The sequence below is a fragment of the Hoplias malabaricus genome, chromosome 2 (genome assembly GCF_029633855.1).
Source record: "Hoplias malabaricus isolate fHopMal1 chromosome 2, fHopMal1.hap1, whole genome shotgun sequence".
In the NCBI taxonomy this organism is placed as follows: domain Eukaryota; kingdom Metazoa; phylum Chordata; class Actinopteri; order Characiformes; family Erythrinidae; genus Hoplias; species Hoplias malabaricus.
Window position 1 is genome coordinate 64979691 of NC_089801.1, and position 112888 is coordinate 65092578.

Here is a 112888-nt window from a genome sequence, read left to right on the forward strand (position 1 = left end):
AAGCTGGTCTTGACATTTTCCAAGTTCACCTTACCCTGAGATCAAGGCATGACCAAGGTCAAATGAGGCTGCGGCAGAGACCGGACTTGAGTACTACACTAGTAAGTAGAACGTGCTTTAAAAAGGGGACATTCTACACTTTCTCCTCCAAGCGTTCTGAAGTCTTAAGGAAGCTTCTGTGACCTGCAAAAGGATCAAACCCCACAGCAGCGTTCTCCAACTTTTTAAACAACCCTGTCCAGTAGAGCCAGCTTCAACATTTGTTTGTAAATGATAATGAGCCGTTCACTGTTCACCCCACGACCCGATGCTCACAGCAGCAGCTCTGGGTTTTAGCCGTTTTTACTCAGTGCTCTTCTTTATTCCACACAAAGGTGAGTCCAGTGCTTTGATTGGAGGAACTCACACAAGGGGGTGGGACAGTTTTAAAGTATCTGTACTCAACTTAAACAGCAGCTCAAAATTTACATGTCTCGTTATATCCTGTTTGCCCACAAAAAATAAATAAATAAATAAAAATGATTGGGAGATCCTGTTTTACAGTTTGTGGGTTGGTGGGCTCCAGATCCCCAAATTAATGCTCATCCAAATTGTGCTCACACAAAGCTCACATCTATAAAAAGGTTATGACAGCTGCATTACGTTGGATTAACTGGGAAATGTGAAGCCTTTGGACTCGCATTTGATTGTAAGTGGAAAAGCAGAGTTAAGAACTAAGAAGACAAAACCAAAAGTCAACGTGAGACTCAATCTGTGACCAGGACACCAGTGGAACATAAGAAATGTTTTTGTCTGTTTAATAATCAGCAAGGGTCATTTTACAATGTTAGGCAGTGACTGGACCTGGAACCCCTGTCTAAGGCATGAAATATTAATAGCGCATCAGGTACAGTCTGGATTTTCATTTTCTTAGGGCAGCAGAACTGACCGAGTACTGAGTCAACTTTCAAAAACTTGTCAAAAAAATAGGAAGGATTTAAATATTGTCACAATATTAAAGTGTTTCCAATTGGATTATGCCATAAACAATATATATTAACAACAATATTATAAATCTATTATTGTCTGTTCAGTTGTCTGCAGGAAGTCCTACACTGAGAACAACCAAAAAAGACACAGAGGATTTGCTTTTTTTGTAAAAATATCCAACTTTATGTTCCCATAGTACTAAGACAGCGTTATAAACAGGACAATATGAACAAACCCTTCATTACTGTTGGCAAGACCTGTCTAGAACCCACTCCTTCCAACCAAACAGGAACATGAAATCAGTACAGTCTCCTCTCAAACACAATGCTTAAAAAAAAAGAAAGCCAAAACAAGTCCTGAATAAACCGTGGACAAAAAGGAAAAACCAAAACAAAGAGCAGCATCTTTCATTACTGATCCTTAACCGACACATTCATTTGCTGTGGTTAAAACAAGAGAGGGGGGGGGAAGAAAACATGCCAAGAGGCCACACAGCAAAAACGACACATTACTAGTCAAGAGAAAAAAAGTTCTCCTTCTCCTTGTGGGGCACGTGCTTTCTTCCTTTTCGTTCCTGGATTGCTATAAAGTATATTACAAATTAACAAACAGATGAGAAGAGCTGAAGGTGAAGTTAAAATGCTCCAATCCGAAAACGCTCCAAACTTCATGCTTTTTCTGTTGAGAAGAAACCCAACCTAACAGTAATTCTGAATTGATTAACATGGGATTTTTAGCAGTGCAATAGTTTTGTCCATATAAAACGAATGTATGCTCACATAAAAATGAGTGGGCAGGGATTGGGTGTGAAGTGGGTGGGGTCAAAGAAGGATACAGATGGTTTTCATTTACACATTGGCATCGATTTGGTCAAAATTTACACTCCTCTTGCGTCCTCCACCTACTGCTACCTTTCTGTACACACATACACACGCGCAGAGCTTCTCCGGCTCCTGTCTCTGTTCTTTTCTGTATGAAAAAAACTGTACAAGTTCACGAAATCTCAGTCGCACATTTCCTCTGGGAGTTCGTGCGGGTTGAGTATTCCTGGCACAGACATTTGGAGTTTGTGTTTCTCCTCCTGGGCCTGACGCAGCGATGCCTCACGCTCCTCCAGAAACAGGTCACTAGTGTCCTCACCAGCAAATTCCTGCACACACACAAATAGAATTAAAATTAAATAATAAATCAATGGAGGAGGAAAAGCATTACACATTAAAATCCTATTAAGAAAAGAATAAAAAAGCAGAAGTGTAAGGAGTACCTTTATCTGTACGAGGAAGTCTCTAAGATGCTCTTTGAAGGCAGGTATATCCTGATTCAAGCTGAACAGACCTGTTACAAACACTTTCACCTGGGCACTAGAAAATGCGGGAAAAAAATAAACAAATAAAATCAGATTACATATTCACCTGGTTACACCAATCTGACCAACAATTTTTGCTAGAAGCAAACCCCTGAGGTGGACTTACTCCTGTAGGTGTGGGAAGGCTGTCTTCAGCAGGTTTGCCACATATTCCTGCACATGAACCTGGTTGTTGACTGGGCTGCCAGCGTTCAGGGCTATGCTGATTTTTCCCTCCTCCACCAGATTAAACATGTAGGCCAGGATGGAGGCATGCATGGTTAAACCTGCCCATTAAAAAAACAAAAACAAAAAAAAAAAACACAAACAAACAGGTTTAATAAGTACCTCAAACTGGTGAAGTTAATGATTTATGCATTAATGCATTGATTTGTTTAGCTTAAAATTTATTCCTCTAAACAGCTAAGAGCAGTTGCCCTCAACACAGTCGGACATTAAGAAATGAACACTTCAAATGTTATGTAATTAAAACATGAATAAATCAATTAAGTTAAATAAATGTGTAGGGTGTGTTACTCCCACAAAGTACGACAGCAACTAACCTGCTGTGTGTGATGTATCTGTGACTACAGAGAAAATATGCTGAAGTATATCACAGAAGTACGTCTGATAGAAGCTTTGGGCTGCAGCTTCCTCCTGGGCCACGTTCTGCAGCAGAGTGTACAGTATCTGAAGACCTGTTAATGAAGAGAATGTATAGTGTCTTATTATTAGTTGTCATAGTAACATTAGTTGGGATTTGAATCCGTAAAACGGCAAGAGATTGAGTATCGACAGGGGAAATTTATCCAAAAATTACTTCTATGAATAATTTCCTACAAAAACAGATAAACACGTCTGACCTGCTCTCCACACAATGATTAAATAAATTCAAATTTATCAAGATACAGTTTTCCTTGTCTCATCTAGAACCACCAAATGTGTAAAACTGGACTCTTGGACATTGTGACTGAACGCTAACCTGTGTCAGCCACGTTCCTCATTGTGTGCTTGAAGGCCCAGATGATGGAGTCCAGCACAAGCTTGAACTGGGCTGGTGGAATGGACAGAAAAGCAGGGAAACACTGGGAGTTCACAGCCTGCAGAAGGTAGAAAAAGTGTGTCCTGTGCTCTGGAAACTCCTCAAAGTCCTGGACAAATTGAGACAAAAAGTTAAAAACCATTTTTGTGCTGGTTTAATAAATGCATGCAAATAATACAACTAAGGTCTGAAGAGAAAGGGGTAATATTTTACTGGGAAAGTTCCGATGCATGTGATGTACACAGAAACCCAACAAAGGCTTATAATGTCACACATTTTCTTTAAACAACTATTTTATAAATGACAAACCACTTACGTACAGGGTGTGACAACATAATTCACATTTTAAAAATGAATGGTTCAAAATTGGAGCCAAAATCCAGTGGAAATGCAAATGAACCAACCTTATTTATCATGTTGAGAGTGCACTCAAAAACGGCATCGAAAATCTGGGGAATTTCCGATGTGATGTGTGCTCCAAGCTTATTCACGATGGTTGCCATGGTGCTGAGCACTTCTGGCTCTCGTGCAGCAGGAACATTTCGTTGGTAGTCTATCAGGACAGCCTCCAGCAGAGGGGGAACAAAGTTCTCTCCAACCTGAAAGCACAAGAGGAAGAGGGTCAACCACACCAGTGGACAAATGACAATACTTTGGTTAAAAGTGACCGAAGAGATCCAAAACTGAGAAATTAATCTCAGTGACAAGGTTTAATCAGAGCAAGGTTACTCAGACTTTGTTCACACAGCAGGTAAAAACGGCCCTGCTCCGATTTGGTGAGCATATTATTTTTTGGGCTTTTCACACACTTAATTAATTAATAAACTAAACAAACAAACGAATAAATGACCTATATCTGAGATTGATCTAAATATTTAGCACAAAACAAAAATGCTTCATCGGGTCCATTTCCTTTCCCTAAATACTACAAATTTAAATACAAATGCTTTATTGAAGTGTGCACAGACGATTCTTCAACACCCACATATTTACACAAGTCACCTGAATACTGATCTGCCCGTTGCACTGCTTTGAATAAGATATTGATCAGATTTCAATAACACAAAGTGGCCAAACCTGAAAACATCAGTTTCAGTGCACTATGCTGTTTACACGGCCAAACAATCGTAAACTAAAAGATTGGATTTGAGCCAGTTTTTGTTTGCTGTGTGAAGTAGCCTCAGTGACTATCTTTTTCTTTTTTGCAACTATCTTTACTCAAAGGATCAATAAAAACTCAAAAAGCAATTCAGTATCTCTTTTAACCTGTGTGTCTGCTGACCTTAATTCCATTTTGAACCTGTGATTATGTTCCTTACCATCTGAGGATCATTGGAGCGGCTGACCCAGCCAGAAATGAGCTTCAGCGTTTCTCTCTTCACTGTGCGCATACTCCTGATCAGAGGCTGCTTAGTCACCATCTCACCTGGAGAAAGAGGGGATCAAGTGAAAACAAATTACAAGTAAGTATTTAAGTATTTACAGAGTGGAAGAGAACATTTAAAATATTCTGAACAAGAATAAAGACATCCACCAGTTCTGAGTGCAGTAGCCTCTACAGAAAAATAACAACATAATAAACACTAAAGCTGATAAATAAAGTAGAATATGAAATGCATTCCAGTTCTGTTACTTACCATTGGTCTGGATGGCAGAAGAGATGTTCTCACTCAGGCACTTGTAGACGTTGAGCATATCCAGGTAGATTCGTCCTAACTGCACTACGAACGGGTGACCTACTGCCTTACACGCCCTCACGTTGGTCTTCAGGATGCTCCCGAGTTGACGCACTGTCTCTGGGTCCTTCAGGATGTCAACATTCTGACAGAGGACAAAGACACAAGATTTATAAACACATCTAGAATTACAGCATATTGCAGTGACCTTCGGGGGGCCAATTTGGTCAGCAATTTTAACACAGGGTTTCAGAGTACAATAAAAATAAACAGAAAGGCTCCATTCAGAGTACTCACCTTGGTGGCCTGCTGGATGATGCTGTCCCACACCTGGTTGGGTAGCAGCATGTACTTCTCTATCAGATGCTCCTGCACTGCCTGGTCTGTCTGAGCACCGATCATATAACCCACTGCCTCATAGAATGTATGCACCTACAGAAAATCCAATAAGACCATTCATTATGTGCTTAGCTTCATGTCAATGCCTAAACAGATGAGTGCTGACAAGAATCCAACAAATCTTTTGACTCAAAATACAGGAAGGACCACCACAACTCAAGCATATAGGATTAGACGATGAAATGAGAAGACACAAACTAAAGATTAATTTATGACAAAGAATAAGAGCAAAGGAGGCATCTAGGAAATCAGTCAAGACACTGACCTGTTGTGGCTGCAGATCACAGATTATAGTGTTGATGTTGTTGAGGATTTCATCAATGAATGGCATCACTTCCCCAACCTGCACCTGGACAAAATGTCTCCTGCATTTCTGAGCAATCTTAATGAATGTGTCACACGCCATGTCTTGGACACCATCATGTGTTTCTGAGGAAGTGAGAGAAAATTCAGAGCATTATTATGTGAATGATGCAAAAATACAGTATATTAATGCTATCATCCCAAAGGAGTAAACTAGCTTGTGAAGAAATCACTTCAAACGGAGTAATACAAATTATATAGATTTTTATTAAAAATGGTGTTTAATTAAGAAGGGGACATATATTGTGTGTGTGTCTCTGAAAACATGGAATAAAACAAACGGTTCAGATTTTCGACCTTGCAGTTGGGTAGGGGTGAATAGTGACTCATGATCATTTAAAGGAACAGACGCTGAAAGAGGCCATTTTGAAAAGGGAGAAAGCACGTCGGTGGCGTTTGATCCTAGTGGTTTAACCAAAGCATACCACAGATGTTTCATTAAAACCCCAGAACTGTGGTGACTTGTGGACAAGTGGTAGTACATGCCCCCTTTAAGATTGAGTTAAGTAATTGATTTAGTTGGTTAAAAAGAGAAGTGCATGTGTTGTGAAGGTACACCATTGCTTACCATGCATAAACTCAAACAACTTGTTGACGACTGTCTTCAAGAACTTCCAGTGGGCGCGGAGGAATCGTGGGTACTGGCCTACGATATACATGATGTTGGATGCGATGATGGCCTTATTATCTTTCCCCCTCTTCTGCTCACACAATCCTAAGAGATCCTGGAGTTCAAAAAGAGAAGTCATTCATTAAAATGTCTGTAAATTTATATATATCCCATCTCCCTACCTATTGGGGAATTACAATTCTCAATGAAAGGCAAGACTACAAGTGTCTAATCTTAATAAGTTTGTGTTTGCAAATACCTTGATAACAGTGACGAGGAATCTCTTCTCGTCCTCCTCATGCATGGCTCCACTGATAGAGCCAATGGCCCAACAGAGTGTGTTCAGGTTCCTCCAGGACCACTCTGTACCATTCACCTGGTTATGAAGCTTTTCAGTCATTATCCGCTCAGTATCTACGTAGTCTAAATGGGTCAAATACACTATAGAAAACAATGAGAGGGAAAAAAAAACACAAAGATTAATACATTAAGACCATTCCTAACGTCTCCAAACACTTCAATATGTGAAACAATAAGCAAAAATGTGCAATTATTTGTCACAGAACAACATAATGTGTCTTTCGCATTTAACCCATATGTGGCAGTGAAAACACACACACTAGGCGCTGTGATCACACACCCAACATGGTGGGCAGCCATTCCCGACACCCAGTAATCAAGCTGTGGATGTTCCTGCTGGTCTTGGGCTTGGAACTGGCAACCTTTTGGGACCAAGCCTGGATCTCTAAACATTAGGCCAAGGCTGCCTCTTGCACTAAAGAACCCATCGTAAATATTAGGCTTCTACTGAATGATATTTGACAATGTGAGCTGAGAAATACACACCAAGAGTCTCTCTCATGTTCTTGTAAAGGTTGATGGAGTCTGTGTCCTTCATGAACTCTCGCACCACTTCTCCCTGGTCGTTCTCAACTACCAGAACTTCCTCGGGCTTAGCCATGCGGCTCACCATTAGCAATCGCACCTAAGTCACAGGAAAAGCAGATACTACAACACTTAGTTTAATACTAAATATTAGAAACATACAGTAGACCTTCTGATACAACAAACTAACAGATGGCTTCAATATGTCTTCCAGGAGAATTCCCAGCAAAGGGCAAATCTGCAAATTCACTTCACCTCTGAATGTATAATCAGAATCATGTGTACCTATTTATGCATTAAAAATAACTAACCTTGGAGAGAACTGGCAGGTAGAGATGCCTGCGTGGGGGCACGTCAAAGTGCTGGCTGCCAGAGAGCAGGGGGGAGGTGGAGGTACTAAAGGGGCTCTCTCTATACAGCTCTGCAGCCAGGTGGTTCCAGTACTCCAGACAGATCTTAAATATCTCTGTCTCCTCCACCTCAGACACCAGCAGCATGTAGTGGAGAGCCTAAAGGGAGAGATTAGTTCAGAAAAACCTTCTACTCTCAGCAGAGAGAGAGAGAGAGAGAGAGAGAGAGAGAGAGAGAGAGAGAGAAAGAAATCTACCTCCATAAGTGTCTCACGAAGATTGAGTCTCTTCTCAATGAGCTGGCCGTGCTCTTTGAGGAAGGTGCAGAGGAACAGGCTGAGGTTCTGAATGAAGTTTTGCTCGTCATCTTTCCCATTGGAATAAGCCAGACGAATATTTGTATTCAGTGGCAGCATCTGTTAATCAAATAACAGGGAATTCAGCTTGAATGCCCAGATAAAATATGATTTCTAGGAACAATACCTAATGCGTGATCATCATCAGTTCCAGTTCTTATGAACTGACCACTATAGCAGCTTATTGGAAATGAGAGTTTGCTTGTGTGAGTGTTACCTGTTTAAGCTGCATCATGGTCAGGGTGAAGAGGTTCACAAACTGTTCCTCATACTGATTGACGCTGACACCAGCGATCTCCGTCAGGCACTTCAGGGTCACGTTTCGGAACATGGGAACATTTAGAAACTGAGGAATAAAAACACAGCAAAAATCAATAGAGCAGCACAAGCACCGTTCTGACTGCAGTCTTCTTACACCTTGCCTTCAAAGCAGGAAAATGCCAAATCTCTTCACAAAACCTTCCACAGCCCAACACTGGAAATAAACTACAAACTTAGTCTTAAACGAAAACTTATAAACAGCAATTGCTCTCCGATGCCTGTTTGTGTAGATAGCTTTACTGTTGCTAGGACAAAAGTGTCAGCTTTCTAGAGCAGGTCACGTACAGGAGGGAAAGCTGGTGCTGGAGTGACAGCTTAGCAATAATGCAAGTGGCATAAGGCTATAAGAAAAAAGCCAGCACTATATATATATATATATATATATATATATATATATATACACACACACACACACACATACATACATACACATACATACTTCTAAATATTCCATGTTCAAATACATTACCTTGTAAACCAATGTGCTGATGAGTTTGGTCTCAAATATGTAACCTAACGGAATCCAGTTAAGGAAGCGCAGAAGGGTCTCCAGGGTGGCGTGTACCAGAGGAGCATTCTGGGAATTCTCCTGTACAAGACAGATTAAGTTTAACAGATTTGTTTAAAATTAATTGCTTATTTTTAACATTTATATGTTAAAAATAATAGAAAACTGCTTCTCACTGACCATGACAAACTGGCAAAGCTGGAAAATCTGGGAAAATTCATTGCACATGCTAGAAGAAAAATAAGGAGGGGGGGGTTAAGTACTACTTAATTTGAATTATTGACAGTAATAATAATAATTCATATAACTCAAAACACAATGAAACACAATCACTGACACGTAGAAGAGCATTCAGCGTATTGTACCTGTCTTTCAGGTGCTTAGCTTTGACCTGTGTCATCTGTCCACTGGAGAAATCAAACACCTCCTCACTGAGCAGCTTCAGGATGATCATGTTGTTCTGACAGAGGCTCTCGCTGGTACGACTCGCACCCACGATGTCACTGATGAATGTGGGCCAATGCTTCGGCCACTCCTGCTTCAGAATCTGAGAGGAACAGTACACGAAGAAAGGTATATTTGAATGTCACTAAAGCATATACAGTACATAGTTCAAGGCTTATATCAGAGGCACACAGAAGGTCTCAGTCTTATATGCGTGTTGCTGTAAAGTGTCCTTGTGCTAATACGGATTCACTTTCATGCCTGGCCACTGGGCTTAGTGCTGCTATTAAAACACAACAAGCAACATTATTGACTGAGAACGGACTGATCTTTTGATTTATATTTCACTTCACATAACCCTTAAGCATACCACATAAATGAATGTGCCCCCATATATATATATCACTGAGGAAAACAGAACACCTTCAGTTTTATAATTGTTTATTTGTATAACTCTGTAACCACAAATGATGGCTCACCTGGACCAAGATCATGTTCAGTTTCGCCAGATAAACTCCCTCTTTCTGAAACAAACAAATAATACCAGTAAGCATTACAAAAATATTAGCACCCAAGTCTGTGTGAAGAGGTGTAAGTACTAAACAAACAGCAGAGGGCGCCTTACCTCCACAACAGCAGCATCTGAGGACGTTTTGATAATCAGCCCCACAACATACTTTTTAATTCCTGAAACACATGTAAACAAGTTATTTAACAGAGTTTTGTTTTAGATGTAAAGACAAAGACCAACCACAGCCTTAAAAGGAATTGTTGAAATGCCAGCACTACCAAAATGTCTCAATATTACAAAGTTGTATTGTGACTGCCGGCATTTACAATAATTTTCCTCCTTTTCTTACGCACTCGCAAACCAAAGAATTGCAAGCACGCCTTTGTAGGAGGATGGACTTTTATTCCCAAAAAAGAGAGACTGTGAGAATTTTTCAGAAAAATGAATGAAATAATTACATCGTTAATAATTAGAGACAGGCCGCTACAGCAACAATAAATGTTGATCATAATTAAGATGTCTTCTAAAAATATACATCTAATTTGAGGGGGAAGAGAGAAACAAGTGAGTGAGTCAGGAACACTCAGTATCTGTGTGTACATGTGTGAGTTTTACCTTCACACTGGTTCCTCGGGAGAATTTTCCAGCGAGTTTTAATGACAGTCTCGAGTATCTGAAGAGCGTAGTACTGTGAACAGATCAGGCAGCATCATATTATTAGGAGAATCACAGCATGTGACAACAGCAGCAGCACAAACCCCCAACAAAAGCTTGATTATTCTACACTACATTACAAGTTTCATTTCCACACACACATTTTGCTATACAACATCATTTAAAAACACCCACAACAGGTTAAACGAACCAGATCAGACATACTTTAGTTTTCATATTCTGGGAGAACTCCAAAATCGTGTCCACTCTGGTCCATGCATCTGGGTGATCCTTCAAGTTGGTGAGGACTTCTTGTGCCAGTCGTTGCTGGAAAACAGAGATGCCAAACCTAAGGATGCTTGTTCTTTTTTTAAAAAATTATAATTAAATAAATAGCACAAAATGCATGGCTGTCTAAAAAAGTATAAAATATTAGACCTGTCTGAAATGTTACATTTTACCCCAAGGCCTCTGACTGGGCACCTCCATTAGAACTTCACATAGAGCCCACCCCACTCTTCCTACCTGCAGCCACAAAAAAATCCTGTTATCACCCATTATTCCTAGACCTAACCACCAAGCAACCTTAGTGCTTAGGCGTAGAACAATGGATGATAACATGATTTTTTTCATGGCTGCAGGTGGTAAGAGAGTGGGTTGGACCCTATGTGAAGCTCTACTGGACTGATATTGGACATTTTACATCGTATCTTGTGAATGATTATAATAACTGAAGAGGTTTTACAAATTCAAAATAAGTGAAGATATTTCTGTCTAAATTTACAGTTAATAGAGGTATAACATTAAATTGAATATACTAGATACATAAACTAATTGTCCATACATAATGTCATAATGTTAGACTTATTTCTGTGGGAATTCATTACTTCATCACAATACTAAATTTAAAGATAAAACCTGGTTAATTAAACGTAGTTATCCAGCTACACCTAGCCCACTTTACCACGGTGACTGATTCTCACCTGGGACCCGACATCGTAGTACATAGAGTTGACCACGTTGTCAAGTAGGTTGATATCCAGCTTCTGACTAAAGTCCAGCAGCTGCCGGGCTGTATGGTCCGCTAACATTGTCATATCTGCTGGCATAGAGCTAGGGAGAGTAACAAGACAAGGAATTAGCTTTTTAAAAACACAAACTGAGAACTACACCACAGCACCACAACACAATGGGCTGTATGTCAACAGTTTTCTAAACAGAATGCGAGTCTGTTTAACACTCACAATTGTACACTATTTTTTCCCCAAACAGCTTCCAAACCATACCACGTGAGCTGGGGGTATTATTTGCTGCTGAAAAGCCAATAGCTTTTGTAAATGGTGCATGTAGGGGCAGTGAACAGAATGAGGTAAACATGCACATCTGAATTACAAGAGTAAAACAAAACAACAACACTATGCAAACAGTGCTTCAGTGCAGGTATTTCGCTGGCTAGGAAGGCCGGATTTGCCTACAGACTCAAGCAGGTTGAAAGCTGTTGGCTAGTCAGCAGAGGTGGATAAAGTATTGTAACTTCTGCGTAGGACTGTCTTACATGAACCAAAGAACAAAAACTACTTTGAAGTGCTACAAAAAACAACTACTTGGTTATTTTATTAGCAAGCAAAATTTAATAAATAAAATGAGAACATTTTTTCTGTCCCAAGAAGTCCTGATATTTTCAGTTTTAACAAGGAAAGAAAATCAATGATGAGTATTCTCTGTGAGGCATTTCTTAAACATGAGGGAGTATGTGAGTGAAAGAGCTACAATAGTGTTTCTCAATCCTGGTCTAGGACAGCAACTACCCTGAAAATTTTAGTGCTTTTCCGTGTTTAAAACTCACACTTTAATTCATTAAACCAGGTAAAACAGCTGTCCTCGTAGACCAGGGTGGAGATTTACTGTGCTACAATCAAGTTTCCTAAAACATTCACATCTATTAAGGCTAATTTACACATCTGTGCAGATTCACATAAACATCTGACCCACAGATAGTCACAAAAGCAAAAAAAACTTGACACAAACTAGTGTGGAAACAAAAAGGAGCAGTTCGAGAATGGGTTGACAGCAAAGGCAGGATGTGCCCCCCGGTGGACTACTTTGTTGTTCACATGTTAATATAAAAAGCAGCCTTTAAAAATATATACAAGACACACACAAATTGTCCCGTTTTATTTATAATCTGAAAGAACATCTTAATAACCTTATGAGTCTAAGATGAGGAGCACTTTATTAAATTAAGAAATAATTTAAAGCTAACAATTTAACCTGCCCTGCAACCTAGTGCTACATTTACAAACTGCCAGTTTCAGAAAAAACCTAAAGATATTCACTAAAATATATTTATATAAAAAGTATCACGATACATTTGTGCCACATCGCCCACCCCTTCACACACACACACCCCTCCACATTGCTTCCATGCTTTCTATCCAGCAGAAAAAAAAGTGTGAGAACTCGCTAAGAATCGCAGACATCCGGAAAACAAAGACCTCGGAGAGACTAGCATTTTAAAACACCTTTAACTACACTTTTCATTGATTTTAAAAAGAGCCTCTCGTCCACGGCTACGGCGTGCGTTCGAGGACAAGAAGCGAAAGGAAAAAATAACAGCCTATGGGAAGTGACTAACGTTAGTGTTAGTTCAGCTTTACGATCCACGCGCTTTCATTTTCACGATGCTAACAGTTTCAGTGCTCCAGCAGTCTGACAGATCTCGTTATTTTAGACCAGGACCGTGAGCAGCTGACCACAGTACATTAACGTTACTCTAATTCAGGAAAATACACGACCGAATCGTAAAGAAAGGGGTCGGGAGTCACCTGAAGTGAAACGTTACTCACCTGCTTGATAAAGAAACGATATGTTAGTTGAAATGCCACTTTAAGCGCTCAGGGCCTCTAATCTCTAAGGTTTCCCGAAGCGACCTCCGTTTATTTGCGAGGGGAAAGAAAACACAAGAAAGCTCCCGAAAAACAGGACCCCGTTTATCTCATGGTTGAGAAGCTAACGACAGCTAACTGAAGCACACAGCGCAATGCTAATCCTAAGCAGAGACCTTAATAGCTATCGTACTTTAACAATATATGCAAAGGTTAAACTTGAAGTCCAAAAGAGAGTAAGAAAAGTAACAGCGTGTAGAGTCCGAATCCAGAGGAGAGCAGCAGCAAACTTAACGTTAGCTTAGCAATGTCACTGATTATCGTTATATGCCATGAACTTCAGTATTTCAGCTCAAACAAGGCTAAGACGGGTTCAAAAGCACACAAAAGAAGTCGGCGTTTAGTTTATTATTTTTATCTACGCCCCAAAACCCGTAGTTTTAAAGCGGGAGGCTGCAGAAGGACTGTGTGAGTCGGCTCTTCTCTCGGAGCGCAGGACCGGTTGAAACCGGTTCAGACTGGCATATTCCATCTCGGTTTAGTTCTCAGTCCTCGGCGCCGCGTAAAATTTGGACTGAGGACACGCCTCCCACGCCACGCCATTGGTCGCACGCCATACCATCCTGTACTCCCATTGGTCCGCGGCGTTGTCCATCACAATCCGGCCCTCTCGCAGGGCGCAGGCACGGGCTGCATTCAAGACCCATGCATTTCAGCGCCATGCGGGCCGGATTGAGATAGAGATGGAAAATTACTGGGGTCGCGTTCCAAACCGCTCCACACTACCTAGTGCCCTTCGAAGGTTTTAAATTAATGGACCCTTGTATGTTATATATTTGATTATTTTTACTTATTAAGCCACTTCCTTGTCATTGATTAAACCTTTAAAACCTCATGTGTTCATAAGAATTACATATGAATAAATTACTACCAGGAAATAGCCCTATAATATCTTAAAGTGGCTTATATGGGACTGTACACCTTCACTGTCATTCAGTTTCATTCAGATGTGCAGATCTATGTATTTGCAGATAGTACTTGCTTCTGTTACCGCTTATATTTCTGCCTCTTACCAGTAGCTTGAAATCCCAAGCCCTCAAATTGACAGGATTGGTTCCTTTGATTTATGACATAATAAACCCTTGCTCTTTGAATTTTCACAATTGAGTCTGTCTTTGAAACACTGCAGTTCCAAAGTGGAAATGCTTAGCCGCAGTGTTGACTGCTTAGTTTGTTTTTTGGTTTCAAGTGTAAAAACACCAAAACACTGACATGTTAACAAGGTTAAACACCTGATTTTCACAGGAGGGGGTCATTCTATACAGTGTGATATAGAGTGAGTCATTTGAGATCCATCCTGAGACAGTGCCCATAATTTCATAGAGCAGGTTGGTGTTGTTTTCATTCACAAAGTGATTAAATTCTGCAATTTCCTTTGGGATCTTGAATATTCTTCAGGATCACAAATGTGTTATCTATCATATCTTACAGAAATGTGTTTAATCATATTAAAATTCAAACCAAATATAAAAAAAAATACAAAAATGAAAAGCCTAATCAGTCCAATAGCTGGAAAGTATATCCGTTCTTTATTAAACAAGATGAAAATATATGACAATGAAAAACATACTTTTCTATACATACAGTGAGGTTTATAATTTTATAAAGTCTTATATTGTACATCAACAGCTGTGTGTCACCGAGCTCTCCATCCCAAAGAGATGCATTTTTTGTCACCAAATGAAGCAGAGTGTAAAATCACCACTTGTGGCACTATAGAGGCTTAGAATAAGAATCAGTCCTCATTATTGTCCTCTCCACTGGAGGAAGCTTGACTGTTCCGTCCACTTTCCCCATCTTCTCTCCTCCTGCCGTTCCTCGAAGAATGTAGATGGCTTCCTCCCTCTCTGCTCTCACTGCTTCTGCTGCTGTGATGGCTGATGTCACTTGCCTCGTCCCTGTTTTCCTGACCGTCATCAGCATAATCAAAACCCAGGTCTTCCTCATAAAAATGATGGCTGCCTCCCTCGTCCTCTAGGTCACTCTTGTCTTCTTCATCTCTCTCATTCTCTCCATCCAACAGCTCACCTTCAATGACATAATCTTCATAATCAGCGGGATAATCACCTGGCAAAGAGCCTTCGTCACTAGGAATACTTGACAGATCCTCAGCCTCCTGGTGCACTCTAGAAAGTAAATGGGTGGAGTAATTACAATTTTATAAATGATGTGTTAAATATATTTCCAGTCAACCTCTATTTATTATCTGTAACCGCTTATCTAGTTCAGGGTCACGGTGGGTCCAGAGCCTACCTGGAACCATTGGGCGCAAGGTGGGAACACACCCTGGAGGGGGTGCCAGTCCTTCACAGGGCAACACAGACACTTTTGAGTCGCCAATGCACCTACCAACGTGTGTTTTTGGACTGTGGGAGGAAACCGGAGCACCTGGAGGAAACCCACGCGGACACAGGGAGAACACACCAAACTCCTCACAGACAGTCACCCAGAGCGGGAATCGAACCCACAACCTCCAGGTCCCTGGAGCTGTGTGACTGCAACACTACCTGCTGCGCCACCATGCCTCCCAACCTCTATTCAGTCATTTCTATTAAGTACAAAACACATAGGAGTATACTTGTGCACTAAACATGCTTCCCCTAAATGTACTTAATATTTCATGGTGAAAAACCAGGTCCAATAAATACAAAAGAAATCTGTGTATTGAAAAGAAGTAAATATGTGCTCGTTCATATTTTATAATATAAAAGCAACACTAAAGTTTTAAAATACTAAAGAGTGAGTCTGACCTGTGCGGAAGAGGAGTGGTCGAGCCTGACCGAGTGGGTGGTGTGGAGTCGCCTGTGCGTATTTGACTCTTTGGAGCTTTACTGCTGACGAAGGCTTCATTCAAACCGCAGCCTCGAAGAGCTTCAGCATAACGCTTCTCTGCTGTCTGCTTAGCATTCATCTACAGCACAAGCACAAACCCTTACATCAGCATCAGCATCCGAATCACAGACGGATATACAGAGATACATGAATACATAGAAGGTTTGTTGACCTGTGCGACCTGTTCCAGTAATAATGGTCTGCTTTTCACTCTCTGCTGAATTTCTCTCATCTCTTCTCTATACTCTCTACGTCTCTGGAGGTCCTGCTTCCTGAGCACACACATGTAAACACATACATACACATAGAATATGCCACACATTTGGGAAAACATTCATTTTCAATATCAATTTCTCATATTAAAACTTAAACCGTTATATATTTATTCTTAAGAAAATACTATTTTGTAAATAAAAAATAAATGACAAAAATTCAAACATCACAACCTAAGAAAAAAGTCCATTTTCAGATTCAAAATAATTTAAAAAACAAATGCAATTTCTACCCACTCAGGTTACAGTCGTTTAATCCCAGCCATTCACTACAAATTACAATAAGCATCGTGTATCTGCCATATCTGTCATACAACCAACAATGCTGAGGTTTCTGTACGTAAAACCACACAAACGTTATATGTAGCTCCGGGAATATATAGGAAGCAAAGTCTTAATGGGCACATGTAATGAAAAATGACATGTTTGGTTCATGTGCATGTTAATGTGTGGTTTGGAGCCCACAAACTGTGAAACAAGACCAACAAGCAAGTTTTCTGTGGGCTGCCTAAGTCAAAAAACATGGTATAATGAGTCATTTTGATTTCTGAAATCAAATGTGGAGACTTTGAAATTTGTTCTGTGCCCATGTCTAAGTGTCCAATCACAGTGCTGATCCAGCCTTTATGTGAGAATGCAAAGACAAGGTTAAATGTCGCAAAACAGACACAATGGGTGCGGAGAAATACGAGCACTGAGTAAAAACAGAGAAAAGGAGAAGAGAGAAGAAAGAGAACTGAGCAAAAACGGCTAAAAACCAGAGCTTCTGATCCTCACTGCTGTACGCTCAGGTGGGGGTGAACAGAGAGCGGCTCATTATCATTTAAAGGAACAGGCACTGAAAACGGCTGCTCTGTTGGGGTGGTGTATGATCCTTGTGGTGTTTTAAGCAAAGCAGGTCACAGACATTTTATTAAGACCCTAGACCTTGGTTCACCTGTGGAAAAGTGAGCAGAAATATGAAAAGAAAAATGTCTGGAAATAAACAAACTAACAGGAAAAAAACATATTGTTATTGTGTTCCTACATTACCCACAATCCTCACTCCCAGAGAGAGCATTAATACCTGAACTCTTTGAGTTTGGACTGGCAGCTCTCAGCCAGGGCCACGTGTGGGTCATTAGCCTGAGCTCGCTTCGTTATCAACTTCTGCAGCTTCTTCTCCTTCTGTCTCTGTGTCTCCCTCCATCTCTCCTCTTCTTCCTCAGCCTTTTTCCTCTGCTCAAGGACCTTCCTGCTCAGAGACGAGAGTGGCTGCTCTCAGGACTGCAGGGAGGGATTGGGTGGGGGTCCAGCGAGGGTTGAGGCTACGGCAAGACAGCAGGGACACATTCACGATGCTGATAGGGCTGCACAACATTGGTTGGTAATTACCATCACAGTACTGAGGTTTGTGAAAATGATAAGGCTGCAGGATTCAAATTGGCCTCCGAAGTAATCTTAGATTTCTGTTTTGTGCTGTGAGCCTCCTTTTGTGATATCAGGACTAATGGAAACCTTCATATGAGTGGTCACCAGACCTGGTCGTGAAGATCAACCTCCCACCCACAATCAGTTCCAATTGCTTCATCTCGTTAAACGTAAAATTAATAATGTATCCATTACTACATCTGTTGTAAATAGGTCAGACGTGGTTCACAGTGGTCTCTACAAGTAACAGAAACCCTTCTAATAATGAGGCCTGAAGGTAGGGGCAACCAGGAAACTAAATATCAGGTCAGATATCATCATATGTATTAGATGCTACATCAGGTGCTCTCTGTTGTGATGGGATTCCCAATTTAGGGAAGGTGTATTTGTGTAGAGAAGCACACTGGGCATTGTACTGAAGCAACACTCATGGATGAAACCACAAACAAGGAAACAAGATAGTGCTGTCTAATTTAGGCTGAGGGATATAGAGTTGTGATACCTAATATTACACAACACACAACATGTAAAATTATATTTTCAAATTAAAATACACCTTTAAAAGAATGCTAGGCACATATGTTACTTTAGAGCTTCAAAGTAATTGCTATGCTCCATTGACCTGCAACAAGAATATAGCCTCTGTCGTTGCTACTCCTGGCTCAGCACTGCAGAAACTGCTCTATGTAACTTTTGGAGGAGAGTAGGAAGCCTAAGCCTACTTCACTCACTGTTTGTCTATGACTTACACCTGTCTTTCATTGTCCAATAGGAGGGTGGTGACCACTGATTTAGATGGTTTAAAATTAAAATAAATCTATTTAATTCAATTCAGGCTGGCTTTTATCCAGAGTGTCTGGGGTGATTGCAAGGCATAACACACTTGGGATAAACCACGATATAGCATAACCGTTGTTGTGCAGCTCCAGATCAGATGAAACAGTCATCATATTCACATATTGCTGGGAGATGGTATCCTAAATCAGCTGGGTAACTCACACTGGGCACAACTACAGAGGATCTTACTTAGCACAGCCAACAAATAAGCACCAACTAATTGGAGAACAGTTTAAGGTTTCAATGGGAACAATGCTGTCCAAGAGTAAAGACGGTGGACATGTAAGAGCAGAGTGAACGTGCAGATGCAGTCACAACCTGAAATGGTTTACCAACCAAAAAAGTAAGTTTTTAGCTGGCTTGAGGGGAAAGCAGAAACAAGACAAAGCTTTTGGAAGCACTACAGTTCTACAGGTTATATTTAGCTCTTCTCCTGGTACCAGGTTGGGCTGGGTTACCTAACAGCTTCCTGTCGTTTCTTGGCAGCATCTGTGATTTTAGCCGGCAGACACTCCTGACTCCCGGAGAGGGATGAGCAGACAGAGGACGAGGGTGTTTGAGGTGACAGGGCGACTGATGTGATAAAAGGCCATCGGGATGCTCTGGGACTCCTCCTTTCGGCCTCGATATCTGCAATGATTCGCTCTTTATGCGAGGCGATGTTAGACGTGCGTAGTCGAAAGGGTTCACAGGCTGTTATGGGACGCACATCCCGTTTGCTAGCTAGCTGCTTCTGAAAGCGCCTGTAACTAGCATCAAAGTCAGGCACCTGGGCATTTATTTTGGGCTGGTGGCTGGTGTCCTCCCGCTGGTCATTCTGGGTGGTGCCTTTTTGTGCTTGCCTTTCACTAAGACGTCTAGCTAACATACTAGGTGGCATCGAAGCACTCTGCAGCAACTCTCTTGCCCGCATCTGCACCTTGATGGCACGGTACAGCTCCTGCTCTTTTTGTTGCTCACCTGATGCAGCCTCCTTCACGACTCGGGGGACAGGCTTAGCTCGAAATGGGCGCCTCCTATGTTCCTCCTTTTCCTTGGCAGACAGGAGTATCTGCTCTTGATGCTCCACCTCCTTCTGCTCCTTTTTCAAACGATCCCGCTCCAAGAAGCTAAATGGTTTTTGGGTAGTGGAGAGGCGCTTTTGCTCCATGGCCCGTAGGTGGCGCCGGCGCTCCTCGTCCTTTACCTTTAGCTCCTCATACAGTGGTAAACGCACATGGGCTGGCACTGGACTGGCTCTAAACTTCCTCTGGCACTCTATCAACTCTTCCAACTGTCGCCGCAGTTCTGCGTTTTCCTGCTCGATCTCTGCCCGAGATTTAACGGCCTTCCGTCTGCGCTCCGCCTCCCGCAGCATCATGCGGAACGGTTTGGGCACAGTCACCCTCGGACGCCAGCCCTCCTCCTGATCTGCCTGCTTCCGTTTCTTTGATCTTTTACCTCTGGCTTTGACCTTATTCCGCACCGTGGTTTTATGGTCGCCCTCAGGATGACTCTGTGTCGAGGATGCAGATGGATGCCGTTGTCTTGGAGAAAGTGCATCCACGCTGAAGTCCTGCCACATGTTCTTGATGCGCTCTTTGGGCGAGGTGAGAAGGCCTTTCTCGATGCTGAGGTTGCTTTGTTCACCAGGTTCATTGTTGGCACTGCATTCATCTTCGTCTGTGTCTAAGAAGGAGGAGCCTCTTCTGAGCTCGAGGGCGGAGTGAGCCTTCTTCAAGTTGCCTGGCAGCAGCAGACTGGGCCCGCCCCAATGCAGCCTAAAATAAGTCACATAACAACAAGGCATCATTACATTAGTTTCAACCAACAAGTAATCCACTACATACCAGTTGTGCACTATACACTAATACTATACAATTTATACTATGTACTTACTCTAATAGAGCATGGCAGACTAGTACACAGATTATTAACAAGCTACACCACTTCATACTAACAGGAGGTGGTGAACTGTTGCTATGACAACATACGTCATACCAAGCTGCAGTTACATCGTTGTCTGTCATTTTTTTCAAAACTCGAACACTGCATAGTGCACATTGTGGATCATAAAATAAGAAATTTAACACTAAAATAGTGCATTGTATGTTGGATAATACCACCATTCATTCATTATCTGTAACCGCTCATCCAATTCAGGGTCGCGGTGAGTCCAGAGCCTACCTGGAATCATTGGGCGCAAGGCAGGAACACACCCTGAAGCGGGGTGCCAGTCCTTCACAGGGCAACACACACATTCACTTTTGAGTAACCAATCCACCTACCAATGTGTGTTTTTGGACTGTGGGAGGAAACCGGAGCACCTGGAGGAAACCCATGTGGACATGGGGAGAACACACCAACTCCTCACAGACAGTCACCAGGAGCGGGAATCGAACCCAAAACCTCCAGGTCCCTGGAGCTGTGTGACTGCGACACTACCTGCTGCGCCACCGTGTCGCCCACAATACCACCATTTACATTCAATAAAAGCTTCACGTCGCTCTGTTTAACATTTAGAGTACAGTCTAAGTGTAGTATCATTAGTTTTATAATTTTGAAATGGATCATTTAGAAAGTAGGGCAGTATTTTGGACAGAGACAAAATTTTCCAGCTGTGAGAAGCTCCTCCTTTTCTGTTTCTTGTTGGATTATTAAAATCTTGTACATACAGTGGGAGACAGGAGGGAAAAACATCACTGTGGCCATTTTGGACAGCAATAAAATCACAGAGGAACACCTATAAAAGAGGAAAATTCCACAGGACCACATGCTAATTTCCTCCTGTCTGAATAGAACTTAAGAAAAACAAAAAAGCACAGATTGCCTCCAGTTCTGAGCTGATTTTCACTCACACAGGCTCTCTCTCTGCGCTGTCTGGAGGTTCTACCCCTCTCAGCTGGAGCTTCTTGCGGTACATGAGTTCCAGTTCAGCCATGGTATGGAGGTGGGCTCTCTTCAGCTGCTCCAGTTTGCGGTAGTATTCCTCATTGGAGAAGTAGAACTCGCGGAGGTCGATGTGATCTCCTGTTACTCTGTAGTCCTTTATAAGCAGAGGACTGCTGTCTTCTTTACCCTGGACGTCAGCCGCCCCCAGCTCAGAGCTGGAGTCATACTCCATCTGGAAGAAGCACAGAGGAAGAGGGTCAAACCAAACCTTTTATTAAACAGACATATTAATTCTTTACTAATTCTTTGTGCTCTAAAAATGTTTTAATGTACAGTGAGCGGCATCATTATGCAAGAAAATTTGAAAGGTTCTGTGTAAATAAAACCATAATCATACAGCAGTGGTCTGTTTAACTGAATGTTTCTGGGTTTGTTTCCTGTGTTCCTGAGTCAGCTCGGGCTGGGAGTGTACTGTAAGGTGTGCTGTAATATGAGTGATTGCTCTGAGACTCTAAGCTCATTATCTACTGGGCCGTTTGCTGGGGCCAGCAGATGGTAGATTGAGTGTCTGCCCTTCACGAGACAGCACAGAACAACAGCCTAATATCCACAGGTGCTATTGGACATCCATGAAAATGGCCACAAACTGATTTAGAAGGAAAGTGCAGTGAGTTTTACCTGAAGAGAAAGATGGTGTTTGCAAAATAATGTGTATTTATGATCCTTGAACACATAACATTGTTAACATGTATAGTTTAGGATCAATATAACCTTTCATTTGAAAGAATTGAGTTAGATATACTGAAATGGCAAACTATATATAAATAATCATACATCGAAGTGAGTGGTAGACAGGTCTGAATATCATCAAGAAAAAAGCACGGATTATTAGCACAGTACTAATATACTTTCAGCATATTTATTAATAACTTGAAATGCAGCTCAAACAAGTTAGATTACAAAAACATGCAAATGTTTTTCTTTCAGCCTCCAGTAATAAGTCTCATAAAAAACAGTAAGAAACGAATACTTGATATATATTGCATTCAGTCTAATTATTGAGGTCTAGTAACATGTTGTGCTCTCAACACAGAACTAGCCCCTCTCCTATCATTGATTAAAACCTTAAACCAACCTGTTCATCAGAATGACATTTTTAGAAGTTAAAAATAAGCAGACAATATAATGGCTGAGAATTTCCACTTTGAAACAGGCATGCAGATTTATACAGAATTTCTTACATCACAAACCTAAGGAACCAATCATATCAGCTTGCATGGGCAGGGCTTTTGAGCTGCAGATGAGAAGCCGAGGTTGATAGAAGCGAGGAATAACTGCATATTCATAAACTGAATGAAGACGAGTTCAAACTAAACTACTTTTAAAGAATTCACTTTTTTTGTTGTGGTTGATCTTGTAAATAACTGAAGGGGGATTCTGAGCAATTCATACTTCAGAAATAATAATAATAATAATAATAATAATAATAATAATAATAATAATAATAAAAACCAAGTGAAATTCCCTATGTAATTTCGCCATTATAATTTACGAGGGAACCCCAGTGGAGACGAAGGTCTGTAAATGTCGGCTGAATTCCCCTGTAACTCGCCTCTTTCTCCGAGTGTCTGTTGTCCAGGCGCTGGGCCGCTCTCTCTCTCTCGTACAGCGTCAGGGGAGCTTTGGTGTGGGGGTCCACAGGGGTCTTTAGGCACGAGGTCACAAGCATATTCACGCGGTGAGAGCCGTCCATACTTCAGTCTCTTTGTTCCTGCACTTTCTTCTTTCTTCTCTACTGTACTTTTTTCCACTTCACCCTTCTTTCTTTTTCCCGCTGTTTAACTTTTCTATGTGATGTCCCTCGCTGTTTTCTTTTCTGTTCTCCACCCTATCACTCGCTTTCTTCCATCACTCCCTTCTCTCCTATTTTTCTCTGCCCTATCCCTCTTTTTATTAATTTCTATTTTTTTTCCATCACTCCTCTCTCTCTTATGCTCAATCCGAATATTTTCTGTATTCTCCCAGTTTCTCTACTCTATCCCTTCCTCTTTTTCTCTACTGTATCCCTCACTCTTCTCTTTACTCACTGCACAGCTTTAATCCGAACGAGTGACGCTAGCCAGCGGTATCCAAGCAACAGGCCACGCCCGGCCTATCCCCGGCGGCGTCTGCTGGCCACGCCCACCGAGTAACGGTCTTTCTAGCCGTTTCTCGGAAGTCCTCTACTAAAGTTAACAAAATTTGCAAGCAGGAATTACATTGTGTGAATACAAGCAGACGATTATAAAAGTGTTTCTTTAGGTTTATATATGTATAGCCGCTCTCCAGTCATTGATTAAACCTCTTAAAATCCAAGAAAATTTCCAAGAAAAGAGAGGGACGTCCACCTACAGCCTTAAAAGAGGCTTAGATATTACTCTAAACCAGAGGTATTCATTTTTCCTCCAGAGGCCCCCTTGGCCAGTTTGTTTGGGCCACACTCACGAGCTATAAGTCAATATGTTGTGCATGTATATCATTTTAAATCATTTCATTTGCCAAGGACTTTTATGCATCATTTACTGTCTACAAAATAAAAGGCAGTTAATGAAGATGAGCTTCTCTTTTGCTCATAAGCAATCAGCCCACCCAATATTTTTCCAAATTATACTTTTTATAATTTTAGATTCCAAATTTAGACACCTGATAATCTTGATTTGCCTGTGTCATGTTGAAAGGTGATCAGATAAGGGATTAGACTTATTAGTCTATATCAGGGCTATGTATTGGCAAACTGTTAAATAAATTGATGTTATTAGGAAGTAATTAACTGTAATACTAAAATCAATTTTGGTTGATGACAAGGCTTATTTATATTAAATTCATAATACATGGATGGATATTTATTCCAAGAGGAAGTAAACCACAAATAGAAGAACTTCTGTCCAACAAAAAATGGCTTTATTAAATTACGCAACGTAACATCTACAGACAACTCTTGAACAGTTGGTCTTGGCGAAATGCTTGTGAGGTCCCACATCCTTCAGCAGCGTGCTTCACAGCAGGAGTGCTCCGTTTCCCTACAGTTCATCCACGCACATGCTTCTTATCGTGTGTTGACCTGTGGAGGAAGAAGAGTGTCAGAAAGTCAAGAGTTTGCTGCTCCCACACAGTTACAAAAAATACATCAAAATGAGTCAGTAAGAAAAACTGACAAGTTTGTGTTCACTATTTTCTGACACCCTTCATACTATAAATTAAATTATAGTTATAAAATGTAGTGAGCAAAAATTTATATCATTGATTAGTTGATTATATATATATATTTTACTCTTCAGTATCAAATATTTTGCCGGTTTGTCACTCTGGGCCTGCACAGCTGTTATGATGCAAGATTCCACACACAAGAGGTACAAAGTGAAAGAGAGTGAAAGACAGGCATACTCCCTCTAAATATTTAAGTCTACTCACTTGAAAAATGAACATTATTATTTTATTTATCTCCATGGCATGAGGGAGCAGCAGAGTAGTGCTAATATCAAATATCTGTTCTCATAATGCTTCTTCTTTCTCATCTGGTCTCATTAGAATATAAATTATCCACAACTAGCAGGGTTTAAAGAAAAGGACACAATCTAAGCATCTGTACTTGTTATTTAATTAAACTCTTCTCGAATTATAAAGCTGTGTTTATTTACACTGAGCAATTGTCTTGTTGGTCTCCCAAATTAAGGCTAAGGAGTCAATTCATAAAGTGCTGATTATTTGTCTCTGATGCAATTTTCTAGGTCCTATTTATGTACCACTGGGATCTGAAAACCATCCAAGTGCCCCTTCTTTACAGCAGACAATCAAACAATAAATTATTTCATGAATAATATGTGGTAAAATGTAATAAAAACTCCTGTAGAAATACTTTGCAAGGTGATAGGATATTTGCAGCCCTATTTTAAAGCAATATGAATATATTTTACTGACCCGAGATTTTAAAAAGAGAAACTTACAATATCATCAATCTTAAGGATACTGCGGACTGTTTCAGTGGCCAGAGTAAGTGCACTGATGGAGACCAGCAGAGGCTGAACTACCAACTCCTCCAAAATATTAGAGATTCCACCCTGAGGAAGAGTGAAAGAGAGAGAGAATATTAGATCACCTACAGATCAATATAAAGGCCCAAGCCAAACTTACAGATTTATAAACTCTGAGAAAATTTCTTTTTGCCTCAATTTCCAAATCAGTTCCACAAATCTAGGCCACGTTGCCCACCTTGCGGACGTTGATGCCAGCGGTCTTCTCTCCTTTCGCGTGCCGGTTGCGGAGCTCAGTGACAGTGGAGATGGGGTTCAGGCCAGCGTTTTCAGCCAGTGTAGAAGGGATGACCTCCAGGGCATCGGCGTAGGCACGGACACAGTAAGCCTCCATTCCCCCCAGTTTTCGGGCGAACTCCGCCAGCCTCAGAGCCAACTCAATCTCAGGAGCCCCTCCTCCTGCAATCAGAGCCCTACAGGAACAGATACTCTACTTATTCAAGAGCACACAGCATGCATAAAAGTCGCGCGCACAAAAAAATGTATTTAACAGTCAAGATACATTATTTCAGAATACTGGGAGCATGAGGACAGGCATGTGTTTCCTCTGAGACGTGAAATCAACCACCACACTTTTCACACTGCTACTATTACAATGATCTGGAGGAGAGCACTGACTGTCAAAGACAATCACATCAGCTGACAGATGCCAGTGCTGGCTGGCACCGGGCTGTGTGAGTAGGAAACTGGGGAGGGAGACATTTCACTCGCCCTGAGAGCAAGGCCAGTTATTGTCTCTTGGCCTCAGATTGCTGAGGCATCACTGGGGATTGAATCAGTGATTTCCTGGTGATGAGCCAATGCTAAGACTCAGGACCACAGTTAGAAATTGTCAGTCTGTGTGTTTGTTCACACATTTGGAATTATTTTCACTAGAAAATCAACACAAAATTGCTTTCAAAAGCATTTAGTTGGTATGATATTTTTTTCCTGAAATATAGGTTTATTTAATTTAGTGAGTAGTGTGTCACCTTTTCTTGACAAGGCAGCGGATGACGCAGAGTGCATCATGGATGGAGCGCTCGGCTTCCTCGATCACAAGTTTATTGGAGCCACGTACCACGATGCTCACTGTTTTACCTGGACTTGCACAACCTGTGATCTACACACACACAAAACATTTATATTAAAAAAAAATTGGACCACAATAATTGCATAAACAAATCTGTGATCTACACAAAATATAAACATTAATTATCAAATGTCTTTAAACCATAATAAGACTAGAAATAGATTAGTTATTCATAAAAAAAAAACTTTTAGTGAAGTTAGTGAAGTGAGAGTTCTTAGTCTGTTTCACAGTGTAACACATTTGTTGGGGTTAAAAATAAAGATAAGAAAATTGATACAATTAAAGAACTGATACCAGCACTGACCGCAGTAAACAACATCACTAGAGCTGACATTTTGATAAAGTCTTTGATTAGCATTTCTGGATGTTGGGCTCCTTTGAGGCTCTTCTGGGTAACTAAGTAGCTATGTCAAATACGGAGTTGACACTTGATGGTAATTGTGAGATAAGCTTCCAGCTTAAGAGAAAAGCACTGTGAGCTTACACACAAAAACCTCCTGATACTGATCTAGTTCCCTCCTTCGTGTCTAATTTGAGCTCAGTGGTCTCTCACCTTCACCAGTTTCCCTGATCCATCCAGGCTGACCTCCTCTGCCAGCTCAGCTGAGCCCAGCATCTCTGCGGTGAACTGGTCAATGTGGGCAATGGGCTTTGTGCCAATAGTCTAAAGAGAAACAAGCAAATAAATAGAAATGGTTATATGAATTGTAATGAAGAGAACTTATTACATATTACCACTTTGACACTAGACCATATATAAATATTATAAATATTTACTTATTCAATCCTGGCCAATACACACCTGGTTAATTATTTTTTAAAAGTAGTAAAAATTCACCTTGCAGATGAACTCAATCTCCTCTCTCTCAATGTCCTTCACCACCATGATCTTCATCTTGTTCAGGAAGTGAAGAGCCAGATCACTCAGAGCATCTCTGGAACAGACACAGGAAAACAATCACATTACAACCCAGGCGAGGTCACTTTCTGAAGATTTGAGTGGAGGGTGACTAACACACATCACTGCATCTGAGCGCAAATTATAATATAACAGTAGAAATCTATGAACTAGGTCTGAGGCTAAATTAATTTATTTTGTTTAAGCGGCTTAGCTCCAGAAACTCAGGAACACCCCGAAACTTAGTAAAAACAAACAAACAAATAAAGAAATAAATATATCATTTTAACACAGGGGTATTGAACATTCTTAACTATATGGTTTCATTAATACAAAGCACTATAAGCCATTACTTTGATAATAGCACCCTCTTATCTCACCCTGCTAAGAGTGAGTGACAAGCCAGACTCATGAGGTGAATAAACCCATTTGAATTAACAAAAAATCCTCTGTCAATAGTATATATGTCCATTTATACTTATATCGCACTTTATTTCTTAATTTTGTAATTTTTTGTGACAAATATATTACAGTATTACAGAGGATTTTACTCCCAATTTTTATTTATACTCTGATTTCTTTCTATCTGTCACTGTCTGATATCTTCTAATGGTTTGCGACCAATAACACCAATTAATTCTTTTCATTTCATACCTCAGGATGGATTTTTGGATGAGCAGGACATTGCAGCCAGCTTTCTTAATCTGTTTGATCAGGTTAAGGATGTAAGCTCTCTCTTCTCTGAGCACTCGGTCCATCTGTGCATAGTCCGACACCACAATCTGGTTGTCCATCTGCCCAGACATTAGAGAGTGTTTCGTGAGATGTACAGGATTTCAAAAGTTTCACAGCAACTGAAACCTTTAAATAGTAATTAATAGTAATTAAAAAAAAAAAAAAAAAAAAAGGTTTCCTTCCCTCTTAAATGAGAAAACACCGTTCCACCAGAAAGTGCATAATTGGAGAAAATAAGTAAACAAATAAATAAATATCTTGCTTGTTGATTAGTGTTCTGTCTACTGACCTAAGCAATGGGGCTTAGAAATGGAAACATAGCCTTAGAATTTTATAATCAGAAAAATCTACATCCCAAAAACTGTGCAGTGTATACATACATCTGTCTTTGGAGGGGACAAGCAGAACTGAATCAGGCCAATCTTAGCTTTCTCTACTCTGGACACTCCACTGTTCACCACTCTCTGCGTCAAAACCAGACCATCCACCAGCTCACAGTCGTCTATTGTTCCACTATAAACACAAAAAAGATGCAGTCAGACATGGAAACCCCATCACATTAGATAGCATAGATACAGAAAAGTAATAATAATCGGCCTACAGTTTTAGAGAACTATATTCCTCTGGATAAATAGGCACAATACACTGATTATTTATTTTTGAAACACAATTGTCACCAAAGCTTACAAGAAACAAACAAACAAACCATCTAACCAATCAATGCAGGTTTGTTGTTGTGATATATATATATATATATATATATATCTCACAAATATACCACACTGACAGGAAAGTAGCATTTGTTTATAGATGTCTTGCAGTCCTGAGAGCTCAGCTCAGACACAATTAAGGGTAATAAGTAACCTTAAAAACAAAAGGAACTGGTTTGTGGATTACACTGTTTAGATTCAACTTAACTGTAAATTTGTCATATACAATACTCAGTAAAACCAGATGACAATGTGACACTGAAATAAACTTGTGAAGAAAGAAAAACAGACAGGGCTCAGAACTCACCCGAGTTTCTTGACGATGTTGATGTCTCTGAGGTCAACGCTGGTGGCGGTGGCCGGGTCGATGACCCTCATCACTGCGTCCACACTCATAGGGGCAAGGAGGCTGGAGTACTGAGACACTACTTTGGAGCACAGAGACGTGGTGGCGCTGTTGAGCAGAGTCTCACGGTCACTCAGCTCCACCGGCTTACTGATAGATGTCAGGACCTCCACACCTTCATCCACCGCCTTCTGGAATGACTCTGAGATGATGGTGGGGTGGATTCCTAAAGAAGCAAAGATGACGTATGAGAAAAGGACATGGCAATATTTACTGCAGAACCACAGGGCCTCAGAGCAACCAAAACATGCTGATCATACAAGTTAACATAGACTAGCCAGTTTCAAAAATAGAGGGCGCTGATGTGAGAGACTGATTTAAGGCATCGATATAAACAGTGATTACTTAAAGGAGCAATATCTAATATTGACACCAAGCATTTAAAATTGGAACTGTAATACAATTTCAAAACAGTGGAGAGAGCTGTCTGCCTCCTCCTCTCCAGACGGAGAGCTCAATCAGGTTGCCAGTTTGAGGAAAACTAAACGAACAAGAAGAGACGAGTTTAAGAACTTGGGCTGTAATCATTAATAAGAATGTGCCATAATCAACATATTTACACAGAAAATGTGTTCATTCTTTCACTAAAACATCTACCTATGCAAATAGTGAAGATGCAACCGTCATTTCCCTGCATTTACAAGGCTGGTGTTATTTTCCCTTCAACCATAAAAGTCATTTTTGAAGACAGATCTTTGCTTACTATTCACAATATTCGTATTCAAGCATTTAGTTCCACCTTAAATGGGTCCGTTTGAGTCTCCAGCTACTTACTGAATACTCATTTCAACCTTAAACAGCTATGTGACGCTAAAGCTAATCGCTAGGTTTGTAAACAAAACTCGTTTGGAAACACTTTTTATTTCCCATTTTATCCATTTAAAACACGTGACCAAGTGTGCATCATGTCACTAAAACATCTACCTACTAGAGAAAGGCTTATATTTACAGTGTTCTACCAAGCTTAATTTTTCTGTTCCACCTTAAAATAGGTGAATACGCAAGGCTTTTCAAACACAATACTCACTCCTTAATTTGTTTAAACACACATACCATAAAGAAACACAAATGAATCTGTATCAAAATCTTTAAAACAAAGAGGTACAGACCAAGTTTCAACTAAATGTATCATGGTCTTTGAAAGATGCACAGACATGAAAATGGCTCTTCATAACGATGAATAAAATGATTATAATAAAAGGGTTACGTACCCTTCTGAAGAAGTTTAGCACAGGCATCCAAAAGAGCTCCAGCAATCACCACCACAGATGTAGTGCCATCACCAGCCTCAATGTCCTGAGCCTTGGACAGCTCCACCAGCTGAGACACAGAAAACAATCTATCAAATGGTACATCCCTACGAATCCAAAACAACTAGCAGCAAATACATCACTAACTCTGCAGGCAAATACATTTCAAACAGTGTGAGCTCATGTGACCTGAGTGTTTATCAAATACAGAACGACAGCCTCACCATTTTGGCTGCAGGGTGCAGGACCTGCATCTGTTTGAGAATCGTGGCTCCGTCGTTAGTGATGGTCACATCTCCTTTTCCATCCTGAATCTATGGAATAAAGCAGCATTAACTCACTTCTGTTTTTGTTCAAAAAAAGAATAATTCATACATAATTGAAACAAAGACAAACAGCACAGAATAGCACCCCTTTGTGGAGAAGTTATTAAATGTGAGTAAGTTACAAGTCAGGTTTGAGATGCTTCACATCCAAAAAAAAGATTTAGTGTATAACAGAGAACATACCATTTTGTCCATGCCCTTGGGACCAAGACTTGTTCTGATGGCATCAGCAACAGCTGCCAAACAAAAACAAAGGGAGAGATTAATTACTTCAGGCTAGCTACATCTAGTTATGAAAGAAATCCTGCTTTTATTCAATAGTCAGAACGGTATGGACAAGACACCTGCTACCAACATTTTATAAACAACTAAATTTAAAACAGATTGAATCATGCCTTTGTACAGGTTTTAATCCCCAGAAAGACCCCAACACACCCCTGTGAGGCCTAAGTGTCCAGCAAGTTTTGTCAATGGGTTTTTATACACAGGTCCCATATATTAGTTGCCCTCCAGAGTCAGTGAACTGACGAGAATGAGTTAAACCTACGGCCAAGGGCTGTACAAACCACTATGTTACCATATAAAGATTGAGGGTTAATGGGCTGCCCACATTCATCTGATACAAGCATCTCACCTAGGTCCTTCTACCGGTCAATGAACCTCTGAAGCCATGCCTGTCATGAACCCACCTCACCCATGTTTAACCAAATATTAAAGTAGTTTTGGACAGAGAATGACAGCTTGTAGTGTAGAGATACTGCAGATTTAGCCACCATTTTACCATTTAGACACCATGTCTGTGTGGCAAACCGCTGTGCCCCCCCAGTCTAGATATGCCCCTGCCCAGCCCTAATACACAAAGCCTCAATGAAGACTTGTACATTTAGGTTATAGATTTTGAAAAATATGTTGATTTATATTCTTATCATTCTTCATTTTTTTTCCAAATTACACCAGTAACTGCTCTAGAGCTGACTAAACCTTCCCTCACTTATTTAAAATGTAACGACACCACTCCCTCCCCGGTCCTTTATAAGCCCATATATGGAAACTTAACAGTAAAACACTCCACGTTCTAAAATAACTGGTTATGTGACATCACAAGACCAATGCACATGAATACATTCAGCTTACAGCTGGGAAATGTGTGAAATAGGTGTGTGAGATCACACTGCAATGGGCCATAAACAATGTAAAGGGTGGTCTGCAGTGAGGGGTGGTGCCTTCTGGGGGTGAACCACAGAGCTGGGTCGTTTTTAATGAACCCCCGCTGCATTTGCGGTCTGTTTAAACGCACCTTTCCCGGCGCTGATGTTGCTGTAGCGGATCTGAGCGGGTTTATCCCGGTCCACATACGTCCCTCCGGTCCCCTTCGCTCCGTTTCCCTTCGGCGCCACGACTTCAGGCATCCTTAATATATTTAATACCGACTAATAAAGTTAGCGGAGGACTAACGTAAGCGCTGCTGTTGGTCTGCGGTCCGCGGGCTCGCTGCTCCGAAGCGGATGGAGGCAGATTCTTTTGAAAACCCGCAGAATCACCGTGCGGTAGAACCTTCCAGAGACGCCGGCAAGCGGACAGAGAAAGAGGACCCGAGAGGGGGGTGTGTTCTCAAATTTCTCCATGCTCCCTACGCAGTGTACTATGTAGGGCGCAAAAAATCAACAAACATAATGCACAACGTGTCTAATATTAAACAGTTATATTCATTTATGAGCTGTGAGTCTATGTATAGGCGTGCTTTTCAGTCTTTTTTTGAATACGGTAAAAAATCATAACCTACCTAATGCCCTGTGTAGGGAGTAAGGAGCTATTTGAGACTCACCCAAATGGAGCAATAGGCTGGGGCGCGCGACTATGACGTAGGCGGGAGACTGCATACATGCTCCATGTATGCAGGTTCCAGTGGACGCGTCGGCGCACTAGCGCCCTGCACACTCGCACACTACTTAGAGCACCGTAGTAAGCGCAACGGTGACGGCGATGTCTATTGATTTATATTTTATAAAGGCATTTGGGATATCTTCCTTCATTAATTAATTTTCTGCAATCTGCAATAAATGTATTATATATATATATATATATATATATATATATATATATATAACTCACAAATAGCACTACAAAACTGTGTACCTAAAACAAAATATCCTTTTATAATATCCTTTGTAAACACTTGCTGTCATTTACAGGTTGTAAACAATTTATGAGCAGCAAACTATTACAAATAATTATATTAAAAGATTAGAGTTTTTTTATGAAGTCAGCATTTTTAAGATGCAATTTATTTTTTTGAGAGTTGATATACTATAGCTATTTTTCCACATTATTATGTAATTTATTGTTGGAAACAAATTTTAGGGACCTAAAATTTACTGTAAGGAGTGCGGTGTTTTCTCACTGTGTTTGCTTGGGTTTCCCACTGTCCAACAACATGTTGATAAATGCATCGACCATGAGTCCACAGATGTGAGTGTGTGAGTGACTGGGAGAGAGTGTAAAACTGTCTGCAGGCGTGAGGGAGTGAGTGCCTGTTTATTTTTTTTTTGCGTGTGGTTGCCTGAGAAACATTTTTTGGTGATTCATTTTCGAGTCGAGTCTGTTTCTAGTGCACTTGGTTGTAGCGGTTTGGAACACGTCCCAAATGGCTGCCCTCATTCTTCACATGAGCTGAAAGGTCTGAAACACTGGAACGGTGCTCTGTTCATTGTGGGTTAGTGGTTATGTGCATACGATGTAGTTCCTGTAATTAATTAATTATTCACAGTAAATTAAAATAGTGCTTATAGCAGCTCTATTTTTCATCCAGAACAGTGATGTCCTGTCTTCAGCGCGTGGAGCGTGGGTTATATATTTAAAGAGATCTGCATCATATACAAGTGGTTTGGGCGGTGTTAATCAGACTGAGGAGCAGGGACAGGTAAGGTCGGTCTGACAGGCAGAGAGTGAATGAAACTGCTTTGGGTTGTGGTCACTGAATGAACGGCTTGTTTTGTTGTTCTGCAATTTCAAAATTATCTGTGGCTCCAATGTCAGTGAGATACATCAGCCACAACATTAACATGACCTCCCTCTTTCCATTCTCTCAGCTGCACAGGAGCACTTTGCAGCTTTACAGTTACAGACTGTAGTCCATTTATTGTTCTGCATACTTTGTTTGCCCTCTTTTATCATGTTCTTCAATGGTCAGGACCCCCACAGAGACGATATGACTTGGGTGGTGGATAATTCTCAGCGCTGCACTGACACTGACTAGGCGGTGGTGTGTTAGTGTGTGTTGTGCTGGTACGAATGGATCAAACACAGCAGTGCTGCTGGAGTTTTTAAACCCCCCAGTGTCACTGCTGGACATCCAGCTGACTGCGTCCTGTGTTACTGATGAAGGACTAGAGGACGACTGACACACACCGTGCAGCAACAGATGAGCTACTGTCTCTGACTTTACATCTACAAGGTGCACCAATGAGGGAGGAGTGTCTCACAGAGTGGACACAGTGCTGAGAATGGTCCACCATCCACATCATACATGCTCTGTTGGGGTCCTGGCCATTGAAGAACAAGGTGAAAAGGGGCAAACAAAATGTGCAGAGAAACCGATGGGCTACAGTCTGTAATTATAATATTGTAATAGACGCGTTGACAATGTTTTAGAGGCTGTCTCTTGCTAAGGTTTAATTTTTTTTGCAGTTCATGGTCATGGACACTCAAACAGATTATTTTTTATTGAACTGTAATAAATAATAAAAAATAGCCATGCAGAAAATGAATGGTACATAAAGTATTATAAAAAAAACAGAAAATGACACACGGTCTCTTGACAAAGCTCATATTTCTCTTTCTCTCTTTTTCTCTGTTCCAGTTTAAGACTTCTTAAGCAATGCTGTCCCTTAAAGAAAAAGACCGCCCCATCATCCGAAAGCTGCTGGACGCTGGCTGTTGTGTGAGATGTGTTCTGCGATTTTGTTGCGTGGGAAAGTATTCTTCATATCAGCAATCCACTGAGGTGTTTTTGAGTTTGTTGATGTGTATAGTCTTATATTCTCCTCATTTTATCTCATTAAATACTATTTCACAATAAATCTGACTGGTACGCCCACACTGATCCATTTGTAACAGGTAAAAATTTCACAGGGATTGTTACATCTGCGTTTATTTGTGTGTGTGTTTCATTTTTTCCGTTAGGACATAAACAGCGCTCTGTTGGCGTTCCTCAGTGAGGCTGAGAGTGAGAAATCTCCTGCTTCCTCAGATCAGAAGCAGATGGACACCCCTCCGTCTAAGAAGCTGAAGCTGGATGGAGGGGACGGCAGCTCGGTGAGCGCTCCAGTGGACATTGAGTCTGAGGTCCAGTCTCGGATCTGTGTGGCCTGTCTGGGCGTCCTGCAGGACTTCTGTGACCAGAGTTATACCAAACATGTGAGTAAGGGTGGGCGATATGGCCAAAATATACCATCAGGATACTGTGGCAGTTTCTTTGGCTTCACACACGGCCACTGTGTTTGAGTGCCTGCGCATGTAAGACTCTGGTGTTTGCTGCTCTTTTACCTTCCATTTTACTATACATTTCTAGATAAAATGGGGAGGGAGGAGTGTTGGCCCAGTTCTATTTCTGAATTTCAGTCATTGCCAGTTTCATCTACTAGCCTTGTCTCCTTTAGTCACAGCACAAACCTGGGAGTGTGAGGAGCATTTGATTCCTCAGAGACATCTGAAGCCTGCCATTGCTTTTTTTCAGACTTCTGCTAACAGAATGCAGCTGGATAGCTGAACACACTGGAGAACAGTGATTGGCCATTTCTGCTGTGTCAGCTAATAGACACCTGTACTGACATGGTGCTGAGTGAAAGGGAGACAGTAATTATTTTTAAAGGCAGTTGTGCCAGTTTTGGTTTCTTGGACATTGCTTTCTTGATGTGCTTTCTGCACATCACAAGCCTTTAATCATTAATCAGTTCCGTTGTTTTTATCAAATGGGATTTGGCTCTCTTCACATTCATTCATTCATTCATTATCTGTTAGTGCTTATCCAGCGCCCGGAGGAAACCCACGCAGACACGGGGAGAACACACCACACTCCTCACAGACAGTCACCCGGAGGAAACCCATGGGGAGAACACACCACACTCCTCACAGACAGTAACCCGGAGGAAACCTACGCAGACACGGGGAGAACACACCACACTCCTCACAGACAGTCACCCGGAGTGGGAATCGAACCCACAACCTCCAGGTCTTGCGACACTACCTGCTGCGCCACCGTGCCGCCTCTCTTCACATTTCATTTCATTAATATAAGTGACCTGTATCTGTCTGAAATGTGAGCGAATATCTCCTTCCTCCCTTTGTAGTGCACAGTGTAGGTCATAAAATAACGGTTTCTACGCTCATGTAGTGCATTGTATGTTCAACGATAAAACCGTTTTTGTATTTAGGTCTAGTTTCACATCTTCATGTTAAACACCCATGAATTGACATATCTGATCTGATATGTTCACACAGCCCTGAAAATCTGAATCACATTAAGGCAGAAAATCATATTTGAGTCACTTCAGCCTGGTATTGTGAATGTAGCCCAAGTGACTCAAATCTCATTTGAAAAATTTGGATTTGACAAGTTCACAGAGGGCGGCACGGTGGCGCAGCAGGTAGTGTCACAGTCACACAGCTCCAGGGGCCTGGATGTTGTGTGTTCTATTCCCGTTCCAGGTGACTGTCTGTGAGGAGTTGGTGTGTTCTCCCCGTGTCCGTGTGGGTTTCCTCCGGGTGACTGTCTGTGAGGAGTTGGTTTGTTCTCCCCGTGTCCGTGTGGGTTTCCTCCGGGTGCTCTGGTTTCCTTCTTGTGGGTTCGATTCCCGTTCCAGGTGACTGTCTGTGAGGAGTTGGAGTGTTCTCCCCGTGTCCGTGTGGGTTTCCTCCGGGTGACTGTCTGTGAGGAGTTGGTGTGTTCTCCCCGTGTCTGTGTGGGTTTCCTCCGGGTGCTCCGGTTTCCTTCTTGTGGGTTCGATTCCCGTTCCAGGTGACTGTCTGTGAGGAGTTGGTGTGTTCTCCCCGTGTCCGTGTGGGTTTCCGCCGGGTGACTGTCTGTGAGGAGTTGGTGTGTTCTCCCCGTGTCCGTGTGGGTTTCCTCCGGGTGCTCCGGTTTCCTCCCACAGTCCAAAAACACACGTTGGTAGGTGGATTGGCGACTCAAAAGTGTCCGTGAGTGTGTGTTGCCCTGTGAAGGACTGGCGCCCCCTCCAGGGTGTATTCCCGCTTTGCGCCCAATGATTCCAGGTAGGCTCTGGACCCACCGCGACCCTGAACTGGATAAGGGTTACAGATAATATATCAATGAATGAAGTTCACACAGCCTTGTAAACATGTCAAGTTAAGGAAAAAAACTGATTTGAGTCACTTGAGTGATGTAGCCTCAGATGACAGGGGCCTTGATTTCATCTGTGATTACGTGTTTATCTGCAGGTGAGTGAGGTCGTGAGGAAAGCTGAGTACAAGTTTGACAGTCTGGCGCTGGCCGTGTCTCTTCCTGCTCAGCTGTCGGTCAGAGAGGTACGTTCTCCTTCAACTAAAACATGTTTATAATAAATAAAAAAAAAAAAAACAGGTCTGTTTGAGATCCCCGAGGTTATAACATCTCCCTCTGTTTGTGTTTCTCTTCATTTAGCATTCCATCTGGCTGCACGTCAAGCAACAGGTCAGGTAAGAAAACAGCATACATTGTTACATACATCGATTGTGCTTTATTCTCCTTCAAAATCCATGGCTGAGGTGGCTCCCGACACGCTATGGCTGGTTACCTGCTGCTCCAGTTGGGTGTGTGGGTGTGTTCACTACACACGTAAATATGGTTCTACATGGTTTCTCCATTTATAAAAAATGGTTTTGTATAGAACTTTGAACACTTGAAGAACCTTTTACATGATTAAAGCGTTCTTTGCATCATGAAGGGGTTCTTCAGATTGATGGAGAATGAGCTATAGATGGTTCTATACAGCATAATACGAAGTAGGGCTGGGCGATATTGCAAAAAATATATATATATTTTTTTCAAATTTATAAAAGGTTCATGATTGCAATTTTATTTTTTTTAGTTCTTACGTAATTCAACAAAAAATCACATTTTAATTAAGCTTTTTTTATGAGAAGGGACTGTAGAGATGCAAAATAGTAACAGTACATCTGTAAAAAAGATCACATTTTGTAAATTCATTCATTCATTAATTATCTGTAAGCTTTATCTAGTTCAGGGTCGCGGTGGGTCCAGAGCCTACCTGGAATCATTGGGCACAAGGCGGGAATACACCCTGGAGGGGGCGCCAGTCCTTCACAGGGCAACACAGACACACACATTCACTCACACACTCACACCTACGGACATTTTGAGTCGCCAATCCACCTACCAACGTGTGTTTTTGGACTGTGGGAGGAAACCGGAGCACCCGGAGGAAACCCACGCGGACAGAGGGAGAACTCCTCACAGACAGTCACCCGGAGCAGGAATGCCCAGTTTCTCTAATTCACTCAAATAACGAGCAAACAGGTGATAAAGGTGAATGAGTTTTGCGTTGCGCGGGTAATGCTCCTGGGTTAAAAAAACTCCTCTGTGAAATGCCTCATGTCTCATAAAATGTTTTTTTCACTGTATGTGACTGGGATCTGTGGGAGGCAGCGTTTATCCAGTAAAGCGGGAAAAAAGTAATGTGGGAAAATCTGAATAGCATTTATGTATGTTTTTGATAAAACGTAACGTATGTAAACATGTACAATCTTGTTGATGTTGAACATTAATCTGAAAAACCCTTTCATGATGTAAAGAACCCTTTAATCAAGTGTTCAGGGTTCTATATAGAACCATCTTCTTTACTAAAGAACCCTTGTAGGACCAGTGTTTTTAAGTGTGTACAATGGATGGATTTAAATGCAGAATCCCCCTTGGGGATTAATAAAGTAACACTACATTATCATTGTCTTCTTTTGTGTGTGTGTGTGTGTGTGTGTTAGGGAGAAGAGCATGTGTCTGGATAAGGAAGATGTGGTTCAGGTGAAGGATGCTTTCAAGTGGGCCATACAGGGAATGCTGGGTAAAGAACTGGGAGCTCCTGTACTGACCAACGTAAGTGTTACTTTAGCCACGTCTATAGCAGAGTAAATAGAACATTGAAAACATTAAAGTATTTAAATGGAGTGGGGCAAGATGAGAGATGTGCTCTGAACAAAAAAGGATCTGAGGAATTTATTTTTGGAACCACAGAAAAATGGCTCACTCTCTGTGTTGCGTGTGTAAAGGGAGAGTTCACCAAAAAGCCAACTGTCAACACAACGGTAAGAGCAAGGATGTGAGAAACGTTATTGTCATTATATGTGATTATAGTAACAACCCTCCCAAAGCAACACCACATTTACTTACATATGTGTGGATGGCAGAATGAGCAGCAAGTGATTTTATTAAGTAGATTACAGTCACTCAGGGTTGATATGTACATTATTAATTACAGTTTTCCATAAACAGCAGGGTGGACGGTGATTTGAGATTACTGGATACGTTACAATTTGACACAGTATTTTGAGAGTAGATTTAATCTATAAATAAGGTACGCTATATTTACAGAAGGCAATATGAGCTTTAAATGTGATGATTCCTCTTACTTCCATAGAGTGTGGGTGTGCGTGTGTGTGTGTGTGTGGATGTGTGTGTGATGTACGATGTAATAATGGCTACTGTCAGAACAAATGCACATCACCATAAGCAGCTTCATCAGGAATGAAACGCGTTCACTTTGTTTCTGTTGGGTTTAGAGAAAGTGCTCTGTGGGAAGACTGACTGCACCTCAGTTTTACATTAAACAAACTGTCTGCAGCTCCTAGGCTAGGACTTCTGTTCCCTCACTGTGTTTTCTCCTCTGCAGAGTGTGTTTGAGGTCAGTGTTGGTTTCACACATCCAGAAACGGATGGAGACTGTCACTTCCTGTACGTCTGCTCCACTTCTCTTCATATGATTTCATTGTTTTTTAGTATGTTGTGGCGGTTTGGAGGTTTCTGTGTTTTATTATTTGTATTATTTCTCTCTTCAGGGCTACAGTCTGCTCTGACTGCTTCAAGCCTACTAAGAATAAAGCTGTAAGTTGAAATGGAGGGGTGGATGGATAAATGGAGGAGTGTGGTTGCAGAAATGATGGATGGATGGGTGGATGGCAGTAACTAACTGATCTTAGTATCTGTTGTTTTTTTTATTGTTTTGGTATAATTTGAATACGACAGTTGTGTCTGTGCATTGTTTATAAAATCTGTGAGCGAACGACCAATAATAAAAATACAATAAAAATATTACCTTTCCATTGAAACTTAAGTAATGTTTTTTTCCTCCTGGATAATGACCCTTCTGGACCTTCTGGACAGTAATGTCAATCCAAATCATTTTTGCCATCACCTTTCTCTCTCTCTCTCTCTTCTTCAGTCTGTTTTCACTAGAATGGCAGTGGTGAAGGCTCTGGAAAAGATTTCAGATGCAAAGTTTCTCAGGTAAAATCCTTGTAATGAGTCTCTGCTCAGACTGACCACACTGTCCTCGTCTGGTGTCCTGATGTGTCTTCTGTGTTCCTCTGTAGACATTACCCCTGTCCACCGGTCAGAGCGGTCAGTAAGTGCACTCCACTGGACACAACGTGCCTGCATGCATCTATCTTTATAGCAGGTAAGCTATACATGTGTGTGCAGACAAATACTAACACACACACACACACACACCCTACATATCATCACTGTCCAATTATAAACACCTATCTCCATTTTTGTGGATTTTTTTATTTACTACATCATTTGAACACAGCAGCTGTCCTTCACATTGAATGGACCAATTGAAATGCTCCAGAATTATCATTCATTATCATTATCATTCATTCATTCATTATCTGTAAGCGCTTATCCAGTTCAGGGTCGCGGTGGGTTCAGAGCCTACCTGAAATCATTGGGCGCAAGGCGGGAATACACCCTGGAGGGGGCGCCAGTCCTTCACAGGGCAACACACACACACACACACATTCACTACGGACACCTACACCTACGGACACTTTTGAGTCGCCAATCCACCTACCAACGTGTGTTTTTGGACTGTGGGAGGAAACCGGAGTACCCGGAGGAAACCCACGCAGACACAGGGAGAACACACCAAACTCCTCACAGACAGTCACTCGGAGCAGGCTTCGAACCTGCTGCGCCACCGTGCTGCCCTGCTCCAGAATTATTATTTGTTTATTCATTTTTAGAACTAATAGTAGTAATAGTTATGGTACATATGTAGTACAGAAGGAAACATTTACCACACTTGTAATACCACCTCTGTGGGGGTCCTGGTCGAAGAAAAACGAGGTGAAATTGGGCTAATGAAGTATGCAGAGCAACAAATGTACTACAGTCTGTAATGGTAGAACTACAAAGAAGTCAGCGGAGCTGAGAGCATGGACAGTGAGAGCAGAAACAATGAGGTTGCTTTAAAGTTTTAGTGTTCTGGTTAATCAGTGCATATATGATAAATACTCATGGGACACATAACACACAGATATTATTATGTGAGACTCTAGATTTTGTTTTATGTGTCAGTCACTTTGTCTTTGTCCCCATTGTGTCTTCTTTGTCCCCATTGTGTCTTCTCTCTCTCTCTGTCTCCCCCTCCCTCTCTTTCTTTCTCTCTGTAGGGAGGTATAACAAGTTCTCTCGGGAGCTCCCTCAGACACCGTGGGTGATAGATGGAGAGAGGAGGATGGAGGGATCAGTGGAGGAGTTGATTGCTGGTCCTTTGCTCTCTTCTTTCAGAGCTGATGGTCAGTTACTGTAGAGTGTGTGTAGAGGTTGAAATTACCACCAGCCCAGTATCCCAACATTTATTTACTCTCTACTGTATAATTCTAAGGTTTATAGTCTATTAGAAAAAAAAGTGTATAAAATGTCTTTATTTGCATATTGCTTTGTTTATTCCCCTCTCAAACTTTAAATGCATTTAAAGCTGTTTATATATTATCTTTTCTGCAGGTTTTAACTTTTCCTCGTCTGGAAGAGAAGATGTAGACGTACGCACCCTGGGAAACGGTGTGTATTCCCCTACCCCAACACACACACACACATGCACACGCACAAACTCACCAGTTCAGACAGGTTACCATCCTTTAGTTTTCACTTATAAAGACCTGATACTCCGGACATATTCTGTAATTGCCCTCTTACACATGTAGCCTACATCTGAAGATTTTCCGTGTCAGAAGATTTCTCACAGCTGGAAATGTTCCACATGGTTTAGGCATGTGTCTGTGCTTGTGCAGCTCCTGCAGGAAACACAGCATTAATTCACTGTGAATTCTCCAGAAGATCACTGGCTCTGTTCACGCATGGCTTCACTTGGACATTACGGGGACTTTTACCATTCATTCATTGTCTGTAAGCTCTTATACAGTTCAGGGTCGTGGTGGGTCCGGAGTCTACCCAGAATCACTGGGCGCAAGGCAGGAACACACCCTGGAGGGGGCGCCAGTCCTTCACAGGGCGACACACACTCACACATTCAATAACACTCATTTATAGTCGCAATCCACCTGTAAAGTTACTATTTTTTTAACTTCCTGTTTTTCTTTGGACAGCAACGATATGTGAAAAGGGTTTAAGATACTTAAGGATAACTTAAGTGTTTGGATAAATGCCAGTACAAAAATAAAGAATGCAAAGTAATTTGATGAAGCTAATGTTACCATTTTTTTCCCGATGTGTGTGCTGCAGGTCGCCCGTTTGCTCTGGAGCTCCTGAACCCACACAGAGCCAGGTTTAACAAAGCAGAGATTAGACAAATACAGGAGGTAACGCACCATTACAGCAACTAACAGACACAGAGAGAGTGAATGCTCTTCCTTGGCTAATTATCTGTTCCCTTTGTTTACATTTCTGTACAGACAATCAACAGCTCGTCTGATAAAATACGAGTGAGGGACCTGCAGATTGTAACCAGGTGTGTATGAGTGAGAGAGTGAGAGAGCGAGGGCCTTAACAACTTTTACAACACGTCCCTAATGGGGAATATTAAATGTATTGCCAGTGTTTTTTTTTTTATGCTTTCACTAGCCAGTTTTCTTTTATTGTTGCAGCGTGTGGTTACATACAGGTCACAGAGATGGTAGCTTGGGGTTCTGTAGTTGCATTCCAGGTCCAGTGTCTGATTAGTGAGTGTGTCTATGGGAAATCAACAGGACAGTGATTCTCCTGAAATAGAACAGCCAGACTCTGTTTAGATGGATGTATGTTTCTGCAGGGAAGCGATGGGCCGAATGAAGGAGGGAGAAGAGGAGAAGACTAAGTCCTACAGCGCCCTCATCTGGACCAAAAAGCCCATAATTGACTCAGATCTGGACTTTATTGGAAATATCAAGGTAACAAATGATGTCCTTGATTCTGAAATTAGTAAAAGAAAGAAAAATCATTCTGTTTAAAGGAGACATTCAAGATTGTAATCAAAAAGCACTTTTAATAAAATTCATATTTTACCTCACCATTTACTGCTCTCCACTCTGGAAACCGTGGAAGCCGTCAAATGTGTTTACGAAACACCAGGATCAGTAAACATTTAAATAAACTACGTGACTTGGTCAGACATGCTAGGCTTTATGTCTCTCTCTGCTCGTGGCAAAGAGCCTTCCAAAGGATGATAATCATGAAAAGAGATGAGGATATTGCTTTATTCCTGCTCCATAGGTAGGTAATATTGATTTATTTTTGCTGTTTCAGATTATTTAGTTAGTAACCGACTCTATATTCAGGAGAGTTCTAACAGCATGAAAGTAAACACAGATGGAAAGTGCTACAAAACGAAACAACCCGAAATACAAACAGTGAATAAAAATGTACAGACCTAAGATTTTCTGCGAAAAAACACACCCTGAGAACACACCCTAGAGGGGGCAGTGCAAACAACAGTCATGTTTTTTCCTCTAACATACCATTCCACTTTTATAAGAGTTTTGAACGTAATCAAAGCAGAGAGAACTGCAGTTCCCCACAATTGACGTTGCCTTTAAGATACATTATATGTGTTGATTTAAGTATGTGGCTGATGAGGTGCTTGATGCAAATAACAACACAACAAGGACAGTAATGTAAGTATGAATCACACAGATTTAGCCTGCTTTATAACAGTAGACTGTGTGTGTGTGTTTTTGTAGGAACTGAAAATCGATCAAAAGACTCCTCTGAGAGTGTTGCACCGCAGGCCGCTGGCCGTCCGGCAGAGGGTCATTCACTCCATGAGTGCCAGCCTCCTGGACACTCACCACTTCAGACTACTGCTACACACACAGGCCGGGACGTATCCTTATAAACACACACACACACACACACACATTTTACACTGTAAATCCTGAACATAATCCTGCCTTTCTTGTCCTATCCTTCCTAATTGTTCCCTCGTATTATACAATTATCATCATTATGTCATCCCAAATCACATGGGGAACATCAGTGCTTCACAAAATCAATCCCTGGTGAAGTCACTGCCTCACTGTGTAAGTAGGTAGGACTGCTCTGGCTTCTTGTCTTATCTGAGTTGGTCATTAGCATTCTCCTCCAAGCGTTTTGATCAGTGGCTTGCATTACATGTCTTCACTTTCTTGGCCAATATCATGATTAAGGGAGGACTGGCCAGTGGTGGAACCGGAAAGGACTAAAATAAGGAAGAAATTTGGTTAAGAATGCCTCTCCCCAACTGAGGAGAAGAAAAGACTCTTAACTTTCAATGGAACTTAATGTAAAAAAGATTTGATTATATGTGATTTTGGAGCCAACGAATGATTCCTTAATTACACTCTTCAAGCTACATTAAGGAGTTTGTCCATGGAGACTTTGGCCGGACTAAGCCCAACCTCTGCGCTCTCATGGAGTCTGAAGTGGACATTCTGGAGCTGGACGTGGAGGTGTGTCTCAGTGATCCTTCTGAAAACTAAACCACAGATGAGAATTAATAACCCATAGATCTACTTAGCTCCTGGCTTTTCAAGAGTTGAGTCAGATGTGGTGCTGTTTGAGTGCTGATGCCAATATATATATATATATATATATATTGAAATTTACAAAGCAGTAAGCTGGATAAATTCAGCCAAATATGAGGACTGTATAGTAAGGACTGTTTTTATTTTTTTATTTTTATTTATTTATTTTTTTAATCTGGCTAGCTGAGGGGGGGAATTATCCTAATTAAGTGTACATCTGCTGAAGCTGTTCCATGTAGAGCATGGCTGATAGCATTTAAATATATCAAAGACTGGACTGTAACTGACCAATTCATGCGCTGACCATAGATGGATGTGTTCATAGCAGTTGTGTCTACGTTGGTCAAGCTTTGTGAAACTAGCTTAAAGCCTTGCTACATGTTTTCCAGTTGCATAGGGTTTTGCAAATGAAATGTAATGTTATTTACAGACACCAGACTCCATCTAATTTCACTGGAGTTGAATAAGATTTGGTGGCAAGGTGGTGCAGCAGGTTAGTGTCGCAGTCACACAGCTCCAGTGTCCTGGAGGTTGTGGGTTCAAGTCCGGCTCCGGGTGACTGGCTGTGAGGAGTTTAGTGTGTTCTCTCTGTGTCCGTGTGGATTTCCTCCGGGTGCTCCGGTTTCACGGTCCAAACACGATTTAGAAGTGTCCATAGGTGTGTGTGTGTGTGTGAGTCGCCCTGTGAAGGACTGGCGCCCCCTCCAGGGTGTGTTCCTGCTTTGCGCCCAGTGATTCCGGGTAGGCTCTGGACTCACAGCGACCCTAAACTGGATAAGCAGTTACAGTCAATATATTAATTAATGAGATTTTTTAATGAAGGCATTTGTGGGAGGAGCTTGTATACTGTCAGTTCCAGCACTAGATATTAGCTTTATATTTTAGCTCTAAATTGAATTCTGCTCTCTTTTATCTCTGTCTTATTATTTTCAGTCAGTGGACGTAGACTGGCCACCTGCTGTTCCAGAATGACTGCTGGCAACAACTTCAGAAGGATCTTTAAGAATATTTGGGAATATTTATTAGTTCCTGTCTGTATTTCCGAGACTAATGTCAGATAGGACAAATCAGCCTTTTTTACCAAGGTTCTGAATGCATGTAAACATTTGTAGCTCAGTAAGACTTTGCCAACTGTTGTACTGTGTGCTAATAGAAGAGCAAACCTGGATTAATGTGCCTCAGTACCAAAAGGCAATATTGTGGGTTCAGTCTTTAGAAGTGCACTGTATGTTCCAAAGACACCCCTTGTACTTACTTATAAACATATGAGCCTTAGGTCACCATTTCACAAATGACACTCATCAGCTAGGGGTAAAAAGTGTTTGTAATCCAGAACATATCCAGCATCAGTACAAGTTCATTTCTGAATGCGATTAAAGGCACACAGAGATGTCCCATGTATCTTGTGTAAAGCCTTTCCTTAAGAGTAGAGACTGTGACTGCAGCAAATAGGGTCAAACCACTTATTGATGATTAGATGATTGATTAATTTCAGAAGCAAAGTATAAGATATTTACAAATTTTGGCCTTCCTGTGCAGATGAGTCAGAATGGCAGGGCAGTTTAAAACTACCCATTTATTTAGTTTGTTTTTTAAGCATGGTATTAAAACCTTTTTGTTGTTGTTGTTTTTATTAGGAGATGTGTTTAATTTAATTATCTTAAACAATACCAGACCTATGGATGACCCCAAGTCTACTGTACATTACTTTTAAATAAACTCCAGCTGAATTTGAGCTCTAAACTGCATGTCTTTGCTTGTTTTTGTTTTGGTCATCAGCAGCTGTAATTGTAGCTTTGGAATAAACAGATTTGTGGGAGAAGGCCATTAGTACAGCAAGAGCAACGTTTCATAAATGTAGGTTAAATCTTGCATACATTATTAGATCTAGTCAAAGCATAAACACACCCTGATTTAAGAGGATTAGTAGCATGTAAAGCATGAGCTGAAATATTTAAATATGACTGATTAACATTAATACTCCTTATACACCAGAACACTGTATATCCTGCCTTGTTACAAGTTCATGACTCAGAAGAGGAAGAGAAAGTTGCAGTTTTGCTATTTAGCCATGTTGTGAAATAAGGTCAAATTAAGGATTTTTATGCACATTTTATGTTTAAAAAAATGATCTTAAATTGGGCACTTGACGTGCTTTATGTGGACGTGAATATTAAGAGAGGGGTTTGTTGGAAACTTGTTTCAGTGAGGCTAAATGAGCCTAGCACTTTATTTGCTAGTATATAATTCGCCAATCCATGTTTGTGCTGAAATCTGTGTTCAGTAAGTCATTATGAACTGAAATTTTCTGAAGGAAACTCCTCCATGACCTCTAAAGCCTCAGTGCGCTTGGTAGAGAATGTTAACTGTCCACGTATGTTAGCTAACACAGTTGTATTGATGGGGTAGGAGGGCTCATCAAACTCTCAATGATGTGGCCAGGGGGATCTTCCACAAAGCAGGATTTCTCTTTTTTGCCACATAACTTAAGCCTCAACTCTAGGCTTAAGCTATATACCTATCTAACTTATAAACCTTTTTTTGTTGAACAGCCCCCTGTGTTTAGGAGTTGTGACACTCAGAATCCCCCAGTGAACTGAAAGAAAATTTACATTTATGTAAAAGTATATTTCTTTAGTTTTAAGAAAACAGATGCAATTCAATTTCTTTTAATCATTTTAATATAACTTAAAATAAATACTACCAAACAGCAAGGCAAGTTGTCTATTGGATACCTGCCATAATGTTTTGGTATGAAAACAAAAACAAAAAGGAAAAACAAACAAAAGCAGAAAAAACTAAAGAGGATCAAAAATGAAGAAAAAGAAAAATCCGCAATATGCATCCAACATTGTCCTTCCAAAGAAAGAAAAAAAAAGACACGTTCTCACATTGGAACGAGAGACAGAGTAACATTGCCATAAGCAAAAAATGAAATAAAAGAAAAATAAATAAACAATTACAATTATGGTACAAAAATACACTGGAAAAAAAAATCTCTCATAATAACAATAGAAAACCTGATGTAGAACCGTTGTTAGCGAATCCAGACTCTCACAGCGAGAAAAACGAGCTGTTTTTTTTCTTTTTTAAAACGTACGCATACATCATTTTGTGATGAATTCAAAAGAAGTTCATTGGATCACACGCGAATGGGGGTGGGGCTTTAAACCACAGAAATTTGTCTCCGTGGAAACACCCCAAGGATTTCTCTCATGTTTGTTTTGTAGTGGTAATGATTAGTTTTTCTTTTTCATTTATTTGTTACATGTGTTTTTTTTCATCATCCAACAATTAAGTACAGTCACAAGACCTGGCACACAATTTTCTTTTTGTTTCTGTTCAGTTGTGGGAGAAAAAAAAATAAAATAAAGGGGAAAAAAAATTAAACAAAAGAAGGCATTGCATATTTACATCACATAGATACTGTAGCTGGCTGGAATGGGAGGAATTGGAAGTGGGGTTGGGGATTTTTGAGGGGTGTATCCGGCAGTGGGGGTTTACAGGTTTTAGTCAAATATAAAGTCCACTCTCCTGCACAGTACTCTGTTCTTGTAGGGGCATTGCATGGCTCAGTTTTTGCTCGCGTTACTGACTTCCACTATCTCTTCATTACTTCCAACACAATGTCTGCAGTGATGAGCATAAAAAAAACCTTAAACCCACTATAAAACAAGAAGTGTCTTTTCTTCTCCTGCTCAACTCCCAACAATCTCAATGTTTGTATCTGATAAAACACAGAATACTGTAGATTATTAGTGTTGAGTACTAGTGAAGGATTAGCTCCTCTATACTTTTTGTATCTTAATGAATAACGTTACTGACTAACGTTAACAGACAGAAAACTATCTCATCGTAGATTAGCACCCTTGCACAGTGAAGGTTATATAATCTGAACAAAACAGTCGATTCAGGATCAGTTTATCAGTTTTAAGGTAATTTCAAATATGATTACATTAGCACTTGTAGCTAACATTTCTGCTAACCTGAACTTAGCAGTCAGATTAGCTCAAACAATATTACAATGAAGTCAGAGAAAACCCTTCATTTATTAAATTTCTAGTCCAAATAGCAAACTAAATGCAACTTATTCATGGAAAATATTTCTAAGAAGATTAGATATAAGCTAATCCACTTATAAACTGGTCAAAGGAACTGGAGTTAAAATTGAAATCATAAACAACACACAAGATGTGGTCGACTGGTAAAAAGCATGTGTCATCATTGAGAGAAAAGTTATTTCTGGGTTTTCCCCATTTTTATTTTGTCAGAATTAATAAGAAGTATTTAGTTGCAACATAGTTAAACATTTAATAAATAAAGGGTAGTCTCTGGTTGTTTCTACTGAACAGTATGGCCACGAAAGCACTTTAAACAATTTATGAAAGACAAAAACTGACCTCACCCTTGGTATGAGGCATTACACACAATGCTAACTTTGCAAGTGAAATAATCATAAATCTATGAAACATGGAAGAACATAAGGCTGTTTAACAGCTTTCTGGACATTTACATTTTCAGTGATTTTACAGATGAAATTGTTCTTTTCCTCAAAATCATAACACATTTCCAAGCACTTATTGAATAATAAGTGACTGAATATGCGTGTCTATTATTTCTTAAATTTACTATTCAATCATAATATTCACACAATACCATAAGGCTTTAAATTATATCATGTTTATATATATTATCGAAAGCATCCTGTTTATACAGTTTCATTGAGAAATCACAAGATTTAAGATGATTTCACTCGCCCTGATGGTTCGGCATTAACTGTGGGGAATGTAAATATATTTTAGTATTTTATGGAGTATACAGTAGTCCAAAAATTATATCATCCATTTTGGGTTGAATTGCCATGTGATGTGCTGTGATGGTAGTTTGTGCTCAGAGATGCCTGAGTGAGGTTTACAGTAACTGGCAGTTTGTGTACTGATGTCCGCCTGCAAACAAAATACTTAGAACAAACAAAAAAAATCTAAACTAAACTAAACAAGAATAGTGTCTTGAGTTTTTTTTCATATGCATTTTTAAGCCTGTCTATGCATCTTCTGAATCTTGTTCCACAGAGTGAGAGTGACGCTCAGAATCAGGAGGTGAAAGATGTGCGCTTTACAGAAATGGATAAAGGGAAAGAGTTCATGAGCCTATTGAGGGTCAATCTTCTGACACAGCCAATAACCCTCTCTGTCTGTCCGTCTGTCTGTGTGTCTGTCTGCCAGTCTGTCCATCCATCTGTCCAAGTGTTCCTCTGACACTTAGAACCGCAAACGTAAGGCAACATTTTTGGTTTTGTTCCCCAGAATGGCTCTTTCAAACAAGCGCAAGAAAATAAAAATCAAACAAAACAAAAATCGAATACATCAACATCAATGGTAATACTGATGGATATAATTTAATGCACAAAAATAAACAAAAACAAAACTGTTTTTGATCTTCTGTAAACAACAACAACAATGCTGAAAATGTACGAGACTTTTTTTTTTCTTTTTTTTTTTTTACGTGGGTCGACTAGGTTCAGTCTAACCCAACTGTGCAAAACCCCTTTTTATTTTAAAGTCCCACATCAACATAAACAACAGCAAAATAAACAAACAAAAACAGCTTCCCAAGTCAATAAGTAATTAGAGAGGAAAAGGAGGGAGGACAGGGCAGACTTTTTCCTAGCATGGCTACGTAATTTCCTTAAATGGCCTGGGACGAATACTGGCACCATGTAATGACCTCACTCTCGTCCGCTGGCTGAATATGAGAATTGTGGGAAATGTGGTCTTCTTTCATTATCGGCGGAGTCCATCCCGTCTTCATCAACTGCAGAGACACACACAGAGGAAGTCACTTTACTGGGATGACCTCCTCAATGACGGCATATTGATGGGAAAATGTGCTTCTGTTAATTAACAACAAACCTGGCAGCGTAATACCTTACAAACACCTGCTTTTTTAATTTGGCCACAAAACGACAGTATAATGTAGTAATAAATAATGGGAACCGTGAATGTCACCTTAAATTTAATGTTGTGAAAAAAAGATTAGCTGGTTGCCGTCTTTTCTGAAGCCATTTTAAATTTTATCAATGATGACCACCAGTAATGTGTACTTTAAGCTGAATATCATGCTATTTTAAACTGAAGGTAAGTTTTTTGTTAGTGCGTCAACAGGGGCTGTTAACATGGTAACTCAGTCAATAATTTCCAGGGTCAGGGCAAAACATCTATACACCATGCTCCAAATCATTCTGAGAGTGTCATATCAGTGGGATTTCAGAAAAATATTCATTTAGGTTTTGGGTTCACGAATAAATTGTTAATTTTTCTTCCCATTTCTTTTTAGATAAAAAAATTTATCTAAAATAGCTTTATAATTTAGCTTGCCAGGTTATATTGATTTAATAAACTTATTTTCATGCAGAACACTATACCATCCAATGATGGTAACCGCCATCATCCCATTATGATTAGCTGTTCCACTTGTAGTGACATCCACACTGTAATATAATTGTTGAGGATAAAGACCGCTTACAAAGTAAGAAACAGGTGGTCCAGGTGGCAAAGTCAGCTTTTATGCACCATTGAATGTTCTGATACGGATTCTAACAGTGTGACAGACAGCAATAAACAGACAGTATTTAAACTCACATTTCTCAGGAGGGGTGATTGTGATGGTTTGGGCTGTGAACTCTTCGTCAAAATACCGGGTGTCTGTTTCAGACGTTACCTGGGGCTTGAATGGGGGAACCAGCTACAAAGGGAGGGAGGGAGGGAGAGCGAGAGAGAGAGAGACACACACACACACACACAATGGTTTTGTTAAATGAGAGTCCATCAGCTGATGATATTATATCCTGCATTTTAGCGAAAAAAAAGTGGAGGATCTGGTACCTTTTTATCGTATACATCCTGCCAGTCCAGCGTAGAAAAGAAACTGTGTCTCATAATTTCCTTTGCATCATCTGGCCCTCCTCCCAATCTACACACACACGCGCACACACACAGTTAAGAAATGCACACTTCTGCTTTCCATTCACATCATATTTGCTTTTATAAACAAACAATTTTTCTCCCCAAACTCTAGTGTCAATAATAACGGCAATAACGTCTGTTAATGTGATGTCATTTCCTGTAACCTTGTATCGAGTCCAGTCTAAATAATTTGAATTCACACACACACAGGCCCACCTCTTGTTGGGGTCTTTGATGAGGAGGCCGGAGAGCAGAGACTTGGCGTCAGCAGAGAGTGTTCTGGGAAATTTGATTTCCTCCATAAGAATCAGCTCAAACAGCTTCTCATGGTCCTGGAAACACAAACACACACACACTCGGTAGAGGCCAGTGTTTCACTGAACTGCACACACTAACATCATCATTAAATGTTATATATAGTTGCATGGAAATGTTTGACCACCGATAAATAAGTGTGAAAATAAGTTAACGCGTCCTCTACAAGGAAGGTATGTTTCTTGCTTATGTTAGGGTACAACTGCTATTTCTATCTCCTTGCTGAGTTCTACCTACAGGCAAACTCTGCCATAAATGTTTGCCCAGGCACATTTCATTTTTCTATTTCTCCAATAGGTTAAGTTTAGCAGATAAAATCATTTGTTCAGTGCATGTGCACATTAATTTGAGTAGCTGGAGTGCCTACTAACTCATACACTGTGAAACAAGACCACCCAAACCAGTGTTTCATGTGCTGCCTGTTCTGATTCTGCTCCACTTCTGACTTAAATGAAGAGAATTTAGATTTGCCCTCTCCCCTCTTTGAATCTGTCCAATTACAGCACTGGACCTGCGTTTATGTGTGAAAACGACAAAGAAGAAGAAAAAATAAGCAAGCGAAAACGGCTAAAAAGTCAGAACCTCTGCTTCTTGCTCCTCACTGCTGAGTGTTCAGGGTGAACAGCAAGCGGTTAATTATCATTTAAAAGGAAAAGAACAAACTATCTGTTCTGAACAGGACTGTTAAGACAGGGGTAGAATGCTGCTGTGGGGTTTGATCCTTGTGGTGGTTTGAACAATTGACATATGGAGAAGGGGTAGAATATAAATATGTGCATTAACATGTACAGAAGTTCTCTGAGGACGGTGTGTGAAGTTATTTCCACATTTTTTGTATCAGCAATCTTTTTTAGCAACATGAAAATATATTTTACTTCATCTACAAGTGAAAATATCTGTTTAAATTATGCTACAACATGGTCATAAATTTGATCAAACCTGATTATAAAAGGGCAGTCGTCCACACATCATCTCATACATGACGACGCCAAGTCCCCACCAGTCCACCGCTCGCCCATAATCATTGTCTTCCAATACCTGATCGATGATCAATACAACAATTACAATAGTGCATCATTCTCCAGTACCTGATCACATCAATGCATTCACTGATATTAGTGTATTATTTTTCAATAACGGCACAGTAATGAATAGGATGATTTGCCTTACTACATTATTCTCCAATAACTGATCAATACTCAATACAGTCACTTACATCACTATACTCCAGTGACTAATCAGTGCAGTCACTTATATTAGTGAATTATCATTAAATATCTGGTCAATAATCAATAATCCACTTGTATTAGAACATCTTCCTCCAACACCTCATCAGTACAATACAGCTACACATTTCTCCAATGCCTGATCAAGTCAATACAACCATCACTGGCATTAATTAATTATTTTACAATAAATGAGCAATAATAAATACATTCACTAATATAACTAAGTAAATCAATTCAATCACCTACATTAATACATTATCTGAGCTATAACAATTATATACATATAATTAGTGTATAATCATGTGATTTTACACATTTAGTGACATCACTCTCCTGTGCCTCATCTACATTCCACACACCGTTTTCTGAAGCCTAATCAGAGCATAAAATATTACATAACTGTACGTACTGATCTGAATAAAGGAATTATTAAGAACTTTAATCATTATTAATAAAGGCCAGGGAAGTAATCCTCTACACTGCTGTGTAACTCATTAGTAAATCCAGTCATTGATTCTGAGTGCTCACGTCTGTTTACCTCATCTTCCCATGAGATCATCGAATATGTAAAAGCAAGTAAACACTTTCACATTCATGACGCATTAATGCTATGAATTCTTAATGCTGCGTTATTGAGCGGCTCACTGTCCTACATCTGCACTGATGATGTAACCGCTCTGTGAGTCACACACCACACTCGACAGTTTTTGCTCTGCGATGACTACTGTGCTTTTGTAATATGTGGAGTGAAGTCATGTTATGATGACGTCATGCCTTAAATAAAGCAGGCAAGCACCAATGTCTATAACCAGGTGGTGGGGCTTGCTGCCATGGCTGTGGTTACCTCGGGCGCCAGATACTCTGGAGTTCCGCAAAACGTCTTCATGGTGGCGGCGTCGGTGATGCCTTCCTTACACAGGCCGAAATCAGTGATTTTAATGTGGCCGTCTTTGTCCAGCATCAGGTTCTCCAGCTAAAAACACACATATATAAAAGTGGCCTTGTAAAGCTGTATAAAAGAGCAAACATAATGACCCTTGACGAATACACAGTACTCATCCCAATGTTAGGTCTTCTAGATGTTTATAATCAAGTTGGAAATTAAAAATGCAATATGAACCACTCTCAGCTGGGATTCCAGTAGGACACAATGTAACAAAATAGTTGATGTAACAGAACTGGGCTGTTAGTGTTCTCCTCCAAGCGTGATGAGCTGTACAATGACATGTACAGGTAACACCCCAAAAGCCCTGCTAGTTTACAAAGATTCTGGCCCTCACCATGTGACCCCTGTCAAAGTGGCTCAGATTCTTAAGCTCACACATTTCCACTGCTTATAAAACCTCAGACTCTTCACTCACTGCCTCATATAACCAACGCCAGGAAAGGGACAAATTTAATAACAACACTGGTGAAGTTAGTAACAGCAGTTGTTTTAAAATTGTTGGCAGATCGGTGTATTTTCAGAAAAATGTAACAGTTTATTATTATAATAACATTTATGTTCCTTATTAACACTGAACATTTTATTATGTATATTTTAATTTAAAATAATAAAATCAATTCAAAGTAATCATATCTTTATTTGTACTGTATATGAATAAAGAATTTAATCACAACAATACACTTGAAATACTCATTCATTCATTGTCTGTTACCCGCTTATTCAGTTCAGGGTCGCGGTCACTTGAAATACTAGTACTTGTTTTTTTGGGAGGAGAAAATGTGTATTGTGATATGGATGATAATTTGCATAGATTAAACAGTTTTTTTTAACTTAATTATGGGTCATTGTAGTTTTAATCATTTTGAATTAGAAGCTTATAATTTGCTGAGTAAAACTTTCAGGAAGAGATTTAGCATGTGACAAAGAAGCTTTAATGAAGAAAATAAACAGTGCTTAACAGCTCTTAGAGGTATTAAGCAATGTAGAAGACAAAACAGGAGCTGTGTGTGTGTGTGTGTGTGTGAGTGAGAGAGAAAGTTAGGTGTGAAATTTAATACATATTTCAGCATAAATAAAATATAATCTAACCTTCTGAACAGTAGAAATGCTGTGTTTTGTCACTAAATAAAATCGCTAATATGACACTAGGCCCTGTAAAAAGAGGGAATTATGGGAGAAGTTTTTCTTTGTTATTTTTACAGAGTATTTTGTGAAGAGCTGTAATATTTCACTCCTGATTACAGTGCATACCTGCAGTGTTTAGAGAAGTAGAATGTGAATTTTTGGGCTCCGTTATTCAAAAGCTGAATGAAGCTTTAAAAAGACATTGAAGAGGACCACAATGGAATCATTCCATTATTATATTCAATTATTTAAATCACAAATAAACTCAACAAATCAATTCATGTTATATTTGAAACAATCATTCATAGAATTTAGCAACTGCTCTGACTTTTATTATAAAGGTTTTTAGGGTCGGTCACTCTTCATTTCTTCTCTACCTTCATGAAAACATGGAGAACAAACTGTCCAGGGAAACTGAAGATATGAAATAAATGCTGCAGGCAGAGTTTATGTGGAGAAAGGAGAAAGTTTTGTTCTAATGTGAGGCTCCACTGTGAGTCAGACTGTGTTTCCAGTCGTTTTCTAAAAGATCTCTATTTTTCTGCTCTGCTCAAATGTTGTGTTCCTAGGACACGCTTTTTCACCTCTCAGAATAAGCAAGTGTGTTTTTGTTTACCTTCAGATCACGGTAAACAATCTTTGCAGAGTGCAAGTAGTCCAGTGCAGAGACGATTTCGGCGCCATAGAAACGGGTCCGGTCTTCCGAAAACACGCGCTCTCTCGACAAATGAAAAAACAACTGTGTGGAAAACATAAATAAACCAATAAAGATAAACAAACAAATACAAAGGTCATCTTTCACTTCTGACCACAGACTTAAGAGAAGTTAGGTTTTTACAGAAGAGGGAAAAACCCCACTACAGTAGCCATCTTACCTCTCCCCCATTGACATACTCCATCACAAAACATAAACGATCCTTCGTCTGAAAGGAGTACTTCAGAGACTGTGGAAAAAGGACAGGAGGGGGGTGAGGGGATTTCAGTCCTGTCCTTAACATTTTTCACATATCTGTCACTGTGGATTTAGTGCTTTTTTTGGGGTGTTTGGAGTGGCAGGGTTTTTATGAAGCTACTCACAGTTAAAAACGGATGCCTAGTGTTTTTCAATACCCTACTTTCAGTAAGAGTGTGGGCCACTTCATCCTGAAAATGAAAATAACAAGGGGAGGAAAGGAAGAAAAAAGCACGGAAAGAAAAAAGAAATAAACAGAGATAGAAAAGGGACACAAACACAGAAACAGATTGAGAAATTAGACATTAGACTATCATTTTATATCTGAGGAGAAGGCCAGGCAACAGCATATAACCTGTGAATTCACTGTGTGATATAGTTTCAGAACTGCAATAAAGCTGGCCTATGTCCATTCTGCTGTTATAAGTCACCCTGCAAATCCTGAAATAGTCAATGACAAATCGCACATCATTTGAGACTATTAATAATAATAGCAAAGCATAGTATAGCAATAGCATTGAACAGCACACAGTAGATTAATGTAATAATTCTGTCCATGGAGGAATGCCTCTTTAATAACAAGTCCTACAGTCATTAAACACACACAGAGGATACTTTCAGACAGCAGTGGTTCAAATATTTAGGCTCATGGAAAACCTCTCAGGATTATTTCAGTGACATGTTTTTACCAATGAAGGCTCCAAATCCCATAGCTCACATACCACCACGTTAAAAAAAAATAGAGCTGGCATTTAGGCCAAGATTTTAAAACAAACGTCTTGATCTCAAAACAAAATTCACATAATTACACAATGTTTCTTTATTTGGAATCAACAGACTCAAATCAGCCCTGAACCCAGTCTCCATTTCTGGGACATGATCTGAGCTTCTCACCTTGGCGATAATGACCTCCTTCTTCAAAATCTTCATTGCATAATAAGTTCCACTGGCCTTTTCCTTGACCAGAATCACCTTCCCAAACGTGCCTTTACCCAGAAGCTTCAGATAGTCAAAGTCATTCATTGTCTGAGGGAGGAAAAGAAGAAATGTCTTTAAATTCTTGACCCACACTAAACAGTGCCACATCAGTGCACTAGATGCTACCCATAGAGAGAATTTGTTTTAAAGTGGACATAGTGGAATACAGTTCTGGGACTTAATGAAACATCTGTGGCCTGCTTTGGTCAAAACACCACAAGAATGCAACCCCATAGCTCTGTTCCGAATGGCCGGTTTCAGCGAATAATAATGAGCCGCTCGCTGATCACCCTGTGAAGTGAGGATCAAGGAGCAGAAGCTCTGGTTTTTAGTCATTTTCTCTCTGTTTTCTTTCTTGTTGTCTCTGTTTTTACTCAGTGCTCTCATTTCTCCACTCTCATTGTGTCTGTTTTGTTGCGTGTAACCTTGTCTATGAGCTTTCACATAAACGCAGGGGCAGCACTGTGATTGGACAGACTCAGATGAGGGGCGGGACAAATTTTCTCTGCAACTCTCTGCTCTTGACATAGAAAGCTGAGCTAAATCAGAACGGCTCATTTTATCCCACGTTTCGCTGCTTCGGTAGCCCACAAAAACTGACTGGGTGGTCTTGTTTCACAGTGTGTGCGTTGGTGGGCTTCAGATCCCCAAAAATGTAAATCACCAAAAGTGTAATCCTTTGTGTTCACTTTCCAACCTCTTTTCAACACTTAGAATTAAACAAACAGTTATTGGACTGAATCTACTGTAAAGAATAAGTCCCAATGAGCCCCCATCTTCTGGGCAGGCTGTGGCTGTTCGGTTACCTTTCGTTTATGGTGGCTGATGGAGGTGTCCATCTCCTCCTCGTTGACAATCTCGATCTGGGATGTGGGGCTACACAGGATTCCTTCTTCTTCCTGTTTGGCGAGCTTGTCTGCCACCATCTGAATCGCCTCCACCCACTCGTCCCTGTCACCACGGCAACAGACGCACAGTAAAGACCTCAAATGAACTGACGAGTGATCCAAATTTACATGGACCACATCCTGCGCATCTAAAGTGCTCGTAAATGGAAAGCATCAGTTCCAATCGCTGTTCAGAAATTCAACAACTGCATAGGATTTTAACTTCTATGTCTGAAGGTCTCAGGAGGATCTCTCTACATTTACAAATGGAAATGTCACCAACACCATACGTGCCATTTTTCTTTTAAATGAACTTCCTGAATCTGATACATTTAGCGTAAATGCCCCACAACTTAAATACATCACAGTCATGTACAGGACAATTCTATGTTATTTCCCATTAAGACAAAAACAAACAAAACTGAAATTACTCAAAAACATATCCAGAGAAAGAAAATCCCAGAGATTTTGTGATCCATGTACAATTTCACATTAAATTAGCCCACAGCCATGGACTAGTGCCAAAAAAGAATTTCATCTCATCATTAAATAAGGATGAGCAAGTGAGGTTTCATGCATGGACTAAACACTGCAGTGTCTTGTGTTTTTCACAATGACACACATCATATAAGGTACCTGTAGTATACAGCACCCCCCTCACCTACACCTACACACACACACTTACAGGGGTTGGACAATGAAACTGAAACACCTGTCATTGTAGTGTGGGAGGTTTCATGGCTAAATTGGAGCAGCCTGGTGGCCAATCTTCATTAATTGCACATTGCACCAGTAAGACCATGTGCATCCAATGGTTCAAACATTGTGTCCTGAAGGCGGTGCCGTGTATCAGGACGACAATGCACCAATACACACAGCAAGACTGGTGAAAGATTGGTTTGATGAACATGAAAGTGAAGTTGAACATCTCCCATGGCCTGCACAGTCACCAGATCTAAATATTATTGAGCCACTTTGGGGTGTTTTGGAGGAGCGAGTCAGGAAACGTTTTCCTCCACCAGCATCATGTAGTGACCTGGCCACTATCCTGCAAGAAGAATGGCTTAAAATCCCTCTGACAATTGTGCAGGACTTGTATATGTCATTCCCGAGAATAATTGACGCTGTATTGGCCGCAAAAGGAGGCCCTACACCATACTAATAAATTATTGTGGTCTAAAACCAGGTGTCTCAGTTTCATTGTCCAACCCCTTTATTTACAGTGATATAAGACCAGGTTTCTATCTCTTTATATGGAGTGAGAACAGTAACCTTAAAATTGACTGCTAAGCTAACGTTTCACAAACATATCTGAAATCACTGGCAAAATCTGACCAAAAACAGTGTTCAGAACAGTGGATTTTAAAAAACAAAAGGTTCAGAGCCACTACATTATTCTCCACCAGAGCCAGGGCTCGATTTATTATCCCAGTGATGCCACCATGTGCTCACCTTTCCTCAGGTGTGTCCACATGGAAGGTGCGTTCAATCACAGTGGTCCACTGCAAACATCTGATGATGAAAGTGTTGGGCTTCGGCCTCTCTGTCTTCATCAGCTGACACTCTGATCAGGAGAGAGGCACGAAACAGAGAGACAGATTAAGAAAAAAATGAAAGGAAACAGACGTAGGAGAGACGGAATACAAAAAAGGATTTGAGAAATATATAAATAGATTTACAAAAATAAGAGAAAGTAAGCACAAAGAGGGGATGGAGAGTGAGTGAGAGAGAGGGAGGGAGAGAGAGAGAGAGAAAGATTACAGAAGAGAGAAGAAAAGGCAGAGAAACAGATGGAGAGAAGAATGAGAGCAAAAGGGGAGGTAAAGAAAGAAATGGGAGAGAGAGCGAGAGAAACACAGCTAGTGAAGGATGAAGGGAAAGATGGGCAGGATGGCATTCAGATAAAAAGATATGTGAAGTATCTGATGTTTACTCTGACTGTAATGTGAAGTATTTGTTGTTTGGACTGAAGCTGTTGTCTGGACTGTCATCACTGCGGACTGTAATGTGAAGTATTTGTTGTTTGGACGGAACCTGTGGCCTGTCTAAACATTAATGGTGAGTGTTCACTCCATTAAAGCTGTGCCCATCCCGGACTGTACCCATGAGTCACGACTCGCAGAGAAAGTGAAGCATTGTTTGAGTCAGACTGCTCTGAGCCACATGGATCTGAACCAACAGAAAATTGATTGGACCTTATTAGCACAGTTATGATGTTCTATTGGACTCTCAGGGGAGAGGAGAAAAAAAAAACACTATTTCCTGCCTGGCCTTCGGGAACACTTTGTAAAGAGCAAAAAGCATAACCAGAGACCTTCATGGCTACGGAACATTTAAAATAAAAAAAAGAAAAATACTTGGGCCGTTTTCAACCAACTTTCTATCAATTGCGTCTCCAGCATTTATTTGATTAGCGCGGGCAATACCTTTCACACACTTCCCTGTACGTAGTCAAAGAACAGAAGACACACTCAACACAAGCTTGAAGGCCAAGAAAATAACTGTTTTTTTCTGTTAAGGTTGAATGTTGTTGTGTAATGTACTTACACTGATGCTTCACTACACTGGAAGCATTTCACGTGAAAAGTGAATAGTTTAATTTAGCTTAATGGCCAAATACAGTATAAATACAATACATACATCAAAAACTACTCCATCCTGAACAATAAGCCTGTAAATATCACATTATGCATGATGACTATTAGTCCCCGAGCTGTAGGTTAATCATGTAAAGTGCTGTCACAACCAACCTGCATCACCATAAGGAACTGTGCGTGGAATTAAATGAATTTGTATAGAGGAATTTAGAAATGTAAATTAATGATTCACTATTATAGTTTTTTTATTCACCTTTCCACAGCCTAAGATATAAGCTTTATGCAACATTCATACACTAATCGAAATGAATTAAGCAACACGGAGGAGAGCCTAAATGCTGAGGCCGACCGAGCACCTCGTACCAAAAAGAAACACAGCGTCTGTGATTTGGACGTGTTTTGCTTTGACTTTAATTAAGATGACACTGAACAAAAATAATTCAAAAGTAAACACTGAGAAAAAACAGTTAGAGTGACCAAAGCACCATCACCAAATATAAACAGTGCTCAGAAAACAAGAGAGGAACAAGCTCCCAGCGACGTTAGAAAAAATATCCCAGCTTTAACACTGGAGCAGATTTACAGCACAAGCCCCGTCACTGAACTATGAGTCAAAAATACAAACACAACATAATCGTTCATTAATTGTAATCATGGTAAAATGTACAATTAATCATGATATTGATTTGTGCTCATATCGCCCAGTACACACACACATATACATATACATATATATATATATATATATATATATATATATATATATATATATATATATATATGTGTGTGTGTGTGTGTGTGTAAGGAATGGTAAAAATGAAGAAAGAAGCAAAGCTTACTGGCCACAGAGAAGTTATTGAGGGGGTAAGCAAAGTCCGCATCCTGAGGCTTTTCTTTGTAGCCAATGAAGGAGCCATCCGTCTTTAAGAGGAAGTATCGTGGCCTCCAGTTCTTTATGTACTCTCCTGAAGGGCAGAGAGAAAGAAACATGATCATATATACACATACACACGCGCATATGGTATGTACTCATCCTTTACGTGTTTTCCAGGAAGACCCACGGGCCATGATTAGAAAAACACGAGGGGTCCTCAGTAAATCATTACAATAAATGTTTCAATAAAAAAGATACAGGCTCTTCTTTTCTTGAGCATCATTCAGTACTGATCCAACATTTCATTTTTTGAGATTACTAACCTCTAAAATTAGCTGCTCTTTCCCTCACACTACTTAATCATTATACTACACCACAGGAAGAAATACACAGCTACATCACATCACACTGAGCGAGTGGAGGCTTCTTTTTAGATGTATTGCATCAGATTTATTCTTTTCTCTGATTCAGGACACTCTGCTAATATCTCTGTCCTCTCTAAAGCAACGTAGTGATTAAAAATCAAGCCCCTCTCCCATCACATTAAAGAAGCATTCATGAATACATGTTTGTTTTTCCCTATGCAGTATTCTTTAACACATATGCCCCAACCTCATCAGCTACACAATAGTCACTATTACATTTGTCAATGTCTTCTCACCACAATACCCAGAATGCATTATGCAAATTCATAATACAATCATCAAGAATCCCTGTGGTGTCAGTCTATCCTGACTGCTATCCAAGCTTTTTACCATTAAACAAACACGTAAACCCAACCTCTAAATAAATGTATTAAGAAAGCTAGGTTGCTAAATTTAGCTTTTAGCTTGTGCTCCCCATCTGACAAGTCATTTGTGTCATTTAGGTAAACCATCCTCTCCACTGCAATGATGGTTTGAAGAACATTAGCATGTTAGCCCTTGGCCTTCCTTCTATGTTTACTAGCAGAAAAACAGCTCACTCCCATAAATCCTCCCTCACCAAGATACATCATAGACGTCATCAGAAAGGGGCTGTCTTCTATAGTTTCTGATAGGAATTAAATGATGGCAGACTTTTCCAGAGAAGCCAATGCTCTAAATGTGGACCCTATGCATATGCACAATGAGGTGAGCTGCTAGTTAAAATCCTTGGCTAAGCTGCTCCCCAGCTACCGCAGTAAATTGTGTTACACTTTTACTTTCACTGCTTACGCCACTGCACTGACAGCACAGTCACACTCTTGAGCTCATAGTAATCGGTAAACAGCTGTTTTCTCAGAAAGGTAATTATCAAAGATAGTTTACCTGTAACCTCTGTCTTTTATGACAATTATCTCAGAAGACAGGACCGCTTTAATGACCCTGTGCTTTTTGAGTGCTTTATAATTTATGAAGAGCGCCCCCATTGTAGTCTATAAAACCAAACATTATTATTCAGTAAATTTCCTCGTGTTTTGTCGTAAACAGATTTGTTTGAGCATGGAAACAGTGTCACTGACACAGAACAGTTTTGTTAAAAATGAGTGAGTACGTGAGTGAGTGAATGAGCGAGTGAGATCCAGTGCTATCCATGATTTGCTTTGCATCTAAAAATACCAAACTATTCTTGTAACAAGCCTCTGTGTATAACACAAAACCCTCTCTCACCTCTCTTCTGCACCCATCCTTCCTTCACCACGTTCTGGTCATTCATGTTGACTCGGAGGTCAGAGCTCCAAGGGTCTGGGGTCAAGGGTCAGGGGTGAACCCAGCACTAGTCCTCTTGCTGTGGGGTCACTCAGCCTGACCCTGCCACTCTCTTTATCTTCTGTTCTTTTCTGCTTTCTAATGATGTTTTGCTGCCTTCTCAGCTTCCACTCCTTCTTTTACTCCTTCTCCACCTCCTTCTTTCTCTCTCTCTCTCTCTCTCGGGACCCTTCAGACACTCCAGCGGTGACTCAGCCTGGAAGGAAGCAACAAAAGAAAGAAAGAAAAAAATGAGAACATACAAACACACATGCTGATCATTCTACCCATGCATCTCTCTCGCTCTCTCTCTCTCTCACACACACACACACACACACAAAATTTTGCATGAGAAATTAAGTCATTGTTAAAAGCTGAAGCGGGTTTCCCGCCCCTCCCCAGTCTTCCTTTTTCTCTCTCTGGAAGCTAGTGGACTTCATACTGAACTACTGACCTGAGAAAAGAACTGCACAAAGTACTACCACAGCTATACATATTATATACATTATTCTGAGCTATAAAGAGTAGGGATGTGCTAGCTCTGTCACAATCAATGTGATTAAAATGCTGACTAATATTAATTCCCAAAGGTAACAGTGCATAGGATGCCTTGAGATGGCAGCAGTGAGTAATGTTTGTTTATTTGAGCTCAATCTGTTCACATTGAAATAATTGTTAATAATAGACGTTGTATGCTACCAAGTACTAACAGCTAGGAGACAAAAAGCTAATTTTTGTCACTTTAGAATTGCACTTTAAGTTATTCAAGAACAAAAAAAAAAAAAAAGACAGCTGTAACAATAACTTACACGGGGAGTTCATCACCTAAAATATGATCATCACATATTTAGGGCACCCAATAATAACCAGATCGGTAGTGGACAGACACTTACATTTCAACAATAATTCAGGTGGATATTACACTGTTTATTTGTTGTACCCAATAACAGCAGAACACGTTGGCTATGTTAGGTTAACAACCTAAATGTATGTTTTATTTTTCTTATTGCGCATGTGACTCCACAAAATTTGACATCTTTTTTTTCCTGCATTGCTTTTCAATGTAGACAGAAAAATATTGCAAGCTACTTTAAATTCCAATTAAACAAAATATATTTTTTACCATGACATAACTCAAAAGCATCTGATGTACTCCTTTAAATCTTTACAGGTTATAGAAATCACATCTGTGTGACTTAAGCTGTAACACTCACTAACAAGACTGATTTAGGCATAGCTTTTACTCTATTCACACAGGTAAATCAGGAGCAAAACATGCAGCAGATTTTTCCATTTGTAGTTATTTCTTGTGTTGTTTATTTTTTGTCGTTTCTGGATATTCTAAAACATGAAGGCTGTGCGTTACACTACCCTATTTGGGGAAACCCTTTTGGCTTCCTTAGTATTGAATAAAGTTTCTATCTATATCTACCACTTTATCATGCTCCAAAATATTCAACTATTTCAGGCTATGAATACACACTGATGCAATGCGTAATATTGAAAACCTAAATAAAACCTATATTCATTTCCTAGAGAAGAACAAACAACCCTATCTCAACACTAAGCACACATGTAAACATATTCCTAGAGCCCTGTTTATGTTCTCCAACATACGTTGATGCAATGCCAACACTTAGAAAATGTGAAAAGAAACAAAAGCCGACCTAATGCCCCAAAATCCAGAGGCTTCTTTTCAAGGGAATGCAAGCGTCTAGACAACAATCAGCCTCTAGTTTTTTTTCCTTTTCTTTTTTCATGCATATCAGTGTCTAAATATATCTCAATCCAACCAACATATTTTCCAAACAGATCCATGAACCAACAGAGACAAACTAAACAGGTTTACATTGTAAGACTGCTCACCACACAAAGGAAAGAAAATACCACTCACGTTCAAATTATTCCAAGGTAGATCTTTAAAAATGCCATAAAGACATCAGCTGTGTATACATTTATGGATACCTGACCATAGAAAAACACAGGAAGAAGGAAAACAGATTCTCAGCCACTCTCAGGATTAAGAATACTGTTAAAAGAATAAAGAATAGAGGCCTCAAAATGTAGCCCTCCTGCAAAATATATTTACACATTGTGCAGCATCGCGAATACAATACAAACAACACAGCAAGCTAGAACAAAAACAAACATGTCCTTTGTTTGCTTTTCCTTTTATGCCCCCCAAAACAAGGGGCTTCTTTTCATATGTACAGTGTCTAGACTGCAATCAGATTCTGAGTTCTCCTCAATTTATTTCATGCAAATCAATGTGTACATATCTGCATCCATCCTCCATGTTTACAAGCCAGCTCCATCAACAAACAGACACTGACACAAAAACAGTGAGCACGATGACAACCTTAAAGGAAGGAGACAACAAATTGTCAGCCACTGTACAAAGGATTCAGAATAATATATTTTAAAGCTTTTAACATACCTTAAGCTTATCTACCACATACCTAAGCAGTCCTAGCTACGCTGTGCAACATCATTAATAGCCTACAACATGAAAAAACACAAGATCAAAACACCTACAATTTATTTGGCTCTTTTCTTTTCATGTTACAAAAAAAACCTATGGGCTTGTGTTCAATGTCTAGACAACAATAATTTTATTGGTTCTCCTTTTTTACTCATATCAGTGTACACATTTTCAACCCTCCTCCGTGTTTACAAGCCAGATTCTTCATCAGAAACAAGGATGAATTTCCAAAATATATCTTCCTGAACACCATGAAATGTGTGGATGCTTGATCATAGAACAGCAAAGAAAACAAGAAAAAAATTGTCAGTCAGTTTACAAAGGTTTGGGGACCACCTTTTTCTTAAGCATTGAAATCTTCTCACATATAAGCAGTCTACAATGTGCAGCATCACCAATACACATCTTTCAACGTCCCTTAACAAGAGGCTGCTATTCATGGGTTCATCTGTGTCTAGACAACTATCATTTTCAGGGTTCTCCTTGTTTTATTTCACGCCTTGCAGTGTACCCCTATCTGCCTCCATTCTCCATGTTTACAAGTCAGCTCCATCAGCATACGGAGACACTAATGTCATTCCAGAAGAGATCTTTATGAATGCTATGAAATGTGTGGATGTCTGAGCACAGAAAAGCACTGAAGCTAAAAAAAACAAAAAATAAATAAATAAATAAAACAACTAGATTCTCAGCCACTGTCCAAAAGACACAGAATAGAGTGCATGTTAAAAATAAGACATAACGTCCTGCTTTATAGCTAAGCAATATACCACATGCAGCGTCATCAATACAACATAGACACAACAGTAAGCAGACAAACATACACATCCTTGAGTGTATCAGACGCAAAGGGCTTCTTTTCATGTGTTCATCAGTTTCCAGATTCTGTGTTCTCATTTTATTTCATGCATATCAATGTACCCATATCTGCATCCATCCTCCATGTTTACAAGCCAGCTCCATCAACAAACAGATACACAGATGACAACCTTAAAGGAAACAGGCAATATCAGTCTTGAAAATTTACAATACAAAAAGGATAGGCTATATGTTGTATATTCAAATTATTACAGGATAGACCTTTACGAATGCCATTAAAAAACATCACCTGAAAATATGCCTATAGATGCCTGAGCATAGATAATCACAGGAAGAAAGAAAACAAATTTTCAGCCACTGTAAAAATTATTCTGTTCTTTTAGGGGTTTTTAAAATAATAGGAGTTAAACTGTTCATGTCATACGTTATATCGAAGCACCACGAAAACGACATGGAACCAAAAACAACAACCACCAACCAATCAAATCAGCTCTATGTGGAAGATCAATATACGTTAACAACATACACGTTGTCTGTTTTCATTTTTTCGGGTAATGAATCTTTAAAGAATTGATAGCAATTGAATGTGTAACCCGAGTTAGAAAAGACATGTTTAATAAGGAAAGTGAGCAATGTCAAAAAAAAAAAAATAATAATAAATAAATAAATAAATAAATAAAAAAGGAGGAGGCGGCTAGGGGCATTAGTGCTAGCGTTAACGTTAGCGCCCTGTCTCCCACGCTGCGTTTCCTATTTCCACCTGGAAAAAAAACAAACAAAAAACGGATGTGCCATTGATTTATGGATTTAAAGATATAAAGGAGGTGATAAATAGAGGCTCGGAGGTGTAATGCACAAATTAGAGCTGAGATTTTCTCTCTCCAAGGGCGTGTGGTGTCATTTAGGCTCCACTTATATAACAGCCACAGCAGCACCACCGCCGCCGCCACATCCTACACAGGGCGAAGCCCGTTCACCAACGACTCATTCCACTTTTCCGGCCCTTACTCACTGTTTGTCCCCATTACGTCTTTTTAACACGAATATTCTCGTCCGAATTATACGCTCCACCTTAAACGGCACAGCAGTTACATTCTGGTACCCGGTGCTACTGCACTGTTTAAGGTGGAACTAGCAATTCCAATGAGGAGCTGATGAATGAGAAGCTGGATTTCAGCCTCGTCCTAAAAATTAGGCTGGGATTTAAAGGGCTAGCCGGGAGAAGGGGCACGAAATCGCCTGTATGTTTGTGTGTGCTCGTTTTTTCTATACTTTAAGGCGGTGTAAGTACAAGTCTTGACCATAAAGGTAATGAGGGGGAAAACGGTATTAAAAATGCAAAAATGTGCGTTTGTCTTTCCCTCGTTCGTACTTGATTAACGTTACAATCAAAATGGAGGACCAAGAACAAGCCGCTGTCAAGACAACGGGTTCAGGCTTGTTTTTGGGAGCAGATAAACAACAAACAACAACAATAATAAATAACAATCAGGGAGAAATGTTTTACATCGCATCTAGCTTTGGGTCAACTTTAAACACAGTGAAGGACTAACATGGCGTGGCAGTTTAAACAATAATAAGTAACGGTCATCCTTTCGTTTTGAGAACGACCGAACGTTCTGGTTCACGCGCATCCCGTATATTAGGACTGTTCGATGAGTCGATTCCGAGTCTAATTCAGTCAATAGTGTCGATTCCGAAAAGAGTTGGTTCCACACAATAACTCCAAAAACCACGACATGGACGAAAAAATATGCAAAAAAATACAGGGTTATACCGTTTTTTATAAATGTCCATTATAACTTTAAATATTATTATTCGTATTTCTTATTATTAATATTAGATTTATTGTTTTCTAATATAATAGCATGAAAAGTTATATACAGCATACTAAATTAATTCTGAAGAGTCCACTGACAAAATCTATTTACATGACATTCTTTTGGTCAGAAACTGGCCATGGATGAAGTACTATATAATAGCAGAACTACTAATGTCAAACACAATGAAGGACATTTTGAGCCCCCAAATAATCTCAAACATATATCCATTGTTTGTTTTCTGTTTGAATTAATTAGATACAACACATTTTCTTAGTAGAATGGTAGATAATACAGCCACATCCACACATCTCTTAGGAAGACACCAGACCCTTCACCAGCCCCTGGGCAAGAATCCTAACATGATTAAAATAGTAAGTCTTTGTAAGAGTGCATCTGCCATATACCATGAATACAAATGCAGTCAAATCTGCTGATGTTGTAGAAGGAAGTATTTTCCCTGATTGTATCCAATAGTTAATAATGGTAATCTAATATTATGGTCTTCCAGAGAGTGTGCTATAACAGTGTATAAGATCCTAAAAGTTTATGTCAGCTATGACTGCCTCTAAATGTATATGACAGAATCTTAAGGTGTCCCAGAGGAAACTAAACCTGAGTCTCCTCAGTCAACTGGGGATTATGTTCAGACTCTGGTGAAGTCGACTGTAAGCCAATGTTTTGTGGCCTATGTAAGATTTTACTTTGTTTTCCCACTTTGTCCAAAGTGAAATACAGCCAAACCACTAATGTGCGAGTTGAATGTATTTTTGGACAGGTTGTCTAGAGTGACACCGGAATATTTCACATTATAAAAAAGACATTACTTATTGTTTGGCCACGTCCAAACATTTCTGCTTGGAAACGGCAGTGTTCTAAAGACAGTATCAAATGAGCAGACTCAGACAGCCATGGTTTCTTAGGTCATAAGCTAAAGAACCAATCCTATGAACTTGTGGGACAGGGCTTTCAAGCCGCAGGAGAGCAGCAGAGACATGGGTGGAGATAGAGGCAGTAGCTAATTGCATATTTATAGAACTGCTCGTAATGAATGTAGGTGAAGGTCTAGAGCTACATCTAGGCTACTTTTAGGGATCGTAAAATTATTAGTGCAAGTATGTGAAAATATTGTGATACCGTGTAACTATTAATCATCACAACACAATATTTTTACTAAATCACTCACCTCTATTCTTGGGACTTGGCCAGTCTGGGTTTGGAATCGATTCTGAGCCTCTGAGTCATTTTGGGATCCTCGACTGTCGAATTTACGCATTCGGAGAATCGATTCCTTTTTGGGAATCGACTCCGGACTCCATTGAACACACGTACTCAGGCAGAATCTGAAATGGCTCCCCTGTTCCCTATATAGGTGCACTACATAGGTCACCAAAGTAGGGTTTCTACACCCTGTGGCGCACTAAAATGTTATCCGGGGTGTGGTGCAACGTATGATTTTATAAATGGCTTCATATGAGACATATGTTCCACTGCTTGGGTGCAGGAACAGTTATATTATTCACTACATAGGTGCCCTACTTAGGGAGTAGGAGACTATTTGGGGTTTGGCCTCGGGAGCGCGCCACCCAACATCATCACCATCGGTGCATCCTCCATCATACTATAGAGACACATACGTACACATATATAAAATGCGCGTTGTGTTGTGTTAACGTACCTGTCACGCAGACTACAGCAGAAAGTGCCCGTGCCCTGGTGCTCGGGATAGTCCTGGGGCAAAATCGTGCTCTGAAGGGGTAGTAGAACGCTGTTAAGGGGTAAATTCCCCGGTTCCCGTCAGCTCGAACTCCTTTGCGCTGCTCGCGCTTTTCACCATGCGGGCGTCGGGCTCGCGCGGATGAGCAGCTGCTGTTGTTGTTGTTGTTAATGTTGGTCTCGCGCATCCAGGTTCAAGGGGCGGAGACGCGGCTCGCGGTTAACGGATAAGCGTCGTCTCCGTGTGTGGCGCGTGAAGCTGCCATGCTCTAGCACTCGCAGTGAACTGAATGACCCCCAAACAACCAAACACAGGCTCGCGCTGCTGCTGCCGCTGCTGCCTGCAGGAGACCGACTAGCCGGGTTGCCAGGTTGAACACAACAACGCCCCTGAAATTATACATCAGGCAAAATTCAGCCTCTCAGTCATCATCAGAGAAACAGACTGCTTTCATGCTCGCCTTTAAAACCACATAAAATTAAACTGTAAGAAACTCAGCATTTCTTACACAGGGGTTGCCAGATTGCTACAATTCTCACCACCCATTTCTTTGAGGATACATAATAAAGGCACGGCAATTAATTTAAGATTCTGAATTGTAATATGCATAGGGTTGCCATATTTGTACTAATCTCAAATAATAATAGAGATCTTAAGATATAACAATAAATATTATACTATAATCACAAATCAGCATTTTCAGACAGTAGGGTTGCCAGATAGTCCAGTATCTCAAAAACACATTTAAACTGAAAAAAATAAAATCCCAAAATGGTATACATCCATAACAAATCAGCATTTCAGTCAAAATATACTCCAAATTTGCTCATACTACAATAATTCAGGTATCCCCCCCCCACACTCGAAATACCCTAAAGCCAGCACACCAGGGTTGCAAGAATGCTTGAATGAGCTACCCCCCCCCCCGCTTTTTTTTTAAAGCCTCAATCAAAATCAGCCTTTCAGTTATAAAGACGGAGTTGCCAGGTTGGGTTAATTTAAATAACTTCTGTCCAAAAATATGAGCCATATAAACACAAAACAGCATTTAATTAGATTTGTTGCTATATTTGTGTTACATTTTTCAATTATGCGTTTATACCTTTCCTAAATATATTAAAACCTACCCTGAAAGTATTATTCATCAAACACAGTATAGCATTTTACCTACAGCATTGAGGAGCAGGGTTGCCAGATGTTTTTCCTGTTTGTTTATTTTAAAGCAAAGCTAAATGTATTAACAGTCACCTTTGTCATATTTGTCTGATTATGTTTATCATAATTTTAGCATACAATAATAAATGTATTAGACTGATAGGTCTACTCCACACATAATATTTAAAATTATATTTTAGTTAATATATGCATTACATTAAATAAAATAAATATATTATTGATCACAAATAAGATTCTTCTATGGATCTCTTTTGGTAAACGAATCCAGTCAAATGCAGCGTGATTTCGCTGAGTCTGGCAACCCACACTGACAGAGCAGGTCGTGTCCAATGAATAGCCATTCAGCTGTCGGAGGAAATCTCGTGACGTCACTAGAAGCCTCCCCTTCCCTATTATCACCCTTCACCATCACACCCACCCCTTAAACTACCCCTTCTTACTCCACATAAGCCCCCATTAAAACACACTCTGCCTACCCTCTTTACCCCTTAAAACACCCTGTTAATACCCCCCCCCCACCCCACACCCTCATCCCCTTACCCCCCTTTTCCCTTTTTACCCCTTCCCACCTCCCTCCCTTTTCCTGGCTTTATCTCTTGCCAAGCTTTTGTTTTCTGCTCTCTCTCTCTCTCTCTCTCTCTCTGTGTGTGTTTGAACATGAATGGGACACTCCCTTAAAATAAAAAAATAAAACACAATCTGCCAGGTTTGCTTTCCAAAAACCAAAGCCAATTTATAAACATAAGACATGTGTAAACAAGCATTTCTCTGTTTGTCCACTTTGACCTGGGTCAAACTGTGATGGTCATAATGTTTTGGTCAGAACATCTTTAAAAGTGCGGTCTTGTGGGGTGTTCCCAGGGTGCAGTACCTGCCAAAAAGTACTCCATGGAAGCAGAACTGGTGACTGACAGCTGGGATATGAGCCCCTGAAGTACATCAAAGCACAATGCAGAGGGAAGGCTAGGCCTGTCCTGACGAATCATGTTTTATTTTACATCATGTGAACAAGCAGGTGCATGTGTGTTTCTTACCTGGGGAGGAGACAGCATCAGGATATTGTATTGGAAAAACAAGCTGGTGGAGAGAGTATGATGCTCTGGGAAACGTTCTTCTGAGAGTCTTTGTGTTCTGCCATTCATGTGATGATAGTTTGTCACATACACCCTCCTTAAAAATTGTTACACACCACATACACCCTTTCACAGGCATATTCCCTAATGGCAGTGGCCTCTTTCAGCAGGATAACGCTCCTCAACACACTAAAAAAAAACACTGTTCAGAAGTGGTTTGAGCAACACGACAAAGAATTTAAAGTGCTGACATGGCCTCCAAATTCCACAAATCTCAGTCCCATTGAGCATCCGTCGGATGTGCTGGAAAAACATATTGTGGGTCAGAGCTGTTTTGTTAGGATGTGTGGGACCTACACAATATTAAGAAGGTGTTTTTTTAATGTTATGGCTGATCAGTTTTAGGCTCTGTAAATAAAAAGCTGCAGAAAGGCGTACTCTAGTGTTTGCTTGATGATATTGCCTGCCGTGCAGATTTAGGCAGCAAGTTAAACTGAAGGGTCTGTCTTAAAAATTAAATATAACAATACATGAGTATATAATCACAAAGATATTATTATACATACACTTCAATCATTATACAAGCTCAGTAAATTCATTAGAGACTAAAAATAAATATGTACTACTCCAGCATAGCCAAATATAGGCGGCATTATTGACCTTTACAACAGCCTTTCGGGCCTGCAGAGAGAGCTGCCTGATTTGAAATGTTGGAATTGGCAAATATAACATTGTGTTAATACATTGTCTAAAAGTGAATGGTATAAAACATCATGGTTTTAAAATGCTAAATACAACAAAACGCTGCACTTTGTTCTCCATACAGTTCTAACTGCCACACAGGACCACAAGAGGGCGATGACAGTCATTTTAAAGATACACCCTGGCAAAGACTACCACGACTGTTGTAAACATGCTCATAAACATCCTCATATGTATTCTGCATCCTTTGCTTTTAAAAGAGGTTATACGAAAGGTTTTTGAGGCAAACACGGGGTGTTAAACTGAGAACTGGCAGAGATCATTACCCTTTTAAATTTGTTAAGGAAATGTAATACAAGTCTTTACAGAACTCTACAGTAACCTCATGAAGATTCATAAAGTACAACCTAGAAATCATTCGTTACTCTATACAGGTCCTTCATACTTATAACATATAGATGTCCATATAGTTTTTACATAAACATACAGAGGTCTGTTTAGTCTTAATAATAAATAAAAGTCCTCATAATTTTATAGATACATCTATATAAAGACTAATTTTATATATAGGTCCTTGTAGTCTTTATAGAACCACACAGAAGTCTGTACAGTCTAGAACCATATAGAAGTCTGTATAGTCTTTGCTTGTTCACCAAATTAAAAGCTTTAAAGTTAGCTTGCTCGTTAGCATAAGGAACAGTGGCTAGGCTAGCAGTCAGGGCTGGTTTTACAACTCAGGGAAAATAGACAGAGAACCCTCCACTACAGTTAGACGGTTAAACTGTAAAGTTAGTGTGCAGAGGACAGAAACTGAATTCCCAAATAACACTTTTAAAGTAGCATTTTAGATTGATGTGTGATATCTGAGATGACCTTGGAGGAAGTATCAGTGTTAATGTGGGAGAGAGAGAGAGAGAGAGAGAGAGAGAGAGAGAGAGAGAGAGAGAGAGAGAGAGAGAGGTGTATTAGATTTCTGAGCTCAGGTAACTAGAGCATGGCCAGAACCTCAGTGGGTCATTCTGCTAATGTCCAGAGCAGTTCAAGAGAAGAAGAAAGAAAAAGGAGCTATCTACATTTTCTTGCAGGTAAATACACTCAAACACCTGCACATTAATACGGATATCTTCCTTGGACAGAGTAAATTAATGTTCCACTAGTAAGCCTGTGTAGACCAGAGGTGGCACAGCTCTGAAAACTGTATCAGGCTGAAAGCAACAGAATTTTTAAAAAACTGTTACAAAATGTATGAATTGGATACAGTCTTGTAACAAATCTGTCCTGAAATAGCACTCACTCACTCACTCTGTGTGTGATATTGTAGTTTTGCATATTTTCCTGTGAGGCAGAAGAGTGTGAGAGTAGTTCGAGCTAACATTTAACACAATATATGTCCATATACTTCTAGAGAGTCTTTACAAGTGAATTCAGCTACTTTAATATTAATTCTGTGCCAAAAAAGTGCTTCATCAATTCTCTATTAACGGATTTGATTTCAACATGTGTAAAAACATTTATATATATATATATATTTAAACAAATTACTACAACATATTTGAGTTATAGAACTGTAGTAGATCAGTGAGGGCTAGAATAAAGGAAGAGTGACTCAGGACAAACAAACCGCATTGTACAGACTGTGTGTACCTGTCTGTTACAGGATGGCTGGGCCAGGTGTGGCAGTGCGGCTTCACGAGTTTAAGGAAAGATGTGGAATTGACCAACACAACGGAGCAATGCGGGGAGCTAGAGTGTGAGAAAACTGTTCAATATGGAAATGAACTGGGAACCGGTCTGACTTGCATATCTCATCAATTTAAATATGAATAGACTTATAATAACCTATGTTTACCCTTCACTCACTGACTAATAACACACATACAAGACCTGGTCAACCACCCAAACTCCCATTATCACCTACAACCTACATCTGGGTATATGATTGATAGATAGATAGATAGATAGATAGATAGATAGATAGATAGATAGATAGATAGATAGATAGATAGATAGATAGATAGATAGATAGATAGATAGATAGATAGATAGATACTTTATTGATCCCCAGGGGAAATTCAAGGATCCATATCTAGATCCATAATTGCTTATTACCTGAGAAAAACCACAAACACTTGTCCATCTATGGATAAAATCACTTATTATTATTATTATTATTATTATTATTATTATTATTGTTATTATTATTTGGACACAAAATATAAAAAAACTTTTTATTAAAGGCAGTTTTGACTGGAAATTAAGTGACGGGTCGTCTCTGACTTTTGCATAGTATCGTATCCTGATACATCATCAGCAGTGGATTTGACTCGTGTTCCTTACCCAGTATACAAATATATAAGTAAATATATAAATAAAAATGGAATAAAATCAATGTACAACACGCATAGCACAAAATGTGCACAATGTGTAACTGAGAATATAAATTCCATTCAGTGTTTTCAGATAAAATGATAATCCAATTAAAGTTTAATTAACAATAAATAAATAAAGAAAACATAATAAGTGTTGTCTGTTTTGTAGAGCCTCGCGGCAGGGCAGGGATGTGCTCGGACTGTATCCAGGACAACTGGGCAGAGTTCACACTGTTCATTCTCCACTTTACAGGTATCAGAGAGAGAGAGAGAGAGAGAGAGAGAGAGAGAGAGAGAGAGAGAGAGAGAGAGAGAGAGAGAGAGAGAGAGTGAGAGAGAGAGAGAGAGACTTGAACTTTTACAGTATTTAGAAAATAGTACAATGACTAGTTTTGAATATCTTGATTAATATGTAAAGAAATCACACAGACTGGTTTAGTGTAAAACACTCCATTCTTGAAAAGCTCCGTCAGTTTCATTTGTTCACAGTGGTGCTCACAGGAACTAGACGTCTGAAGAGTTTGGCAGCATATTTTTTAAAATGGAGCTCAACAGATGTGAAACTAGAGAATTTAAAATAAATTTGGCAGGAAATAATTTATTCTCATTAAGCTTTGTTATCATTAAAGGTCTGTTTGGTGAAAACAACTTGCTTGGATGCAAAAATCACATTTTAAAAACATTTTCATATTATTGCTTGCAGTTTGAGCAAAAATTTATTGAAAACACAAGTAATGTGAACAATTAGACAATGGTCAACACTGTATCTGATATATGCTGAATGTATAACGTGAGTGGTTTTGGGGTCTTTTTTTGTGACTAAATATTTCTCAAAACTATTGAGATTTTGGTAGTGTCTGAAGTCCAATGTTCTGCAGACTTCCTCCCTTAGTCAGTTCAAGGCTTTGAGAAAAGTATAAAGTTTTGTCTCCCATTTTGAAAATGTAAACACCTAGTGTAGTGCATCCCAGGGAAAAGGGCAGATGGCTGTGTGTGTTTGTGTTCGTGTGAGGGGCCCTTTAATTTAGACATAGATTACAGGGCAATACAGATGCTCCTGAAGTCCCACACGTAGAGCACTTCTTCAAGAGCAAAACTGGAAATACCTAGTTTTACCTCTCTCTCTCTCTCTCTCTCTCTCTCTCCTTCAGACCGAGGCTAATATCAGTGGAGAATCCACCCAGGCCAGAACAATTGGAGGAACAATATCAGCGAAGCTTTGATCTTCTGACCCTACAGGCTCTGGACCTGTCCACAGCCACGAGGAGGGCCACACACTCACTTCACACACATCCCACAGCCTCCACCACGTACCTCCAAGAGTTTGGCCACCAGTCCCATCTTTACCGTCAGTGGTTCTTCAGTTATTCTCTTAAACATTGCTTGTAACATTGCTTCTTACATTGCATGTAAAGAAGCAGTCCACAGTATTTACCACCAAAAATAGCACACAGTATTGATAAACATTCTTTTTCATTATTGCATTTTTAATAATGTTATGATTGAGGTGTTACTAAACTTTGTAGTTATACAATTACAGACTATAGTCAGTCTGTTATCCACACTTTATTTAACCCCTTTCACTCTGCTCTTAAGTGATCATTATCCCCACAAGCAGGTATGACTTGGGTGGTGTATCATTCTCAGCACAGTGCTGTGACACTGACATAGTGGTGGAGTGTTAGTGTGTGTTGTGCTGGTGTGAATGGAACAGACACAGCAGTGCTGCTCAAGTTTTTAAACCCTGTGTCCACTCACTGTCCTCTTTGGCAGACATACCTCCCATGTTGGTCCTCCTTGTAGATGTAAATTTAGAGACTGTGGCTCATCTATTGCAGCACAACACTAAGAATGACCCACCTACCAAATGATACCTGCTCTATGGTGGTCCTGCAGGGGTCCTGAATTTAAAGGAACAGGGTGAAAGAGGCAAACAAAGTATGCAGTGCGATCAGTGCACTACAGTGTGTGACTGTAGAACTACATAGTGCTCCTCTATGGTCAGTGGAGTTGATAAAATGGACAGTGAGTGTAGAAACAAATGTTTTGGTCATAATGTTTTGGGTGATTGGTATAAAGTGAATCTCTCATGAGAAGAAGAAGTAACAATATTGCTATGTAGTCCCTGTCTGATACAGTTAATACTCCACAGAGCAGGTCTCCCACTTGGTGGATGGCCGTGCTTTAAAATTGGTTTAGTACGGAATCTCTGAAACTTCCAGGCCACTAGTTGTCAGTATAATGGCTGCTTTATAACATGAAAACAATTACTGGAGAATTGAGAGACTGAAAAATTAATAACATTCTCATAGACTAGAAATTTTCTTTTAAGACTGTTTTTACTCTCCACAGAGAGTTCCTTCAAAATAAATAACAACAGGCTAAGTAAGTTACAGAAGAAGAAGAACTGGCATGATTTTGAGTTTGGAACATCTTGTGATTCTGCCGTGTGTATGTTGGCTTTAAATACATTATAAACCACCAGCTTGTGGTGATAACATCTTATTTTGACCTTCAACTGAAAATAAAGTTACAGCTAAGCAAACAAAAAACTGGAATAATTCCAAACAACTAGTTTTATGATCTTATATTTTAAGCAGAACCCATCTTCAATCTTCTTTCATACTGGAAATTTGAATTTTGTCTTTCTAGGAAATGTTTACACTTTTTAAAATCTATATGCTCTTGATAAATATACAATGGTTGTATTATGTTTTTGTAGCTCCTGATGACACCAAACTGACTGGGCGCTCCTGTCCTGCTCCTCTGGATGATACGGGTAACAGCGGAAGACTTTATGCCACACTGTTTTGACTGTCCTCGAAGAAGGCAGATTTTTCTTCACTCAAAGTGTATTTTCCTCCAGGGAAATGTTTTTCCGTTTACGAAAGCACTATTCGGTGCTGAACGTGGTTTTTCCTCAAAATAAATTATTTTCTCTGCTTACAATTTTTGAATTTAATACAGTGTCATAGATCAGGCTGTGGCTCTTAAATAAACACTGCCAATAAATGAGTGGGTCAACACGCCAAAGTGCAGAACTTCACAGCCGTTATCATCCAACGGAAACTGTCTGCGCAAAGACAACACAATGTGCAAATGCATATCAAAGCTTGTTGCATCTCACGTTACTAATTTATAGATAGATAATTATTGATCCCAGTGAGAAATTCTAATTATTGGTGGTGTAATGTGGGAAAATGCTAAATAAAAGATGGACAGTTCCAGAAACGAACAATAAAGTTTTTAATTAAACAATTATTTTTAAATTAATAACTACCCTATAACTACACTCGGTATCGGTATCGGCAAGTACAAAAATACACATACATGTACTTGAACTCAGTTGGAAAAAATGGTATTAATGTCTCCCTAGTTTAGTGTGTAACTTTTTTTTCCTGTCTGATGGATACTCTGAACAATTTAAGCTCAACATCATTTCAACTTTTTGAAAACAATCAGTAAAATCTGTGTTGTGGGAATTTCAGGTTTCTGTTTTACTAAAGTACAATTAAGAGAATGTACTTCTAATTGTAGGCTGAGGGGTGGAAGGGGCGCAGTCCAAATCGGGTATCCTGTTCAAATTGGGGAACGACCAAAGAGGGGAAAAATGTGAATGGACTTGACTTCAAATCTCCCAGCAACTACACGGAATAGAATAACAACATTCATTCATTCACTATCTGTAACCGCTTATCCAGTTTAGGGTCGCGGTGGGTCCAGAGCCTACCTGGAATCATTGGGCGCAAAGTAGGAATACACCTACTTGGCTGCGCCACCGTGCCGCCCAGAATAACAACAGCTACGAAAAAAATTATCCTTACAACAACCTGGAACACCAAAGATAAAAAGATCCCCAGATAAAAGAGGTGACATGACTGGTTTCAAGTGACTGAAAAAGTTTCTTAAAAAAAGCAAAGATGTTTGTTCAATGTTGGGTTTGTAGAACAACTTCACAACTTTATTAGCCTAATCAAACTTCTGTTTTAAAATATTAAATAACTTTAAAAAATGATCAGGTCTCTTAGGTTTCTGAGGTCCATTCTAGTTTCTACTGCTGTGACAGGGTTTACATTTATCATCAAAGGTATGAACTAAACTGCACTGAGGGTTCAGGTCTTGCCTGATTATTCTTCAGAAACTTAAACAGGCTGGTCCATTCTGAATGCCAACAGCAAGCAAATTTACTTAAGCTTCATTTTGTGACAGGATCTGCTCATGACTAATGATAGGAAAACACGCATAAGATTCTGTGGAGAGACTAATGTAGGGAGGGATAGAGTCAAGCTGAGTTAAGTTTATTTAAAAACAGTAGTTATCATATTTCAACATATAAAAAAAACAGGAAACAAATGTTTTCTTAGAGAAACAACATGGGATTATCATTTTAAATAGACTCTTATTTAGTTATCCTGGCACCTCAATATATTATTATAAGAGATATTTATGAAAGTTATAAACAAGTATTTATTATTTGTTTATATTTTTTCATTGTTGTACACAGTGAAATTCACGAGATGAAGAATCAAATGGCTTTGTAGTCTTTGAATGAATTAATTTTATGCTCCATAGAGTGGGTCCCCTGCATTGAGGGTTTGTGAGAGTCGGTGGGTGGTCAAGTTTAAAACAAGTTTCGTACAGAATCTCTGACACATCCAGGCCATTGGGGGTCAGTGGAAAGATTGTTTCAGAACCTGGGGACAACTTTTGCCTTGGTAAATATATTTGTTTGTCTCTTGGATGATGTAAAATTGAGCTCCCGCTTAATTAAACTTCTAAGAACACTGTTTTAGTTTATTTTCAACCACTAGCCAACTGAAAATTAAAACTATTACAAGCTTTACTGGTGGCACGGTGGCGCAGCAGGTAGTGTCGCAGTCACACAGCTCCAGGGGCCTGGAGGTTGTGGGTTCAATTCCCGCTCCGGGTGACTGTCTGTGAGGAGTTGGTGTGTTCTTCCCGTGGTTGGTGTGTTCTTCCCGCGTGGGTTTCCTCTGGGTGCTCCGGTTTCCTCCCACAGTCCAAAACCACACGTTGCAGGTGGATTGGCGACTCGAAAGTGTCCGTAGGTGTGAATGTGTGTGTGTCTGTGTTGCCCTGTGAAGGACTGGCGTCCCCTCCAGGGTGTATTCCTGCCTTGCGCCCAATGATTCCAGGTAGGCTCTGGACCCCCCGCGACCCTAAATTGGATAAGCGGTTACAGATAAGGGATGGACAAGCTTTACTTTAACACATGTGAAACCCCACTGCAATTTTTCAACATGCTCAACATGCTTGGAGGAGAACACTAATGGTCAGTTTTGTTACATAAATTACCAGATGGAGAGAGAGAGAGAGAGAGAGAGAGAGAGACCCATTCAATCCACACAGGCAGAGAGGAAAATTACCCACAGGCAGCTAAGACAAACTCACAAACACCTGGGGATATGGCCACAGTTATTCATTTGCACTACTCTATAGTTCTGATTGAAATCATAATGCTCTAAATACTGAATTTATGACACTATCCATAGGTCCATTTTATTTGCAGTAACTGAGATTTCTTAGCAAGTCCCAATCCCAGTCATTTTCGACCACAGTTTCCATGTTCCATACATGAACACGAAGAAGAACAAGCCAAACCCCAGTACAATCCTGGACTCAGCACAACTTCCTGAACACTGTGTTTCTCTAATCTAACCTGGATGAAAAATGTAAAACTGTAACAAGATTTTTTCCAAGTCATTCCTGAAACACTGACACAATGCAAACATGGAAAGAGGAATTTAAGCATATAAAGAAGTACGGGTAACACTTTATATTAAGGATATATGAACTGACAGTAATTAAGGCATTAACTCATCAGGAAATTATGACGCATTAAGTAGGAACAAATGAATAAGACATATATTAATTGTAAGGTTAATTTACTCAGCATTAACCAATGGAAGTTATTTTGTTGTTTTTGTTGTTTTCACAATATATCCTTTCAAAGGAACTGAACCCCCAAATGCTCCCGGGCGCTGGGGATGGCTGCCCGCCGCTCTGGGTGTGTGTCCACAGTCCCTAGTGAACTAGTGTGTGTGTGTGTGTTCACTGCCACTGATGGTTAAATGCAGAAGACACATTTTGTTGTACAGTGACAAGTAGTTGCACATTTCATTCAGTATTTAGTAATAAAGCGTGAATGGTTCATCACTACTTTAGGAGGCAGAAACAGATCATCGTGAAGAACTGGCAATTTATGTTTTACATGTATTGTGTATTTACATGTTTTATATTGTTTCTTGTTTGTGCTCCCCCTCGTCATGTGACTGTTTTCCCTTGTCAGGTTATCTACTAGCCTCATGTTCTCTCTGGTCATGTGATACCCTTAACTCGTGTTTCTAGAGTCACGTCTTGATTAGTTCACAGGTGTTTCTTGTTTTATGTGTCTTCTAATAAACCTGTTCCTGGGTTTTCTTTTTGTGGGTCATTGCTAGTCTTCAGCCCATGTTTTATGCTGTTGTTGTCAGGTTTATTCTGTTTATTGTCTCATGTTCTAGTTTAGCTTCTGTGCTTAGTGTTTAGACTATGTTAGGTTCCATGTTCTGCTCTTTGATCTGTGTTTAGAGTTTAGCTTCTGTGTTTTGCTTTCAGTCTCCCTGTTCATGTTTTAGTTTGTCTTGTTTGTTCTCTCTCTCTCTCTGTCTCTTTCATTCTGTGATTCCCTCTGTTGGTATTTTCAGTATTTTGTTTTACTTAGTTTTGTCTCTCTTGCATTTCTAGATTCCTTATTGTCTTGTATTTGGTCTTAGTCAGTGTCTTGTGTTACTTATTAAATTATATATCTCCTGCACATACCATTTTTTTTGTCCCTCGACACAACCCCTACATGACACAAATGCATTATTACAGTACAAAACTCTAAACACATTTACCAAAACATCCGTCTGTTGTGAACTATACCATTAACACAATTCATGCTGTTTTCACAAAATATGCTGCACATACAAGCTTTCCCAAAACCGAAACTGTGGATCTTTCTTGACTCATTTACCAATGCTGGCCCACAGCGCTCCAGAAATAAACCTAAAGTCCAAAACCTTAAATACAGTATAAAATGCCTACTTCTGGAACATCAGCAGGTGAAGGGCTCTATTGAAACAACGGATAAACATTTCTGAACAAACAGATCAATGCCACATTGAGAAATCTCTGATGTAGATGAACTCACTCTGAGACTCACTTTGATTGAGTGGTCAGTGTGGGTCTACAACACCATACAGAAGCAAAGAGAGAGTGAGAGAGAAGAAGAAAATAACGTCTGGACCAGGGAGAGCTTGAAAAAGGACTCTGCATTTTTGTGTTTTTTTACATCTTCTATGACTTTTTTTTTTAACTGTATTTGTGTATTTCATTTTTACACATTTGAGAACAAAGGCCATGTTTGTTGGATTTTTTGTTGATTACTGGTAGAAATTTAAATTACCCTACACTCATAAAGCATAATTGTACCACAGTTTATTATAATTGTAGATTTTAAGGTTGTTTTGATTTCATAAGCCCCATTTTACACAGTTCTCTAATGACATTTTACAAATATTCACCTCTCCTTTTGGAGAATAGAATGTAATGTACCCCTAGGGAACACAACTGTACTCTAAAACCACTTTTGTACCTTTAACGACAATAATGTACCTGTACAGTACCTTTGCCGTTTGATGTGTTTTTATAGGGTCAGCGTATGTAGAGAAAGTTTTGTTTGAATATTGAAATGAAGACTTGGATTTAATGAATAAACTGTGGTTTTGAGCAGAAAATTAACCATTTGGCTAGTTGTATGAGGTAGATGTGTTGCTGTGTTTAGAGTTTTGAAAAAGTATCTCAAGTATTGGTAAACGCTTGTTAGGAGTTGTAATTTCTACAAGTGCACTGCAAAGTTTATATCTCTCCTCTTACTGGTGTTAAAAAGACATTTTAAGACTATTCAGTTCTCCAGGCACTACAGTTTGATACACGACCACGGGTGCAAGGCAATGTGACGGCAACTTCAATATTGAATTAAATTTTTGTGAGGCAGTCATATACAGGTATGTGTATGTTGTGAATTCTACAACATATAAAAGTATTTAAGCACAGTCCACAGCTTCTATCCACAGTTCTTATCTTCAGCGCATCATTAATGCCTTGCCTGAACCCTTGATACGGTGTCTGTGTGCTTATGAGACTTGGAATTTGTTTTGGCAATGCTCTTTTCCAGCTAGTTTTTCACTGTTTCTTTATAAATCAAATAATCGTACCATTCCTAAAGATATATACATATTTAGTCACACCTTAAAACACATTTTAATAGGAATTTCTGAACATTATTTACCCTAGTCTTATTTTGGGTTACACCCGAATTCCAAACTGTGTTTGAAACAGTTTATTTTCTATGAAATGTTAATATTTGCTCTCTAAGTTTAAATATTCATTATTTGTGGATATATTATACATGGACTTGTCTAAGTTTTAGTTCTCCATCACTCTGACATAATTGACCATCACTGTTGATGCCTCAGCCATCCAAGGTTGGGAGTAAGGGAATGGCACTGTGCTGACATCAGGTCTTGCACAGGTCTGAGTTAGCATTCTCCTTCAAGCATGTTGAGCTGTCCAGCTTTGTGCTTACAGCAGTTCAAAAGCAGACTGAGAGTGTGTGAGTGAGTGTGTGACTGACTGGGTGAGTGTGTGAGACTGTACAACACATGTGTGTGTGTGAGCATGCGAGTGGCTGGGGGAGTGTGTGATGCCCTGTGGTAGACTGGCGCCCCTTTCCAGGATGTCTTTCCTGCCTTGCTCTGTTGTCTCTTCTCCTTGCAGCTGATGTGTGGTGGTGACTGGCTGCTGCAAATTTAAGGCGGTTGAGGCAACTTCCTAATCTTCCAACATATGTGAAGCACTTTTGGATTCAGAGAAGCACTGTTTAAGTGTAAGTTAAGTAAGTAAGCAAGTACGTAATTCTCTCTGAGGCCATAAACATGAATATTGCTTACAATATGTGGCTCCATTAGGTCACGTCTGAAAAACGAGGGACAGTAAACTCTTTACTGCTTTGTTTGCATATTTTCCAAAAATGCTGAGTATTTAACAACTCCAGCTGGTGCAACAAGAAAAAAACAAAACCTGAAGTGCACAGTTCTGGCAAATAACCTCAGCTTAATGATGCCGGGGTTAGATTAGACGAGATAATGTGTGAAGGGAAAGTCCACCAGCTTTCTAAATTTCTCTATAATCTCATTGTTTGAGGTTAAATTGTCCATCACAGAGAAACACACTGACTCACATTACATTACAGTGGATAAGACCAAAGGTCATAATGTCTAATACAAATATAGCTGTCTTATTTACTATCCACAACCTCCAGTGGACCGACACATGTCTGTTTGGTAAAGTTGATGATGGCACAATAGTGGGAAATCTGAGTGAATAATTTTTTTTTAATCTATGCCTTAGAGCACACTTCGTTTACGTCTAAACCATGCATTAGTAAAATATATTTCATTTCAAAACTTTTACTCTAAACCAATATCTATGACACCCGGAAGCAGTTTTATGTTATGCCCTTCTGAAGAATTAAATAAAATTTTAAGTTAAGGTTAAACAGTGAACAATGATCCGAAGAACACTCACTCCCTCATCCAAATGTACAAATACCCTGAGAGTTGATTTTTAATACAATGTCTCAAACTAGGAGATACACGGTGAGGCCTGTTCTTTGATGTTGTTCTTTTGTTCCACAATGAAATAGTTTTTTGAAGGCTGACAGGGCACAAAAAGTTGTTAACTGATTAAAAAGAAAAAGCGATAACAGTTTTCCCTCATAACAGAAAGCCATTTCATGTTTCACAGAGATTACATATTGACGCTAGTGGGTATATTATTTCTCTTCTCTCAGTCTCAGCCTTCTATCCAACTTTTTTCCACAAACTTGGAGGGGAACACTACCAACTCATTAAAACTCACATTGACTTGTATTTTGGAAAGTGACAGAAAGAGAAAAGTGGTTGAATAAACCAGATGCTGATACGGTTCGCTTTTTAAACATTTTTACATAAAAAAAACAACTGACGAAAGTAGACAATGTGAATTACACATTATCGTACAATGATATCTCAGAACTAAAGGTATTTGAGAATGCACATTTGAGGGGAACAACACCTTAGTGAGATTTTAGTATTTATCTCTGGAAATGTTGGACTCGTGGATGTTTTCATTCATTCATTCATCGTCTGTCAACGCTTATCCAGTTCATGGTCATGTTGGGTCCGGAGCCTACCCGGAACCACTGGGTGCAAAGTGAGAACACACCCTGGAGGTATTATTATTATTATTATTATTATTATTATTATTATTATTATTATTAGTGTTGACATCCTCTAACACATACACCTCATTTCCAGATGGGTTTGTTACTGAGCAGTGTAGATGAATCGTGTGAGTTGGGAGCAGGTCAAACACTAAAATTTGCAATTCAACTGCTCATTGAAACCAGCTTTCTGCAAAACCCCGCCCCAGGTCTTCTTTTTATGCGTGTTAGCTCCTTAGCTACATATTAGTTTCTCCTTGTTTATGTTTTTCTGTGTTTGTCCTTGCCCTGTTCTGAGTTTCTGGTTCCTGTTTGATCGTCCTAATGCTTTGCTTATCCCAATAATATTAGTAGGTATTATTATTTCTTCCAATCCACCCTGTTACCAAACTTAGTTTGAGATGTTCCTCATTTTATAATAATAAATGCCAGAAGCCATTTTGCTAGTCACCTTAATAATTCCTTCACTGTAGTTCCTTCAAGTTTATTTTTAATAGCTCAAGCTATAAATTCAGTCTCAATTAAAAGCAAATACCCTTTAAACAATGTGGTTGCAACTTTTCAATTAAACCCATAATCCAAAGGAACTACAAAGTCATAGTTTTCTCTCCAGAGTAAAGTAGGTTATTTAAAGGTTAAATGTTTGGCCTGGAAGATGACCTTCAGCAAAACCAGAGCAAAAAAACTGCTAAGCAAAGAAATTACAAGGTTAAATAATTAGCAAAAAGGGTGTTGTCACAAAAGTCTGGTTTACAGGAACTAAGAACCTAAAGGCCTATTTAAACTATTCAATTTTTGAAAATAAACAGAGTCTAAAACTAACGTACTGCGATGCTGCATCTGGTTTTGAGCTATTTTCTGCGTTTTACGTATGCGCTAAATTCAGACTGACCAATCAGAGTGCCATTGTCATGGTTAACAAACAAACAAATGAGGAGGAAGAAGGAGTGTTATTTGTGGAACTAAACAGGGAAAGTTTGTGTTCGAGGTTGTCTTGAAAAATGCAGCTAACGTTGTTGCAACATTAGTTTATATACTGCTTCATAGCTATAAAGCTGTAGAACATTAAATCCAATACTACCTTAAAAATACTGCCACATTAAAACCTGAGTTCCTCATTAAATAAATGACCATTTTAAACAAACCTTAAAAAAACTGCCAATATATTTTGACAGCCATCTCAAAAAATCAATTCAATTTCTTCTAACTCTTCTTTTGAGACAAAAAAACACGTCTGACTTTGTGTGAAAGTTCCACTGTTTTGGTCCACAATCACACAGTCACATTTTGGTTGGTTGAATAGGCCTTTAGACTTTGTTGGTTACTAAAAGTTGTAATATGAAGGAACACCTGGATTACATCAGATTTTATGCACGTTGATTAAGTACAGTGGACAAAATATGCCTCTAAATGACTTTCTATGCCATGCTTGGAAACCTGGCAACACACACAAAGCCTGTATGTGCTAGCTGTGGCCTTCCAGGCGATAAACTGTGTCTTATCATCGGCAGCAGCACTATTTAAATAAAATTGAGGGGCGTGCCCCCTAGTGAAGTGCAAAGGACTTGGGGGCCAGGGGATATATTACTGAGAGGTGAGATTGCAAAAAAATAAATATTGAAACCACTCTGTGACTCAGTCATACATCTGTTTCTCTGACAATGGTTGCGAGTGGGGGGTTGGTGGCGATGGAAAAAGACTGAATAACTCTGACCTAGAGCAAGTCTGAAGAGCTGGGTTTAAAGACACAATCTGTTACAAAAAGTGTCCAGAAAAACTGCAATGAACAACAACAGAATAAATAAAGAAAAATTATATTTTGTACATGTGCTTAATTAAATATCGGCTTTTTAGAGAGAGATTTATCAATGTTCTGCTTCTAAAAAAACACTTACCACAACAATATCAGCTTTTTTAAATTGATTCCATTGAAAGTTAAGAAATTATAAAATAACTATTTGGGAGAAACATGTTTTTCATAGGACAGTGACGATTTATATTATATACAGCACTGTGTAAAAGTCAGAGACCACCCATCACACAGAAAAAGACAAAGCTTGAACACTCCTTTTTGAGACTTCATTTAATTAATTCATTCATTCATTATCTGTAAGCACTTATCCAGTTCAGGGTCGCGGTGGGTCCAGAGCCTACCTGGAATCATTGGGCACAAGGCGGGAATACACCCTGGAGGGGGCGCCAGTCCTTCACAGGGCAACACACACACACCTACGGACACCTACCAACGTGTGTTTTTTGGACTGTGGGAGGAAACCAAAACACCCGGAGGAAACCCACGCGGACAAAGGGAGAACACATAGACAGTCACCCAGAGCAGGAATCGAACCCACAACCTCCAGGTCCCTGGAGCTGTGTGACTGCGACATTACCTGCTGCACCACCGTGCCACCCCGACTTCATATTAGTTTTTTTCTAAGAAATTTTAAGATTTTTAAATCCCAAACTCAATGATACTGAAGTGTGAGTTCTGGGGCAACCACAACATGGCCCATTTTTCTTTTGTGTCTATTTCCTTTTCTCAATAAGGGCTTCTGGATGGCTCCACTTCCTTTCAGACCCATGGTGTGGAGTGGTTCTTCTCACAGTTGAAGGATGAACACAAACAGCTGTGGATATGGTCAGTTGTGAAGACAGTGGAGCTTGATTTTCTCCTGACTGTCAAAGAGGAAAGCTTTACATGCTGTTTTTATGATGAGGACAGCTTTGTTGGGATAGTCTGTCTTGCGCAGTTGTTAGGACTCGCATTTTTCCTTCATGTTTAGTTCATGATTATTTCACATATTTTCCTTTGGCTTTTCCTTTTTTTTATTACACGTTTTGATTAGAAATGACATGTAAAACAAAATCTTTGGATGTTTTATCAAGATACTTTTCGTCTTTTTCCCACGACGCATCCTATAAGTTGGTAGATCCTGGATGCCACATATCCTCCTTCATTCCTTTTTCTTGAGTGAAAACCAAGCAATCAATAGCTTCTATTTTTTGAGTGTAAATCTTGACTTTACAAGACTCAAGCTGAGACAACAAAACGAATGACTTGAGCATTCAGATTCTTCGCTGGCTTCTCAGGGTTAGTAAACAAGTGTAAACCTCAGAGAAAACACAAATGAAAAGTAAAGTCTTATAAGCCACCCTCCCACACTAATGTAAAGAAAATGTATATTCATTCTAAGAGTTCAGAGAATGGAGTCATACAAGGTGTGTTGTTGCATCAGGTGACTGTTTCCTTTATAAACACTGGAGCTGCTTCATCATGTCATTCAGAGAATCACTGAGGAAACTCACTGTCCTCACAACCTTGGAAACATCTCTGGGTAAGAACTCAACAATAAGAATTTTTATCTTGTAGGAATGTATTATATTTATGTAGTTGTTGATAGGCAAGATGACTGTCCTGTTTTTTTTAGTAATGGCAAAAGTTAGACTTAATATCTTAATATATATATTTATCACAGCTTCCATTCTTTCAGGGATTTATTGTTTTAAATTTCTCACAGTTCCTAGCAATACTAAGCGCATTGTGTAGTGTAAGGGTCTGGACTCTGTTTGAGAAATACTGATAAATATAAAGCTTCCTTTCGTAGATTTTCAGTCCTTGAGCAAAAACATTAATCGCCGGTTAAGATTTTGTTAAAATATTTCAGTTTTAAACAAGATCATTCAAAAAGACTCAGGTGGCACAACCATTTTATATATTTAAAGTCAGTTTCTAATATTATATATGTATTTAAACCAGTCTTAGTACTTGGACATGCATTTAAACCTGTTTGCCCACATCAAATGTTTTTACTTTTTAAAAAATAACAAGAAAAAAAAATTAAATATATATATATTTTGGATTTCCCAGGTATATTTACTACCTGATATGGTCAAATTAATCATTCTTTAATTAAATCAAATAAAAAAACGCTTCTGAACATTGTGTCAGATTAATGGGTTTAATTTGACCTACTTTAGTGAGATTCTAGTAAAATAACCTTCTTATGTAATCTTAAAAGTTCTTAAAACACATTAAAAGATATGTGTTAAAATGTGTGCTTGGATCACATACTTTTAGAACCTGGCATTATTTGTAGAGGCATAAATGACTACAATTAATTTTATTTTGGCACTGAAAATGTATTCAAAAAAGTCTTTTATTAGACTGTTTTACTGGACAGTAATGGCTGTGGACACAAAAACCAACATCATGCCACTGATCCAATGAAACTACAGTATATCTTGGATAATGAGTTGTAATATTTATATGTATTATAATTATCATTAACACATTTTTGACTACACTGAGATAAGTTCTTTTAATTCAATCATTTCTCCAGTATAGAGCTGTCTTGTGAGTCTTGAGGGATGGTTTGAGGAACACTGCCTTCAAGAGTGCGTCATAGAAACGTTTTAATAAATCTATAGCCTTGTGTAGTAAGTTGTCTGACCACTGTCTTTTGTGATGACTATTATTAAGAGAGTACTTGAGTGTGTTTGAGTATATTTTATGGGCAGCTCTCAAACAGCAGTCTTTGTTGAAGTAGTGCTGCTGTGTCACCAGTGTCGGTCTCAGCCTCTCCCATCTTCCTTTATTCTAAAGGATTGCTTCTTTTTCCAGCTTTCAGTCTTACCCTGCTTAATTATCCTAGCTGTGGTTAAAGCAAACAATCCAGTCCTTTCTGTACACACATTCCTTTCACATAATCACTGCATGGTTAAATATATATTGACATTTGTTCATCCAACATTTCTATGTAAAGTGTATGAAAGCTATTGTCCACTCATTTTTTTATATAAAAATGTACAGTATGTGATATCCATTGAATAAGCATATACACAGTACATTTAACATACACAGTATATTTAACATGTTCCTGCACTTATATAGTTTAACTGTACTTATATTTCCAAAGCTGTTCTGCCAGCTCTAAGCTAAGATTTCAGGTCGAACTGCAGAATAATTAGCAGTGACATGACCACCTCAGGACAAATTCTTGAGGCTAAGCAGGTTTTGGACGCCCCTGCAGTTGACTAGACACAGCCAACTACAAAGCAGTATTCTAAAATAAGGAGAAAACACTCACATCATACTCAGGATCCACTTTCCTCTTCTAGACCACACTTAGCTAATTTTCTTTACACATTATAAACACTGTGTTTGCACAGACGAAGCTGAATTCATTCCTTAAAAGCAATGTGTTTTCTTGGTCCACAGGGAGCAGTGCAGACAGTGGACAGTAATGGGGAGAGAGGCTCTGTGGTCAGGGAGGTTGGCGGCATTTCTGCTGGTCATGATGGTCTCCACCTCTACTGAGGGGCTTGTGCTGGATAAGTGTAGGCTGAAGGCTCACCTGGAAGCAGCCAATATCACTGCTGATGACATTCTTGCAAAACGTACGTTCAAACTGCCTATATATATCAGATCCACTGTTTATCTGTGTACTTTCGTATCCCCCCATTCTTCAATGGTCAGGACCACCACAGAGCCGGTATGATTTGGATCATGGATCATTCTCAACACTGCAGTGACACTGACGGTGGTGGTGTGTCAGTGTGTGTTGTGCGAGTGGTTTAGACACAGCAGTGCTGCTGGAGTTTATATACCCCTCAGTATCACAGCTGGACTGAGAATAGTCCACCAACCGAAAATATCCAACCGACAGCATCCTGTGTCACTGATGAAGGACTAGAGGAAGACCGACGCACACTGTGCAGTGACAGATGAGCTACTGTCTCTGACTTTACATCTACAAGGAGAACAAATGAGGGAGGAGTGTTTAACAGAGTGGACAGTGTTAAAAAATTTGAGAAGCACTGCTGTGTCTGAACCAGTGGCGGATGTTGGTCTTTCAAGGAGGGGAAGCTCAATTTCGGCCTACATCATAAATTGTGTCGGTTTATTTATACGTAAATTCTACCCTCTGTTCCTTTTCAAGAAAATGATCTGTGCCCCTTTCGTACCAACTAGGCGGCTTTTCCAGGGACTTGACTAGTGTCCTGTCAATGGCCAACAGAGCTAGGCTGCTTAAACGGCCTTGGCCCATGTGAAGTGTGTCCGCCTGTGAGTGCTTTGTGACGGTGGAGGGGCTTAGCGGCACCCGCTGGACAGAAACTGTGATAGAAGTCAGAAAGAGTGATAGAAGTCAGTCTCCAAACACAAGCAGCTACAAAAAACCCCACCAGAAACAGAAGCTCGATTTGTCGCTAGTCGTTTTTAACAAAGAAAATGCCGCCGAGGCCAGCTCACTGCCCCATAGGCCCCCAGAGACGCTGAGCGTCCGATGGGCGGGACAAAGCCCATCATTTATCCAATGACTTCATTTCGCTGCACTTCTCTGCTTCGCTATTGAACTCTGTGGACGCTCAGCGCCCACACCGTTTAAAGCACTGTGAAGCTACGGAAATGATTGAGAGGAAAGCCGCGTCTTTAACAGTGATAAGAAGCTGATTCTGAACAAAAGTTGAGCGCGTTGTAGTGCATATTTATTCAATGACATGTACCCACAACAGTATATATTTGATCACTTATTTTTTGACATTTTAGGGGAAGCTGAGCTTCCCTTGCAGTCTTAGAGCAATCGCCTCTGGTCTGAACCACTCGTACCAGCACAGGACACCCTAACACATCATCACCACATTAATGTCACTGCAGCACTACGAAAGACCCACCACTCAGATCATAACTGCTCTGTGGTGGTCCTGAAAACTGAGGAACAAGGTGAAATGGGGATAAGAAAGTACGCAGAGAAACAGGTGGACTACAAAATGTTCATTCAGTACACACACACACAAACAACAACCACACACACACACATACATCTGTAAAATTTGCAGCATCCTGTGATTTCTGTTCATGATCTTTTCTTTCTCCCTGACTTTTTATTTTGCTGTAGTGGTCTGCACTGTTGAGTTCATCTCCGTGTTCAATACCAGTCTTGTGACCCTGATTGACCACCATCATACAGGACCCTTGATAAGACCCCGTGGCCCCACAAATCAACAACAAGACGTAGTGATCGAAAATTATTATTATAACAAAGTGTTGTCCAAAAGACTGGTGATGACTGAGGGGCTTACCAAAGAAGATCTGATTGCCATAAAATCTGAAAAAAACACTCAAGTCATCAGAGACCGTCTTCCAGAAGCTGCACCAAGTAACAATCCTTCCATGCGAGTTCTAAGAATCCATGCTAGGGACCTTACGGTGACGTCAGGAGAGGGATCAGGTGATCAGCCCCTGGAGTTTTCTGGAGAGGGATCAGGTGATCAGCCTCTGGACATGTTGGTAGAGGGATCAAGTGATCAGCCTCTGGAGTTTTCTGGAGAGGGATCAGGCTTTGTAACTGAGGTACCACAAATGCCCACCGCTCCAGAATCAACATGGTCTCCCATCAAAGACTCTTTGAATACTCATGTGTGGGATTTTAGTGGGGTACCAGTTGATCAAACCGTCACAACATCAGTGTATCCCACTGATGTGCCTTTCTATACTGATTATGGCCTTGTAGAGGGATCAGGATATACATCAAATGAAATACAAGAAGGGTTTTCTGGAGAGGACATAAGGAACAAACTTGAGTCTTCTGGAAATGGTCAGGGTTCCGGAGAGGCTCTCACTGACGAGTTCTCTGGAGAGCGGCCTATCATTACAGATCCTAGATTGATTACAGAGGGGTCAGGGTCTGGAGGAAACCAAGATGAGTATTCTGGAGAGGGATCAGGTGATCTACCAGAGGCAACAACTATATTCTCCACTACTAGACCATCAGTGTATCCCACTGATAATTTTGGTCCTATTCTTGATCAAACCGAGATACCATCAGTAATCCCCACTACCATGCCAGCAACTGATAATTATATTCCTACTGGTGATTTTGGTCCTATTGACAGATCAACAGATCAAACCAAGATACCATCAGTAATCCCCACTACCATGCCAGCAACTGATAATTATATTCCTACTGGTGATTTTGGTCCTATTGACAGATCAACAGATCAAACCAAGATACCATCAGTAATCCCCACTACCATGCCAGCAACTGATAATTATATTCCTACTGGTGATTTTGGTCCTATTGACAGATCAACAGATCAAACCAAGATACCATCAGTAATCCCCACTACCATGCCAGCAACTGATAATTATATTCCTACTGGTGATTTTGGTCCTATTGACAGATCAACAGATCAAACCAAGACACCATCAGTAATCCCCACTACCATGTCAGCAACTGATAATTATATTCCTACTGGTGATTTAGCAATTACACCTGAGATACAATCAACAGAAATATTCATTGATTCATATTCCACCACGGAGGCACCAACAAAGATACCATTATTACCTACAGGTAGAATCACTGATAGGATCGGTGTAGATTATCCCACCACACAGAAACCATCAGAAACCATCAGAACTCAACCAACAACTGATGAGCAGATTCCCATTGATGAAGGATACTATTTTCCATCTAAAGCTACAGATGAAGAGACAGAGATGAGAGGAACTTACAAAGCCAGCCAGTTCTGGAATTTTCTTTATAAGCGCACACAAAACAAAGGAATCAAGTCTACACAGAGTCAGGACACTATCTACAGTTTCCTCTATGGAATATTCCAGCTGAGTGACAATCTGGCATGCAAGTCTGGGTCCAAGTCTAGTAAGAATATCTGCAACCTGGATTGTGCAGGTGAGCATAGCTCCACACAGTCACTTCAATTCCCAACAGAAGTTCTTTGTAAATATTTTCTGTTCATTTTATGTTTGCAGAACTGCATTATCTTATTTCTCTTTTCTCCATTTAAAGATCTAATTGATGACGATATCACTGATGATATTGCTTGCCTGAAGAGTTTGCACGAGACAGTGTATGTCACATGCGCGCACACACACACACACACACACAAACTGCTGTCTAACGAAGTTACACTTTTTAGTTTTACATATGTTTCTAATTTTACTGAATGTGTAATTCTCATTTTTCTAAAATTTTCTTTGGTCATTAAATTGTTAAAAAAATATCAAATGAGCAAAATAACATAATGACAACTCCAGTTATTATAAACCACACCAAAATCCACTGAAAAGACATCACAAATGTTTCATTTTATTAGATATCACACATTAAATAAGCACAGTTTATATTGATAATGCATTGTTCTAATAAAATATTGTATAATGAGAATTAATAAATAACAAAGCATGTAAAAAAGCATCTACTAAAACACCATTAACTGTAATTTAATAGATGTCATTTAATTATGCATGTACTCTATATGCAGTAACAAAAACAACCAGACATTAGCGTTGACATTTTAAATTGACATAGTAAATTTATATTTTTAAATCTGATAAATGTACTGATTATTGTCACTGTACTCTATTTCACAGGCTGAAGATGACATTCTTGCAGCAGTGTGACTCTGCAGTGAGCTCAAACTACTTTGCCCAGTGTGAATAATCCATCTCTTTCCAATAATATTCCAGCACCATAGCTTAAACTCCTAGCTCAATTTCCAAAGCCGTAAGAAAAATCTAAACACGATGACACAAGATATGCTTGTAGCTTCTTGTAATGACTGAGTGCTGGTTTAACAAACCTCAGTTTCAATGTCTTTCCATAAACCTGATCTGGCAGGAATTATGACTTTTGCTAGTGCTGGTATTGCAGTTATTGTGCTATTTAAGCGGTTCTTTCAGAGCGGGTGCCAGCAGAGCTAAGTGTGTCGGTACCCATATTATTTAAAATTTCTTACTTTTACTGGATTTTCACTTTATTAAACCAACTCAGTGATTTTGTAAGATTGTGGTTAAATATATATCAGTCAAGTTTTAATAAAGGTTGAGGCATTATACTGTGTTTTGTGTTGTAATATCTCTGTCAAACAGATACAACCCTATGACCAGTTCAAATCATTAAAATGAACAAATTAAAACTAATTGCTTGTGCACACAAGCTGATTCTTTTCCAAAATATCTAATACAGCTAAAATAATGCTCATTGTTTTAAAGTAAGCACAAGCAATTACTTTGCTTTTTGAGCAAGAAAAGTTTGCTAGCATGCAAATAAATGATATGGTATGATGGTACTACAATAATACTAAACATGCTGCATGACTTTGTTGAATGCTATTTTTCTGTGACAATTTCTGAAAATATTTTTTCACTCCTGTTGTTGAACACAATGCCTGTTAGCCTAGCTAAATTAATTTCTCACTCTTGTGAGGTGAATTGCCCACAGAACCAACAAAAAGAGTCCACATCACTAATTGAGTTTAACATTTCAGTATGAACGTTTGGTATATGGAGTGGTCTTCTCAAAGACATACACTTAAAGGTTTTCCAGATCTTAAGAAAGATGTGAGCTCTAACTTTTACACTGTACATTAATCATGTGTTGGGGTAGGTGAAGGAGACTTCATGACTCAGAAGGAATGCCTAAAGCAGGGGTGTCAAACCAGATCCACTGAGGGCCGTGTGGGTGCAGGTTTTCTTTCCAACCACGCAGAAGCCACACCTCATTCCACCTGTTTTTAATCATTGGATCTAATCAATAGATCTTGACTTTCAGTAGTGTGGGGCTTTTGTGTGGTTGAAAAGAACACCTGCACCCACACGGCCCTCCGTGGATTTGGTTTGACACCCCTGGCCTAAAGGAACACTATGACATTTTATTTCACTAGTAAATGTGAAGAACATCATTTGAACTATATTTCAGCAATTGCATGAACAAAAGTTAATTCTGTGTCTAAGAAAATCTATCTGCAATCTGCCTGTCTTTGTTTACACTGACCTCTAGTCAGTTTTTTGTTTCAACAGAGCTTCCCCCAACCCCATTACTCCACCCCCATCTCAGTGTGTTCAGATTAGGAAACATGGTGGATTCTGGTGCACAGTGCCATTGCTTTTATTTGTAGCAATAGTTATAGATCTATCAAGGCTTAGATATAATTATGGTCCTTATTTTAAAGGAACGATATGTAATAATTTTACCTTAAAATTACAGCTTCAAAATCATTGTGGGGCTTCACTGACCTGTATCAGGGAGAATAGCTCCTCTGTCATTACTACTCTGTGCTCAGCACTGCAGAGACTGCACCATGTAACTTTTGGAGGAGGGCAGGAAACTGCCCACCTTCCCTCCTCTGCCCTATTCACTTCAATACAGTGCTGTAACAATGAAATACAATAGGGGGAGCCCCAGGAGCAAAACACCCAAATCTTACCCAAAAACCCCAAACCTTTGTGCAATATTCTTCTCTCTACAGCAGTCTCTAGGCCAGGGGTTGGCAACCCGCGGCTCCAGAGCCGCATGCGGGCTCTTTGATCCCTCTGATGCAGCTCAGCTTTTGAAAATAATTAATGAGTATTTAATTAAAATGTATTTTATTTTGGTTTGTTCATTTTCAAAATGTAATTCTATGAAGATTATGGCGATCTTGTAACATGTAAAATATTTAAATAATTAATATTTAAAATATTTTGTCGCTCTTAATACACGTCACAACTTCCAACGTGCGACACCCGCCAGTGTGCGGTTTCTTGAACTTTTTGACAGCTGACTGCACGGCGCCAGTAAAATAATGACGGCACGCAGAGAGAGGACTGCATTTTTGTTTGTTGCCAGCGGATAATTTAAGTTCGGCGTTTTTTTCCCATTACTACAAGGACTCAAATAGACATCTGAGTATTTTACTTAACCTTCAACCCGACGTCTTTTTTCGGAGTTAAAAATGTTTTGTTGCAATCAGAAATGTTATTTCATTTTCTCTGCAGTCGTTCATTAATTTCATAAATGTAACACGGTATAGTTTGTTTATACATAGCACAAAGGCAAAAAACCCTGTTATGCACAGTGTTATTTCATTTAGAATTTCAAAAGGGTTTTGTGGCTCCCAGTGTTCTCTTTGGTGTGTGAAATGGGTCCGAAAGGCTGTTTGAGTGGTAAAGGTTGCCGACCCCTGCTCTAGGGGCTCTAGAATCTTAAGCGCATTAACGGATTTGCCCTGTAGATGGCACCAATACTCCATTCAGGCGGCGTTCCACACACTATTATTTCCCAAAGTCCAGGGTTCATATTTTGGAAGTGTATCCGTGCTTGCAAATATACTAATGGAAAATGAGCGCTATAGCACGTTACTTTGAAGCTGGCCTCAAAAACACTGGCGTTAAGCCAGCCGGCTTTTTTCAGAAACACAGTTACACTCGCCGCACGTCAGATTTTCGTGTGCAGATACTGATTGGTAAAACTCAATGCAATACATGTCCTTTCGGGGGCTCCGTAATAATCTCCTGAAAAGTTAGGTTATAAGTTATTATTCTCCACTACAACAGATCTTAAGGTTTCCTGGGTTCGCTTACTTAAGGTGGATGGACGCAAAGTTTTAACTAAAACAATTCATTATTTCTAAACCAAACATTGATACAGTGTTGTCTGTGCATTTTGTCTAGATTTGTTAATTTAAAGATTCAAATAACGAGTGCACAATTCTGTTTAGAAATTGTGTTTGTGAGCTGAAAATACAAGCATTTGTTATGTTTGTAATGGTAGTACATTGGATTATACGAAATGATTATTGTAAGGCAGCTAGCTAGCTCTTTGGCCTCTGTCAGCAAATGATCAAATATTTTTATAAGCATTGCATAGAAAATCGAAAATCGAAATCAAATGAAATAAAAAGAGATTACTACTGTGTGCTACTAATTATTTTAACCCATCTTGCAATGTATTACGTACATGTATTACAGTTCCTTCATCCTTATAACATATAGATGTCCCTATAGTTTTTACAGAAACATACAGAGGTCTGTTTAGTCTTAATAATAAATAAAAGTCCTCATAATTGTATAGAAACATCTATATAAAGACTCAAATTATTATCTAGGGGTTGCAGCATGTCCACACACACCTTGTCTAGCAAACAGCTGTGTGACTTAGCACTCAAAGGCTTTGTAAAAGACCAGCAAACTTTAAATCAACAGCCAGAAATGGCACAACATTTTAGCTGTTACACACAGCCTTCCCCCATGGAGCTAGACAAAGCCACCAGGGCTGAATCATGGAATCCAAAACCCGGTCCATCTCGCAGGCTTACAGAAAATCAGGAGAATAATAAACCTTTAAAATCCAACAGGAGTTCTCCTCACTCCAGTCCTCACTGGTCAGGTGAAACCCATCATCACTCAAACCCCTGGGTTAATCAGTTAATGTCAGGGCACCCTCAGAATAAATTCCAAGCCAGTAGGCATGAGAATCCAGTACCCAAAGAAAATATGTTGGACCACCGATGGCCCCAAAACTCTAACACACGTGACAAAACCCTAGACAAAAGCCCCTGTCCTAACTCGACTAACAAGAACAGGGATGAGAACTGGCACCAGTGCGAAAGCTCAGATGATGTGAATGAGTCTGAAGTATCTGGAATTGGCACAGAAATTCCAGTAACCGCTGAACAGGTGTTTTCACACCTGTGTAAAGAGGAGCGTCAGACAGCTGACCTCTTCTCAGACACCTCAGGTGAAACTTTGCATGTCCCAAGTACCCCTGACTTGTAGACTTGCACGTCTAACCAATTTAATAAAGGGGGTGAAAATCAGACTCCTCTTAATGTCACGGTTGTTCAAGGTGATCCACCTGCACCACAGTTCCTGGGACATTTAACAGAAAAGGGGGCTGCTCGTAGATTAAACCTGACCACAATCCTAGAAAAGAAGCTTATACAAGAAGCTTTCTTGGACACTGCATCAGACATTACTCTGATGTCATCCACACTCTTTGATGAAGTGTGGGCTGCAGCAGACCACGGCCCACAGAGATTACAGTTAGAAAACTTCCCTCCAAATTGTGCCTTATTCATACACTTGTATCAAAATAAAGTCTGTGGCAAGAGTTCTCATAACAATAGGACCCATAAGTCTGGTTCACCCTGTATATGTGTCTCCTATTGAAAACATCCCCTTCCTTATTGGCAAGGACCTGCTCAACAGGCTTGAGCCACTGATTGACTTCAAGTGTTTGAAGATCTGGGCCCAGGTTCACAAACACCTGCCCATCTCACACTCACATCACCTTGAAGCTCAGTCCTGTCACCTAAACACCAGGTCCACAGAGACTAGTAACACCTTTCACAATCCAACAAAGACAAAGTATGCCATGAGCCAGAGAATCTCAGCTCATGATGAACAAATGACCGTCCACACAATAACAGTCCCTTTTGCTAACACCCATTTGGATCCCAAATGGCCTGCAGAAAGAGATAAATTAAAAGACCTGACAAACCAGGGTAACCACAAAAACCTCCCATGTGATTTTGATTCCATTCAATTCCCAAGTGCAGGACAAAAAGAGACCAAAATGAAACATCACATAGTCCAGCAAAATACATACAGCACACAACAGGATAGGGACAGCTTGCAAAACTCCTCAGAGCCGCATTGGCAGTCAACCAGCAGAGACTGGAAAAGAGCAAAAAGGGGATGCATAAATGGTTATGACCAAAATGTGTTCCGTGAAAGGCTGAAAAGGGGGGACAAGTTGCAAAAGTACAACTCAGTCAAACTGGCCCAAAAGTCCATGAAAAGTGTGAAACAAGCTCATAAGCTCCTGCCACATGGGTCAGACCCACACAAGGTCCTAAATCTTTCCCCCACCATTCATCCTCTGTTCAGGAATGTGAATAAAGATCAGCAAAGTGCTGACTTCAAATGGGTTCCTCACAACCAGATGGAACCTCACCAAATCACCATGAGACTTGGAGGGAACAACAACACCCTTGCAAAGCCATAAAAGAACAGCAGACACCCAGAATACCTTTAATGGTATTAATCGTCAGCTTCCACAACTGAATATATAAAAAAAACAAAAAACAAACAAACTTTCATCTGTATTTACGCTGTGTCCGCCTGATACAGTAATATGTGGTATATCAATCTAGAAGTAAAAATTCTAATTTCTACTTCAAGCATTGTATTCCATTCTAACTCATGTATCACCGTCTGTCACTATGCACAGCTAATTCATTAAGCCACGACGAACTATTCAAAAGGGGGGTGACGCAGTCAGCACACGGTACTGTTTTTTTTTTTTTTAAATTCCCCCTGGAAAACTTATTTTTCTTTGTTTCTTCAGCAATCTAAGGTGACAGTGCTCTCATTCAATGCCTAACAGGCTTATGCCCACTAGTCATGTTAAATCAGAGTTCTTAGTAGTTTGTTTAACTATAGAGGTATACCCTGCTTATCCAGTAATTATTACTAAGGCAAAGATTTTTATTAGTATTTGCATGAATAACTACCCCTGAACATTTCCTTTGATAAAAATAATATGTCCTAGTTAACAGACACTTTTAATGATTGCTGACCTTGCTGTTCACATTCACCTTTGCATTATCAGCTCAATGCTTCTAGAAAGAAAGCATGATCTGAAAGGGGGGACTGTAGTGGAGATGAACAGATTATTAATTTTAATAAAAGAAATTATACTTTTTGGGTATACTTCTCTTAGCTGGTTTTCAGAGATTTTCAGTGACATCCCCTCCTTGCACCAAGCCAAGATCGGAATGTGAGATTCGCATACAGAGAAGGCTCATAAAACCTCACTCCAGGACGTTTATGACCCAGGGTCCCAGGGTAAAGAGGAGAATCTTTGCAAAATGCAGAGGGACACACAGACTCAAACTTGATTAAAACTGTTTTCTCAAACATTTTGAAAGATTGTTAAACAAAACAATCACAAACCTTAATTCCCATTGGTTTAAAAAAGTTTAAATTTACATATGTGCACAACTTTTTGAAATTAATTCCATTTTGACAATCAAAATAGGTGGAACTCATTTATATGTGTTTAAAGTCATTTTTGTTTTACCTGAATTTATGTAGAACCAAGGTAGCCACATACTATGTGTGTAGTTGGTTAATAATGATGTAAAACTCGGTGTGTCTGAATGATATTACTTTGTGTTAACATAGTCTTTTATATTGCAAAGTATGATTCAGAATCCTGGGATGTTCATTCACCAGGGATGGTCAAGTCTTTGTCTTGTCAAGTGTCATAAATTTTATGTGATGTCACCACCAAGGTACAGGAAGCAGCCAATCAGGAGCAAGAGAGGCTCCAATCCTACCCAATCGGGTATTAAAGGCGGGTTTTCTAAACTCTGGTTAAAAACCTGTGGTGCCAAACGACACAGATTTTCCCCCCTTTTCTTCTCTGCTCGACTCTTCACTTCAAGGCTCCAGACACTTGGGGCATTTCCTCTTTTAGCCTTTTTCAAGGCTAAAGTGTAAAATGACCTGAGTTTTTTAAATGGCTCTGCAGGCGTCAGACTCATTACTTTCTTCAACAGTCTTGGGCCCCTCAAGAGAACCGATTTTTCTATATTAATTTTGTCCAGATAGAAATTATAGATTAAGAAAACCTATAGTTTAACCCTAGCGAAATTTCAATGCCACACCCAGAGCATGGAAACCTTAGACCTCTGACCCTAAAAAGGAAGACAACGCCTCCGGACCAACAACGACGAAAGAAGGCCGCATGCACCCTCAGAATGACCTTCTGAAATGAGTAGAAACCTGTCCAGGAGAGACCTGCATGGACGTGTCTCTCTCTCTCACAAGGCGGCAGATCAGCGACGACGAAGAATCCCCACAGAGACCTTCAGATCGCCACCAGCTCAGATGGCTGCGTCTGAATGCCTCGGGAGAAAAGGAACGCCCACGGCTGCAACCTACAAGGCCTCAAGGCGTCTGCAATTCTCCAGGAAGTCGTGCCGGAAGGCACCATCAGCGACATGCTCCCTGTCCATCTCTGGATACGTAAGGTCACATGGTCTCTTGTCTCTCATGGCTCATGGGTTGGTACTGAATGTTTGCTGGGATAAACAATAGCCTTTCTTAGAACTTAGGGTAATAATTATCAAAGAGAAATTTCCTCATATATTAATCTCCCTGTTCCCTCATTCATTCATTCATTCATTATCTGTAACCGCTTATCCAGTTCAGGGTCACGGTGGGAAAGAAAAGTCTCTTTTGTGACAAAATAATTCTCAAAACTATTGAGATTTTGGTATTGTCTGAAGTCCATTGTTCTGCAGACTTCCTCCCTGAGTCAGTTCAAGGCTTTGAGAAAAGTATAAACTTTTGTCTCCGATTTTGAGAATGTAAACACCTAGTGTAGTGCATCCCAGGGAAAAGGGCAGATGGCTGTGTGTGTTTGTGTTTGTGTGAGGGGCCCTTTAATTTAGACACAGATTACAGGGCAATACAGATGCTCCTGAAGTCCCACACGTAGAGCACTCCTTCAAGAGCAAAACTGGAAATACCTAGTTTGACCTTCTCTCTCTCTCTCTCTCTCTCTGTCTCTCTCTGCTTTAGACTGAGGCTAATATAAGTGGAGAATCCACCAGGGCCAGAAAAACTGGAGGAGCAATATTAGCGAAGCTTTGATCTTCTGACCCTACAGGCTCTGGACCTTCACACACATCCCACAGCCTCCACCACGTACCTCCAAGAGTTTGGCCACCAGTCCCATCTTTACCGTCAATGCCTCTTCAGTTATTCTCTTAAACACTGCTGACATGTAAAGAAGCAGTCCACAGTATTTACCACCAAAAATAGCACACAGTATTGATAAACATTCTTTTTCATTATTGATTTTTTAATACACAGATCAGCCATAATGTTATGATTGAGGTGTTACTAAACTTTGTAGTTATACAATTACAGACTGTAGTTAACCATCAGTGGTCATTATCCCCACAAGCAGGCTTGGGTGGTGGATCATTCTCATTACTGCAGTGACACTGACATAGTGGTGGAGTGTTAGTGTGTGTTGGTACTGCTGTGAGTGGATCAGACACAGCAGTGCTGCTCAAGTTTTTAAACCCTGTGTCCACTCACTGTCCTCTCTGGCAGACATACCTCCCACGTTGGTTCTCCTTGTAGATGTAAAGTCAGTGACAATAGCTCATCTATTGCAGCACAATTTGTGTTGTTTGTCCTCTAGTCCTTCATCAGTGGGCACAGGACCTTGCACAGCATCAATGCTATGTCTGATCCAATCATAGCAACACAACACTGAGAATGACCCGCCTCCCAAATGATACCTGCTCTGTGGTGGCCCTGCGGGGGTCCTGACTTTAAAGAAACAGGGTAAAATTGGCAAATAAAATATGCACTGCGATCAGTGCACTACAGTGTGTGACTGTAGAACTACATAATGCTCCTCTATGGGTTTCCTCCGGGTGAAGGAAAAAAAGGCCTTCCTCAAGAAGTGCAGAATGCTTTGGATGAGGTAGTTGGACTAGCAAACATGAAATGGGCTGTATATAAAGACCACATTATACACCATGTAGAAAGATACAGAAAAAAGAAAGAGCAGGAGACGGAGAACATGGAAAAACGAACTTTACAGTTACAGAGAGCCCAATTGACAGAGTTGAAGAAAAAAGAGAAAAAGAAAGAGGAAGTAATGGCAGTGATAACTCAGTCATCATATCAAACAGGTCCTGAACTGAAAGATCCAATAACACATGCAGCAGTAGTGATACCATCAAACCAGCCAGTTCAACCACACCCAGTGGCCCCTAACACTCGAAACATTAACACACAAAAAAAGCACCTATGCACACGGGCCCAGCCCACACCTCTATGATGCCTCCAGTTAACGTGTATGTTGGTGGAACAGGAGGAAGAGGTAGAAGCAGAGGAAGAAGCAGGGGCCGTGGGGCATTTAGACCAATAAGTATACCTCCTACAAATATTTTCCCACAAGACAGTGTGCAGCAGACAAGCCAGAAGCACAGCAATATCAGGGATCTCCTGTATACTGCTGGACTTGTGGTAAGCCAGGCCACTACAGTCATGATTGCCAGAATCAAGAATGGTATTGAAGGTGCCCAGGGGACCTAAGGGGGGAGTATCTAAATTTGGTTGCCTCAATAATGGTAAATGAAGATCCAGTAGTGCCAATTAGCATAAATGGTCAAAAAAAATTTAAATTCTTATTTGATACAGGTGCCACACACTCAGTGATTGGCCCACAAGGTGCTCACCTCCCCCTGTCTAATGAAAAAATTAGGACTCAAGGTTTCTCTGGGAAAATGCAAACGTTAAGATTTACTGAGCCCTTGGAATTGACCATTGACAATCAAAAATTAACCTGAATAAATTGCTTTATTCAGAAGCATGTCCAATCAACTTACTAGGAAGAGATGTATTATGTAAACTCAATGCTGACATAAAATGTACACCGGATGGAGTACTGATACGTTTCCCAACTCAAGTGTGGCAGATGCTTCTGAATACAGTAAATGAATGTGAACAAATAAGGCCTAGTGTATATTGGTTGAGATTAGAAGAACAAAACCTACTAAATTATTTTCTAATTTGGGAAAAATGCCTGAAAGCAATTAGACCTGACTTGAGGAGAGTTTCAGATGAATTACACTGTACACTGCTGTATGACCAAGATAGCATGCATGAGGCTTACAACACAGCATGGGAAGAAAATTTGGAAGGAAAGCATAGTCTACTCACAACAGGTGTCCTGAAAATAGGGCCACAAGGTGCAGCAGTAGAGGTAAGCTTAGATGAGAAAATGATTCAGTGGTATAAAGTGACAAACGCTATTCCACATGTTTCCTTAATGATAACAAAAGACAGTGAGCCAAAAGATTTAGGGCCAATGATGAAGGCTAGTAAAGAAATAATTTGGGTAAAAACTGACAATGAAAACATTTACAGATCCTTAGGTGGCACGTACTTCAAGGTGACTATGAGAGCAGTAGACAGAGCAGTAGCAGAGAGGGTGGTAGTGAACAGAAGTAGACCAATAACACAATATGTGCTGACCTCTGAGCAAGAAGAACTACTGAAACAGATTCCGAACCAATTGTGGACTCAGCACCATACAGATGTAGGGCTAGTAAAGTCAGCTGGTGCAGTACAAATTAAAATAAAACCAAATGTGCAACTTCCCTATCAGAGAAAATACCCTTTGAGCACAGCTGCATATGAAGGGATTAGACCAACAATTGAGGGCCTAGTGCAAGCTGGTGTGTTGGTAGAAATTAGAAGCCCATGCAATACACCAATATTTGCTGTAAGAAAGCTAAATTCTGACAAGTGGAGGTTGGTACATGATTTGCGAGCTATTAATGCAATAGTTGAAGCAGAAATGCTGATAGTACCAGACCCTTACACTTTACTGTCAAGCATTACATCAGATGCTAAATATTATTCAGTGATTGACTTGTGTTCTGCATTTTTAGCATCCCTCTGCATGAACAATCAAGACACCCCTTTGCTTTTAGTTATGGAGGAAAACAATACACATACAAACCGGATTCCAAAAAAGGTGGGACACTAAACAAATTGTGAATAAAAACTGAATGCAATGATGTGGAGATGGCAAATGTCAATATTTTATTCGTAATAGAACATAGATGACAGATCAAAAGTTTAATCTGAGTAAATGTAACATTTTAAAGGAAAAATATGTTGATTCAAAATTTCACAGTGTCAACAAATCAAATCAAATCAAATCAAATTTATTTATATAGCGCTTTTCACAACTGATGTTGTCACAAAGCAGCTTCACAGAATTCCAGTAAGACAAGATTTGACATGAAATGTAAAGACAAATGTAAAACCCTCAAGTGAGCAAGCCAGGGGCGACAGTGGCAAGGAAAAACTCCCCCAGCTGAGGAAGAAACCTTGGGAGGAACCAAGGCTCACAAGGGGTGACCCATCCTCCTCTGGTCAATCTACTGGTGATGATAGTTAGTAGTCCAAATCCCATAAAAAGTTGGGACAATTAGCAATAAGTGGCTGGAAAAGGAAATTGAGCATATAACGAACAGCTGGAAGACCAATTAACACTAATTAGGTCAATTGACAACATGGTTGGGTATAAAAAGAGCTTCTCAGAGTGTCAGTGTCTCTCTGAAGCCAAAATGGTAAGAGGATCATCAATTCCACCATTGTTGCACAGAAAGATAGTGCAGCAATACCAGAATGGTGTTACCCAGCGTAAAATAGCAAAGACTTTTAAGTTATCATCATCAACCATGCATAACATCATCAAAAGATTCAGAGAATCTGGAACAATTGCTGTGCGTAAGGGTCAAGGCCGTAAAACTCTACTGGATGCTCATGATCTCCGGGCCCTTAAATGTCACTGCACCTCAAACAGGAATGCCACTGTCAAGGAAATAACAGAATGGGCTCAGGAATACTTTCAGAAAGCATTGTCAGTGAACACAATCCACTGTGGTATCCGCTGTTACCAGCTGAAACTCTACAGTGCAAAGAGGAAGCCATTTCTAAACAAGCTCCACAAGCTCAGACGTTTGCACTGGGCCAGGGGTTTGTTAAATGAAGTGTGGCAAAATGGAAGACTGTTCTGTGGTCAGATGAGTCACGATTTGAAGTTATTTATGGAACACTGGGACGCCATGTCATCCGGACCAGAGAGGACAAGAATAACCCAAGTTGTTATCAACGCTCCATTCAGAAACCTGCATCACTGACAGTATGGGGTTGCATGAGTGCTTGTGGCATGGGCAGCTTGCATGTCTGGAAAGGCACCATTAATTCAGAGAACTATGTTCAGGTTCTAGAACAACATATGCTCCCATCTAGACGTAATCTCTTTCAGGGAAGACCCTGCATTTTTCAACAGGATAATGCCAGACCACATTCTGCAGCAATCACAACATCATGGCTACGTAGGGGAAGGATCCGGGTACTGAAATGGCCAGCCTGCAGTCCAGATCTTTCACCTATAGAGAACATTTGGCGCATCATAAAGAGGAAGGTGCGACAAAGAAGGCCCAAGACGATTGAACAGTTAGAGGCCTGTATTAGACATGAATGGGAGAGCATGCCTATTTCTAAACTTGAGAAACTGGTCTCCTCTGTCCCCAGACGTCTGTTGAGTGTTGTAAGAAGGGGGGATGCCACACAGTGGTAAAAAATGGTCTTGTCCCAACTTTTTGGGGATTTGTTGACGACATGAAATTTTGAAACAACATATTTTTCCCTTAGAATGATACATTGTCTCAGTTTAAACTTTTGATCTGTGATTTGTTTTCTATTCTGAACATAATATTAGATGTTGGCACTTCCACATCATTGCATTCAGTTTTTATTCACAATTTGTTTAGTGTCCCAACTTTTTTGGAATCCGGTTTGTATTATCATTATTATTATTCTTAGTGTTGACATCCTCTAACACATTGTCACATCCTGTGTTTGTTTTCCTAGCCATGTGCTCATATAGCACATGGCTCTGTTTATTCTTCCTGTCTCCCCCCTAGTCCCGCCTTAGCTCTGCCCTCTCGTCTGAGTCTCCTTTGTAGTCCTGCCCTCTCGTTATTGTCCCCAGGTGTTCCTTATCAGTGATCTGTGTATATATATAGCCCCTTTGTTTCAGTGTTCCCTTGTCGGTTCTTGTGTGTGTAGATGTGTTTCTTTGTCTACTGTCTTACACATTACCACCAGATCACAGTTATGTTTCTTTTCTAGTTATGTTCCCTGAGTTCTTGTTTGTTTTCTTGCCTCCCTGCTCCTGTTTGTTTTCTGTTTGTTGTGTTTGCCTTAGTTTTGGTTTAATAAATCTTCCTTGCATGTACGTCCACCTCCTCGTCCTCCTTCATCTGTGACCCACATATACCTCATCTTCAGATGGGTTTGTTACTGAGCAGTGTAGATGAATCATGTGAGTTGGGAGCAGGTTGGACAATAAAATTTGCAATTCAACTGCTCACTGAAACCAGCTTTCTGCAAAACCTTGCCTCAGGTCTTCTTTTTATGCGTGTTAGCTCCTTAGCTACCTGTTTGTTTTTCTGTGTTTGTCCTTGCCCTGTTCTGAGTTTCTGGTTCCTGTTTGATCGTCCTAATGCTTTGCTTATCCCAGTAATATTAGATGTTATTTCTTCCAGTAATAATTATTACAATCCACCCTGTTACCAAATTAAGTGTGAGATGTTCCTCGTTTTATAATAATGAATGCCAGGAGCCATTTTCCTAGTCACCTTAATTCCTTCACTGTAGTTCCTTCAAGTTTATTTTTTATAACTCAAGCTATAAATTCAGTCTCAATTAAAAGCAAATATCCTTTAAACAATGTGGTTGCAACTTTTCAATTAAACCCATAATCCAAAGGAACGACACAGTCATAGTTTTCCCTCCAGAGTAAAGTAGTTTATTTAAAGGTTAAATGTTTGGCCTGGAAGATGACCTTCGGCAAAACCAGAGCACCCTGCCAAGCATAGAATTGACAAGAGGTTAAACACTTAGCAAAAAGGGTGTTGCGAGTGGGGGGTTGGTGGCGATGGAAAAAGCCTGAATAACTCTGACCTAGAGCAAGTCTGAAGAGCTGGGTTTAAATATACAACTTATTACAAAAAGTGTACACAGAATTTCACACCATTCTCTATAGTGTGCAAATGAAATTCCAGGGAAGGACATTTTGCACTTATGGTCAGGTGCAGAGAAACTGGTTCAATGAACAACAACAAAATAAGTAAAATGTATGTTTTGTTATGCAACACTTAATTAAATATCAGCCCTTTAGAGAGAGATTCATCAATGTTCTGCTTCTAAAACAACATTTACCACAACAATATCAGCTTTTTTTACATTGATTCCATTGAAAGTTAAGAAATTATAAAATAACTATTTGGGAGATACATGTTTTTCATTGGACAGTGACGATTTATAATATATACAGCACTGTGTAAAAGTCAGAGACCACCCATCACGCCAAAAAAGACAAAGCCTGAACGCTCCTTTTTCAGACTTCATTTCAGTTTTTTCCTAAGAAATTTGCAAAGAGTTTTTCCTATATCTCCAAAGTTGTTGGACACATTTATCACAATAATATTTGCAGTCCCAAACTCATTCAATCATAATGAGGTGTGAGCTCTGGGGCAATTTTGTGTCTATTTCCTTTTCTCAATAAGGGCTTCTGGATGGCTCCAGTTCCTTTCAGACCCATGGTGTGGAGTGGTTCTTCTCACAGTTGAAGGATGAACACTAACAGCTGTGGATATGGTCAGTTGTGAAGACAGTGGAGCTTGATTTTCTCCTGACTGTCAAAGAGGAAAACTTTACTTGCTGTTTTTTCTGATGGAGACAGCTTTGTTGGGATAGTCGGTCTTGCGCAGTTGTTAGGACTCGCATTTTTCTTTCATGTTTAGTTCATGTTTGGCTTTTCCTTTTTTATTACGTGTTTTGATTAGAAATGACATGTAAAACAAAATCTTTGGATGTTTTATCAAGATACTTTTCGTCTTCTTCCCACGACACATCCTATAAGTTGGTAGATCCTGGATGCCACATTTTTCTTGAGTGAAAACCTTCCTTCATTCCTTTTTCTTGAGTGAAAACCAAGCAATCAATAGCTTCTATTTTTTGAGTGTAAAATCTTGACTTTACAAGACTCAAGCTGAGACAACAAAACGAGTTACTTGAGCATTCAGATTCTTCGCTGGCTTCTCAGGGTTAGTAAACAAGTGTAAACCTCAGAGAAAACACAATTGAAAAGTTAAGTCTTATAAGCCACGTCCCGCCCTAATGTAAAGAAAATGTATATTCATTCTAAGAGTTCAGAGAAGGTCATACAAGGTGTGTTGTTGCATCAGGTGACTGTTTCCTTTATAAACACTGGAGCTGCTTCATCACGTCATTCAAAAAATCACTGAGGAAACTTACTGTCCTCACAACCTTGAAAACATCTCTGGGTAAGAACTCAACAATAAGAATTTTTATCTTGTAAGAATGTTTATATTTATATAGTTGTTGATAGGCATTTATTTATATGTAAAAATGAGTAGTTAGACATTTCCAGGCAAGATGACAGTTCTTTATTTTATTAATAATTGCAATATTTAGACAAAATGTCTTAATACATCAATAAAATATTTATCACAGCTTCCATTCTTTCAGGGATTTATTATTTTTAATTCCTCACAATTCCTAGCAATACTAAATGCATTGTGTAGTAATAAAGGTTCCTTTCATATATGTGCAGTCCTTGAGCAAAAACATTAATTGTTACAGGTGCCAGTAGCTGGGTTAAAGAATGATGTGAGATTTTGTTTAAATAATTCAATCTTAAACAAGATGATTCAAAAAGAGTCAGGTGGCACAACCACAAATAATGAAACATTTTATATTTTTAAAGTCAGTTTCTAGTGTTATATACGTATTTAAACTAGTCTTAGTACTTGAACATGCATTTAAACCTGTTTGCCCACATCAAATGGTTTTACTTTTTAAATAATAATAAAAAATAAAAAATAATAAATAATAAAATAATAAATAAATGTATAATAAATAATAATAAATAATAAATAATAAAAATAATAAAATAATAATAATAAAAAATATATTTTTTTGATTTCCCAGGTATATTTACTACCTGATATGGTCAAATTATTCATTCATTATCTGTAAGCGCTTATCCAATTCAGGGTGGGTCCAGAGCCTACCTGGAATCATTGGGCCCAAGGCAGGAACACACCCTGGAGGGGGCACCAGTCCTTCACAGGGCAACACAGACACACACATTTACTCACACTTTTGAGTCGCCAATCCACCTACCAACGTGTGTTTTTGGACTGTGGGAGGAAACCGGAGCACCTGGAGAAAACCCACACGGACACAGGGAGAACACACCAACTCCTCATAGACAGTCACCCAGAGCGGGAATCGAGCCCACAACCTCCAGGCCCCTGGAGCTGTGTGACTGTGACACTACCTGCTGCGCCACCGTACCGCCCATGGTAAAATTAATCATTCTTTAATTAAAACAAATAAAACGCTTCTGACCATTTTCTAAGCTTAATAGGTTTAATTTGACCTACTTTGGTGTGATTCTAGTAAAATAACATTCTTATGTAATCTTATGGAAAATAAGAATAACAAAATTACACTTTAAAAGATATCTGTGTGAAAATGTGTGCTTGGATCAGATACTTTTAGAACCTGGCATTATTTGTAGAGGCATAAATGACTACAGTTAATTTTAGTTTGGCACTGAAAATGTATTCACAAAAGTGTTTATTAGACTGTTTTACTGCAAAGTAATGGCTGTGGACACAAAAACCAACATCATGCCAATGACCCAATGCATATCTTGGATAATCAGTTCTAATATTTATATGTATTAAAATTATTATTACAAACCGGATAGCAAAAAAGTTGGGACATTAAACAAATTGTGAACAAAAACTGAATGCAGTGATGTGGAGGTGCCAACATCTAATATTATATTCAACATAGAAAACAAATCACAGATCAAAAGTTTAAACTGAGAGAATGTATCATTTTAAGGGAAAAATATGTTGTTTCAAAATTTCATGTCGTCAACAAATCCCCAAAAAGTTGGGACAAGGCCATTTTTTGCCACTGTGTGGCATCCCCCCTTCTTCTTACAACACTCAACAGACGTCTGGGGACAGAGGAGACCAGTTTCTCAAGTTTAGAAATAGGAATGCTCTCCCATTCATGTCTAATACAGGCCTCTAACTCTTCAATCACCTTGGGCCTTCTTTGTTGCACCTTCCTCTTTATGATGTGCCAAATGTTCTCTACAGGTGAAAGATGTGGACTGCAGGCTGCCATTTCAGTACCCGGATCCTTCTCCTACATAGCCATGATGTTGTGATTGCTGCAGAATGTGGTCTGGCATTATCTTGTTGAAAAATGCAGGGTCTTCCCTGAAAGAGATGACGTCTAGATGGGAGCATATGT

The 112888-nt window shown here is 39.7% G+C and overlaps 6 protein-coding genes across 10 annotated transcripts; 2 read left to right on the forward strand and 4 right to left on the reverse strand.

Annotated features, from left to right (window-relative positions):
• Positions 1-796: 796 nt before the first annotated feature.
• xpo1a (exportin 1 (CRM1 homolog, yeast) a) lies at positions 797-13854 on the reverse strand. Its single transcript, XM_066660859.1, has 25 exons — positions 13280-13854; positions 11417-11546; positions 10659-10760; positions 10395-10467; positions 9894-9955; positions 9748-9792; positions 9190-9371; positions 9005-9053; positions 8786-8905; positions 8213-8341; positions 7897-8055; positions 7601-7798; positions 7251-7389; positions 6664-6845; positions 6363-6519; positions 5697-5860; positions 5330-5464; positions 4994-5177; positions 4676-4782; positions 3761-3955; positions 3297-3465; positions 2878-3012; positions 2442-2601; positions 2234-2330; positions 797-2119 (listed from the first exon to the last, which is right to left on the reverse strand). The coding sequence occupies exons 2-25, from the start codon at positions 11540-11542 to the stop codon at positions 1973-1975; spliced, it is 3216 nt and encodes a 1071-aa protein (XP_066516956.1). The 5' UTR covers positions 11543-11546; positions 13280-13854; the 3' UTR covers positions 797-1972.
• A 1116-nt stretch (positions 13855-14970) lies between these two features.
• On the reverse strand, positions 14971-23471 carry fam161a (FAM161 centrosomal protein A). Its single transcript, XM_066662116.1, has 7 exons — positions 23213-23471; positions 21567-21832; positions 19188-20489; positions 17549-17716; positions 16383-16482; positions 16129-16289; positions 14971-15504 (listed from the first exon to the last, which is right to left on the reverse strand). The coding sequence occupies exons 1-7, from the start codon at positions 23351-23353 to the stop codon at positions 15114-15116; spliced, it is 2529 nt and encodes an 842-aa protein (XP_066518213.1). The 5' UTR covers positions 23354-23471; the 3' UTR covers positions 14971-15113.
• Positions 23472-24525: 1054 nt separating this feature from the next.
• cct4 (chaperonin containing TCP1, subunit 4 (delta)) lies at positions 24526-32661 on the reverse strand. The gene is made up of 13 exons (XM_066658573.1): positions 32365-32661; positions 31251-31303; positions 30966-31055; positions 30703-30811; positions 29393-29657; positions 28756-28888; positions 28295-28434; positions 27581-27677; positions 27296-27406; positions 26642-26772; positions 25849-26083; positions 25584-25697; positions 24526-24700 (listed from the first exon to the last, which is right to left on the reverse strand). Exons 1-13 carry the CDS (start codon positions 32474-32476, stop codon positions 24686-24688), a joined length of 1605 nt encoding a protein of 534 aa, XP_066514670.1. The 5' UTR covers positions 32477-32661; the 3' UTR covers positions 24526-24685.
• A 986-nt stretch (positions 32662-33647) lies between these two features.
• pus10 (pseudouridine synthase 10) lies at positions 33648-46803 on the forward strand. Of its 4 annotated transcripts, none has more exons than XM_066660862.1 (19): positions 33648-33744; positions 33877-33987; positions 34927-35070; positions 35250-35483; positions 37527-37613; positions 37729-37763; positions 39066-39177; positions 39971-40032; positions 40137-40182; positions 40520-40584; positions 40671-40756; positions 41757-41882; positions 42091-42147; positions 42829-42905; positions 42999-43054; positions 43355-43472; positions 44262-44404; positions 44909-45008; positions 46017-46803. In XM_066660862.1, exons 3-19 carry the CDS (start codon positions 34945-34947, stop codon positions 46053-46055), a joined length of 1569 nt encoding a protein of 522 aa, XP_066516959.1. In that variant the 5' UTR covers positions 33648-33744; positions 33877-33987; positions 34927-34944; the 3' UTR covers positions 46056-46803. The 4 variants fall into 4 exon arrangements, with proteins under 4 accessions (XP_066516959.1, XP_066516957.1, XP_066516960.1 ...); XM_066660860.1 differs by having other exon boundaries at positions 33702-33780; XM_066660863.1 differs by lacking the exon at positions 33648-33744 and adding an exon at positions 33757-33776.
• A 1056-nt stretch (positions 46804-47859) lies between these two features.
• Positions 47860-70887, reverse strand: akt3b (v-akt murine thymoma viral oncogene homolog 3b). Of its 2 annotated transcripts, none has more exons than XM_066660864.1 (15): positions 70460-70887; positions 63583-63877; positions 61917-62042; positions 59933-60044; positions 58400-58544; positions 57510-57641; positions 56741-56806; positions 56539-56607; positions 56280-56402; positions 54437-54565; positions 53303-53401; positions 52265-52380; positions 51968-52055; positions 51725-51827; positions 47860-50897 (listed from the first exon to the last, which is right to left on the reverse strand). In XM_066660864.1, the coding sequence occupies exons 2-15, from the start codon at positions 63626-63628 to the stop codon at positions 50812-50814; spliced, it is 1440 nt and encodes a 479-aa protein (XP_066516961.1). In that variant the 5' UTR covers positions 63629-63877; positions 70460-70887; the 3' UTR covers positions 47860-50811. The 2 variants fall into 2 exon arrangements, with proteins under 2 accessions (XP_066516961.1, XP_066516962.1); XM_066660865.1 differs by lacking the exon at positions 70460-70887 and adding an exon at positions 67251-67379.
• An 18529-nt stretch (positions 70888-89416) lies between these two features.
• LOC136687432 (uncharacterized) lies at positions 89417-96066 on the forward strand. Its single transcript, XM_066661836.1, has 5 exons — positions 89417-89462; positions 91346-91524; positions 93024-94820; positions 94938-94998; positions 95522-96066. Exons 2-5 carry the CDS (start codon positions 91371-91373, stop codon positions 95589-95591), a joined length of 2082 nt encoding a protein of 693 aa, XP_066517933.1. The 5' UTR covers positions 89417-89462; positions 91346-91370; the 3' UTR covers positions 95592-96066.
• The last annotated feature ends 16822 nt before the right edge of the window (positions 96067-112888 follow it).

What these genes read in the sequence shown, in the direction of transcription:
- pus10 (XM_066660862.1), top strand. Translation starts at nt 34,945, where the DNA reads ATGCTGTCCCTTAAAGAAAAAGACCGCCCCATCATCCGAAAGCTGCTG. An exon ending in CACGTCAAGCAACAGGTCAG is followed by an intron (nt 37,764 to 39,065) that starts GTAAGAAAACAG and finishes TGTGTGTGTTAG; the next exon opens with GGAGAAGAGCATGTGTCTGG. An exon ending in CTCTTCTTTCAGAGCTGATG is followed by an intron (nt 41,883 to 42,090) that starts GTCAGTTACTGT and finishes TCTTTTCTGCAG; the next exon opens with GTTTTAACTTTTCCTCGTCT.
- fam161a (XM_066662116.1), bottom strand. Translation starts at nt 23,353, where the DNA reads ATGGACGGCTCTCACCGCGTGAATATGCTTGTGACCTCGTGCCTAAAG. An exon ending in AGCGCAGAGAGAGAGCCTGT is followed by an intron (nt 20,490 to 21,566) that starts GTGAGTGAAAAT and finishes GACTTATTTTAG; the next exon opens with GCTGCATTGGGGCGGGCCCA. An exon ending in ACCACTCCTCTTCCGCACAG is followed by an intron (nt 15,505 to 16,128) that starts GTCAGACTCACT and finishes TTTACTTTCTAG; the next exon opens with AGTGCACCAGGAGGCTGAGG.
- cct4 (XM_066658573.1), bottom strand. Translation starts at nt 32,476, where the DNA reads ATGCCTGAAGTCGTGGCGCCGAAGGGAAACGGAGCGAAGGGGACCGGA. An exon ending in TGCTAAACTTCTTCAGAAGG is followed by an intron (nt 29,658 to 30,702) that starts GTACGTAACCCT and finishes TTGCTTCTTTAG; the next exon opens with GAATCCACCCCACCATCATC. An exon ending in ATCCAAAAATCCATCCTGAG is followed by an intron (nt 27,678 to 28,294) that starts GTATGAAATGAA and finishes TGTCTGTTCCAG; the next exon opens with AGATGCTCTGAGTGATCTGG.
- akt3b (XM_066660864.1), bottom strand. Translation starts at nt 63,628, where the DNA reads ATGAATGACCAGAACGTGGTGAAGGAAGGATGGGTGCAGAAGAGAG. An exon ending in GTGGACACACCTGAGGAAAG is followed by an intron (nt 58,545 to 59,932) that starts GTGAGCACATGG and finishes CCGTGGTGACAG; the next exon opens with GGACGAGTGGGTGGAGGCGA. An exon ending in TTGTTTACCGTGATCTGAAG is followed by an intron (nt 54,566 to 56,279) that starts GTAAACAAAAAC and finishes GTGTGTTTTTAG; the next exon opens with CTGGAGAACCTGATGCTGGA.
- xpo1a (XM_066660859.1), bottom strand. Translation starts at nt 11,542, where the DNA reads ATGCCAGCAGATATGACAATGTTAGCGGACCATACAGCCCGGCAGCTG. An exon ending in TCAGCACATTGGTTTACAAG is followed by an intron (nt 8,342 to 8,785) that starts GTAATGTATTTG and finishes TTTATTCCTCAG; the next exon opens with TTTCTAAATGTTCCCATGTT. An exon ending in TCCTCGTCACTGTTATCAAG is followed by an intron (nt 6,520 to 6,663) that starts GTATTTGCAAAC and finishes TTTGAACTCCAG; the next exon opens with GATCTCTTAGGATTGTGTGA.
- LOC136687432 (XM_066661836.1), top strand. Translation starts at nt 91,371, where the DNA reads ATGGGGAGAGAGGCTCTGTGGTCAGGGAGGTTGGCGGCATTTCTGCTG. An exon ending in CTGCAACCTGGATTGTGCAG is followed by an intron (nt 94,821 to 94,937) that starts GTGAGCATAGCT and finishes CTCCATTTAAAG; the next exon opens with ATCTAATTGATGACGATATC. An exon ending in AAGAGTTTGCACGAGACAGT is followed by an intron (nt 94,999 to 95,521) that starts GTATGTCACATG and finishes TCTATTTCACAG; the next exon opens with GCTGAAGATGACATTCTTGC.